Genomic DNA, 144,179 nt, shown 5'->3' with positions numbered 1-144,179 from the left:
AAAATGCTCTCTCATAGAGAATGTGGCTCCTATGAAGCTGCAGATCGTTTAACCGGTACTGCTTTGTATGGAATATCTGAACATATAGTATGGCTAAGTCTTGGTCATGCTAGATCTAGAAAAAGAGTTCTCAAATCATGTGAGGACATAGAAACAATAGCCAAAAATTATCCCAACAGCCAAGACATTTTGAAAAAGAAAATTTACTAGACACATACTACCCGAACAGGAGTACCACTTTGGAAACCATGTGTCTATACCACATAGCCCAAAACCTCACATACAAAAATAATATAAAACCTGATAAAAAAAAAGGTAGATATAGAGTGACATATTGTGAAGGCAGCTTAGTGAAACTTACCAAACAAAGCTTAATTAATCATATCAAATTGTCATTAAAAACTCCTCAACAGAAAGAACTATATTACATGTCCCTGCTACAACTTTTTAAACCATGGAGAAAAGAAGAAGAGATACTAGAAAACTATGACCCATATGAAGACGCTTTCAAAGCAAATGAAAGCACTATCACCGATATAAACTTTACGCAGTACAAAACAATGTTGCACAATGAACAGCAACACGAAGAAGAACTCCAGGCCCAACTAGATAAGGACACTCCCGACAACAGTCAACCTTCTGATACAGGAAGTCAAGAACCACTGGGACAGCCACTGATAGCAAATGAGGCAGAATTAGCTATGACAGAAGTAGAGAACACCATGTGTCACTATGAAGAAGATACAGAACACTTAACTGTACTACAATCAAAACTGAACAAAGAGCAGCGCACCATTTTTCAAGAAGTAACAAAAGAAATTGCACATGGTATACAACATGAAAATAAAGAATGTACCTGCCAAAATTACAAACCTATACTACTATACGTCAGTGGTGAAGCTGGTTCAGGCAAAACATTCTTAATCAAAATCATCATCAACTTCCTTCAACAACTGACAAACAACAAACTGTCAGCTGTTGTAACTGCCCCTACAGGTTTAGCTGCCTACAACATAGGCGGTGTCACTTTACACCGAATACTACTACTTCCAGTAGAACACCAAAACAAATTAGAATATTACAAACTTTCTACAGAAGCTGCAATGGAACTACGCAGAGTGTTAAAACAAATGAAAATGCTACTAATAGATGAAGTGAGCATGGTCTCCAACCTAATGTTGGCTTTGATTCACCTCAGATTGCAAGAAGTACTTAAAACAAACTACGAAGAGCTCTTTGGAAGAAAACACATTATTGTTTTCGGAGATCTTCTTCAATTGACACCAGTGAAAGGTGAACCTATTTTTAAAACCTTAGGACACAAACTTTGCCGTAAAACTGTTGGCAGCATAGGAAATGTCAACCTTTGGCAACATTCCCAATACAGAGAATTAACAGAAAACATGCGCCAATCTGCAGACCTCACTTACGTCAACATTGTAAAAAGTATTACAGTTGGTGTACTATCTCAAGAAGCACAATCAATATTAAAAACCCGGCACATCCATGCACTTTATGGCCGTAACTCATATGCTACTGATGATATGGAACAATTAGCACACAAAAATGTCAATTATCGGGCTGATTCATGGAATAAATGTGCGCCAAAAAGGGGAGCGCAAGCGGGAAAATCGCTGCGCAAATATGAAAATTGCAGCGCACACGATTCATGGAATTCAGTGCACATGTAAATCCTGGGATGTGCGCTAAAATCGTGGTTGGCGCAAGCGGGTGCACACGTCATTAAATGGCGTGCGCTACACGCACAGGGAAAGCACACATAGCGCATCACACACAACAAAAGTGGGCGTAACACGGGGCGTAACACGCGGAATGGGAAACAACACTCGAAAATGTGGGCATTACAGGGAAGTATAGGAGGTAAATGCTCGCAACGCCCACACGCGTGCCAACAACATGTATTCATGGAATCGACCGGGGGAAAGGCGTGCGCCAAAAAAGACGCGCTAATCTGGAAACATGTACGCCAGCAGGAAGCACGCGTAAGCGGTCCCGCGCAGCATAAAATTGCACGCAAACAACAAACAAGCTCAGGCGCTACAATGAATATACCGTTCCTCGCAGCAGTGGTCTTGGGACCCCACAAGATGAGGATAGCCAGGCCCCTCATTTTTTCACCCAAGAACAGCCTTTTTGGGATGCCTGATGACCAGGTGTATGGGAGGTACAGGTTTCCACCACACATAATCCTAGAACTGGTCAGGGAGTGGGAGGATGACCTCACATCACCCACCCTGTGCTCCCTAGCACTGAGCCCCTTGGAAAAGGTGATCAATGTACTGCACTTCTTGACTACTGGGTCATTTCAGCAGACAAGTGCCATAGTGGGGGATGTGTCACAGGCCACACAGTCACGCTGCCTACACCAAGTGTTGGCCATCATGACTACATGCCCCTCAGTGCGCAGACACATATGCATGCCCAGAACACCTGCAGAAAGGCAGGCCATGGTCCAGGACTTTTACGGGGTGGCACACTTCCCCAAAGTGCTAGGTGCCATTGATTGCACCCATGTGGCTCTACGTCTTCCCAGGACCACTGAGCACATATATCAAAACTGCAAGCACTGGCATTCAATCAACCTGCAGGTTGTATGTGATGCCAAGGGAATAATCAATTCAGTATATGCCAACTATCCAGGGTCAAGCCATGATAGTTTCATTTTCAGAATGTCACCCCTAAAACCGGGACCTGGAAGCTGGGCGGCATGGAGACACATGGCTAATTGGTGAGTATAAATGCCTCTGCACATGCATGCATATCAGAAACTGAGAAATGGGAAAACCCCACTAATGAGAAAAATTATCATCTCCCCAGGGGACAGTGCCTACTCTCTGAGCACCTACATGATGACGCCAATTCGGAACCCCACTACACCACCCAAGGTAAGGTACAACACAGCCCATATTGCAACCCGGGGCATAGTGGAGCGCACATTCGGAGTGCTCAAGTCACGCTTTCGCTCCCTTGACCGCTCTGGTGGGAAGCTGCTATACGCGCCCCCAGTAGTGTGTAGGATCATAGTGGCAGCATGTGCCCTGCACAACGTTGCAACACGCCGGCGCATGCCGGTGGACATGGTGGTGCCACCACATCCCCAACCACATGCACGCCCGCTGCGCATGGGAGGTGAAAGGGCACGTGGTGAGGCAGCCCGTACTCAGCTTGTGGCAAATTACTTCACCTAAAATCACACCCCTGCGGAGTGCACACAGCCCTGGCGCATACCAGCTGACAATCAATGATGATGGCAAAAGGGACAGTCAACTGTCACAACCATACCAGCCTGAGATTGTTCACCTGGAAGTGTTACATTGTGTGCATCCCTACCTACTCCAAGACACCAAATGCTGTGTCACAAAAAGACACACATTCATGCAGCAGGAAAGATTACCCCGTTGCAAAATACCACATCAAAATAGTGCCAAGTCACCCAACCCCTCCCCATCTCAGCTACCCAACACACCATGGCATGGCATGCAATGTGAAAGCAACCAAATGAATGCACAACACATGACACAAGTGTCACAAAGTGCAATGTTCCTAATGTAAACAGTCCACAGACAATATGCTCTCAGCAATCAATAAGAAACACCACACATGAACAAATACTTAGCAGCAACACAAAACATCAGAACAGGAAGAAAGCGTGGCAATATAAGCCAGGAAAAAATGAAAGTAGTGCAAGTCTCAACACCTGACCAAGGCAGCACATGGACCCCTTCCAACTGCAGAGTGTCGCTGTCAGGCAAATGTGTCAGTGTACTGCATACAACATGAACTGCATCTGCAAAGGAGACGGCCTTCTGAAGACATGAAGAACCTACATGTATATAAGTAGAAAGACATGGATGCACAAGCACATAGCAATACACCATGCATTGTAGAATCCAACAACAATCCCCACTAGGGATGTACACACAGTTTTGACTACAGACTGCCCACACAACTCATGGGAGCCCAATGTCACTGTGTACGTTACTGTCACTTGGTCACACCCTTTGCAAGTCCATGGAAAGGGGAAGCAGGAGGGGTGTGTGTGTCAGGAAACCAAGCATCTAACCCAAAGACAGGACAAGCCTGCATGTGCCCAGCTGGAATACACAGGGGATGCCCACGGGAGCCACCCAAAGGAACACACTGTAAAAAAAAAAAAAAGAAAAATCAAAAATGGCCATGTGTGGACCGGGGGGGGAGACCACCCAGGAGGCACGAGGTACAGGGTGCATCCCAACACCCACATGCGTGGATGTTGGAAAAGAAAAGACCTCCATGGGCTGGCTCATGGTCTGCACGGCTACGCTACAGTGGAAGAACTGCCGTCGCTCTCTTCACCCTCTGCTGCTACATCAGGAGGTAGCCGTGATATGGGAGGCATCCCACGCAAAGCCGTGGTATGGTCCTCCATGGCAGCAAGCATGCGGGTCTGGAAGGTTTGGTTCTGCAGGATGATGGTACGGAGATCCCCATGCAGCCCCTCACGGGTTGCCTGCATTTCTGCCTGCATGGCCTCGCGTGATGCCCGGATCTCTGCATGGGTTGCCTGGAGCTCAGCTGAGAGTGAACGTGTGAGCTGCTCCAGCCGCTGTTCTGACCTAAATTTCCGGGAAGCCTCAAGTTCACCCAGAGTATCTCTGAGGAACCCGTGTTCTAACATCAGGTCTTCCCTGTGGGCCTGTGACTCTACAGATATGGCTTCGCGCAGAGCCTCCAGTCCAGCCCATCGGTCCCTGTTGGACGCCAACATGTCCTCCCTGTGTGAGTGGCAAATGGAGTCTGTTGCCTGCTGCTGGAGCTCCACTTGCCTTTCAGGGAGGAGAATGGCCACCCTATCCATTGCCTGAGCCATCATTTCACATGATGCTCCCTGTTGTGCTGCAATACTGTAGATAGAGTTCTCCCACACAGTATTGCCTGGTGGCACACGGCCACTGCGTTGACGGGCACCACACCTGTTTGGGGCAAGGCGATCTGCACCTTGCTGTGCTGGCACTGCCTGAGGCTGCAGGACTGTATTCCCACTTTGATCTGCTGGCCCAGGAACACGAGCAAATATTGTGGAGTGTGACCCTGCATCCGTAACCGCCACAGGCAGACTTTCCAACACTGACATTCCCATAGAGGGGTCTACCCCCGGTGCAGGTGGGTTGGAAATAACAGCATCCCTACCAGAAACACTCACCTGCGATGGCACATATGTCTCACTGTCCGATTCAGCACCTGATTCATAGAGGTCTCCGGAGGTGTACCCAGAGACACCCCTGGACAGTACGGTCTGCAGGAGGATTGGGTTTTCACCCACCACCACCCCACGTCCTCCACTGGTGCTCGGTTGTGGCTGAGATCCCTCCTGGGTGTGCACCATCCCCTCCTCCTCAACAGCATCAAGTGCCTCATCACCTGCAAAAACATGAAAGACAACAAATGGAAACAGGCATGAGCACCATAGGACACACATAGGCCTGACGAGACAAAGATCCAGTACATAAATTGCACATGTCCCACATGAATATAACTCTGGCATGCATGCACTGTCAATGAGTTGGAAGGGGAGGCAAAAAACACACACTGAGGACCCCAAGACGGAAAAGCAACTAATGTGCAGCATGCTGGATCGCACTGGCAGCACACATTAGCCTGTGAGTGGCATGTCCAACACACATACATGACACATGCCATCACACAGATGTCACTCAGGATTGCCATGGTACATTTGACAACTACAGCCATATGGTAGTGAATGAGTACTGTCACCCATCCATGTGAGATGAAGATGATGAGATGAAACATGCAAAATAGTGTGACAAAATATGCATGTGCCACACGCTGCAACACATCCAGTGTTCAATTACACAGTGTTGGCAGGCAGATGGATACATCAATGGTTGGTCACTTCAACATGGCAGAAGACAAAAGTCATGTTCTACATTCAAACAGGGCCCAAAAATGATTGTGTGCAGGCCATTACTCAATCAGCCTGAATGGTTAAATCATTCCCATAACAAGGGTGAAGTTAGGCTCTAGGAGTGGAACCTTCCTGTGCTAAGCTCCATTTGATTTAAGATTTGGGAGTATTGCAAGATCACAGGAGTGGTTTTGGGGTTTAGCCTGGACCCCAGTTTGGTAGGTAGGTAAAGAGTTTTTACTCCTGGATATCTTGCTTGGATTTGCTGCAATGATTAGTTCCAACACTCTGGTAGGTACGAAGCAATTCGTTTTTTATTTGGTGGTTTTCTTGGGTGTTTTTTTTTAATGCAATTGTCAGTGTTTAAGAAACACTATTAAGACTTGATGTACCAATTCGGTCAGCCGACACGTGTTTCGACCCTGGGGGTCTTTCTCAAGGCTGATCAATATTCAATAGTTCCCATAACAAGGTAATAAATGTGGGCCATTGTGGGGTGTAATCTATGACAGAAGCATGTCACATATGTGGCAGTAGGGTAGAAAAATGCGTTGTAAAAATGGCAAGGATTGAAACAATCAGGCTGAATGAACAGGAAAACATTTTTAACAATGTTGTTGCAAGATGACAGTTGATGGGCAACTGCAGTAATCTGGTGTAAATTGGATACTGTGGTCAGAAGGGATACTGTCATACCCAAAACCAAGGCCGGGGAATGGTTTGGAGGAACAACATGGGTGACCCATACCAGTCATGACTACACACCCTCACCTGGCACTCAATCAGAACAACACATCACCCAAGCAACATACACATGGATTACACACACATGCATGGGCACTCACAGGACAATGCTTCAAGATCTGGTAGGTCTCCCATGCCTCAGATCTGTTCCTCTGTGACGAAGGTTCCAGCGACAGACTCATGTTCAGTGAGTTGGTCGTTCTCTGGTGGAGACCCACCGCCAGTCACGAGAGTAGAGGCATGATTGGAAGCCAGCTTGTTCTTTGCTCTGTGTTTCAGGTCATTCCACCGCTTGTAGCAATCATCAGCTGTGCCCCTCACAAATCCAAGGGCACTAATGTGGTCCGCGATGGTCTGCCAGTGGGCCCTACGTTGAGCAGGCGTAGTCTTGCACCCTGCAGTCACCACCATTTCGCGGCTATGTGCCAACACATAGGCCACAAGTGCATCTAGTTCGGCGTCATTGAAGCTAGGCTTCCTTGACGCGCCGGAGTGTGTAGCCGTGTCTGGGGTCCCAGCCTGTACTGCAAGAGCACCCTTCTTCTTCTTGGAGGGTGATGTGGATCCTGGGTGGCTTACGCCGCTCTGGTTGGTAGGGGCAGAAGCGCAGGTGGAATGGGTACTGTAAGTTTGCGAAGGCATAATGACCAAAGGTCTCGGTGCAGGCATTGGCTGCAGGGTGATGTTGGCAGGACCAACGTCGGTGTGATGGACTTGGACCGACACTGTCCCGGCTGGGACACTCGGAGCTGGGGTGGATTGAGCTACAGCTGCCCCTGCAGCCTCCTCACCCTGGTTACTTGGGGCAGCAGATGACATTGCTGCCTCAGATCCACGTGGCCTGGTGACAGCAACTTTCACCGCCACACGTGGCTTAGACTTGGTGACCTGGAAGTCAGCCTGGGAGTCATCCTGTGCCGGTTCAGTTGACAATATGGGCGGGTTTAAGAAGGGCTGAGCTGGGATGGTGTCAGCTAAATTTCCCACAACCATTGGGGGGGCATAGGTGGCCCGATTGGTTCTCCACACACTGGCCTCTTTGGGCACCCTGCACATCCTGGCCACATCCCCTACCGCGCCCACCTTTTGGAAGTCGGCCACCTTTCCCTCCCTTACTGCTTGGTCGCCTCCCAACCATGGCACTGATGTTGTTGTGCGTATGGGAGTTGAAGTAAAAAATTGTCCTGGGCAATTGGGGTAAAAGGGGTAGGGTACTAGATGGAATTCGTACCCTAGTGCTCTAGCAAGGGTGTCTGTGACCCCTGGGGGTAGATGACGGGTCACGCAATGCACAGTCACCCCAACAACAAAAGTAAATGTGCATGCAACCCCTGGTAGACCACGTGTGTGGAAAAATGAACGGTTGGAGTGGAGAGTCTGTCTACCCTGTCTACTATCTGCTGTGGGTGTGCCTAACCTACAAAGACTCATTCCCTCTGCGGTGTGGGCGCAGAGTCAGGGAAGAGTCTCAGGAGTCCGAGGAGGTCTGTGGATCCAGTGGCCTAGTTGGGCTAACTGCTGTGTGCCCACGGAATCTTGCTGGACAGTTTTCGCAATGTGTGAAACTCGCGCCCATTGCAAGATGGAAGCAGTACCAACTATGGAGCCATCACCGTGTGTAAAGGATCGGGCTTCTGCTGCATGCACAGCGGCGCTGCACACCAAGTCGTCCCCCGCTTCATCGACCTCTTCCACACTACCAACTAAATCACCCGCGCATCAAGTAAGTGCTAATGCGCACAATGACTGTTTACATGACTGTTTAAATCCTAGTAACCGTTTTGAACTGTATACAAACAATGGTACCTGTTCTGTGGCGTCCGCCCTCGCCCTCGCTGAACTTTCGAGCGCCGTGCCTGCATAGTCAGCTGGGGCCTGTGGGTCCTCGGAAAACGTGGCTGAAGCTGATGGAGGGGCAGATGGAGGGGGCTTGGGCAGAGGAGCTGATCCTGCTGTGTCCGTTGAGCTCGCCGCCGCTGAGACGCCATTTAGCCACCCCGTGTTGCCTGTTGCAGGGGCGGTCTTCTCTCCTGCGAGTCTGGGCGAGGGGCGGAGTTTTGACGTCCCAGCCCATGCCGCCAGGCGGCCACTGTGTGATTGCAGCAAACCCGCACTAGGTGCAGTTGGGGCCTTGATTGCCCCAAGCGGTACGCTCTTACGCCCAGATTTGTCTCCAAAACAAAATAAAAACACAAACATAAACCTGGAGTCTCCATGGACCAGGTTCTTTAGCGCACTTGATGCCATTGGCACCTCTGACGACATTTCAGCTATCCCCTGCAAAGATGTATTCATTTTTGAGGATGAAGCAGCCCCTGCTTGTGGAACTGAAGTCGCTGAGACTTGCGCTCCACAACAATGTGAGGGGAAGGGGGCGGCCTTAGATCAGGGCAGCGATCAGCCCTACTCCGTATGGAACTCCTCCACCCATGAATCGACATCTGTTATTGAAAGAAGAAACTCGTTGGACATGATCAATAAACTGCTAATTGACCTTACTCATCTTAACAAAGAAAGAGCCTCTAAAAGTACACCGAACAGAGGAACTGTTATGAAGGACCACGTGAAAGCTATTCTCGGTTCTGATTTTGTGCCCTCTACATCGCAGTAGCTGGCGCAAACTCCGAGGGCAAGTGCTCTACTCAAACGCAGGAGGCTTGATGCTAGTACATCTCCTAGCGTAAGCTGTTCACAGAATAAAACACTTAAAATGTCCAACATTTCACCTAAAAACTCCTTTGCCTTTGCAGCTGTGCATTCACCATCAAGGCAAGCCACTGAAGTCCTCTCTTTTACAAGTGACACCTCAGCAGATCAAGCATCTACTGATTCATCTATAATGGAACGCCCCTATCCAAAGATCAGACGACCAGTACATCGTGGTAGGAGAGGCCCATGGTCTGAAGACAAACACTCGGAAGGGCTAGGAATAGTCCAGCATGCCAAAGATTTACAAGCAACTATAATCTCGTCCATGGCCATATCAACTGCGCCATTCATTAAACTGTATGAGAACCTTAATGAGAACATAAAAGAGCTCTCATCGGTGGTCATTGCTATGAACAAAAAATTGTTGAGCATGGAAAATAAAAACTTTCATTGTTGAGGTAGCCAAAGATGCATTAGGGATCTTTCAACAGCAAAGAAAAGAGCATCTTTGCCCAGTGGAGGACATCACTTGTGTATCGCTCCAAGCGACGGCTCCTCTAGCCATGCCAGCACCATCTAAGAGTTCCAGGGTGCTGGCTACGTTGAACATATGTGAGTGTCAGCCTCGCCAAACTAGCAACACAGCTGTTTACACTAAAACAAGTGGATTCCCCCACGTGCAAACCGCACTCACGTTTCAGAGTGCAGAAACTTCGGAGACTGATGCCCCTCATTTGCCTCCACCTAAATCTTCAGACCTTGTCCTGCTGCCTGTGTCCACTGAGAAGGACAGGAGTACACTCGCCAATCAGCATGCTAACGCCCAAACTCTGGATGCAAGTCAGCCTAGCAGCCTGTTTGTTGCTATTCTTAAGGAGAGTCAGGCTGCATCGAACTTGGCACTTCGAAACCCACAACTGCCTTCAACATCAATGACACCTACCAACCAAGAATCGTCTTGCCACAAAACGCCGTCAGCGACACCCAAGGTGCCGGCCAACCGACCACCTGATGTATATGAGATCTTCAAGGATCCTGCAGATGCCCAGAAGGCTACCTCAGTTAAGTTTCATTCAACCAGTGGATTAGCTAAAAAAAACAAAAATCAACCATTAAGGGAAGTGAAATGCGGAAATGACTCCAGAAAATTTCTGCGCAACATCAAAACAGTCAACGTAACTGTTAATGGCTCCATTATTAAAGAGAAAACCACTGAAAAAAAGCAGGCTGCGAATATGGCGAAACTTGTCTCAACAGAACTCGAGGAGCCTTACACCTGTATCAGTGATGGCTCGGATGACCTATTGAATGTTTCAGTATATGAGGACAAAGAACTTACTGCTACGGACTTGCCAAAGGCACCCATTAGGAGTACACCCGAGTCGTCTCCTGCTTTGCCCTCACAGAAAGCTCTAGAAGCGACCAACATACCAGTACAGTTTGCTGATATGACTTTACCTGCTTCAGCTCCGCAGGCCCGTGAACAGGAGCTCAATAATGTGATCCCTTCCAAGAAACCATCCAGAACCTGTCAATTGATTCAACATGCTGCCAAACAGAGAAAGGACAGCAGGAGCCTCTCTTCCTGACTCTGGATGCTAAACGACTGATGCTCGCTGCCAAGTTACACACTAGGGGTCCTCTGCCAAGTGTGCAAGTTGCCACTGAGCTCCTGCTTGATAACAACACGCTGCAGGCCGATAAGCGAGAGGCACATTCAGTACCTACTGAGGCATTAACATAACGAAAAATAGAGAACAAGCTGTCTTCTACTACAGTGAATTATCCAAAGAACCAAACAGAGCGGCAGATCAGCACAAACACATATTCCCAAAACACAAGCAAGAAAGGGAGAAAATCACAACCACTCACCCTACAGGCTCCCCATTGTCTGTTACTAGAACAAATAGAATCTTCCGACGATCTAATCTTAAATCGACACAATGTGCTTGGCTGTGTCATTTGATCCCTAGCTTAAGAGCGATTGAATCGGAAGACCTGAAAATTGTGGAATTTTTCAATGAAAAGAAAAATGACGCTGTGATTTTACATCTACAGTCCAAGCTCATAGCAGATGTGTTTATTGGTTCTGGACCTGTGCTGATGTCTCTGGGGTTCGATATAGCTAAAGCTGAAGGAGGTGTTTGACTTGAATCTCCTAAAGAGAGGGCCTGTAGCAAAATAGTCCTTGCCGGGAGTCGAAAACAAACAGAGGAAACAGAGACCAGTCCAGTCTCAGACAAAAATGAGACTCTTGTGTTTGGATTCCATCGAGACTCTGACCTTGCAGAGACACCTCATATGGGCGACTTGATAAGAATAACAGTTAACGGAATGGTGAGCACATCCATCTCACGAGACGATGCAAAGACTCCTGAAACTACAACCTACAAAGCCAACGACTGGTCCTAGCTGGCTGCGACCCTAAACACAGAACCGAAGAGGTAATGCCAGGAACCGGGGAGAAACAGCGTCTGCATTGTGGGATCTTGGAACACCCGAGGCTTTACGCACCTTTTTGAAACAACTTCTGCCGCAGGCCTAGATATCCTGTGCCTACAAGAAACTTGGCTCACACAAAGTCCGCTCTTGGAAGGTTTTGAAGTAGCATTTAATCCAGCGATAAAACAGATAAAGGGTAGACCTATGGCTGGTCTTTTTGTGGCCGTAAGGAAAGAGTCTGGACGTCGAATCCTGAATTCCTGTAATCTATCTCCATTCGTTCAGGTCTCTACCATCAGTGTCCCACAGAATGACACCAACAAGGAAACCTGCTTGTAAATCATCAACTTATATTGGAATCATTTGGCTAATGACGATCTGTTCTTTATCGATCAAGTAACAGCGTTGATCGACAAACTACTCATAAAGGAGCTACCGTTGGACCTAATTTTATGTGGAGACCTAAACATTGTCCGTATTACAAATACCAAAAGAAATGTTGATAACAACAGGAGCATGAGCAAACGGGAACAAGTGGCGTCCCAATGGTGCCTGGAAATGGACTTCACAGGATTGACAATGCTCAACGGCCACACTGCAGGCACCATTCCGGCATGCCCTACGTGGATACGATCCGATTCAAAAATCGGTTCTCGATTAGATATTTGTATCTGAAAATATCCACAAGCGGACTAGAAAATTAGAAGTCGGCAAAATGAAGCACAGTGACCACGACATGGTACAACTTTCAATTGACTATCTTACCTTGCGTGCTCAGGCATGTTGGCCATTTGCGGTGAGCACGGGGTCCGGTAGGATCGGAATAAACCTCTCAGACATGGAAGTAGCTGCTATCACAAGTAACTTCCAACAAACTTCGGAGTCCCTGGAATATTAACATCTCCTGTCCAACTTTGAAGAACGTAAACACAACTTGAAACACATTGAGTTCCGGCCAAAACACAAATTCGACGTGTGCGTCCTTCAACGGAAAAGATCTGTGCAACAAGAACTAAGGAAACTAAAAGGATCAAGTCCCGCCTAAATGCGAGAGTGCAAAAGGGTGATCAAGCAAAAATACCGGAACTGGCTCAAATCACAGGCAGCCACTATGCTGCAAAATGACTCAGAAGACATGCTGCAAAAAATGGCTGCCAAAAATTCTGCCGACTATTGGAGATTGATAAACAACATCCTGGCTCCGCAACATGCGTTACAGGCTAACGCAGTTACAGAAGCAAAATGGGCCAAGTTCTACACAACCCTATTTCGTAGAGACGCATCGTCTACAGTTTGGGAGTCGACTGTGTTAAACGAATGGGACTTGGTGTTTGAGCGAGTCGACATACTACACGCAATTAAAAATGTGCGTGATTCCAGGGCTCCTGGGCCTGATGGATTAACAAACTATACGCTCACGAAAAACCCAGAACTTTGGACAGACTTCTGCGTAACCCTGTTTGATAGAGTCATTAAGAGTCGTTCAACCCCAAAGTCTTGGAAAAGCGCCGTGGTGGTCCCAATTTTCAAAAAAGGGGACCAAACCAATCCAAAAAACTTTAGACCCATAGCGCTCCTTGACGTTTTGGGGAAGATCTATGCTACTCTCTTGCAACGAAAGATTTCTAAATGGGCTACAGAATCCAACCACGTAGACCTTAGACAAGCTGGGTTTGTTAAAGGGGTCGGATGTGGTCTAAATTTGCTACTGTTGAATCTTCTAAAGATGGAAGCAATTAGATCTAACTCTAAGATCTACCTGGCCCTGATAGACCTGTCACAAGCGTTTGACAACATAAACAGGGAGATGCTGTGGGAAAAACTTACCAGATGGAACTGTCCCCCCAGTACATACTGTCCCCCTATCAGTACATACAAGGGTGTGAAACAAGGCTGTCCGTTGGCAGCCATTATATTCAATCTCTTCATATCCGACGTAAATAAGGCAATCAATGGTGTAGCCACGTTTCCTCCAAAACTTCATGGTTCGCCTATTGACTATCTGGTCTACGTGGATGATCTTATTTTGACTCGACCCCTATAGGTCTCCAGCGCAAACTGAGTTGTCGTGATACCTATACAATATCTAATAGACTCCACATTAACAAGCAAAAAATGTGAAATTCTAATTTTCGAGAAACTTCAAGGAACTAGCGGACAAAAACAGAAGTTTTGTTGGCGCCTTGCTAATGATCAACCACAGACCATAAAGAATTCTATATACCTAGGCATTAAGATCAGCGCCAGCAGAAATGATGCGCCATGGGTTGAAGTTGTGAAAAGCAAGTGCCGGCAGATAGCATGCCAAGCATCGTTGATCAATAAAAAATGTGGGAAATTCTCTTTGAAACCAACTATCACATTTTTCTAGCAAAAAGCTGTTCCAGCCCTAATCTACGGAGGGGAATTGCGTTTGGCTGTTCAAGTGCTCTGTGGAACTCACTTGAAAACATATTCTGGACTCGAGTTCTACAGCTTCCAAAAGCCACCTCAACTGTTTGCCTGCGGTATGAATTAGGCCTTATTTCTATCCCTGCAAGAGTTACCTGGAACCTACTGAGCTTGTTTAGAAAAACGATGGTGAAAGCTCCTGTGGCCCAATTCCAAATGTTGCATAAACCAGACAACGCTAAAGCACATATCATATTGTCTGAATGGAATCTCCTCTGCCAAGCGCTTCTGAAGGAGTATGACATCACCCTTCTAACGCTAACAGAAAATCCAGATCTGGCAAAGATGAAAATTTGGAGAGCAGACTAGATAAACACCTGCGATTTAAGAGCAAAATCAAAACTGATACATGAGGTTCCACGAAAAGCCAAAGCATATGGACAGCGACATACTTATCTTACTCGCTTGCCGGACCAACATGCAAGATCCCTGTACATGCGCTTTAGATTAAACGAACTAGCAACAAAAGAGCGATTAGGAACCTGGGTGTAGCACGCCGATATTGACCTCACATGCAGATTTTGCAATAAGAATAAGGAGACCCTCAAACATCTGATAATGTTTTGTCAAGCATTTGAACAACAAAGAGAAATCCACTTTGGCCAAATGATCAACGAGCACCAGTTTATGTGTGCTGAAGATCGGTGGAAAGCACTCTTTGAGGGGTCTAACAGAGCAGTACTATTTGCTCTGATACACTTTCTTCAAGTGCTAAAAAGCCGTTTGGACGATCAAAAAGCAAATCTGGGCCCAAGTAAAGTTGAGAAACTTGATGCAGCAGGCATGTGACCCATTATCTGATCACGTTACATGACTATGTTCCAGGACTGCTAATGAGATGAGGAGGGAGGGAGCGAGGGATGATTGTTATTTTGTTGTTTTTTAAAGGTTTGAACAAACCAATAAAAAAAAATAAAAAAATAAAGAAAATGAACCCGCACTACGCTGTGGCACCCAGAAACACAAAAATAAGCGTATGTGTGTTACACGCAGCCTACAATGACCTCTGAAGGGGTACGCGACACACGGGGGCAATCACAGTTGGTAAATAGGGGCTCGACTCACCATCTGCCTGGAAAAAGAACGTGAAAAAGACGCACAAGTGCGCGTTGGCAACACCCCTGCCAAAAGAAGAAATTAATGCAGTCTGAGGAAACAGGGAGTATGAACTGGAACCGTTGTGAATCAATCGCGTGTGAACCGACAAGAAGTACAAGAATCACCCGCTCACTCTCCACAAAAAGCATGTACAAGAAAATGGCGTCCTACACGTACCTTTTAAGCCAGCCCACACATGCAACGTCACTTAGGCGCCTACGCGCTAAGGGCCTTTCCTCCAATCACATGCAGTGACACCCGGACGTGCAGTTTTTTCACTTGTACAATAAACATGCACCCGTGTTGTGGGAAACGCCCGTCTGTGTAACGTCACAGGAGCGCTTACGCGCTAAGGGCCTTTCCTCGAATTACATGCTAAAGTGCTGTTTTTTCATGTGCCAAATCACTCTGCATCAAGCTGGCCACGCAACAACACACGGAAGACCACGCTCCTGCCCAGAAGGCCGAAATACTGCCCCCCAGAGCCCCGAGAACGCTCCGACCTGCCATCTGCTGCTGCCTACCTGCCTGCTGGCCACGTACCCTGCTATTTGGTGCCTGCACGTCAGCCATCTGCAGGGGCCAGTTGCTGTGACCACCCCTGCTGGAACAGAAGACTCCCGACTGGAGTACCATCTTGCTCCACAGCCCAGCCCCAGGACCCAGTTGCCCTCCCACACCTGCCTCGGGGGTTGCCATGTCGGACACAACACCATCTGGCACCACTGGCAACCCCCAGCTAGAGAGGCAGAGGGCTACCAGCTTCAGTGCTGCAGAAGTTGGTATCCTGGTGGAGCAAGTCCTGGGGCATAATGATGCCCTCTTTGGAAGTTCACGCGCCGACAATGAAGGACAGAAGAGGATCTGGACAGATATCGTGGCTGCCATCAACATGGAGGAGGTGGCAGCCCACGACTTGCAACACGTCTGGAAGCGCTGGGAGGACTTCAGGTCCAGGACCCCCAGCAAAGCCCGTCGTCTCCTGAAGGCAAAGCATGCAAAGGGGCGCCGGGTCCGCCTTACCAACATGCAGATGAGGGTCCTGGAATGCATACACCCAGCTCTCCACCTCCTGGACCCTAGGAGGCAGACCCACCCGGAGTCGAGCAGTAAGTGTGCATGCATACTAATTGGATGCTGTGCATGTTGAGGTGTGGCAGGTGTGTGCAGGTTGCACATATGTCTTGGAAGGCCCATGTATGGATGTGTATGTACAGGGACATGAGCCTGCCGCATGAGAGTCCAGTCATGTGTGAGGCACATCAACGGTGTATGTGTACAAAAGCATTATGGCCAAATGCATGTTGGGGGGCACACATGTTTACATATCTGTGTATGTACCATGGCATTCCACCTTCATGTATGTGCATGGTGTACATGTGTGTGTGAGGGTATTTGACATGTGTGCCACTGTGATACACCATGGATGCATGTGACACTGACATGTAGGAGGCTGATTGACAGATGTGACATGGATGCCGAGGATTTCACTGCAACAGGTGGTGTAGATGTACAGATGCATGTACGTCTGGTGGCCTGTGTGCATGTGTTTGCCAATCCCTGTGTTGCATATGACGTCAGGCTAACCTTCGGATGGTCGTGGTGTTGTATGTGTATGGATGGTGCTGGCTGCTGCAACAGTCCTGTTAATTTTCGCGTGTGTGTCGCTAGAAATTATATGTGTGTTGGGGAGTGTGATGCCATGTGTGAAGTTTGAGACTGCCACTCATCTGCAACTGTCATGTGTGTATCAGACCATTGTGCAGTGCCCTGATGCCTGTGTTCTGTCTCTCCCTGTCTGCAGCGTCAACTGATGAAGAGGGCTGAGACGGTGCTGTGGAGCACATAGGCAGGGATCCCACCGCCAGCCGGAGAGCCAAGGCCCAGTTCCCCTCCCAAGTTGCCATCTCGTCGGGGAGTGAGGATTCTGGTGCCACCTCCGCGGCCGCAGCTTCCGGGGGTAAGTCCAAGAGGCGGAGGTCGGAGGTGGACTCCTCGGCAGCAGAAGGGGCAGCTGAGACCGCACAAGGGCCTACGGAGGAAGATGGCACAGAGTCATCCAGGTTGGTGGGGGGTTTGGTTGAGGAGGAGGCCGTGGAAGTCACAAACACAGGGCTTGGAGGGGGGATTTCACTGGTGCCAGTGGTGCAGTCCAGGGTCAGGGACAGGAGGAAGCACAGGCCACCGCGGAGGTGCCTGTGTGTAATCCTGTTCCCGATCCTGTGACTGCATCATCCGGCACCAGCAGGGATGCCGTCGTCCAGACCCGTTTTTAGGGAGGGGATAACCGCACAACAACTGGCCTTCCTCTCCCTGCAGACGTGGCAATCCGGGACCGGCTTGAGCCTGTCCTGGGTGGGGTGGCGTTGCGTGTTCGTGACATTCGGAATGATGTGTGGGCTCTTCCTGAGGACAGAGCACGTGATTCCGAATGTCTCGAAGACCGCATCAACCTACTGGGTGGGGTCACCAGTGCTGGGTTCCTCTGTGTGCTGGAGCTTCTGCCGACCCCCACCTTAACTGAACTCTCTATGCGTCGGTTGTCCTCCGTGCCATCTTCCTGCCCAAGTGTCACCCGGGCACCCTGTGGAGCTGTCCCTGACCCAGTGGCCAGGCTGGTGGAGGACACATCCCTGCCACAGTCGGGAATCGGAGGTCCAGCAGGGGTGGCCACCCCTACAACTGGACCCCAGCAGGTGGATGACATGCAGGCAACAATACGCAGGGCACGTGCACGGCAGCAGCAGGATCAAGGTGGGAGCAATGATGTCTCGGGGCCAACAACATCAGAGGGGCAGGCATTGGTCGGAGGGCAGGAGGACCCTGTATTGCAAGTGTCTTCCGTGTAGCAGCGGTTGGGCAAGGCCATAGATGCGGAGAGGGGGCGGGCGGAAGAGGCACGGCTTACAATGGTCAGGGCGGAGAACTCCATGGGCAGGGCGTTGAGGCGGGCCGAGTATCTCGAGGCAATTCTCAGGGAGTTGGAGTTGAACATGGCATCGTCCCTGCGAAACCTCGAGGACATGGAAGAGGCCCGCCTCCAGGACATAGACCAAGAGTTTGATGATGCCCTGGCCCGGGAAATCAGAAAGTGAGCCGTCGGACTAGCCTGCCCCCGTTGTATATAGTTTGTAGTGTTAGTTTTCATTTTCATTTTCCTTTATTTTGGGGTGATTGGACTATGCTCCACACTTTTGTATATAGTTCTTTTCTTAGATAAGTTTCATTTCTTTCGTTGGGCTCATGGACCCTGGATGAAATCGGTCTACATAGTTGAACAGTGGATTTATGAGAGAATTTGTTTTTTTACTCACCATGGATCAATGGATTTTACAATTTACGTTTCCTTTGGATTTGATTTGGTGGACCGAGAGTTTGGACACATTTTCATTTGGATCACTTTGGATTGGTTCTTCATATGTTTTTTTATTCTGTTTTGGACATACATTTAATTTCATGTTTGAAATATTTTTCATGCTTTCATTTCATTTCATTGATTTTGTTCATAATACATTTTGATTTCTTACTTCCATATGTGGTATTCGCTCATTGGGTTACTGCATGTGAAAAAGTGGATGTACACAATCACTGGCACCCAGTGTGTGTTTGTGAGGGACATGTATTGATGTGCATAGTTGACTTTCGGTTTGTGTCATGAAATAGGCATTTCAGTGTGGGGTGGATTGAGGACTTGATTGCCTCTCAAGACTGGGGTGGCGTGCTGTGGGATTTTGGTGGACATGAGGCCCATGATTGTGCATCTTTATGACGTGTTGGGGGGGACATGAGTCGGAGCCTGCTGGCAGGTGCCTGTCAATGCTGGGTGGGTGGGGTTGCAGGGGGACATGAGTCAGGGCCTGCTGACAGGTGCCCATCAATGCTGGGTGTGTGGGGGTGCAGGGGGACATGAGTGTGGGCCTGCTGGCAGGTGCCCGTCAATGCTGGGTGGGTGGGGGTACAGGGGGACATGAGTGTGGGCCTGCTGGCAGGTGCCCGTAAATGCTGGGTGGGTTGGGGTGCAGGGGGACATGAGTGTGGGCCTGCTGGCAAGTGCCCGTCAATGCTGGGTGGGTGGGGGTGCAGGGGGACATGAGTCGGGCCATAACCGTCAATGCTGGGTGGGTGGGGGTCCAGAGGGACATGAGTGGGGGCCTACTGGCAGGTGCCCATCATTGCTGGGTGGGTGGGGGTGCAGGGGGACATGGGTTGGTGATCACTAGTGCAAGGTGACATGCGGGCTGGCTGGGGGGCATGCCCATGGTGGATGGACTGCCTGCGGGACATGACCAGGGGTGCAGGGTAGTCCCCTGTGGTGTGGGCTGCCTGCAGGGGGTGGGGAGGGGGTAGAGGGCACACCTGGGAGGACCCACACTGCCAATTCATGTGTGAAACACCCCGCGCACCCCACTGAATTCATGTACCCAGCTCGGCAAGCGAAATCGCGTGTGAAAGTACCCACGCACCCCTCAGAATACACGTACCCCGCTCTGCAAGTGGATTCGCGTGTGAAACTCCCTGCGCACCCCAGAAATACACGTACCCCGCTCGCCCAAGGCCTATCGCGTGTGAGACTCCCCGTGCACCCCACTGGATACACGTACTCCGCTCTGCAAGCAGAATCGTGTGTGATACGCCCCACGCACCCCAGATATAAATGTACCCCGCTCGCCCAAGGCCTATCGCGTGTGAGACTCTCCATGCACCCCACTGGATACATGTACCCAGCACTGCAAGCAGAATTGCATGTGAAAGTAGCCGCGCACCCCTCAGAATACACATACCCCGCTCAGACAGAGAAATTGTGTGTGTAAGTACCCGGTCACCCCACAGAATACACGTACACCGCTCAGACAGAGAAATCGCGTGTGAAACTTCCCGCGCACCCCAGACATACACGTACACCGCTCGCACAAGTCCTATCGTGTGTGAGACTTCCCGCGCCCCCAGGAATACTTGTTCCCCGCTCACGCGATTGCAGTGTAGCAGCCCTGTTAGCTGGTCCAGGGTTAGCACAGCCCTTTGCGCTGCATTGGGGATTTCAATGGTTTTTCTTTGTGCAAGGGGCGTTGTTGGGGGTATAACTGGCACTGCGGGATGTTCTCTGCGCCAGTGCTGAAAATGGCTTGGCAATTCCATGAATACGCGGTGCGCCAGAATGCTGTTTAGCGCACACAGCTGGCGCACGCTGGCGCACGCTCCCTCTCTCAGCTGCTCGCGTGTGCTGCCTCTGCGCTGAAATCTATGAATTAACCGTGTATGTCCTTAATGCCAACTCTTGCAAGCTGTTCCAAATTCAATGAAACAATGTTGGAAAAAGAAATGCAACTAATAATTGAAATTTACTCCACAGACAAACTGGACGTACATGGTATGACACTACCCATGTATCAACAAGCCACAACAAGACTAAATACCTATCTCCAACACAGCTGGTTCGGAGAAAATATTAAAATTATCCTTAAACTGTAGAGTAATGCTTAAACGTAACCTTGACGTGGAGCAAGGACTAGTTAATGGAGCACTGGGTACAGTTGTTGGCTTTCAAACTTACCCACGTGACATATTCTCTTTCACAAACTTTCAGAAGTAAAATGGATAGGGCAGCTATCAACAGCTCGATTCCTTCTCTTCAAAGACATGTATGTACGCAGAGAACAATTTTCTCTAACTCTAGCATACGCAGTCACCATTGATAAATCACAAGGTCTTACCCTTGACAAAGCATTGATAGATATTGGTAACACAGTCTTTAAAGAAGACATGAGCTACGTAGCACTATCACACTTACGTACACTTGACAGTCTATTTCTAATCAACTTTGATTCAAGTAAAGTAAACACTGATATTCCTTGCATTTTAGAATACAATATACTACGTTCACTATACACCCCCATCTAAAAACATATCCTGTTCCACAACTAGGAAAACGTTGTAAAAGAAAACGACTTTAAACAGAAATGCAACAGAATCTGACTGTAAATCCTCCAAAGAGAGTAAAAGAAGCTAATACTTCATCAATTACCACAACCAAAGAAGAACCTATTACTCAAAGTAACTCAGGTACTTCTTGAAAGAAGCAACACACACTCCGAAAAAATGACTTGAACACATAACTATCTGGTCCATTCAAATTTTCAAATATAACTGGTGTAAGTTGCTACGCAAATGTAGCAATGAATATTCTATTTCAATTGCCACCAATTGTTGACAACATTTACTTACACAGTACAGACCAATTGTGTTTGCAAATGTTAGTACTTCATAGAAAAGCATCAAACAATCCTGACAACACGTGTAGTGTCCATGGTATAAGACAAGAATTGGACTACTGTGCTGGAATGGTGAAATTCACTATAAACTCACAAGAAGATCCACAAGAATTTCTAATGAACTTACTACAAGTACTGGAAAACAAAAACATATCTATAAATGAAATCTTCCAGATTTCATACATGTGGAAACATACATGCACTCTCTGCAACAATGTGACACAGGAACAAATTCCTAATGAGCGCTTTGTGTTTGTATCCATACCTAATTGTGAATCCGTTCCATTTCAGCAACTTGTACAAAATGCAAACCATGGTAGATTATGTACTACCTGCAATTCAGATAATCGCTCCACCTTACTAATACAAACACATAGTAAATACGTAATACTAATACTTCTACGTTACAATGCAGATGGTACCAAAAACAACTGCAAGTTGACTGGATTCACACATGGTCAAGTATCACTTGGTAAGAAAACCTTCACAACAATAGGTATAATCTACCACCCAGGAGCCACAACCAATGCAGGTCACTACACTGCATATATAAAAAAGAAATGTGGATGGTTCGAATGTAATGATAGTACCATTACTCTAAAGCAGAGATTACCAGCAAATCTTACAAACGCTTATTTAATCTTCTTAAAACCAAAATATAATAATTAATCTGTACTAAAACATTAACAAAACTTCAATTAAAAAACTATAAACTGTTAGAATACGCCAACAGGTATCTAACTGGCTCAAGATTTTATAACAACCAAACAGATAAATCAATACCACTAAATTATAACAAGAAATAAACAGTTAGAATATGCCAACAGGTATCTAACTGCTCCAAAAATCTGCAACAAGCCAACAGATAGAACTTTAGCTAGAAACAACAAGTGAACACTGAAAACAAACAGACTGTAGCATAACAAAAAAGTTTTTTTTTTGATCCAACATGGATTTTTTTCCCATAGACTCAATGATTTGAAAAACAAACACAGAAACTGAGCAAATTGCACAGTACACTGGTTTGTAAACTACTAAATATGGATGTCGAAAAAAAAACTGAAATGTCTATTATGCAATGTTATAGGTCTTTATAAAATACATACACTAACATGCTCTTTTCTTTTATCACAGAAATTGAAAAGGAATATGTGCTCCAGTTACCCAACTCATGAAAAAAATATATCCAATCTCAAAAAATCAAACAGTAAGTATATTCTACCGTGCCTGTGTAATATATATATATATATATATATCCTGTAATAAGTTACTCAATAAGCATACTGTCTTTTGTAACCACTCAAGCAAAATCCATGCATTACAGCATTCAGCATCGGCTCACATCAAGCAGAAAATACTTATAATGCTGTGCATGTAATAATGATTCTTTTTAGCACCAATTTAATCAAAGTTTAAAAATGAATATGTCCATTTATAGCAGCACTGTGTGTAACTATTTTCTAACAGAAAGAAAATGCAGATGCAAAACATTTGTAAAACATTTGTAGGTGGCACTAGGTGTGTGCAAGTTTAATATGTTGGCAGTACATGCACACCTAGCAAGGAAAGGTTGTAGGGGTGCACTCGTATCCCACAAGTTCAAAATAATTATATCACACAATTGAATTAATAATTAACAAGTTCTCGGTGCCTACCTATTAGACCTGTGCTACCAGGTCTATAACGATTGAAAAACAAAAATGGTTTCTCAGAAACACGCCGAGACACGAATAGGTGCACTACTATCGCAATAAATATTGCAAAAAAATTCCTAATCTTAGTAACTCTTAATCAATTTCAAAAACGTAACTCATAAAAATAAATCAAGACTTTATGAATTCCAAATCAATAAAGGTTCTTCACAGAAAATATAAACTCAATTATTCATTGCAAGTTCATACAATAACACAATTGATTCACATAATTTCATAACAAACACATTCACATAATATAGACTATTTACAATCACAGATTGACCCCAAACACTTAAAACTCAAAAAAGCGAATTAATTTCTGTTCATTAATAAAACTTAATGTTCATGATACGATATCTCGACCGGGAGTCTGTTGTTGATGTTATTTCTGACCAACTCCTCTCAGTCTATTACGCGTTTCGGGCCAATTGCCCTTCTTCAGGTATGATTTCATTTTCAATTTCCTATGAATAAATAAAATAAATCAATATATCAGAGTTGATTTTCTTGATAATAAGTATGAATTACTTTTATGAAATTATAAAATAATCTTATTCAAGTTCTATGCACTAACATGTGTCTCCTACATCCATCAATTGGAAAAGTACGTTGATATTTGTTAAGTTCCTGACTTACTTCACTGAAATCAAATCAAAGTAATAGGATTATTACCCCATAATTAGTTCCTAACACCAGTAAATTAACCGTATTAAACTGCAGTTCTGAGGCGGGACATTTCGCTAAAAAGGCACGGTGTCCCACACAGTAAACAGAACTACTGTGATACGTTAACTCTCTGTGATTATTTACAAATCATCATAAATCAATCAGGGGCTCACCTCTACGGCTCAGCTAGTTCACCAAAGCATGTAGGACTGATCGCAGTCATCTGCAGGTATGCTGTTTAATTATTAGGTTAGAGCTACTTTGCAATTCAATGGCACAGACAAGTGATATATATAAATATATATATCTCGTTCACAGCTGGAACCTTTTTAAACTGATAGAAAAACCTTGTTAACAACATATTAGAACAGCCAATAGAACATATCCCTATGAGGGTTCAACATCGACTCAGAGGTGACACTTCTTTTAATCCAATATGGATTTTTTTTCCCAGTAATCCAGTGATTAGTCAAGTCAATACAACAACAGTGTAGCACACACTAATGTTGTACCAAACATAGTACATAGAATGCTCTGTTTATCAAGGTCAAAAAAACTTAAATGTATATGTTAATATGTATGCAATTAAAGTTTTTCAACTATCCTGCTTAACAAATTACACTGTTTTTTCACAGAAAACGAACCTGAGATTCCAGCTTTACTACTGTATGCAACTAAGTAACCATATCAAGGGTAAACTAATACATATTCCATATGCATTATACTCAGTTGCACCACAATCTTAAATACCACACACTTTATACTCTCCCTACAGTCCCTTTAATTACTATACACATATTAGTATAATGGTTGTGGCCAGAGCCCAGATGTTTGGGGTCATGGCCTACAAACAAGCCCCCAAGAATCTGGCCACTGGCCACAACCACCACAATATAATGAAACCATATAAAAAGCACATACAATATACCTTCAAATAACAAAACTCGCCCTGAACTCAATGCCATTGAATTGGTGCTGCGTACACTGAAATTTACTGCAGACCCAGCGGCATCTACAAATCCTTTTCTCACCAATGAAAAGTGCTCTGTACCATCTTTTTTCCACTCCCTCATCCTTTCCAAGCCCTCTTCCGGCCACCAATAACCCAAAATGTGTTTCCAGACTTTTTTCCCACTGCGCTATCCGTGGACACCGGGCAGTGTCCATGGGTCCAACATGGCAACCATTAAAAAAAATATGACACAACTTACACTTTTCACAATCCAATCAGTGGGCACATCCGATGTCCGCGGACATCACGCCAGCCACTGATTGGTCCAGGTGGGTGTCCACGGACCAAATAGGGAAGTGAGCCCTCAGACTGGGCCCAGATACCACTAATTATTTGTACCTACGTATTGGCCATTTAAAAAAAAAAGCAACTGGACAGATTTACAACAAATTTACAAATGCATCCTTTCCGGACCAAGCCACTGCCCTTGGGGCACATTGGGTGAAAATCTGCCCAGCGGTTTCGGCTTTAGGTGTGAGCACATTTTTTTTCTCAATTTTTTCTATGAGGAAAACCACACATTTTGGGACCGCCCCTATAATTTTACCCTCCTTGATGAGACCACACCATACTTTGCAGAATCATTCCGAGGGGGCCATAAGTGATAGGCTGCCCAAGAACTGCTCTTCCTATGGGTTGAGAAACTTAACCATAACTACAGGGCCGCTACAGCAGGCCCTCTATGGTTAATTACTTTTGAGCTGTAGGACAGATCATCATAGTGTTTGAGATTCCTATAAAAGGGCCCAGGCAGCCCCAGGACCGGAACGACCATGTTATGTTTCAAAAGATATAAAGGGTAAAAAAAAGGATGTGTTTTTCACTTTTTCATTCAGTTTCCCATAGGGAAAAAATCCAATTGTTGCTCATGCACACAGCCCAAACCACTGGACGGATTTGTACCAAATAAGTCAGACACAAAGCGCTTGAAGAAAATCATTTTTTGTTTTGCCAGAAATCTGCCCAGTAGTTTACTTTTAATTTGGTGCAGTGCCGGTTGCCCCTGTAAGCAAATTGTTATATCTCCCACGATGCATTGCTGGTGGAAAGGTATTTTAGTTCTGAATGGCCTCCATTACGCGTTTTGAGAATCAAGTGCCAGATCAGCATTGGAAAGTGCCCTTAAATGATATAAGGGGTGTAAATTGGGTAGTTTCAAGGCCATGGAGCATGCTTGAAGGGTAAGGAAGGATGAGTGGTGAAGGTTTGGGGCTTGAGAATAGCATAGTATTGTTTTTTTTAAACTGAGCCCTTTGGCAAGCTTGTGCAACCGTGCAAACAGCAAAAAAAAAGACTACATATTCAAAAACTATGATACATTGAGACTTGACACTGTGGTTGCTAGTTAGGGCAAGATAAGTATTTTAATTTAATTTAGTAAGCTATTTTAAAAAATATATACCTTCCGAAGTCTGTTACTCTGTTGATGATGTCACGCCCATCAACAGAGAAAATAGATTTCAGGAAATAGGGGGCTGCACAGAGGTGTGCGCTAAGTATCTTTTAAAAATGTAACACCTAGGCACCCGAGTAGGAAACTACATGGGTGCTAATGGCGATATAACCCGCAGCAGCGGGCTGAGATTGCTGATAATGGTCCTCTGCCTGCATTAGCAGACCCTTGCCTTATTTAGGCCTTTAGCTCATGCAGCAGTTTGGTTACCGGTAAGGTAAGCCTATTTCAGTGGTGCTTAATGTTAAACCCACAGCCACCCAGTTTAGATATTTGTTTAAACTGTATTGGTGGATCTGAAAAGAACCATTTTGGGGTTAAGGAGGGGATTTTAGAGGGAGGTAGTGGATGTAGGAAAGATAAGTGGAAAGTAGACTTTTCATGGGTTTTATTTCTTTTTTTAATGAATACAGTCAGGTAAAAACAAACCTGAAAAAGGGAATCAAATAACTCTCAAAAAACAAAAAAGAACTACTGCCAATTTTGCCTATTCTCCACGCAGGCATCCTCAATTGCCTCAAAACTGGTTGCATTCAGTGTTATCAGAAGATAGCACTTGGTGCAGGTGAAAACGGCACCTTCTGGAGACCTGTGTTGGCCTGGAGGGTCCAACCCTGGAACTGCAGAGGGGACACTCCCATCATTGGCAGCAGATGAAGTTGACAGTTGAGAGGTGAGAGATGAGAGGTCGAGAGGATAAAGCAGTTGGTGGTGATGGTTCTGTTTTCTCTTGACCTGTGGTGTTGCCGGTCTGGAGGTGGGTTGCAAAGCATTGCAACCAATCCAGATTGCCTGCTATTGGAACCTTCTCCTGAAATGTTCATTCATTTGCCACCAGTGGTAACGTATCAGGTGGTTGATGAACGCTGTGGTGCCCAAACTCTGTTCAGGAAACATCGAGAATGTTCTCCAGTGCACCTCACCACAAAACGTGCTCTGTTCTTTTTCAACATCTGAAAGTGGAATGTCTTTGGTTACCCTGAAGTCCTGCCAGCACATGGAAGGTGTACAACGCCTGTGACACTACTTATTGGGTGGAGCTGGCAGCTCTACCCATTCAGCGTTGTCTTCTTGCACATCTTCTGGGTCCTCAGGGACATTGATGAAGTTGATCTCTTCAGCAATGGAGGAGTACCTCGGGATGTTGTGTCTCCATCTCCATAAAAAATCCTAAAGAAAAAAAAAATAAAACATTTATAAAAGGAACCAAAAGTCCTTAATACGGGAATGAAAAAATAAACACTAATATAAAGCAAAAAAACAGAAAACAAAGTACATCAAAGGGAACACACAAATGGCAAAAGGTTTGTGTAGGAAATAGTGCTCTTTGGAACAATAGGATAGTCAAAGTTGGTACTGTGACTACCTGAATTTCTCTCCAAAGCAATGAGAAAATGTAAGCTGATTCAAGATCTGTATGTCTATTAATCAAACAGCTCTAAAATGTCATAGTGTGCACATGTCCTTAGGCCAGTCTGTTTACAGATTTTTTGTATGGATGATTTGTGATTTCGAAGAGAAATTTATCCAGTTGTATTCTTTTTATATTATGGATCTATGAATATGTGAAATAACAATTTTGTTGTTGATTCGGTTGGTTGTGGCAAATACATATTTTGATTAATTTTAGTTGTATTTTTTTCTCTTATATGATTATTCTGAAGGATGTAGATTTAAAAATGGAATTGCGGTTTGATTCGTGCAGTTAAGCAAAATAGGACCTCATTATGTGGTTTGCAGTGTGGCCAGAAATGGTGGTAATGCAGTAGTAACAGAGTTACCACTGCATTACCACACCGCAGAACTTCTGGTTTGGAGGAAAGGCAGAGAAAAAACCTCTAGAAAACTGCTGGAGGCAATTCCACCACCTTACTGCCCAAAATGGCAATTTCGGCAGAATTACGGCCGGCGGAATCACCACCAGCGGTAATTCTGCCCAAATCTCTATGGAGTTATAATGAGGACTAACACTGCCATACCGCCACTTGTAATCCAGCAGTAATTCCACTGGACCAAGTGCCAGTAACAGTAAATGCGTTTTGGTGTTATCTCAGCATATTTACTGCCGAGATACCAGCAAACTTGTGTTGTTTTTTTATCTTCACATTTATGGAAGTTTTGACAAAAGTTAGTGCAATTATCTATGGTTTGTCTAGTGTTCAGATTCTCCCTTCACACAAAATAGTGTTATTGGAAGGTTAAGATGCAGTTTAAAAAAAAAAATTTTATGTTTATGTGTTCCTCGATCCACAAGAATGGTAGCACTTTTTGAATTAAGAATTATTTAGCATTCATGTTCAAGTCACTCTTTGTCATCTCAATACAGAGTGAATAATTTGTAACATTACACATTCTCGATTTGCTTCGAGTGGGGAATACAAATATGGTACAGATGTATGTATTGTTTTTAACAACTTCTCTCAAATTGAGAACTATTGTGTATCCATCTCTCTTACATTGTTTAAAATATTTATAGGTAGTCCTTAAAAAGGCTTTTTGGTTTATAATGTGTAAGGTATATAACATCACAAGTGAGGTAGGCATTATTTAATATACTGGGGTCATTAAGAGTTTGGAGGTAGCCATGCCGCTATTTGCGGCATGGCTGCCTCCAAACTCGGGTCCGGGTTCCTTGAATGAGGAATTACTGTGCCATTCCAACCTTGGAGGACCCGGTAATTCCTCATTCAAGTTACCTATCCCCATTCCCATTCGGGGAATGGGAATGGGAATAGGTAGAACAAATAGGACTCAATGGGAATGGGGAGGGAGCTAACAACAGGCCTGTTAATAACGGGGCGGTTGCTAGCTCCCTGGTCCTTTAGCGGCTCCCGCTAAGGAACCTTGTAATGCGGCGGTAAGGGGTTACCGGCACCAGCATCCTTACCGGCGCCGTTAACCCCTTACCGCCGACCTTGTAATGAGGTCCACTGTGTGCCACAGAACCTCTATCACAACATCACTCTTCCTCATTTCAGTACCACACTACCACCAAATAACTCTTCTTCGTCACAGTCCCCCAATAAAACCACCTCGCTCTTCCTCATCACAGTACCCCACTACTACCATGTCACTATACCTTGTATCAGTCCCCCACTAATCCCAACTCACTATTCTTCATCACAGTACACCATCAGACAATAATGGAGACCCTCCATAGTTAGGTAACATGCAACTATTTCAAAATGTCCTTGATACCTGGTCGGTGATAACAGTGTCTCCCATGGCGTACCGTGAGGTGGAGCTCTTCAGGCTCGTTAACATCTCATTTGTTAGAGTGAAAGGATGAGCTTCACTCATAGCTCTTATAAAACATCAGACAAAGACATGCAGGCAATGAGACACAAAGGGGCCGATTCATGGAACAAATGTGCGCCGGAATTTGTGGCGCAAGCGTGAAAAAGCAAGCACACACACACGTGTGTGATTCATGTAAGGCCCTGCGCGTGTTTTCCCCTGGATGTGTGCCAAATCCGGGCATGGCGCACACGGGTGCACACGTCACTGCAACATCCCGAATGCCGTGCGCGACACGCACAGCAAAAGCGCACAACTTTAGCGCACACACCAAAAAGGGGGCGGAACATGGGGTGGAACATGCGGAATGGGGAACAACGTGTGAAAATGAGGGCGTAACTGTGGAAGTGCTGCTGGGAAGTACACGGAACGCCCACACGCATGCCAACTACACATATTCATGAAACCCACGCACGGCAAAAGACACGCACAGGCCTAAACACGTCCGCCACACGAAGGCAGACGGTAGCATCCCTGCGCATTATAAAAGTGCGGACAAACAACAAACACGTATATACAGCTACGATGAATGTCCCATTTCCCGCAGCACCGATCATGGGACACCGCAGGAGGAGGAGAATAGCCAGGCCCCGCATTGTTTTGCCCAGGATCAGCCTTATTGGGATGCCTGATGGCCAGGTCTATGGCAGGTATAGGTTTCCACCTCATACCATACTAGACCTGGTCCAGGAGTGGGAGGATGCCCTCACATCACCCACCTTGTGCTCCCAAGCACTGAGCCCCTTGGAAAAGGTGCTCAATGTACTGCATTTCTTGGCAACTGGGCCATTTCAGCAGACCACTGCCATAGTGGGGACGGGGGGTCTCACAGCCCACACAGTCACACTGCCTACACAAGGTTTTGGCAATCATGACTGGGCGACCCTCAGTCCGCAACAGGCACATATACATGCCCAGAACACCCGCAGAAAGGCAGGCCATGGTCCAGGACTATTACAGGGTGCCACACTTCCCCAAAGTGCTCGGTGCCCTATATTGCACCCATGTGGCCCTACGTCCACCTAGGACCACAGAGAATATCCACCGCAACTGCAGCACTGGCATTCCATCAACATGCAGGTTGTATGCGATGCACAGGGGATCAGCACCTCTGTCTATGGAAACTATCCTCGGTCCATCCATGACAGTTCCATATACAGAATGTCCACCCTGAGCCAGGACCTGGGAGCTGTGAAGCATGGCGACACATGGCTCATTGGTGAGTACAAATGCCTGTGCACATGCATGCATGTCACCCACAGACAAACACACAAACCAAACTAATGACAACCATTATCACCTCCCCAAGGGACAGTGCCTACCCTCTGAGCACCCACATGATGACACCAATACGGAACACCACCACCCCACCCCTGATAAGATACAACGCATCCCATATTGCAACCTGGCCCATAGTGGAGGGCACATTTGGAGAGCTCAAGTCACGCTACTGGTCCCTTGACCGCTCTGGAGGGCAGCTACTGTATGCACCCCCAGTAGTGTACAGGATCATTGTAGCAGCATGTGCCCAACAGCAAGATGGCGGGGCGTACCAGTGGACATGGTGGTGCCCCCACATCCCCAACCACACGCCCCTCACCTTTTGTGGCCTCCCAACCATGGCACAGATGTACTAGTACCAATGGGAGGTGCACACAATTGTCCTGGGCAACTTGGGTGAGGGGGCAAGGTATGTGATGCAAAAAGCCCCCCTGTGCTCCTGCAAGGCTGCCTGTGGCCCCTTAGGAAAAATGACAGGTCACACAATGCTCAGGCATCCCAAAAAAGCAAGAAAAAGCGATACGGGACCCCTGTTGGCCAGGTGCGTGTACAAAAAGACACGCAGTACGCTGTGGCAGCCAGGAACACAAAAAATGCGTATGTGACCAACATGCAGGCTAGTATGCCCGAAAGAAAAGGGGTACGCGACTAACAGGGACACCCGCAGTGGGAAAAATATCATGTGCGACTCACCATCTGCCTTGCGTGTAGAAGAAGAATGTGTAGCCAACACCCACGCCAAAAGAAGAAGTACGCACTGTAGCCGCTGTGAAGTAATCGCGTGTGAACCCCAATGTCTGGAAAACACACGCACCGCTCTCCACACGTACAGAGCGATGGAAACCCACGTGGGACCTTCAACCCGTGCCGAGGGAAACGCCCACATGCATGTTACGTCACCTACGCGCTTACGCGCTAAGGGCCTTTGCTCAAAATAGACGGTGAGATGCTGTTTTTTCACATGCAAAATCACTCCGTATCAAGCTGGCCACGCAACAACACATGGAAGACCACGCTCCTACCCAGAAGGCCCTTTTCCTGCCCCCTAGAGCCCCAGCCGACTCCCACCAGCCATCTGCTGCTGCCTGCCTGCCTGCTGGCCACATGCCCTGCTATTTGGTGCCTGCACGTCAGCCATCTGCAGGGGTCCAGTTGCTTTAACCACCCCTGCTGGAACAGAAGACTCCTGACTGCAGTTCCATCACTCCACAGCCCAGCACCAGGACCCAGTTGCCCACCCACAACTGCCTCCGGGTTGCCATGTCAGGGGAAACACCATCGGAGACCACTGGCAACACCCAGCCAGAAAGGAAAAGGGCTGCCAGCTTCACTGCAGGAGAAGTTGGCATCCTGGTGGAGCAAGTCCTGGTGCATTATGATGCCCTCTACGGAACAAGACGCACCGACAAGGATGGATGGGAGAGTATCTGGAAGGACATTGTGGTTGCCATCAACGTGGAGGAGGTGTCAACCCGCGACCTACCACACATCCGTAAGTGCTGGGAGGACTTCAGGGCCAGGACTCTCAGGAAGGCCCGGCGCCTCTTGGAAGCAGCGGGTGCAGTGAGGCGCCGGGTCCACCTTACCACCGACGACATGAGGGTCCTGGAACAAATTAACCCAGCGCTTCACTGCCAGGTCCTCGAGAGGCAGACTGGTCCGGAGTCGAGCGGTAAGTGTCCATGCGTACTTATTGAATGCAGTGCATGTTGAGGTGTGCCAGGAGTGTGCAGCTTGGGCATATGTCTGAAATGGGCCATGTATGGATGTGCATGTGCAGGGACATGACCGTGGTGCATGTGAGTCCAGTCATGTGTGATGCACATCAATGGTGTATGTGCTCTAAAGCATGATGCACAACTGCAGTTGGAGACGAACACATGTTAGCATTTCTGTGTATGTACTATGGCAGGGTTGGGGTGTGAGACATGGATGCTGGCTCCACCTTCATGTACGTGCACGGCATACAGGTGCGTGTGTGTGTTTGACATGTGTGCGACTGTGATACGCCATGGATGCATGTGACACAGACATGGAGGAACCTGATTGGCAGATGTGACATAGTTGCTGATGATTGCACTGTGACAGGTGGTGGAGATGTACAGATGCATGTCTGTCTGTTGGCGTGTGTGCATGTGTTCGGCACTCCCCACGTTGCTTGTGATGTCATGCCAACCTTCGGATGTTCATGCTGGTGTGTGTGTATGGATGCTGCTGCTTGCTGCACGATTCCTGTTAATTTGTGCATGTGTGTGGGTTCAAATGGTATGAGTGTTGGGGAGTGTGATGCCATGTGTGAAGTTTGAGACTGCCACTCATCTGCAACTGTCATGTGTGTATCAGACCATTGTGCAGTGCCCTGATGCCTGTGTTCTGTCTCTCCCTGTCTGCAGCGTCAACTGATGAAGAGGGCGGAGACGGTGCTGTGGAGCACATAGGCAGGGATCCCACCGCCAGCCGGAGAGCCAAGGCCCAGCTCCCCTCCCAAGTTGCCATCTCGTCGGGGAGTGAGGAGTCTGGTGCCACCTCCGCGGCCGCAGCTTCTGTGGGTAAGTCCAAGAGGCGGAGGTCGGAGGTGGACTCCTCGGCAGCAGAAGGGGCAGCTGAGACCGCACAAGGGCCTACGGAGGAAGATGGCACAGAGACATCCAGGTTGGTGGGGGGTTTGGTTGAGGTGGAGGTCGTGGAAGTCACCAACACAGGGCTTGGAGGGGGGATTCCACTGGTGCCAGTGGTGCAGTCCAGGGTCAGGGACAGGAGGAAGCACAGGCCACCGCGGAGATGCCTGTGTGTAATCCTGTTCCCGATCCTGTGACTGCATCATCCGGCACCAGCAGGGATGCCGTCGTCCAGACCCGTTTTTAGGGAGGGGATAACCGCACAACAACTGGCCTTCCTCTCCCTGCAGACGTGGCAATCCGGGACCGGCTTGAGCCTGTCCTGGGTGGGGTGGCGCTGCGTGTTCGTGACATTCGGAATGATGTGTGGGCTCTTGAGGACAGAGCAGGTGATTCCGAATGTCTCGAAGACCGCATCAACCTACTGGGCGGGGTCACCAGTGCTGGGTTCCTCTGTGTGCTGGAGCTTCTGCCGACCCCCACCTCAACTGAACTCCCTATGCGTCGGTTGTCCTCCGTGCCATCTTCCTGCCCAAGTGTCACCCGGGCACCCTGTGGAGCTGTCCCTGACCCAGTGGCCAGGCTGGTGGAGGACACATCCCTGCCACAGTCGGGAATCGGAGGTCCAGCAGGGGTGGCCACCCCTACAACTGGACCCCAGCAGGTGGATGACATGCAGGCAACAATACGCAGGGCACGTGCACGGCAGCAGCAGGCTCAAGGTGGGAGCAATGATGTCTCGGGGCCAACAACATCAGAGGGGCAGGCATTGGTCGGAGGGCAGGAGGACCCTGGATTGCAAGTGTCTTCCGTGTAGCAGCGGTTGGGCCAGGCCATAGATGCGGAGAGGGGGCGGGCGGAAGAGGCACGGCTTACAATGGTCAGGGCGGAGAACTCCATGGGCAGGGCGTTGAGGCGGGCCGAGTACCTCGAGGCAATTCTCAGGGAGTTGGAGTTGAACATGGCATCGTCCCTGCGAAACCTCGAGGACATGGAAGAGGCCCGCCTCCAGGACATAGACCAGGAGTTTGATGATGCCCTGGCCCCGGAAATCAGAAAGTGAGCCGTCGGACTAGCCTGCCCCCGTTGTATATAGTTTGTAGTGTTAGTTTTCATTTTCATTTTCCTTTATTTTGGGGTGATTGGACTATGCTCCACACTTTTGTATATAGTTCTTTTCTTAGATAAGTTTCATTTCTTTCGTTGGGCTCATGGACCCTGGATGAAATCGGTCTACATAGTTGAACAGTGGATTTATGAGAGAATTTGATTTTTTTACTCACCATGGATCAATGGATTTTACAATTTACGTTTCCTTTGGATTTGATTTGGTGGACCGAGAGTTTGGACACATTTTCATTTGGATCACTTTGGATTGGTTCTTCATATGTGTTTTTATTCTGTTTTGGACATACATTTCATTTCATGTTTGAAATATTTTTCATGCTTTCATTTCATTTCATTGATTTTGTTCATAATACATTTTGATTTCTTACTTCCATGTGTGGTATTCGCTCATTGGGTTACTGCATGTGAAAAAGTGGATGTACACAATCACTGGCACCCAGTGTGTGTTTGTGAGGGACATGTATTGATGTGCATAGTTGACTTTCGGTTTGTGTCATGAAATAGGCATTTCAGTGTGGGGTGGATTGAGGACTTGATTGCCTCTCAAGACTGGGGTGGCGTGCTGTGGGATTTTGGTGGACATGAGGCCCATGATTGTGCATCTTTATGACGTGTTGGGGGGGACATGAGTCGGAGCCTGCTGGCAGGTGCCTGTCAATGCTGGGTGGGTGGGGTTGCAGGGGGACATGAGTCGGGGCCTGCTGACAGGTGCCCATCAATGCTGGGTGGGTGGGGGTACAGGGGGACATGAGTGTGGGCCTGCTGGCAGGTGCCCGTCAATGCTGGGTGGGTTGGGGTGCAGGGGGACATGAGTGTGGGCCTGCTGGCAAGTGCCCGTCAATGCTGGGTGGGTGGGGGTGCAGGGGGACATGAGTTGGGTCATAACCGTCAATGCTGGGTGGGTGGGGGTCCAGAGGGACATGAGTGGGGGCCTACTGGCAGGTGCCCATCATTGCTGGGTGGGTGGGGGTGCAGGGGGACATGGGTTGGTGATCACTAGTGCAAGGTGACATGCGGGCTGGCTGGGGGGCATGCCCATGGTGGATGGACTGCCTGCGGGACATGACCAGGGGTGCAGGGTAGTCCCCTGTGGTGTGGGCTGCCTGCAGGGGGTGGGGAGGGGGTAGAGGGCACACCTGGGAGGACCCACACTGCCAATTCATGTGTGAAACACCCCACGCACCCCACTGAATTCATGTACCCAGCTCGGCAAGCGAAATCGCGTGTGAAAGTACCCACGCACCCCTCAGAATACACGTACCCCGCTCTGCAAGTGGATTCGCGTGTGAAACTCCCTGCGCACCCCAGAAAAACACGTACCCCGCTCGCCCAAGGCCTATAGCGTGTGAGACTCCCCGCGCACCCCACTGGATACACGTACTCCGCTCTGCAAGCAAAATCGTGTGTGATACGCCCCACGCACCCCAGATATAAACGTACCCCGCTCGCCCAAGGCCTATCGCGTGTGAGACTCTCCACGCACCCCACTGGATACATGTACCCAGCACTGCAAGCAGAATTGCATGTGAAAGTACCCGCGCACCCCTCAGAATACACGTACCCCGCTCAGACAGAGAAATTGTGTGTGTAAGTACCCGGTCACCCCACAGAATACACGTACACCGCTCAGACAGAGAAATCGCGTGTGAAACTTCCTGCGCACCCCAGACATACACGTACACCGCTCGCACAAGTCCTATCGTGTGTGAGACTTCCCGGGCCCCCAGGAATACTCGTTCCCCGCTCACGCGATTGCAGTGTAGCAGCCCTGTTAGCTGGTCCAGGGTTAGCACAGCCCTTTGCGCTGCATTGGGGATTTCAATGGTTTTTCTTTGTGCAAGGGGCGTTGTTGGGGGTGTAACTGGCACTGCGGGATGTTCTCTGCACCAGCGCTCAAAATGGCTTGGCAATTCCATGAATACGCGGTGCGCCAGAATGCTGTTTAGCGCACACAGCTGGCGCACGCTGGCGCACGCTCCCTCTCTCAGCTGCTCGCGTGTGCTGCCTCTGCGCTGAAATCTATGAATTAACCGTGTATGTCCTTAATGCCAACTCTTGCAAGCTGTTCCAAATTCAATGAAACAATGTTGGAAAAAGAAATGCAACTAATAATTGAAATTTACTCCACAGACAAACTGGACGTACATGGTATGACACTACCCATGTATCAACAAGCCACAACAAGACTAAATACCTATCTCCAACACAGCTGGTTCGGAGAAAATATTAAAATTATCCTTAAACTGTAGAGTAATGCTTAAACGTAACCTTGACGTGGAGCAAGGACTAGTTAATGGAGCACTGGGTACAGTTGTTGGCTTTCAAACTTACCCACGTGACATATTCTCTTTCACAAACTTTCAGAAGTAAAATGGATAGGGCAGCTATCAACAGCTCGATTCCTTCTCTTCAAAGACATGTATGTACGCAGAGAACAATTTTCTCTAACTCTAGCATACGCAGTCACCATTGATAAATCACAAGGTCTTACCCTTGACAAAGCATTGATAGATATTGGTAACACAGTCTTTAAAGAAGACATGAGCTACGTAGCACTATCACACTTACGTACACTTGACAGTCTATTTCTAATCAACTTTGATTCAAGTAAAGTAAACACTGATATTCCTTGCATTTTAGAATACAATATACTACGTTCACTATACACCCCCATCTAAAAACATATCCTGTTCCACAACTAGGAAAACGTTGTAAAAGAAAACGACTTCAAACAGAAATGCAACAGAATCTGACTGCAAATCCTCCAAAGAGAGTAAAAGAAGCTAATACTTCATCAATTACCACAACCAAAGAAGAACCTATTACTCAAAGTAACTCAGGTACTTCTTGAAAGAAGCAACACACACTCCGAAAAAATGACTTGAACACATAACTATCTGGTCCATTCAAATTTTCAAATATAACTGGTGTAAGTTGCTACGCAAATGTAGCAATGAATATTCTATTTCAATTGCCACCAATTGTTGACAACATTTACTTACACAGTACAGACCAATTGTGTTTGCAAATGTTAGTACTTCATAGAATAGCATCAAACAATCCTGACAACACGTGTAGTGTCCATGGTATAAGACAAGAATTGGACTACTGTGCTGGAATGGTGAAATTCACTATAAACTCACAAGAAGATCCACAAGAATTTCTAATGAACTTACTACAAGTACTGGAAAACAAAAACATATCTATAAATGAAATCTTCCAGATTTCATACATGTGGAAACATACATGCACTCTCTGCAACAATGTGACACAGGAACAAATTCCTAATGAGCGCTTTGTGTTTGTATCCATACCTAATTGTGAATCCGTTCCATTTCAGCAACTTGTACAAAATGCAAACCATGGTAGATTATGTACTACCTGCAATTCAGATAATCGCTCCACCTTACTAATACAAACACATAGTAAATACGTAATACTAATACTTCTACGTTACAATGCAGATGGTACAAAAAACAACTGCAAGTTGACTGGATTCACACATGGTCAAGTATCACTTGGTAAGAAAACCTTCACAACAATAGGTATAATCTACCACCCAGGAGCCACAACCAATGCAGGTCACTACACTGCATATATAAAAAAGAAATGTGGATGGTTTGAATGTAATGATAGTACCATTACTCTAAAGCAGAGATTACCAGCAAATCTTACAAACGCTTATTTAATCTTCTTAAAACCAAAATATAATAATTAATCTGTACTAAAACATTAACAAAACTTCAATTAAAAAACTATAAACTGTTAGAATACGCCAACAGGTATCTAACTGCCTCAAGATTTTATAACAACCAAACAGATAAATCAATACCACTAAATTATAACAAGAAATAAACAGTTAGAATATGCCAACAGGTATCTAACTGCTCCAAAAATCTGCAACAAGCCAACAGATAGAACTTTAGCTAGAAACAACAAGTGAACACTGAAAACAAACAGACTGTAGCATAACAAAAAAGTTTTTTTTTTGATCCAACATGGATTTTTTTCCCATAGACTCAATGATTTGAAAAACAAACACAGAAACTGAGCAAAATGCACAGTACACTGGTTTGTAAACTACCAAATATGGATGTCGAAAAAAAAACTGAAATGTCTATTATGCAATGTTATAAGTCGTTATAAAATACATACACTAACATGCTCTTTTCTTTTATCACAGAAATTGAAAAGGAATATGTGCTCCAGTTACCCAACTCATGAAAAAAATATATCCAATCTCAAAAAATCAAACAGTAAGTATATTCTACCGTGCCTGTGTAATATATATATATATATATATATATATATATATATATATATATATATATATATCCTGTAATAAGTTACTCAATAAGCATACTGTCTTTTGTAACCACTCAAGCAAAATCCATGCATTACAGCATTCAGCATCGGCTCACATCAAGCAGAAAATACTTATAATGCTGTGTATGTAATAATGTTTCTTTTTAGCACCAATTTAATCAAAGTTTAAAAGTGAATATGTCCATTTATAGCAGCACTGTGTGTAACTATTTTCTAACAGAAAGAAAATGCAGATGCAAAACATTTGTAAAACATTTGTAGGTGGCACTAGGTGTGTGCAAGTTTAATATGTTGGCAGTACATGCACACCTAGCAAGGAAAGGTTGTAGGGGTGCACTCGTATCCCACAAGTTCAAAATAATTATATCACACAATTGAATTAATAATTAACAAGTTCTCGGTGCCTACCTATTAGACCTGTGCTACCAGGTCTATAACGATTGAAAAACAAAAATGGTTTCTCAGAAACACGCTGAGACACGAATAGGTGCACTACTATCGCAATAAATATTGCAAAAAAATTCCTAATCTTAGTAACTCTTAATCAATTTCAAAAACGTAACTCATAAAAATAAATAAAGACTTTATGAATTCCAAATCAATAAAGGTTCTTCACAGAAAATATAAACTCAATTATTCATTGCAAGTTCATACAATAACACAATTGATTCACATAATTTCATAACAAACACATTCACATAATATAGACTATTTACAATCACAGATTGACCCCAAACACTTAAAACTCAAAAAAGCGAATTAATTTCTGTTCATTAATAAAACTTAATGTTCATGATACGATATCTCGACCGGGAGTCTGTTGTTGATGTTAGTTCTGACCAACTCCACTCAGTCTATTACGTGTTTCGGGCCAATTGCCCTTCTTCAGGTATGATTTCATTTTCAATTTCCTATGAATAAATAAAATAAATCAATATATCAGAGTTGATTTTCTTGATAATAAGTATGAATTACTTTTATGAAATTATAAAATAATCTTATTCAAGTTCTATGCACTAACCTGTGTCTCCTACATCCATCAATTGGAAAAGTACGTTGATATTTGTTAAGTTCCTGACTTACTTCACTGAAATCAAATCAAAGTAATAGGATTATTACCCCATAATTAGTTCCTAACACCAGTAAATTAACCGTATTAAACTGCAGTTCTGAGGCGGGACATTTCGCTAAAAAGGCACGGTGTCCCACACAGTAAACAGAACTACTGTGATTCGTTAACTCTCTGTGATTATTTACAAATCATCATAAATCAATCAGGGGCTCACCTCTACGGCTCAGCTAGTTCACCAAAGCATGAAGGACTGATCGCAGTCATCTGCAGGTATGCTGTTTAATTATTAGGTTAGAGCTACTTTGCAATTCTATGGCACAGACAAGTGATATATATAAATATATATATCTCGTTCACAGCTGGAACCTTTTTAAACTGATAGAAAAACCTTGTTAACAACATAATAGAACAGCCAATAGAACATATCCCTATGAGGGTTCAACATCGACTCAGAGGTGACACTTCTTTTAATCCAATATGGATTTTTTTCCCAGTAATCCAGTGATTAGTCAAGTCAATACAACAACAGTGTAGCACACACTAATGTTGTACCAAACATAGTACATAGAATGCTCTGTTTATCAAGGTCAAAAAAACTTAAATGTATATGTTAAATTGTATGCAATTAAAGTTTTTCACCTATCCTGCTTAACAAATTACACTGTTTTTTCACAGAAAACGAACCTGAGATTCCAGCTTTACTACTGTATGCAACTAAGTAACCATATCAAGGGTAAACTAATACATATTCCATATGCATTATACTCAGTTGCACCACAATCTTAAATACCACACACTTTATACTCTCCCTACAGTCCCTTTAATTACTATACACATATTAGTATAATGGTTGTGGCCAGAGCCCAGATGTTTGGGGTCATGGCCTACAAACAAGCCCCCAAGAATCTGGCCACTGGCCACAACCACCACAATATAATGAAACCATATAAAAAGCACATACAATATACCTTCAAATAACAAAACTCGCCCTGAACTCAATGCCATTGAATTGGTGCTGCGTACACTGAAATTTACTGCAGACCCAGCGGCATTTACAAATCCTTTTCTCACCAATGAAAAGTGCTCTGTACCATCTTTTTTCCACTCCCTCATCCTTTCCAAGCCTTCTTCCGGCCACCAAATAACCCAAAATGTGTTTCCAGACTTTTTTCCCACTGCGCTATCCGTGGACACCGGGCAGTGTCCATGGATCCAACATGGCAACCATTAAAAAAAATATGACACAATTTACACTTTTCACAATCCAATCAGTGGGCACATCCGATGTCCGCGGACATCACGCCAGCCACTAATTGGTCCAGGTGGGTGTCCACGGACCAAATAGGGAAGTGAGCCCTCAGACTGGGCCCAGATACCACTAATTATTTGTACCTACGTATTGGCCATTTAAAAAAAAAAGCAACTGGACAGATTTACAACAAATTTACAAATGCATCCTTTCCGGACCAAGCCACTGCCCTTGGGGCACATTGGGTGAAAATCTGCCCAGCGGTTTCGGCTTTAGGTGTGAGCACATTTTTTTTCTCAATTTTTTCTATGAGGAAAACCACACATTTTGGGACCGCCCCTATAATTTTACCCTCCTTGATGAGACCACACCATACTTTGCAGAATCATTCCGAGGGGGCCATAAGTGATAGGCTGCCCAAGAACTGCTCTTCCTATGGGTTGAGAAACTTAACCATAACTACAGGGCCGCTACAGCAGGCCCTCTATGGTTAATTACTTTTGAGCTGTAGGACAGATCATCATAGTGTTTGAGATTCCTATAAAAGGGCCCAGGCAGCCCCAGGACCGGAACGACCATGTTATGTTTCAAAAGATATAAAGGGTAAAAAAAAGGATGTGTTTTTCACTTTTTCATTCAGTTTCCCATAGGGAAAAAATCCAATTGTTGCTCATGCACACAGCCCAAACCACTGGACGGATTTGTACCAAATAAGTCAGACACAAAGCGCTTGAAGAAAATCATTTTTTGTTTTGCCAGAAATCTGCCCAGTAGTTTACTTTTAATTTGGTGCAGTGCCGGTTGCCCCTGTAAGCAAATTGTTATATCTCCCACGATGCATTGCTGGTGGAAAGGTATTTTAGTTCTGAATGGCCTCCATTACGCGTTTTGAGAATCAAGTGCCAGATCAGCATTGGAAAGTGCCCTTAAATGATATAAGGGGTGTAAATTGGGTAGTTTCAAGGCCATGGAGCATGCTTGAAGGGTAAGGAAGGATGAGTGGTGAAGGTTTGGGGCTTGAGAATAGCATAGTATTGTTTTTTTTAAACTGAGCCCTTTGGCAAGCTTGTGCAACCGTGCAAACAGCAAAAAAAAAGACTACATATTCAAAAACTATGATACATTGAGATTTGACACTGTGGTTGCTAGTTAGGGCAAGATAAGTATTTTAATTTAATTTAGTAAGCTATTTTAAAAAATATATACCTTCCGAAGTCTGTTACTCTGTTGATGATGTCACGCCCATCAACAGAGAAAATAGATTTCAGGAAATAGGGGGCTGCACAGAGGTGTGCGCAAAGTATCTTTTAAAAATGTAACACCTAGGCACCCGAGTAGGAAACTACATGGGTGCTAATGGCGATATAACCCGCAGCAGCGGGCTGAGATTGCTGATAATGGTCTTCTGCCTGCATTAGCAGACCCTTGCCTTATTTAGGCCTTTAGCTCATGCAGCAGTTTGGTTACCGGTAAGGTAAGCCTATTTCAGTGGTGCTTAATGTTAAACCCACAGCCACCCAGTTTAGATATTTGTTTAAACTGTATTGGTGGATCTGAAAAGAACCATTTTGGGGTTAAGGAGGGGATTTTAGAGGGAGGTAGTGGATGTAGGAAAGATAGTTGGAAAGTAGACTTTTCATGGGTTTTATTTCCTTTTTTAATGAATACAGTCAGGTAAAAACAAACCTGAAAAAGGGAATCAAATAACTCTCAAAAAACAAAAAAGAACTACTGCCAATTTTGCCTATTCTCCACGCAGGCATCCTCAATTGCCTCAAAACTGGTTGCATTCAGTGTTATCAGAAGATAGCACTTGGTGCAGGTGAAAACGGCACCTTCTGGAGACCTGTGTTGGCCTGGAGGGTCCAACCCTGGAACTGCAGAGGGGACACTCCCATCATTGGCAGCAGATGAAGTTGACAGTTGAGAGGTGAGAGATGAGAGGTCGAGAGGATAAAGCAGTTGGTGGTGATGGTTCTGTTTTCTCTTGACCTGTGGTGTTGCCGGTCTGGAGGTGGGTTGCAAAGCATTGCAACCAATCCAGATTGCCTGCTATTGGAACCTTCTCCTGAAATGTTCATTCATTTGCCACCAGTGGTAACGTATCAGGTGGTTGATGAACGCTGTGGTGCCCAAACTCTGTTCAGGAAACATCGAGAATGTTCTCCAGTGCACCTCACCACAAAGCGTGCTCTGTTCTTTTTCAACATCTGAAAGTGGAATGTCTTTGGTTACCCTGAAGTCCTGCCAGCACATGGAAGGTGTACAACGCCTGTGACACTACTTATTGGGTGGAGCTGGCAGCTCTACCCATTCAGCGTTGCCTTCTTGCACATCTTCTGGGTCCTCAGGGACATTGATGAAGTTGATCTCTTCAGCAATGGAGGAGTACCTCGGGATGTTGTGTCTCCATCTCCATAAAAAATCCTAAAGAAAAAACAAATAAAACATTTATAAAAGGAACCAAAAGTCCTTAATACGGGAATGAAAAAATAAACACTAATATAAAGCAAAAAAACAGAAAACAAAGTACATCAAAGGGAACACACAAATGGCAAAAGGTTTGTGTAGGAAATAGTGCTCTTTGGAACAATAGGATAGTCAAAGTTGGTACTGTGACTACCTGAATTTCTCTCCAAAGCAATGAGAAAATGTAAGCTGATTCAAGATCTGTATGTCTATTAACCAAACAGCTCTAAAATGTCATAGTGTGCACATGTCCTTAGGCCAGTCTGTTTACAGATTTTTTGTATGGATGATTTGTGATTTCGAAGAGAAATTTATCCAGTTGTATTCTTTTTATATTATGGATCTATGAATATGTGAAATAACAATTTTGTTGTTGATTCGGTTGGTTGTGGCAAATACATATTTTGATTAATTTTAGTTGTATTTTTTTCTCTTATATGATTATTCTGAAGGATGTAGATTTAAAAATGGAATTGCGGTTTGATTCGTGCAGTTAAGCAAAATAGGACCTCATTATGTGGTTTGCAGTGTGGCCAGAAATGGTGGTAATGCAGTAGTAACAGAGTTACCACTGCATTACCACACCGCAGAACTTCTGGTTTGGAGGAAAGGCAGAGAAAAAACCTCTAGAAAACTGCTGGAGGCAATTCCACCACCTTACTGCCCAAAATGGCAATTTCGGCAGAATTACGGCCGGCGGAATCACCACCAGCGGTAATTCTGCCCAAATCTCTATGGAGTTATAATGAGGACCAACACTGCCATACCGCCACTTGTAATCCAGCAGTAATTCCACTGGACCAAGTGCCAGTAACAGTAAATGCATGTTGGTGTTATCTCAGCATATTTACTGCCGAGATACCAGCAAACTTGTGTTGTTTTTTTATCTTCACATTTATGGAAGTTTTGACAAAAGTTAGTGCAATTATCTATGGTTTGTCTAGTGTTCAGATTCTCCCTTCACACAAAATAGTGTTATTGGAAGGTTAAGATGCAGTTTAAAAAAAAAAATGGTATGTTTATGTGTTCCTCGATCCACAAGAATGGTAGTACTTTTTGAATTAAGAATTATTTAGCATTCATGTTCAAGTCACTCTTTGTCGTCTCAATACAGAGTGAATAATTTGTAACATTACACATTCTCGATTTGCTTCGAGTGGGGAATACAAATATGGTACAGATGTATGTATTGTTTTTAACAACTTCTCTCAAATTGAGAACTATTGTGTATCCATCTCTCTTACATTGTTTAAAATATTTATAGGTAGTCCTTAAAAAGGCTTTTTGGTTTATAATGTGTAAGGTATATAACATCACAAGTGAGGTAGGCATTATTTAATATACTGGGGTCATTAAGAGTTTGGAGGTAGCCATGCCGCTATTTGCGGCATGGCTGCCTCCAAACTCGGGTCCGGGTTCCTTGAATGAGGAATTACTGTGCCATTCCAACCTTGGAGGACCCGGTAATTCCTCATTCAAGTTACCTATCCCCATTCCCATTCGGGGAATGGGAATGGGAATAGGTAGAACAAATAGGACTCAATGGGAATGGGGAGGGAGCTAACAACAGGCCTGTTAATAACGGGGCGGTTGCTAGCTCCCTGGTCCTTTAGCGGCTCCCGCTAAGGAACCTTGTAATGCGGCGGTAAGGGGTTACCGGCACCAGCATCCTTACCGGCGCCGTTAACCCCTTACCGCCGACCTTGTAATGAGGTCCACTGTGTGCCACAGAACCTCTATCACAACATCACTCTTCCTCATTTCAGTACCACGCTACCACCAAATAACTCTTCTTCGTCACAGTCCCCCAATAAAACCACCTCGCTCTTCCTTATCACAGTACCCCACTACTACCATGTCACTATACCTTGTATCAGTCCCCCACTAATCCCAACTCACTATTCTTCATCACAGTACACCATCAGACAATAATGGAGACCCTCCATAGTTAGGTAACATGCAACTATTTCAAAATGTCCTTGAAACCTGGTCGGTGATAACAGTGTCTCCCATGGCGTACCGTGAGGTGGAGCTCTTCAGGCTCGTTAACATCTCATTTGTTAGAGTGAAAGGATGAGCTTCACTCATACCTCGTATAAAACATCAGACAAAGACATGCAGGCAATGAGACACAAAGGGGCCGATTCATGGAACAAATGTGCGCCGGAATTTGTGGCGCAAGCGTGAAAAAGCAAGCACACACACACGTGTGTGATTCATGGAAGGCCCTGCGCGTGTTTTCCCCTGGATGTGTGCCAAATCCGGGCATGGCGCACACGGGTGCACACGTCACTGCAACATCCTGAATGCCGTGCATGACGCGCACAGCGAAAGCGCACAACTTTAGCGCACACACCAAAAAGGGGGCGGAACATGGGGTGGAACATGCGGAATGGGGAACAACGTGTGAAAATGAGGGCGTAACTGTGGAAGTGCTGCTGGGAAGTACACGGAACGCCCACACGCATGCCAACTACACATATTCATGAAACCCATGCACGGCAAAAGACACGCACAGGCCTAAACACGTCCGCCACACGAAGGCAGGCGGTAGCATCCCTGCGCATTATAAAAGTGCGGACAAACAACAAACACGTATATACAGCTATGATGAATGTCCCATTTCCCGCAGCACTGATCATGGGACACCGCAGGAGGAGGAGAATAGCCAGGCCCCGCATTGTTTTGCCCAGGATCAGCCTTATTGGGATGCCTGATGGCCAGGTCTATGGCAGGTATAGGTTTCCACCTCATACCATCCTAGACCTGGTCCAGGAGTGGGAGGATGCCCTCACATCACCCACCTTGTGCTCCCAAGCACTGAGCCCCTTGGAAAAGGTGCTCAATGTACTGCATTTCTTGGCAACTGGGCCATTTCAGCAGACCACTGCCATAGTGGGGACGGGGGGTCTCACAGCCCACACAGTCACACTGCCTACACAAGGTGTTGGCAATCATGACTGGGCGACCCTCAGTCCGCAACAGGCACATATACATGCCCAGAACACCCGCAGAAAGGCAGGCCATGGTCCAGGACTATTACAGGGTGCCACACTTCCCCAAAGTGCTCGGTGCCCTATATTGCACCCATGTGGCCCTACGTCCACCTAGGACCACAGAGAATATCCACCGCAACTGCAGCACTGGCATTCCATCAACATGCAGGTTGTATGCGATGCACAGGGGATCAGCACCTCTGTCTATGCAAACTATCCTCGGTCCATCCATGACAGTTTCATTTACAGAATGTCCACCCTGAGCCAGGACCTGGGAGCTGTGAAGCATGGCGACACATGGCTCATTGGTGAGTACAAATGCCTGTGCACATGCATGCATGTCACACACAGAAAAACACACAAACCAAACTAATGACAACCATTATCACCTCCCCAAGGGACAGTGCCTACCCTCTGAGCACCCACATGATGACACCAATACGGAACACCACCACCCCACCCCTGATAAGATACAACGCATCCCATATTGCAACCTGGCCCATAGTGGAGGGCACATTTGGAGAGCTCAAGTCACGCTACTGGTCCCTTGACCGCTCTGGAGGGCAGCTACTGTATGCACCCCCAGTAGTGTACAGGATCATTGTAGCAGCATGTGCCCAACAGCAAGATGGCGGGGCGTACCAGTGGACATGGTGGTGCCCCCACATCCCCAACCACACGCCCCTCACCTTTTGTGGCCTCCCAACCATGGCACAGATGTACTAGTACCAATGGGAGGTGCACACAATTGTCCTGGGCAACTTGGGTGAGGGGGCAAGGTATGTGATGCAAATAGCCCCCCTGTGCTCCTGCAAGGCTGCCTGTGGCCCCTTAGGAAAAATCACAGGTCACACAATGCTCAGGCATCCCAAAAAAGCAAGAAAAAGAGATACTGGACCCCTGTTGGCCAGGTGCGTGTACAAAAAGACACGCAGTACGCTGTGGCAGCCAGGAACACAAAAAATGCGTATGTGACCAACATGCAGGCTAGTATGCCCGAAAGAAAAGGGGTACGCGACTAACAGGGACACCCGCAGTGGGAAAAATAGCATGTGCGACTCACCATCTGCCTTGCGTGTAGAAGAAGAATGTGTAGCCAACACCCACGCCAAAAGAAGAAGTACGCACTGTAGCCGCTGTGAAGTAATCGCGTGTGAACCCCAATGTCTGGAAAACACACGCACCGCTCTCCACACGTACAGAGCGATGGAAACCCACGTGGGACCTTCAACCCGTGCCGAGGGAAACGCCCACATGCATGTTACGTCGCTTACGCGCTAAGGGCCTTTGCTCAAAATACACGGTGAGATGCTGTTTTTTCACATGCAAAACCACTCCGTATCAAGCTGGCCACGCAACAACACATGGAAGACCACGCTCCTACCCAGAAGGCCCTTTTCCTGCCCCCTAGAGCCCAAGCCGACTCCCACCAGCCATCTGCTGCTGCCTGCCTGCCTGCTGGCCACATGCCCTGCTATTTGGTGCCTGCACGTCAGCCATCTGCAGGGGTCCAGTTGCTGTAACCACCCCTGCTGGAACAGAAGACTCCTGACTGCAGTTCCATCACTCCACAGCCCAGCACCAGGACCCAGTTGCCCACCCACAACTGCCTCCGGGTTGCCATGTCAGGGGAAACACCATCGGAGACCACTGGCAACACCCAGCCAGAAAGGAAAAGGGCTGCCAGCTTCACTGCAGGAGAAGTTGGCATCCTGGTGGAGCAAGTCCTGGTGCATTATGATGCCCTCTACGGAACAAGACGCACCAACAAGGATGGATGGGAGAGTATCTGGAAGGACATTGTGGTTGCCATCAACGTGGAGGAGGTGTCAACCCGCGACCTACCACACGTCCGTAAGTGCTGGGAGGACTTCAGGGCCAGGACTCTCAGGAAGGCCCGGTGCCTCTTGGAAGCAGCGGGTGAAGTGAGGCGCCGGGTCCACCTTACCACCGACGACATGAGGGTCCTGGAACAAATTAATCCAGCGCTTCACTGCCAGGTCCTCGAGAGGCAGACTGGTCCGGAGTCGAGCGGTAAGTGTCCATGCGTACTTATTGAATGCAGTGCATGTTGAGGTGTGCCAGGAGTGTGCAGCTTGGGCATATGTCTGAAATGGGCCATGTATGGATGTGCATGTGCAGGGACATGACCGTGCTGCATGTGAGTCCAGTCATGTGTGATGCACATCAATGGTGTATGTGCTCTAAAGCATGATGCACAACTGCAGTTGGAGACGAACACATGTTAGCATTTCTGTGTATGTACTATGGCATGGTTGGGGTGTGAGACATGGATGCTGGCTCCACCTTCATGTACGTGCACGGCATACAGGTGCGTGTGTGTGTTTGACATGTGTGCGACTGTGATACGCCATGGATGCATGTGACAGAGACATGGAGGAACCTGATTGGCAGATGTGACATAGTTGCTGATGATTGCACTGTGACAGGTGGTGGAGATGTACAGATGCATGTCTGTCTGTTGGCGTGTGTGCATGTGTTCGGCACTCCCCACGTTGCTTGTGATGTCATGCCAACCTTCGGATGTTCATGCTGGTGTGTGTGTATGGATGCTGCTGCTTGCTGCACGATTCCTGTTAATTTGTGCATGTGTGTGGGTTCAAATGGTATGAGTGTTGGGGAGTGTGATGCCATCTGTGAAGTTTGACACTGCAACTCATGTGCAACTGTCATGTGTGTATCCGATCATTGTACAGTGCCCTCATGCCTGTGTTCCGTCTCTCCCTGTCTGAAGTGTCGACTGATGAAGAGGGCGGAGACGGTGCTGTGGAGCACAGCGACAGGGAACCCACCGCCAGCCGGAGATGCAAGGCCCAGCTCTCTCCCAAATATTCATCTCTTCCGGGAGTTAGGAGTCTGGTGCCACGTCTGTGGTCGCAGCTGCCGAGGGATGGTCCAGGAGGCGGAGGTTGGAGGTGGACTCCTCGGCAGCAGTAGGGGCAGCTGAGCCCACACAGGGTCCTGTGGAGGAAGATGGCACGGAGTCATCCAGATTGGTGGGGGATTTGGTTGAGGAGGAGGCCGTGGAAGGCCAACGCACAAGGCCTGGAGAAGGGATTCCACTGGTGCTAGCGGTGCAGTCCAGGGGCAGGGACAGGAGGCAGCACAGGCTGCCGCGGAGGTGCCTGTGTGTAATCCTGTCCCCGATCCTGTGACTGCATCATCCCACATCAGCAGGGATGCCTTCGTCCAGACCCGTTTTAAGGGAGGGGTTGTGCATACAACAACTGGCCTTCCTCTCCCTACGTATGTTGCAATCCCGGACCGTGTTGAGCCTGTCCTACTTGGGATAGCGTTGCGTCAACGTGATATACTGGCTGACTTGCAGGGTTCTCGTGAGGACAATGCACGTCATTTCGAATACCTCATTGAACGCGTCAGCCTTCTAGGACAGGTCACCAGCGCTGGGTTCCTCCGTTTGCTGGATCTTCTAGCGACGCCCTCCTCAACTGAACCCCTATGCGCCAGTCGTCCTCTGTACCATCTTCCTGCCCAAGTATCACCTGGGCACCCTGTGTAGCTGCCCCTGAGCCAGCGGCGAGGCTGGTGGAGGACACATCCCTGCCACAGTTGGGAGTCGGAGGTCCAGCACGGGTGGCCACCCCACCAACTGGACCCCAGCAAGAGGAGGACGTGCAGGCATCGACAGGCAGGGCACATGCATGGCAGCAGCAGGCTCAGGGTGGGAGCGATGATGGCTCGGGCCATCAACATCACAGGGGCAGGCATCGGTCAGAGGGCAGGAGGACCCTGAATTGGGAGTGTCTTCCATGTGGCAGCAGTTGGGTCAGCAGATAGATGCAGGGCGGCGGCAGGTGGAGGAGGCACAGCTCACTATGGTCAGGGCGGAGAACTCCATGCACAGGGCAATGAGGTGGGCTGAGTGCCTCGAGGCAACTTGCAGGGAGTCGGAGGAGGCCATGGCTGCATCCCTGCGAGACCTCAAGGCCAGGGAAGAGGCCCGTCTCTGTAACATTGACGTGGAGTTCGATGATGCCCTGGCTCGGAACATCAAAAAGTGAGCCGTTGGACTTGCCCGCCGCCTTTGTACATAGTTCTTTAGGGTTAGGTTTCCTTTGTTTTATCTTTTTTTTGGAGTTCCTGGACTTTGCTCCGCTTTATGTATATAGTTTTTTATTCATAGGACTTTTTTGTAGGTTTCCTTTTGTTTGGGGATCATGGACCCTTTGAACTTCCATTGTATATAGTTCCGGACTTACTTTAATTCTTTGGACATCCCATAAATCAATGGTTTTTTAAATTTATTTATGTACTTTATTTGGACATTGGCAATGGACCACTTCTCTTTTTTCCTGTTGTGTTTTTTTGTTTTACATTGGATTTTACTATTTTTATTTTTTTTGCTTTCATTATTTCTTAATTTGCAAGTTTGAATTTTCATCATGTTTTATCATTACGTTTTTTAATACATTTCATATATCTTCATTATTGGTGGTGTGTACTCTCATTGGTTTTGTGCATGTCTCTATGAGCATTGCCTCAGTCATGTGTTGCCACTTTGCGGCTCTGTTGTACATTTATGCATGGCCATGGTTGTTCTTTTAAGACTCTCATGGCATGGGTAATTTGGGAGTGGGTGCACTGGATGGTTGCATGCTTGTACTGGGGTCAAGGGGGATTTGGGTTGGCATTAGGGCAATGGGTCTGTCTTGTTAGGACATGTTGTTTGGTGTCAGGGCCTGCTGGCAGGTGCCCGTCAACGGTGGGTGGTTGGTTGGGGTGGGGAACATGAGTCGGGCCTGCTGGCAGGTGCCCGTCAATGGTGGGTGGGTGGGGACATGAGTCAGGGCCTGCTGGCCGTCAATTGACATGAGTCAGGGCCTGCTGGCAGGTGCTCGTTGATGGTGGGTGGGCGGTTGGAGTGGGGGACATGAGTCGGGGCCTGCTGGCAGGTGCCCATCAATGGTGGGTGTGTGACGGACATGAGTCGGCCCTGCTGCCAGGTGCCCGTCAATGGTGGGTGTGTGCTTGGGGTGGGGGACATGAGTCGGGGCCTGCTGGCAGGTTCCCGTCAATGGTGGGTGGTTGACTAGGGGTGAGGGACATGATTCGGGCCCGCTGGCAGGTGCCTGTCAATTGTGGGTGAGCTTCTGGGTGGAGGATATGAGTCGGAGCCTGCTGGCAGGTGCCCGTCAATGGTGGGTGGGTTGATAGGGGGGGGGACATGAGTCGGGGCTCCCAAGTGCATGGTGCCATGTGGCCTGCCTGCGGGGCATGGTATGGGGTGATGGGCTGCCTGCGGGGCATGGACTGGGGTGATGGGCTGCCTGCGGGGCATGCCCAGGGGTGATGGGCTGCCAGATCCCACAAGTGAAGTCTGCATTGTGTTTCAAGGATGCCAGTGAGCCTCGCGGGTGAACGGCAGAGTTGGGGAGGTGAGGCCAAGCCTGTGATACTAACCTTGACACGATATTGCAAAACCACGAAAGAGACACACACATCCAGTGAGTTGGCAAGCAACCTGAGAAACCAGTGTGTGTTAAAGTTTGAAGTAGCAGCAATATATTGAAAGTGGAGGCTGCATGCATGTGAATGAGACTCTGTGAATGAACTTTGAAGTAAAAGACATCTGTGAAATCAGCGATGCTATGTAATGGAGTAGTCCAGCGAAAGGAAGTAGCCCACTCGAAGGTTTCTGTGAACGGAACATTGTTTGAGGCGATAAAGCGAAAGAACAGTAAAAGTGTAATAAAGAGGTTTAACTCCTAGAGAACGGGAGAATGAAAATTAAACTCTAAACTTTGAGTTTAAGTGGTCCTACGGTGGTACATAAAGATGGGCATGCACATTCAAAAGTCTTTGACATTTGAAAGTGGTCCAAGCCCAACAGAGGGATACCCAAAGTGTAATAAGCTTGGGGAAGGAAGCTCCCTTGGAAGTTTTTGTTGAACTTTGTCCTGAGAAGTCTGAGACTGACAGAGGGGGACTTACGTGAACTGTGTGGTGAAAGGTCTGAGCCCGACAGAGGGGGACCTTTGTGAACTTTTTGGTTGAAACATTATTTTGGAAGTCGGGAAAAGAGACTTTCACATGAAAGGCCAGGTGGGCTTTGATCCGCGTTTTTTTGAATGGTTTATTGTGTTGGAAACTGAGCCAGACTGTGTCATCCTGCCTACAGGGACCGCCGTACTCTGTGAGGTCTAACATGGGCAGGAGAGCTGGTTCAACCACATTTATTCATTTGAATACTGATTTTTCCTTTTTTATACATTTCTCCTTTCTACACTTTTTGTACAGGAGAAAGGGTAAGCATTAGGTTTTGTTAACATATGCCATTTTGATTTGACATGCTGCACTAGGACTGTGTTATTGATTATTTGATAGTGAAGACTACTCCCATCTTAGTTATAGGGCAAAGTAGGAGTTTCTCCAAACCCAACAATTTCAATAAAGGTTTTACGAATTGTACACATGTGCCAGTGTCATACTTGTGATACTATGCCTCCCCTACAGTACTCATACCCTTTTTATTGCACATTCCTCTTCTTCCAATTCAATTTGTTTCACAAAACGTGTTCAATACATTACAAATATAGCAAAAAAATGCTCATTTCCAACATATGTAACATTCACTCCATCTTTTCTAAAAATGTTCACACCATCCTGTCATATATTTTCATTTTCAGAAGATGACATTCCAAAATATCGCAGAAATACACATAAGGCTTTATTCACATTCTGCCTTGCTTTTGCTGTTTGTGGACAAAACAGCTTGGATCTTTTCCACACTTGTCTCTGTAATTTGTGTAAAAATAAACATTGATTGTGGAAAAAGTTGCATCAGACTTTTGAAAGTATTTTTTATGGCAAACTGCAGAGATACACCAGTTACATACCCTAAACTATTACCTCCACAATGTACTAGAATCATTTTTGCATGTTTCAAATGCACCACATCTTGACACCTTGCTAATGGTTGACTCCATTTAATGCCACAAACTCCATACCATAACACTTCCAATGTTCCTAAGAAGAAATAGCATTCTCTGCAGTTCAACTCCGCCTCCACAAAGAGAAGGCCTGATTGGTTGAACATCCTAATGTCCACGGACATCCATTTTGTCTGCGGTTTCCACAGACCTCTTTCCCTGCAGGGCATGCTAAAAGAGCCCAGAAGGCACGTGAAGTCTATCTACGAACAGTCCTGCATGTCCCCGGATGTCGCAGTACAGGGCAACACTTCTACCCTTTTTACCCATATCTCTGTAACACTCCCTGATTGGCTATATGCAAACACTCACAGGCCCATCCACCAACCTACCGTACAAACTTTTACATATGTCTATTTTCAGGATTTACATGACCTACATTCCAAATTATATTTCTAAGAAAACATACTACAAGTATGTTTTTATTTTCAAAAGCAATGCACTATACCACCTTTTTTATAATATGACTTCAAGAATAACTGATTTTCTGTGCTGTGCTGCAAAATATGCTTCACTGCAGCACCTATCCCAATAGTTAATTAGTGCATTTAAAGTTGCGTCTGCTTGCATAGTGGCTGCTGCATGTGCTACTACGTCTCCCAGTGCTCAATTTCATAGTTACAAATGTCTCAATTATCAAGCTAGGGTAAGCATTACGAGTACGGCAGTAAGGGGTTAATGCCACCGGTAAGGATGCCGGGGCCCATTAACCCCTTACCGCCGCATTACAAGGTTCCCTCGCGGGACCCGCTCAGAACGTCTGGTCAGACCAGACGTCGTTTGCGGATCCCGCAAGGGGACCAGGGAGCTAATAACGGGCCCGTAATTAACGGGCCCGTTATCAGCTCCCTACCCATTCCCATTGAGCCCTATGGGGGCTCGAATGGGAATGGAGATGGGTATTTTGAATGGGGACTTACCGGGTCCTCCAAGGTTGGAATGACCCGGTAAGTCCCCATTCAAAGAAGCCAGACACGAGTTTGGAGGCAGCCATGGCTCTAATACCACTATGGCTACCTCCAAACTTTGAATGACCCCCAAAGAATGAAAAGTGTTTTTAAAAACAAATAACCACAGTCTGTCAAAACTATAGAATACCTTCTTATAGCAACGTATTATAATACCTTCCCTTTAACTTCATATTTCTGCTGCAAAACATGCTTCACTGCAGCAGCCATCACAATAGTTTAATAGTGCTTTTTAGATTACCAAAAAAAACTACCCAAGAAAGAAAACTCTTCCATTTCTACAAAGTAAGTATTTTAATGTGGCATGTATGTTGTAGCAATTCTAATAAAATAACTATACTGTGTATCATCCTAAACTATCCACTCATACTACACTCCATGATAATTCCCACTTGTTCCCTCATCCCATTGTTCCAATCACACTCTTTTTCATACCAGCACACCAGTTCTACTTATCATATAACACCACTGCTCTACAACCCATAATACTAAACACATTTTATCACACAACCTCCATCAACTATAAGTACTCCTTCCACAAACCACTTTCCAATTACAATCAATGGGCCTCATTACGACCCTGGCGGAAATCGCGGTGCAGAATGCACCATGGAGCACGGCGGAAAGCTGCCGATAGCGCCATGGGGGTTGGCGGATTTACCGCCCCATTCCGAGGTTGGCGGGGCGGTAAATCCCCATTCCCCATTTTACCCTTCCCCATTCCCATTTTTGCCCCATAGGGTATAATGGGAGTGGGGAAGGCGTTAATTACGCCACCGTAAAATACGGTGGCGTAATTAACAACAAGGTCCCGTAGCGCCATGGATTTCTCCGCCCGGAAAAACCAGGCGGAAAACGCTCCATGGCGCTACGGGAACTCGTAGTAGGGCGGACGGGTCCGCCGCGAATAACGCTGGCGTAAACCCACTCCGCCAGGGTCGTAATGAGGCCCAATATCATTTATGAACCACCCCACAGTTCTAACACCTCTCACTTTACTTATTTTTTCTACCACACCTCCTTCTATCTATACATCTTTGCCTCGTGTTATCATTTCCGCAAGAGCCTTCTTCCTCATCCACTACCCAACATGAATCTAAATATGTATGCTTACACCACTCTCCCTCATGTGACTTCACTAACAACAATGCGTTCATTGCTGTATTTCCTCCTTCCTCACATAATACTGAAATCACAGTATTTTGCATTATCCCTGAATCCCTCTTCCTTATACAACTACACCAGAGGTCTACAACCTCTTCCTCTACAAATATTTTAGTCCACAGCTCCCAGTAGCTATACATTCCTCTTCCACATTCTACCTTGCAATTATAATCTGTATCATTACTCCAACATCCACTTCCTCATCCCAGTACACAATATTAATCTATATTGTTATGCTTACAATGCTCTCGCTAATGTGACTTCACTAACAACAATGTATTCATTGCTGTGTTTCCCCTTCCTCATCCATTCCTAAATCACACTTCTTTCCATTACAGCACACCATTCCTCCTCATCCTATAACACCACCACTCTGCAACCCATAACACTACAAACATTGTATCACACAACCCCATCACCTATACATACTACATCCACAAACCACTTTCCTGTTACAATCCATATTATTTATCAAACACCCCACAGTTCTTCAACATGTTACTGTGCACATCTTTTCAGCCACAACTCCTATCACCTATTCATCACTCTTCCTCATACCACTTTGCAATTATGATCTATATTCTACCTGTAACACCTCTCTTACTCATTCCAGTACCCAATATGAACCCATATCATTATCCATGCACCACTTTCCTCATCCAAGTACAATAACACCCACAGAACCCTTCTATAACATTAAAGTACATGTATTCTTTTCTCCAAGTGCTACAAAAGAATGGCTACTAAAACGCAGCTCCATAAAAAAAACATAAAGTTCGAACAGATGAAAAGAAGGGAAAGTCATATACTCACTCTTCAATTAAACAATTATAGAAAACGTACAAGCAACAGAACAAGTGACTACACTCTTGCAAAGTACAACAGTCACACAAGTATTGCTCCTGCATCAAAAAAGAAATATAACCAGATATGTATTAAAAAGCTTTAAAACATACAACTGATAATGAACCTCAAACATTTATCTAGCCAGATAAAATGTTCTGACACAGATTTCTTAGCAATCAAATTACCAAAGAAAACTAACGCTTGAATAACTGATTGACAGTGCATTCAAACTGAAAAGAAAACTATGTTACTTTAAAACAAATTAAAACTACTTACTAAATTAATTGAAAAACTACAAAAATGTCTAAACTTGTGCAATGTGAACATAGATAGCTTTTGTAACTGCAGGTGAATGGTTTCACACCAGTAGCGCAAAACTATACTTCATTGAAGAGGCATACAACCAACAACAAACAAATCCAGTTGCCAGAAATACTAACGGAAGAGGCTATGAAATGGTAGGAGAAACCATTATGGCAAGATACAGCTTCATTGAAAAATCTTCTCCAAGAAACTTTCAACCAAATGTTCCTCATGTCCACACAGGTCATCCAGTGTACAAATAGATATGCAGCTCAATATGCAATGTGCGCCAACAGTCGTTCAAATGTTTATGACAATTCCTTAATCAATATATTAAAATAAAAGACAAAAGTAGAATCAAAATTTTTCAAAACATGGTCCTGTCCACTGCACATCCACACTGGAATAAGAGGCCATTCATTAGCCTGGAACAGCTTGTAAAAGCGCCTTGCATAACATACAACTTTTAGAAATACACCTTCCACACTTTAAAACCTTGTGAATAGATTGTACAATGCTAAAAGTCCCGCTATAGAACTACAGCAACTCAATGACAATGGGCCTCATTACGACCCTGGCGGTAAGGGGTTAACGCCAGCGTTAGCTGCGCCGACCCCTTACCGCCAACTACGAGGTCCCTTAGCGCCATGGCGCTTTTAACACCTGCTTTTAGCAGGTGTTAAAATCCATGGCGCTAAGGGACCATGGAGTTAATTACGCCACCGTAATTTACGGTGGCGTAATTAACGCCTTCCCCACTCCCATTATGCCCTATGGGGCAAAAATGGGAATGGGGAAGGGTAAATGGGGATTGGGGACTTACCGCCCCGCCGACCTCGGAATGGGGCGGTAAGTCCGCCAACCACCATGGCGTAAACGTAGTTTACGCCATGGTGGTAAAGTCACGGCCCAGGCGGTAACTTACCGCCTGGGTCGTAATGAGGCCCAATGTCCTAAATGAAACAGCCCAAGAAGTGCTGAGATAAATAGAACACATACAAAGTAAATAGTTTGGAACTGAATAAGAATTATAACTCCCCGTTAACTTATAAAATATTAACCAACAATTTTGAAACACTAACCTTCTTACATCTAAAAAAAAGAAATAGCAAAGTTTGAAATCATATCTGCTGAAATTCCAGACTGTTTCTGTTGTCGCAAGACTTTCTATAAAAATAAGATACAAAAAATGTAGATATTTCCTAAAGAATAGAAGACAATAAGGAATCCCAATGGTTCAAATTGGCTTTGCACCTAAAAGCAGAACATAAATACAACATAACTGATCCCTTATTAGTATGCACATGCTGCAATAATATGCTTGATGATAACCAAATTCCACCTTTAGCTATCAATAATAACTTAGAAATATTTTGACTTCCAACTGCTCTCCAACAACTTAGTCTACATGAGAGTGTCATAATTCAAACAGTACACTCACTCCAAACTGTAATACGTCTGCAGCCCAAAACTGCAAAATTGCATCCATCCAATTTACTCAAAGATATTCATGGCAACGTAGTATATTACCATTAGACGTTAATGAAAATGTCAAAACACTACGAGTATGCCGATCAGTACACAACCTTTGATTGTACTAGTTAATGGTATTCCAACCAAAGACAAAACAATGGCAACAACTAGTTGACATTTACAAAGTTAAAGAAGCCCTAGATTAGTACAACAATGTAATGATAGAAGAAAGCTTAAAAGAAACAACACAAATAAATGAAGATACACCACAAACTGGTCCATTTGAATGTTTTGATCCAATCCATATGAGCAGCATTCTTGACCAGTATGTAAATCGCCCACTACTTTCGAGAGATACCATGGAAGATGCATTAGAAAATATCAAATACGTCAAGCCAAAGGGTCTCCAATGAGTATATGGGAAAACAATTTAGAAGCACATATTTTCTAATATGCTTCTCTACAGGTAAAAGAGGCAGACACAGTGAAAGACCCATAAAAATCAGTGTGACCAAATATCTTGGTCTGCAAATGTATTCTGAAAATCCAATATACCGGGAAAATGTTGAATATTTTTTCCATCTCTTGTTTGAAAGCGAACTAGAAACTCTACGTTACAGAGTTGCACACACACTAAAACAGGCACACACATTCTAAACTTATCAGATACTGAACTCCTTCAAAAGATAAAAGTATTGGAGTCAAGTATTACAAATCTCTGGGAAAATATGTGTGATAGAAAAGAATACTGATTCTGACGTCATGCTGATATATTTTTTATTTTTTTATTTAACACATCTATATGGTTTATAACCTTTACAAAAGAATAAAACATCAAACAATTGCATTAAAATCAAAATTGATATCGATTGACATTAGGCATTAGAAAAAAAAGTCCTTGTTCGCGTACACATGTTCACAAACTACTCTTGCTATTACTCTTGTTACATTAGTGTTTCCTTACGGTCATACTGAACCAGTAAGCTGATACCAAGGCTGGATGAAACCACAACAGGTATGACGCAACAGACCCTCCCAAGGATTCAAAATACAGAGAACAACCCCTCTACCAACCATTGAGTCTACTTTCTCAGACTTTACATACTTTCAAAGGAGGACTTACATAATTCCATCCAGCTTACACACATTTTGAAGGAATGACAGCACTCTCAATTTCAAGGACATGGAGTCGCTGTGTACATAAATAACCAGATCATATCCCTTAGAGCCTGGTGCGGATTGCTTAAAAGCGTACCAAAATATTGCAATCTCACAGTTAGTAGAACAGGGCACACCAGTAATAGATGAAATAAGGAATCCACAAGCTCACTGGTCTGAAAAAAAACTACAGAGGTCGTTCCCGTCCTCCAATTGATTCCTACTGGCTAGTATTTCCTTAGCTCTTACAACGTTAAAGTGGAAAAGCTTTTTATCATCCCCCCCCCCGACTAGGGTATTATTTAAAATATTGTTCCATATCTGGAAACCATTTTGTAGCGAGCCCACTTGAGAATACAATTTAAAGTCTGCGGTTTCGATAATATTTGCCTACCAGTCATTACCTATGAGTTGTTTTTTTTATCTTCCTCAGATTGGGCCTCATTACAACCCTGGCGTTGGACCATGGTGCTATTAGCACCATGGTCCATGCCGGATTCCGCCATGGTGGATGGCGGATTTACCGCCCCATTCCAAGGTTGGCGGGGCGGTAAATCCCCATTCACCATGGCCCCTTCCCCATTCCCATTTTTGGCCCATAGGGCTCAATGGGAATGCGGAAGGCGCTAATTACGGCACCGTAAATTACGGTGCCGTAATTAGCACCAAGGTCCCTTAGCGGGATGGACTTTAACGCCTGCAAAAAGCAGGCTTTAAAGTGTGAATCTGGCGTTAAGGGCTTAACGGCGCTGCAGCCTTTTACGGCACTGTTAACCCCTTAACGCCAGGGTTGTAATGAGGCCCATTGTCTTTAGGTATTTGCATAGATGACCCCAAATTATATAGGATTAATGCTCCATCTGAACGTAGATCTTTTATGAAACCCTCAGTTGTATCCTCCTCCAAGAGCAGTTGTAGACTCCCCTCGAGGCTGATTTCACATTATCTTAATAGCGACAGTCTTTTCCATTGCATAATACTGGCCATAGATTGCAGGCCCAATTCATACCTGACTATTTGCATAGGAACGCACTGAGGCACATGGAAAAGACCTGCTCTCCAAACAAGGCCCTCAACTAAAAACAACTCGAGGAGAACCCAATTTGGAAGGAATTCTAGACCATAACATATTTTAGGCAGAGCCTACATTCTGCAAAATTCTGTACTAGGAACCATCGAGAATTGATTAAATTTCCAATCTATATATGATAGAAGATATTTCATTTGTATCACGCTCATACAGAGAGCAAAGAGGCAAGGGAGGGTAACAAGGGAGGACAAAACAGAGATCTTACTAGGGAGAGTGACATTGAGAATGCACAAGTGCTGGGGAAAAGGCAGGGGGAAAGTGCAAGAGAGAGGGGAGAGGTGGAAAGTGCTGAGTAAGGGATAAACACAACAACTGGTAGTGCAGCCAGCAGGGTGGCAAGTGTGAGGTTTATAGTGCATACACAGGGTGTCTGACAAGTGCAGGTAAGACGACTGTACTTTTTTATTTTTTTTGCTTTCATTATTTCTTAATTTGCAAGTTTGAATTTTCATTATGTTTTATCATTACGTGTTTTAATACATTTCATATATCTTCATTATTGGTGGTGTGTACTCTCATTGGTTTTGTGCATGTCTCTATGAGCATTGCCTCAGTCATGTGTTGCCACTGTGCGGCTCTGTTGTACATTTATGCATGGCCATGGTTGTTCTTTTAAGACTCTCATGGCATGGGTAATTTGGGAGTGGGTGCACTGGATGGTTGCATGCTTGTACTGGGGGTCAAGGGGGATTTGGGTTGGCATTAGGGCAATGTGTCTGTCGCAACCACAGGCAGTTCCCCAGCCCCTGATCAAGGAGATTCCAGCCTTACCAACGTCGGACCAATGTTCTGTTTTGGAAGGGCCAGAAGACGCAAGGGCTCCAGGGCCAATACTCTCCAAAAAAAATGACATCTTCTTTGAAATTATCAGAGAGTGATAGGACGAACATCAAGTTGCTGCAATCTAAGAGACTGGCCTTAAAGCGGAAGCTAGCAGAAGAAAATAATGTGGTAAAGCCGCAAGCCCCTAGGCTAGTGCAAAGAGATCTGTCCCCACATGCTGCAGAGGGAGGCCTGGGCAAGCCATCAGGAACTTATTACCAATCTCGACAGCCGAGTTAAAAGGCTCAGGGGCACAACTGGATGCAGTGCATTGGAGCCTGCTGTGTCCCCTCGCGGGCCAGGTGGAAAAACAATGTAGCAAGGCAGTTGGACAGCTCCCTGGATGAACTGTCTATAGACTTAATAAATCTCTTTATTTACTCCATGGAGGAAAATGAAGTTATGAGATTGATCTCTCTCAAGGTGATAGTCAGCAAAGGCAAGAAACCATAAATGTTGTTTCCAGCCTGATAGAGGCCCTAAGCGATGCTCCAGGTTTCCAGGCCGAAGATCTAGATGGGCCTGCCTACCCTCCTCAAAGATGATGGACTTCAAGGGTCATTTTCTCCTCTGAGGGTCTCGGTGACTACAGCTGCCTTGATATCCCAGTTGAAAAGATGCAAGGTGAGGTGGGCTTGAATAATGTACAAACCCCAAATGGTAGCCTCTTTGTTGGCTCAAGCTTTAAAACAATAGAAGAGAAAATACTGCTATAAATGCTATTAAAAGCTTGAGTCATCCTCACATGGCTTCTGTCAAAAAACACAGATATTTCGTCAGGTCACAATAGAACCAAGGTGGGCAAAGGTTGATCGAGACCCAAAGTCACCCTCTAAAGGATATGCCAAGGGTGGAAAAAGAGAGCTCAGATTCTTGCTGGAGAGAATACTCATCATCAAGGATAACCTAATTTTAAATAGAGCAAACGTCATGTGTCTGCTGAATACCATTCCAGCTTTCAAACAAATTAAATCCAAAGGTCCTACTATTAGTGGAGTTCCCGAACAAGCACTGACTTGATAAAATATTAATACATCTCAATCATCAATAATCATCAACAACCAAGAAAGACACTTTATTAAATGATAGGACAAAGGTATTACCAATGGGCTTTAGGCTATTGGATTACAAGGGTGAGAGCCCAATTTCTGTCATCGCCATCAAGAGAAACTGAAAGAAGAACCGCAATGGGGGAGGGTGGCCTATCATTCCAATGCTATCGCTTGTCCTTCAAGAAAGGAGTCAACTGAGGAAAGCCTTCCCTGTAGGCACTCTTCTCAAGTGCTTACTCTTCAACCATATAGAGCCTCACAGGATTGTAACCACAATTCCAGCAAGGATCAGCAAGATAGGCTGGGGACTTGCCACAATTTGGCAAGTGAAGACTGGAATTGGTTGGCGGGTGCTTTGGCTGAAGGAAATGCCTGCTTATAGTGCAGGAAAGATAAGGGTGAACGACAGCCTCATGTCATGAATAACCAAGTGAGAATATGCAGCTGAAACACTCGTGGTTTCGTGCATCTATTTGGCGAGGGTATCTCACACCTCCACGAGCTTGATATAGTATGCCTACAGGAGACATGGCTGAGATCCCCACCCCTTCTAGAGGGATTTACTATAATATATAATGTGGCAGAAGAAGGATGCAATGGTATACCAATCGCCTGCCTTTTAATAGCCCTCAGAGCTGAAAGGGACAATTTTCTCTGTCTCTTGCATATGCTGTTTCCATTCACAAGTCACAAGGTAAACCCTTCATCATGCACTTGTAGATATTGGCAGTACAGTCTTCAAAAAAGATATGAGTTATATAGCACTTACACAACTTCATACACTCTGTGGTGTATTCTTAGTGAACTTTGATGCAACGCTGACATTCCTTGCATCTTACAATACAACAGGCTGCATTTAATGTGCACTGCGCATCTTGATATGTACCCTGTACCTCAAAAAAGGAAAGTTTTAACAACATAATAAATAGAACAGAAACTGTAGCATATCTCCCCATAATCCCTGTAAAAAAAGAAAGATGTAATGCAGGACCTTCAAACCAAACAGAGACCAAATTATCTGGTCCTTTTACATTCAACAACAGAACTGGAGTAAATTGATATGCAAATATTGTGATTCATCTTATATTCCAATGTCCATTTGGACAATATTTATTAACATGGCTCAGAACAGCTATGTATACAAACTATCACCCAGCACAAAAATGCCACTAACAATCCTGACACTATTTTCAGTGTCTCAGGGATAAAACAGGAAATGGACCACTGTGCAAAAATGGTTAAATTCACCAGAAACACACATGAGGATCCACAATAATTACTAATGTACTTTTTAGAAGTACTAGAAACAGAACACATCCATATTACCTAAATCCTACAATTTACATACACTTGGAAACACACATGCAGTCTCTGCAAACATGTTTCTCAAGAGCATGTTCCTAATGAACAATTACGTATGTATCAATAACAAATTGTAATACAATTTAATTTCAATAACTTCTCCAAAATGCAAATCATGGCATATTTTGCTCATTTTGCAATTCAGACAAACTTACAAACATAAAAATAAAGTGACATGCCCAGTATGTAATATTAATGCTTTTAAGATACAATGCAGATGGCACTAAAAATAACTGTAAACTCAACAACTTCACACAAGTATCTCTTGGCAAAAAAACATTTACGACAGTAGGCATAATATACCACATTGGTGGCACAACAACTTAAGGCCACTATACTGTGAGGTTGGTTTGAATGTAACAACACTTCTGTTACTCAAAACAAAGGTTGCAAGCAAAACTAACAAATGCCTAATTAATATTCCTAAAACCCAAATGTAGTCATTAAATGACACTTTAAATTCACGTTTACAATAATATCCAGTTACAACACACCAATGGGTATCTAACATAAACAAACAAAACAAATATGCCATAATTACATTACACTTAAAATGTGTCAGCACCTATCTAATTACTTAATACATCCATACGAACACCATACTTCTCTCTCTCTCTCTCTCTCTCTCTCTCTCTCTCTCTCTCTCTCTCTCTCTCTCTCTCTCTCTCTCTCTCTCTCTCTCTCTCTCTCTCTCTCTCTCTCTCTCTCTCTCTCTCTCTCGGTGATGTCATTGGCTCGAATGTGCAATCAACTATCACTGCAATCTTGAAACTGTGGTACCTTCAGCCACAGGCTAGGTACTGATCTCGCTGGAAAGCTCTGCTCAGGTTAAGAGAAATAGAATGATCCCTAGCACAGGACTCTAAGTTGGACGGTTCTGTTGAAAGGAAGGAAACGTATGTCTTGCCCTACAATCGGTGCAGGGTGCATTGTCCCTTGGCCTTAGCTTCCCCATTTCATTATCAAATAAGTATGGAGTATTTATCAAGATTTAGGGAAATGTTCTTCATAGGTAATGATGGGGAAAAGTGTGCAGGTTGCAAAGAACTAAGACTACACAGAAGTGGGGAAGGGCTGTCTAGGTTAATCTGAAAAAGGTATAAACTGTCCTCAGAGCTGCTATCCCGGGGTCAGACGGGAACAGCCTTTCAGTTATTGTCCAATAACATTGGAGTTGTTGTCTCCTGACTAAATTCAGATCTAACTAACCCAATGTTTATACTTTTGCATCATTTGGTATGGTTTTGAGGATGAGTATCAAAATTTGCTTTTACAAATTCTATCCTGAAGTCAGACCTGGACTCTTAGGGCCTCATTACACGGTAGGCGGTAGCCATGGCGCTGTTAGCGCCATGGCTACCTCCTATCGCCGTCGGAATTTGGGTTCCCGGAATAGGGACTTATCGGTCTATTCCGACCTTTGCGGGACCGGTAAGTCCCCATTCCGGGAACCATTCCCCATTCCCATTTGAGCCCCCATAAGGCTCCATGGGAATGGGGAAGGAGCTAATAACGGTACCGCAATTTGCGGTACCGTTATTAGCACTGAGGTCCCTCAGCGGAAACCGTCCATAACGCCTGAGCAGACCACACGTTAAGGACGAGACCCGCTGAGGGACCTCATGGTAGGGTGGTAGGGGATTACCGGTGCCCTTACCAGTGCGGTAATCCCCTACCGCCTACCGTGTAATGAGGCCTTAGTATTTGTCAATGTATCTCCTGTTTAAGAACGCAGTAGAAAGGAGACGGTCATCCGGAGACTTGGAAGAATGCGGTTATAGTGCCAATTCACAAGAGGGGTTATTTAAAAAAAAAAATAGTACATAATGGGCCTCATTACGACCCAGGCGGTAAGGGGTTAACGGCGCCGTAAAAGGTGGCAGCGCCGTTCACCCCTTACCGCCTAATTATGAGGTCCCTTTGAGGGTCCCTACCTTAACGGCTGGTTTTACCAGCCGTTAAGGATTGGACCCGCAAAGGGACCTCGGAGGTAATTACGGTACCGCAATTTGCGGTACCGTAACTACCGCCTTCCCCATTTCCATTGAGCCCTATGGAGTAAAAATGGGAATGGGGAAGGGCTAATGTTAAATGGGGAATTACCACCCCGCCAACCTTGGAATGGGGCGGTAATTCCGCCATTCACCATGGCGGAATCAGTAAATTACCGGCATCAACCATAGCGCTAATAGCGCCATGATTAACGCCTGGGTCGTAATGAGGCCCAATGTATTTATTTATGTATTTATTTATTTATTTATATAGCGCACCAAACCCTTAGGTATCTGGGCGCATTTCTTGATCGACGGATCCGAACAACTACTGCCCGATCGGCCTTCTTGATGTTGATAGCAGCATTCATGCAGGTGGTGTGCTGCTGGAATTGGAGAATTGGACAGAGAGTGGGGGTATTCTAGATAGAGCGCAAATAGGCTTTAGACGAGGCATGTCAACAACCCGTAATGGGCTAGTAGTGAACTGAGGGATTGGGCATGGTAGGAGGGCAATCTTCCAGTATATATGACTTTAATAAATCTCAGTAAGGCCTTCGACAGAGTTAATAAAACCAGCTGTGGGAAAAATTAAAGAACTTGGGAATCCTTTTGGGATTACTGTCAATACTCATTTATCTACATCAAAACACCATGATACAGGTAAGACTGGACTCCCAGGGGCATCTAAGTAGATCAATACCCACAGAGAGGGTAGTGAGGCAGGATTGCATTTTTGCTTCCTGCCTCTTTAATCTGTACCTGGAAGACCTGAAGAACGTTTTGGATAAACAAGCCTTTGCAAGTCCAAAAATTGATGGGAGGAAGATCAGCTGGATAGCGTACACAGATGACATTTTGCTAATCGATTTAGCTCCAAGAGCAATACAGCAATTGATCGGGGCTATGAGTGAATTTGCTTCGGCGAACGATCTAGTGATCAACCATTAAAAGACTTACATAATGAGACTCTTCAACGGGAAAAGGAAACAAATAACCTATAGGTGGTCCATGGAGTCTAAGCCCATCAAGCCAGTGGTAGAAACATCATACCTGGGCTTTAGACTCGCTGCACATCCTAATGTGAACCTGGTGGAGGACAGGCTTAGAGGCAAAATAGACCAACGAGTAGCTCAAATGAAGAACCTCATGGCTAATTACTAACTATTTTCACTAGTTTCTTTGATAAGGTTTTACCAGGCAAGGCCATTCCTACCCTGTTAGATGGTATGAATGTGGAATCCCAGGTGTGGAACCTGGATTGGGACAGTTTGTAGGAAAAGGGTATGTAAGAACACCCTGTGTATGCCATTGCCCCTTCCCATGGCTTTGCTCCGCTATGAGTTGGCCTATTGTCTCTGTGGGCTGGTGTGGAGTGGAGGCTCTTGCAATTATAGAGGCTCATTAAACTACCAATATGGAACTCACTGTTTATAGACATACACCTGGAAGATCAACAGCAATCAAATGTTTTTGTGAAAGCTTTAACTAGAAGTGTGAATACTATTCTGATAAATATTTCAAGATCAGTGGAGGATTTAGTTCTGAATCCGACTAAAGCAAAGAAAGCTCTACATGAGCAAGACTGGATCAGAACAATTGATACAATGTGACAACTGAAGCTCCATGAGACCTTCTCTTTTGTAGACAAACTGATGGGGGTCTTACCCAGTTATCTGATCAGGTTTCTGGATTGGCAGAGGCCGAGATCTTATGTTAAGATTCCGGTTAAATCTGCCGCCATCCGGGGAGGTTGTGTCAAGTAGGTTAAAGAATAGACCACGTAAAAATGTTCGCTCATTATGTAAACTTGAGGCACGACAGTCCTTGCTTAATATTCTGATTGAGTGCCTTGGGAAAATACAACTGGCAGTGCAATCTTTGGTTTGTAAGTGAGATGACTACAGATCGAGGCGTTGCTACGGGGTGCCTAAGGGGGCTATAGCCCCGGGTCTTTTTTTAAATTTTTTTTATTTACTTGTATTTAATCATAAAAAAGATTTTTACAAGAGCGCTTTCTAAACTGAGAGAAGTCCTTTCTGATTTTGTGTGATGAGTGATTCGTTCCTTGCATTTTACTTCGTTGTTTGTGCATTTAGATCCTAACTTCCGGAGTATCTTTTATTCTTTCCAAAGCCAGGTTTAAAAGTTTAGCAGTCGCCGTGTTCCATCGAGTCTTTTCACCTGTAAACAGGCACTTCCACCAAATACCTTCATTCCCTGCAAATGATGTGGCCGTCAGGGTGGAAAAGTAGGTGATCCTGGGCTGGTGAAGAGCAGGGCATCGCATCAATAGATGTTTTATCGATTCAATGTCATCAGGATTTGCAGAGACTCTGCAGGGTAGTTTCTCCAAGCCCGCCCTGATCGCTAAGATTTCTCCAGTCGGTAAGACGTTTAGGCGAGCTTTTAAAACGGTTCTCATCAGTAGTTTGACAGGGTATTTTTTACAGTACGCCATCGGTTCTTTTAATTTGTTGGTGTTCATGGGAAGGTGTACTAGAAGTTTACACGATGAAGCTAAATCAATCGTATTGATCCAGTCCCAACTTTCTAGTTTTGTTTTTATCCTAATTGGGTTTTCTTTCAGTTCTGCTTCAGTACACACTATTTGCTGTAGTTTTTGTTTTTGGTCCCCGGCCCACTGATTCATAGTCCCCGGGTCTTTTGGTTGTAGCCGTGGATAAAAGCTCAGGGGCTACAACCAAAAGGCTAGCTAGCCCCGAGTTCCGACATTAGCTTAGCCCCGGATCTTTTCCAGACCTGGCAACACCCCTGACTACAGACTATTGACTTTTGGCATCGAGTGTACTCAGGGAATTAAACGTTCCTGATAATTGAACTCATAAAAACATTAAAGGAGTTTAGTCTTAGTAAGGTCTATCCTTGAGGACTGGTGGGAAGCAGTGTTTTTTCTGATTTCTTTTGTTAGATAGGGACATTTTAATGGGTGATTTTTTGAGTTGTGATATTTTACAGCTGTTTAAACCATGCACTGTGAATTTGTTTTGATTTGTATTATGTGAAACGTCTAATAATTAACTATGACACATTAACAATAAAAAAGCTAAAAAAAAACGAATTGCGTTTGCATGGTCTTGCAAGTCTGTGACACAGTGCAGGATTGTATAAGCTTAGCCCCATTCTTGTCACGTCTACTTAAAATGAAACACATACTTAAATATTGTGATGTCAATCAAACGAAACACCATTTGTCCTGCTGAGCCTACTCAGCACTAGGGAATCTAATAGTGCAACATCAATGTGTCAAAATGTTGTGATATTGTCAATGGTCTGATCTATGATTACAATCATTTTTTTTTTTTAAGTCCATTTAGTACTATTTGGCACCTCACCTTTCCGAACGCAATGTATGTTTTCAACTACAAGAGACAATCACTCTACTTTGCCAATGAGTCCAGTGTATTCAAGTGTACTCAGTGTACGCATGCGCTGTGCTGTTAAACACCATCTCGAATTCTGGACCATACATGCCTCAAGCTGATTTGGAAAACATGTACAGATAAACATTCACACACAACCTGCTGGTTAGTAAGGGGACTAAGTGGAGCACTTGATATGACTGGGTTCTGTTCAGTAGTTACAACTGCAATTGAACATGATGCATGTGTGGCTCTTTTGACACTTATTTTAAGTAAATCAACATTATAGCTATCCTGTCCTCTAGATTTGTATAGTTTTTGTTTTAATATCGTAGGTAGGAATTCATGTCTGTTCAACAGAAGGGAAAAGGCACTTGGCATTGATAATACTCATTTCAAGTGATAAGAATTTGAAATTAAATTGTGTTTTAATTTGCCCTTTCTAATGCTAAAATTGACAATAAGCATATTCACATACAAAGCACAGCAGGCCTTGTGGAGAACATACGAAAAATTGAATAAAACAGTGCTACAAATGTCTATGTGCCAAAATCACAACTTTCACTGCAGGTCACAAGTTGGGAAATGTGTCAAGCACAGTCATCAGAATAAGTGAGAAGATAATTAGATAAAATTAAATTAAATGAAAGAGGAGACTTGAACGGCGACCTAAATGGCCAGAGCTTCAAGGTGCTTTGTTCGTGGGGGGAAGTAATCAGACCGAAGGGAAAGCAAGGTGCCAGCTGCGTCCGACACGCTCTAATGACGCGCTGACGCTCCCTGTTTTCCAAAACAATTATATATGCCTGTTCCCCACCGTCATCTATCCACTGTCTGGTGTGCGAAAACTACCGCTGCTGGAAAACACCTCATGTCCCTGCATCGATCAGTTTCGACACTCGGTTGTAACTAATTGAGATGCTAATCACTCATTTCTCTGATAATTAACAGTAAGATTTGCCAAGCTGTATGTATGTACGTCACGTCATAAAGAGGTAGTCACCACATAGAAGCAGGACACGAATACTCGCTCTCCTTTGAAAAACGCTTGGGAACTGATTTACAAAGCGTTTTTCAATGGGATTGTGCCATTGTAAAACACTTTTTAAATCAGGCCCTTTAACTCTCCCAAATGCAGCAGGCTAAAACTCGACAAAGGAAGGCTAGCGCCAGTCTCTACTGCTGTTGCTGGCTGTTTCAGATCTTAGCTGTTTTAAAAACACAATCATCCCACTGTTGTGCAGACAAAAAGCCCTCCCATTGCTCCTGCGTCAAAGTAATGGTTCTGAGGCACAGACATCACAAGACTCCATTGAGTACAAACTATCCAACATCCCAAAGTGTGTCACAAAAAAAATGTAATTTAACAGTTGTGCATGTCATTTTAGCAGGATCGCCATACTGTTGAATTTGATTGACATGCTGTACAAATGGAGAACAGACAAAGGGTAGAAGAGTAGGGAAAGTTGCAGGCATCAAGGGGGCATGCACTATCACTGGAGAGCAAGAGCAATCACATTGTGTGTGACGTTTAGCAAGATGAATCTCCACTATAATGTATACAGCCTCCCCAAAGTATGTACAGGAATGCTGGGTTCAAAGGGGAACGTCAGAAAGTCAGTGGCATGGGCCCACCTGTCTTTTAATATGAGCAGCAACCCTTATCTGAGGCACCTTAAGGGGAACACCTAGGACAACTAGAGCAAGGCTTTATTTCCAATACGGAAAATGCATTTGGTATGGCATGGTAATGTTTATTTATAAAGCGCCTATAAACAAGGCAATTGTTTCAAAGCGCTTTAGGAGGGGGGACAAAGGGAAAACACCACAGTCATTCTGAGCCCTTGAATTTCTGAATGACACAAGTCTGCACATGCAGAGTAAGTGCATATAGTACAGCTGACCGTGTAGATAACCGCAACTAGATCTGACGACGATAGCTCAGCGGCAGCGTGCACGTCTTGGAAGCAAGACGACACGAAGCAACAACAGGTTCGATCCCCGGTCCGCGCTTAAACCTCTTGGTGTTTAAGCGCGTTATAAATACGCAACTAAGAAAAACAAACTATTGCTGTAACAGCCTGTAACAGCGCCTCAATGCCTGCGGGCTGTGTGAGCGCTTTATAAATGTAAAAAATAAAAAAATAAAATAGATCTGACGACGATTCAGCAGTTTTTGAAGTGCATTAGGTGCCACCATGCAAGGAGGGGAGACAGGAGATAGATAGACAGATAGATGGAGAGAGATAGAGATAGATTTATAGATAGAGAGAGAAAGAGACAGATAGACAGATAGATAGATAGATGATCAACAGATCGTGCGAGTGCACAATTTCAGGTTAACATTCACAAAAATATTAAATAATGGAACCCGGGCAGGTCGCACGGATGATTGCTACATATTCTTACCAACAATTTCCTTACATGTGGCCTCGACGTGTTCCCAATGACCTGGTCGTTTCACATTCAAACATCCAACAAAGGCGATAGTTAAAGGACGTTTTCGCAAACCCAGATTGGCATAATCCTGTCAATTAATTCACAACAGCATCTATCATAATCCAAAACCCTAATCTCCCGCCCATGTATGTTTCACAGCTGGCATTTTCCAGGCATCTTTCTTTTTCAGGACCCTGTGAAATTAACCAATTGCATGATGCACCCCATGCATATGAGATCGCACTTCTCATACATGTCTTAATCTTTACATTAAAATCCGTTTTAAGATCTTCTTTCAAGGCTGTGGACATCTCTACATAGAAGCACATATCATAACTTTTTGAGATGCTGAGAATGTACCTGCCATTCAAAGAATTGAACAAAAACGTTTTAAAAAGAATGGCGGGAACATTTCAAGGGGCATTTCAATGGTTGCAAAGTTATAGGCAGGGTCCCATAACTTGACTTGAATCACCAGCAATTTTCCCTCTAATAATTTTTCTCTATGTGCAGAACCGGTTGGCTGTTGTGCGCACATTATTATCCATGTGCGCAAAGGACTAATGAGGTATGCCACATTGTGAGCTACCTTTGCAGAAGAGAGTTTGGAAAGGCATGTCCTCATCCCAGCCACTGCAATTCTTAAAAAATCTTACCACACTTTTTCCAAACACATAGGCTAAAATAAAATATGTCATATATGATTATACAGAAAACTCATCAACCAGTCCAAGACTTCAATATCTGCCACAGTACCTTGCAAACGTACTTCTGCGCACAGGAAAATGGCAGTCTTATTATGAGTTTTCCAGTAAGTGGTAAAGCTGGCGGTAACTCCATTACCACCAACTTTACCATTAGGTCAAATTACGATTTCGGGCCTGGAGTGGAGAATTTGTCTCCTGGAAAATCCTGGAGGTAAATCCTCCAACTCAACAACGAAATTGTCAGAAATTCTGCTGCGGTAATTCTGCCAAAAAAGCCACATTGAACCAATGGACTCAATATGAACTATTACACCACCACCACCAGTTGTAATCTGGCGGAAATTCCTCCGGACCAAGTCAAGGCCAGACTACTGCAATGCCCTTCTCGTTGGGACCTCCAACAAAAACATTGCAAAATTGCAGCTAGTCCAGGATTTTCCAGGAGGCAAATTCTCCACTCCAGGCCCGAAATCGTAATTTGACCTAATGGTAAAGTTGGTGGTAATGGAGTTACCACCAACTTTACCACGTACTGCCAAACTCGTAATGAGACTAGCATTTTCCTCTGCGCAGAAGTACGTTTGCAAGGTACTGTGGCAGATATTGAAGTCTTGGGGCCTCATTACGGCCTGTACAGAATGGGTTAACTGGTCCCGCTAATGGGTGCGGAGCCATTAACAACATTCCGCACGGGTACAAGGTCCCCTCGCGGGACCCGGTAAGGAACGCCTGGTCAAATCAGGCGTTGTTACCGGGTCCCACAAGGGGAAGAGGGAGCTAACAACGGGCCGGTCGTAATCGGCCCGTTGTTAGCTCCCTCTCCCATTCCCATTGAGCCCTATGGGGGCTCAGATGGGAATGGGGAAGGTCCGGGCCCGGGTTCCCAGATGGAGGAATTACCGGGCCCTCCGAACCCCGGAATGGCCCGGTAATTCCTCATTCTGGGAACCCGGTAAAGGAGCCCGGTTTGGCGGCAGCCATGGAGCTAATAGCTCCATGGCTACCTCCAAACTCGTAATGAGGCCCATGGACTGGTTGATGAGTTTTCTGTATAATCATATATGACATATTTTATTTTAGCTTGTGGGCCTCATCACGACCCTGGCGCTGACGGAATGAAGGGGGCCGGTACGGGACCGGCCCCCTTCATTCCGCCAGGGCTGATTACGAGGTTCCCTTTGCGGGACCCGGTTCAGACGTCTGGTAAAACCAGACGCCTTTTCCGGGTCCCACGATGGGAAAAGGGAGGTAACAACGGGACACTTGTAATGTGCCCGTTGTTAACTCCCTCCCCATTCCCATTGAGCCCTATGGGGGCTCGAATGGGAATGGGGAATGGTTCCTGCAAGGAGGACTTACCCGGTAAGGCCCCACTGCAGGAACCCGATAATGTAGCCCGGTTTGGAAGAAGCCATGGTGCTAATAGCACCATGGCTACCTCCAAACTCGTGATGAGGCCCCATGTGTTTGGAAAAAGTGTGGTAAGAATTTTAAAGAATTGCAGTGGCTGGGAAGAGGAAATTCCTTTCCAAACTCTCTTCTGCAAAGGTAGCTCACAATGTGGCTTACCTCATTAGTCCGTTGCGCACATGGAAAATAATGTGCGCACAACAGCCAACCGGTTCCACACATAGAGAAAAATAATTAGAGGGAACATTGTTGCAGACCCACAATACTTTGCAAGCAAGGCATGTTTAAATGCCTCAACATATGGTGTACATTTTAAGAATGTCATGACTCTGTATGTACACAATTCTTTTGCAGTGCATACAAGATTGTTTGCAACATATCCCACCCTTATAACATTGTGAAGGATTACACAAGTGCTCAGTGAAACTGTTTTAGTACGGAAGCGAGTTACGATATAATGTGTGAAGGTCTATGCCCAAAGGAACTCTGAACACTTGGAAACGATGCAGATTGAGTGAAAAGCATTTTCCTGTCTGAATATCCAGTGCCCTGATACTATGGACGAGTAATCCCAGGCATAGGCCATACTCATTATCCCTTGTAGGCTAAGTAAATGATATTGCAATGTTGCTCTCTACTTATAGGGTAATGTTAGTAATGCTAAAGTAGGAAACGCTGAGCATCACATTTGTCTTTTCTAAATCCTTAGAGGGCAAATTAATATTTGCGTTTTATAACACGTTAATTTACAAGGGGGCCGCTTCAAAGCACTTGCGTGATATATGTACAAAGAAGAGGAAGTATGGAATTTGGTTATGCATCCAAGTAGCCTGCTTACTAGTATCCGATATTTGAGCTGGTAGTTCGATTATATAGCGTGGGTGACACTTTTGGTAAGGGACAATGAGTAACAGAAATTCTGTCGCGTGAATGTTATTCATGTTACAACAAACATAAAACAAGTGGATGTAGGTACACGTCTGCTAACCTTTCACAGAGCCAAGAGAGGAAGAGTCAAGGTTGTCCGATAGTATCTTAATGTACTCTGTGGCAGAAGTTAGAGTCATAAGGTGAAAGTGTGGTAGAGTCAGGTTTAGGAGTTATGGGTGGGGAGGGAACATTTTTGGTTAATGTGTGCAGGCATATCTTGGTTAGATTCTTCTGTTCATGGAGCCAATTTTACATATTAGTTTTTAACTTCTTATGTTGTATTTTGCTGTTAAGGATTTTAGTGCAAGGTAGTGTAATGCAAATTAGCAGAATATCAAGACTAGGTGCTCATTTTAAGAGAAAGAACATTTCAGGTAATTGCTGTGGCTTGTGCCTCATTAAATCTTTTTAAATAGGTGAGAATTGTCTGTGTGTGCTGCTAAAAATCCTCTGAGCGGCACCCAAAAGGAAGCTGGGCAAGCGCACAGCTTAGAGGGAACATTGATCACCAGCCTGAATCACTGGCCGATTAAAACAAATCTTTGGTGGGACTTTGGACTGACTTTGAATCCTTTCAAGGTTTGGTGAATACAGTATGCCTTTAGTTCAAATCTGGACAAAAGGAACTCCAATACTGATAGTGCTATCTGTGTTCTGACAGACTATCTTTTGACCTGCCCCCACCACCCTCCACTATTTTCTGTGAGTTGTTTGGTCTATATGTGTCCACAGACCTCTGCCGCATTCACAGATACAGTAAAAGGCAATGAGATTGGCTATTTTTAGACTAGCAAAACTAGTTTGACGAGAGATGTCAAAACCTTTTCCATTGTGACCTGAGGATACACTGTGCGATCCGTGGAAAGCTATGGTGCAAAATCTTTTACAATGATCACATGGTATTCTACTGGGCCGCCCTCTGAACTTAGGAAAGGCTCGCTGGTATACTCCATTCCACCACAAATTGCAAAATAGGAAGATTTTCCCATGTCTTCAGGACAGCTCATGGTCAAATGAATACACAATTCTCTGTGTGTATTCGGCACATAAATAAACATTAACTCTACCCCTGTTGGTCTATTTGAGTCTAATAAACTGGTTGTGAGTACGTAGACATTCCAGCGAGGACTCCCTCTGTATCATAACAACCTATTGTGTTTCAATACAAATCATATGTAACAATTAATTAGACTCACCTACATATTACATATTACAAAAGGCCAACTGGCATACACAGCAATAAACTTTAACTGGCATACAATATCAACAGTTTACAGCATTTAGCAGCCTAAAGTCCACGTTGCAACCTGTTTGGGTCTTAACATTTGAGGTATACTTGTTTTGACAATCAGGCAAGCAGGCCATGGTCTGTAGCCAACAAGCGGGGGGCAAATTGTAACCCACTTAGTTTGTGGGGTATCCAGAAGAGTGAAACATGTACCAATATTTATTTTTCTTAAATCGTCTGTTTTGGCCAGTGGGATGTGATGCATCAACTGTGTTTGCAGGAATGAGCCTTGTTCTAGACCTGGCTGGTGTCCACAGGTCCCCAGCTGTCATACTACAGAGGTTCTAGGAGTCTGGATCCCAAAATGAAGGAAGGGGAACACTGACCCCGGCCACAGTATAGGCCCAGAAGCCACCACATGTATCTGGTAGGACAATGGCTGAAGTCTATGCCCTAAGCACCATATACATTGGCCTGTGGCATTGGCCATTGGCCACTTTGGCAGAAATCTGCCACTGGCCAGAGGTGTTGATAGGGGTTGGGGCGGAGGGGGCTATATCTGTGTCTTTTGGTTGTAGCCCTGTATAGAAGCTCAGGGGCTACAACCAAAAGGCTAGCTAGCCCTGTGTCCCGACAATCCTGACATTAGTGTAGTCCCGGATCTTTTCCAGATCTAGCAACATCCCTGCCACTGGCCTGGTCAAGCCTCTCTGTGAGTGGCGCGATTTCTACTGCTAAACACAAGTGTGTTCTGAGACAATGGTATGGCTGAAAGCCATGCCCTAGATAAAGTTACAAAGGCCATGGCCACAGGATAGGGCAAGTTCCCACTTTGGCTGGCTTAGGGATGCCAGATCATGGCAATGAAAGAGAGCCTTTCTGCATCCATGTCCAGTTCCCACTGCACTTGGACTGTGCCATGACCATAGGTATGCCCTGTGGAAAGTGACCAATAGCTATGTATCGGTTAAAGTGAGGCATCAGGTCATGGCCAAAGCCCACAGTGGATGAGTATAGGGAGCAAGGGCATGGTCAAAGTACAAGCCCAAGAAATAATGACCACTGACCATTGGCAGAGACCTTCACCAGTGCCCACTATCAGTGACTTGGGGACCCGTGGGCATTCTTCTGTCTGGTAAAATATTGGCTTTTCCTTAAGTCATTCTGTTCTTTGCAAATAGTTTTGCTCCAGACTTTAGCACTGACAAACATTGTGCTTTATAAATGAGAAAGAATGGAAATGGAAATGCAGGCCATGATCATTGCCGCAAAGGGTTGTTTGGAGGCCATGTCCATGGCATGGGGGCCACTGCGATGAATGCAGACCATCAACATTGGCTACTTCAGAGGAAAGGGAGCCATTGGTCAGTATTGAGAAGTTCATGCTTGCCCAAGGCATGTTCATGAAGGCCATGGCCCCAGAAAAGGGACCCTTGGCCATTTAACATAGGTTATGATGGGTACCCACTATGGGCTGCTTTGGAGAGCCTGGTGCATGACAAAAGCAGCTATCCAATAACAAAATAATTAAATCCCCTGAATGGTAATGCCTCTAACACATTATTTAACAGTGAGAGACATGGGGCCTCATTACGAATCCAGTGCCAACGGGACATTACAAGTCGGGAAGCCCGGGAAGTCAGGCGCTGGCAAAATGTTGTTACCCATTCCCGTGGAGTCCCATAGGACTCCCTGGGAATGGGTTCACGGAAGCACTGTGACTGTTGTTAACACGCAAACAGTCTGCCTACCATGCCCGCTGCACCCGGCAGGGTCAGACCTGTCGGCAGTAGCGGGACCGGCAGGCAAACTCATAGTTTCTGGACCGACAAACTCGTAATGAGGCCCATGAATTTAATTCCACAAGATGCTAGTAGAACTATTATATTATCAACAAAATATGTTACTTTATTATGTAAAAAATGTAATGTATTCAACACCTGATTCAATTTCAAAAGCATCTATTCCCCAGATGAGGTGACCCCTTGCCATGGATGCAGGTCATGGCCAGTGCCTAGTGAATGTGGGATGGTGGGGCCCAGGCCATAGCTGAAGGACATGAATTTGGCAAAGTGATACGATATGTATTGGCACTTATAGCGTGCCTATACACAAGTGTTTCAGGGTGCAACAAGGCAAGAGAGGGGGAAAAGTGGGAGGAAAAAGACATCGATCTTACTAGGCCAGGTGAATTTGAGATCGTGCAAGTGCAGGGGAGGGGTGAAGAGGGCAGTGCAATACATAGGATCAACAGTAAAAAATATATACAATGAAAACAGTAGGTAAAAGTGCGGGCAGCTTGTGGCAAGTGCCAGGGTAAGTGCAGACATCAAGTGTCAAGGGCTGGGGAGGCTGTAGGGATACAGAAAAATCCCTCAAGTGCAGCGGTTGCCCAGGAGGCAGTGCAAGTGTGCAGCTGGTTGAGGAGGGGACCTGGGCCCAAGATCAGAGGGTAGCCAGGTGACCAGTGCAGTTTCAGTCAGTAGTTCAGCAGGGGAGAGGAGGAAAGAAAGCAGAAGCAAAGAGGAAGGTCTTGAGGTGCTTCCGGAATGGGAGATGGTTCTCCTCAAGTTTCAGGGAGGCGGGGAGGCTGTTCCAGAGAGAGGCCCCAGCAGAAGAAAGAGATATACCACCAACTTGTTGCTTGGAGAAGCGACTGACCCTGAGAGAGTTGGAGGCGGATGAACGAAGAGCATGAGATATCAGAAAGAGAGAGTTGGAGGTATTGGGGTCCCAGGCCTCATAAGGCCTTGTGGACACTGCAGAGGGTTTTGAATGTAATCGTTACAGCCACTGGGAGCCTGTGCAGAGATTTCAGTGGTGGAGGAACACAATGCCTGGGCTTGAGGCCAAGGATAAGTCTTGCAGTCCTGTTCTGAATGAGTTGCAGAGGGCAGAGAATAGAAGCAGGCAGATTTAGAAAGAGGCTTTTGCAGTAGTCCAGCCTAGAGAGAACCAGAGCTCTGGAGACAGTGAGCTTCTGGGGGAAGGAGAGGCAAGGAAGAATACCTCTAAGGAGGTGCAGCTGGTAGCGTGACTTCTTCGAGACGTCAGAGATGTGAGGAGAGAAGGAGAGAGTGGTGTCGGCGATGACCCCAAGGTTTTTAACCTCACAGGTGGGAGAAGGAAGAGGGCCAAGAGAGGTCAGCCAGAGAGCGACATGAAAGGAGGGAGCAGGTGTGCCGATGAGGAGAATCTCAGTCTTACTGGCATTAAGGCAGAGATAATTGGCGGCACACCATTCCTGGATAGCTGACAGACAGTCAGAGATGAGAAAAGAAGAAGAGGTGGCGAAAGGGAGCCTGAAAATTAGCTGACTGTCGTCTGCATAGCACTGAAAGTTGGGGCCGAGAGCGGCAATGCGGTGGGCAGGAAGGGCCAGTTATTGGTTGAACAGCCAGAAAGAGAGGTTAGACCCCTGGGGAACAGGTAGAGATAGAGAAGAGGAAGGACCCAAGTTGGACCTGAGAGGGTCAATTGGAGAGGAAAGAGGTCGGCCAAGCCAGGGACTGATCTGTGATACCCAGGTTATCAAGGAGATGGTTGGGCAGGATGGCATGGTTGACCGTGTCAAAGGCAGAAGAGAGATATTGATATTGATATTTTATTTCTATTGCGCTCGTACACGAGTGTTTCAGAGCGTGACAAGGCATGGGAGGGGAACATGGGAGAACAAAACACTGATCTTACTAGACCCAGTGACATTGAGAACGTGCAAGTGCATGGGAGAGGGGGAGGGGAAAAGTGCATGGAAGGGGGAGAAGTGGAAAGTGCGGAGTAAAGGAGAAAAAGATAAATAGATAAACAGATAAATAATCATAAATAAATAAATAATAAAAACAACAAACAGTGGTAGTGCAGCCAACAGTTTGCAAATGCTGGCTTAAGGCAGCAGACAGGGTAGGTCTGATAAGTGCAGGAAGAAAAAGGAGGGGGGGCTATATGGGTACAGATACAAACCCCAGTGCAAGGGGTGGCCCGGAAGCAGTGCGGGAGGGTGGGCGGGTGAGCAGGTAGCTGGGCCCGGAGGACAAAGGGTTGCCAGGTGCATAGTGCCAAGAGAGAACAGATCAGCAGGGCACAAGGGGGAGCGAAGGCAGAAGCAAAGAGGAAGATTTTGAGGTGCTTCCGGAACCGGAGATGGTTCTCCTCAAGTTTTAGAGTGGCAGGGAGGCTGTTCCAGAGGGAGGCCCCAACTGAAGACAGAGATCTACCACCAGCTTGTTTATTTGAAAAACGACTGACCCTGAGGGAGTTAGAGGTAGAGGAGTGAAGAACTCGAGAGGGGAGGTATTTGCAGAGGGATAGCTGAAGGTATTTTCGACCCGTACCACAGAAAGCCTTGTGGGCAAAGCAGAGGGTTTTGAATTTAATCCTTGCATCCACTGGGAGCTAGGGGAGAGATTTCAGAGCTGGAGATACGATCCCAGGACTTCGGCCAAGGACAAGTCTCGCAGTCCTGTTCTGGATTAGTTGCAGAGAGCAAAGAATAGAGGCAGGTAGATTTAGAAAGAGGCTGTTATAATAGTCCAACCTAGAGAGAACCAGAGCTTGGGAGACCATGAGCTTCTGGAGAAAGGAGAAGAAAGGCAGAGTACCTCTGAGGAGGTGCAGTAAGAAGTTTGACTTTTTAGAGACATCAGAGATGTGGGCGGAGAAGGAAAGTGTGTAGTCAAAGATTACCCCAAGGTTCTTAGCCTTGCAGGTGGGGGTATGAGCAGGGCCAAGGGAGGCTGGCCAGAGAGTGAGTGGAAAGGATGGTGAAGGTGTGCCCATGAGGAGGATCTCCATCTTTCTGGCATTCAGACAAAGATCATTGGCGGCACAGCAATCTTGAATGGCAGTTAGGCAATCAGAGATGCGAGAGGAGGTGGCCGAGGGCAGCCTGAAAATGAGTTGTGTGTCGTCAGCGTAGCTCCGGAAATTTGAGCTAAAAATGGCAATGCAGTGGGCGAGAGTTGCCACATATTGGTTGAAAAGCCAGGGCAAGAGGTTAGACCACTGGGGAACACCACAGGTAGAGAGGAAGATAGATGATAGGAAGGACCCAAGTTGGACCTGGGAAGGTCAATCAGAGCTGAAAGAGATCAGTCAGGCCAGAGCCTGATCAGTGAACCTAGGTTATCACAAAGATGGTTGAGCAGGATGGTATGGTTGACCGTGTCGAAGACAGAAGAGAGATCGAGGAGGATGAGGACAGGGGTAATGTTAGAGTCAAGGTTGGAGAGCAGATCTTGATGGATGTTCAGGAGAGCAGTTTCTGTGCTTCTCGCAGCTCTGAAGCCAGATTGGTGGTCATGGAGACAGCCAACAGAATTGGAATGAAGGTTATGCTGAGAGAGGGCCAACTTTTCTAGGAGTTTGCCCAGAAAGGGAGTAATGGAAATTAAATTGGGAGATAGTTAGCCGGACAAGAAGGATCAGCTGTCGGTTTCTTGAGAAGAGGGTGCACAAGGGAGTGCTTCAGAGGGGAGGGGAAGGATCCTGAAGCAAAGGAGGATCAAGTAAGATGAGGACACAGGGGGTATTGGAGTCAAGGTGACCATTGGCAGTGGCAAAAGGCTCTGACCAGTGCTCGCTATGTGGTTGTGTTCAGGGCATGGACCATCAGAACATAGAATAGCCATGCCCAAGACCATGGCCAGTGCTTAATACAGGTGTTTGGACCCTTGTTTATAGAAGTATCTCACGCGTTTTTGCTGTGGTTTTTAACATGAGAGTTCTTTATTTACATTGAAAATAAAGCTTAGACACATTTGTCTGTTGTGAATGTCAGCCGACACGTGTTTCAACCCCTGAGGGTCTTTCTCAAGGCAAGTTAGGTAAGGTTCTTTAGGGCAAAATCCCTGTGGTTCAGAGAGCCATTGGCTGGTAGAAATTCGACGAACAGAGTGAGCAGCACACAGGCATCAGCCTAACAACATTCAATACATATTGAACTTCTACCAGCCAATGGCTCTATGAACCACAGGGCTGACATTCACTTAACAGACAAATGTATCTAAGCTTTATTTTCAATGTAAATAAAGAACTCTTGTGTTAAAAACCACAGCAAAAACGTGTGAGATCCTTCTATAAACAAGGGTCCAAATACTTACTTTGCAAGGTAACCAGGACATTCTTTCTAAAATGTCCCCTCCAAGAGGCATTGGGTTTGCCTCTTCCAACCTGTGACCTTGCAGAAATTAACATATTTGAAGAGACCTACACAAAGAGCATAGCACAGGAGTGTTCATTATCCAGAACCCAGTTTTCTTACTTTATACCTTAATACAGGTGGGTTGGTGGGTTGGTGGGTTGGGGTACAACCAACACCTGGAGTAAAGTGACCAAATGTCTGGAAAATGTCCTAGGGAAAATCAGCACTGTGCCACAGACCTGCAATAGAGGCACAATGGCCACTGGGTATGACCTAAGCTCCAGCTCAGTAGCCAGCTTCAGTGGCTCTGCAGGGTATGGGACAGCACTGAAGACCATGTTCCAGGCAAATTGGCCACAGATCTTGACTTTAGACTGTGGTCAGTGGCCTACAAACCCATATATGGGCTTCATGGCCAGTGGGCCTGGTTTCAGTTAAGGCCAATGGCCACCTCAGATCACTTGGATGGGCAGGGGCATTGCAGAAGGCTTTTGTTTGTAGTAGTAATACAATGGCCAAGTGATTTTCAACGATGGTGAAACAAAAGATATTTATCAGCTTGCCTGCAAGAAAAACAGACAGCATTCCTCCTGTTAACGCATTCCCTCCTGACTAACCTGTCACACCTTCCAAACTCATAGTTTATAGCGGGTGACCAGCCACCTGACCATCGAAAGTCACTGACTGTCAGCACCATAAACAAAGGAAACTCTCATCAGACTAATAGCCCTTCGTCCCTATCAATGACCGAAAATTACATGGGGATAATAGTTCTTCCAGTTCATCATGGCGATTACGAAGCACTTGCGGTCTCTCCCCCTCAGATGAGAGGCATATGGCACTGCCCCTAACAGTGTCTGGAATCTCTGAATGCCTCATTATATGATCCAGTTTAATCAGGTATAAACAACTGGTCTTTTCTCTAGCACGTTAAAGCGTCTTTTGTGCTAGATGGAATTACAAATAATGATCTCATACCAAATAATCAGACAGACTGAAGGAATATGCCACGTACTACTTTATTCTCATTTAACAAAGCAGGGAAAACTGACAGGCATCAGACGGATGCATGCACACTCACAACTTAACTTGATTATGCAAAGGTCTGATACTCCAAGGTGCGTCCTCTATGACATCATTCTACGTGGTAAAATACAAAACCTATTGAGGGAAGGGATTGGTTAAGAGAACATATCTACTTATAGAACATCATTAGCTACTCCTTATCTGTAGGGTATGCATTGAACTACCTCTACATATATATAGTAATGAATATAATGGAAAATCTGGCAGTGGATCGGTCTATGCAACATTGTATGTTAGGTTATCCCTCAAACCCACTGATTGGTTGGTAGTATGTACGTGAAACAAAAGTTAGGTATATGAATCCCATCAGACTACTCCCTGATTTCTCAATTAGTCCATCATCTCTCATCGGTAGGCCATTAGCCAAAGACTTCCTTTTGTAGTTGACGTTGATGACTGCTCACTGTCCTGGAACATTCAAGGGAGTGGGAGCACGCCACTTTCTTCATTTGAGGCTCTAATGAATAGCCCCGAAGTGCCTGCAAGTGCTGGCTGTTGGGCTGAGGTGAACTTCTGTTACTTTGCCTGGATTCACTTTGCTGAGGATTACTTCTGTGTTCCATATTGCCAACAGACCAGCCTCGCCGTCGGCAAGAGGAAGCATTTTCCCCAGCCTGCCGTAACACGGAGGACAGTGTCTACGCTAAACAATGTACTTCCTACGTGCTTGGCGGCGCCCCCATCCTGCCCACCTCTCAACCACACTAAAAAAAATGAAAAATCAATCTTGTGAGGATATGTTAAAAGATCTTCAGTTAGACGAAAAATCTAAATCACTTTTAGGCATAAGACTAACAGAGGATACAAGGGAGATATTGAAGCCGACAAACGGCCTCCAAGTAAATCCTAAAAATAAAAATAATAAAAAATAATAATAAGGAGCCTTTTGATATTGTTAAAACTGATAATACCATCAAACCTGAGCAAAAAGTAACAGAAGGGGAAAAGATTGCCTGCTCGGCTGGTGGCTTGAAACAGTAGGGTAAGGGTCAGGTGTACCCAAAGAAAGTAGAGGATAACTTAGTTGCAAATACCCTGTCAGATGAAATGAGACATAAGGGTACAAAGGGAAATAGAGGGATAAAAAGTAAAGAAACGTATCAGTTATTTCTTAAAATCCCTCCCAAACAAGTATTAATTCCTAAAGTGTTATCTATTCCTTCCCCAAAAACTTTGGACCCTGCTCAGAGACTGACAGAAAAGACAATGGATCTCAAATTGCCTCAGTCATTTCAAAGAACTTATCAAAAGGAGCAGGCTTATTCATAAAAAACACTCCCGAAAGACAAGTAAAAACTAATATAATGAAGGAGGATATAGAAGGAGCTAAACCTACATTAAGAACCGAGAATGAGCAGCAAATTGGTCCAAGTACATTCTTAGAGGTATTTAATGAACAAATGAGTAAAAAAAAATGTCTGCACCTATGAGTGATGGAAAGATCAAAGAATTAGAAACAGGATCTGCATTAATTGATATTAAGACAATAAAGGGAGATAAAGCTGAAGAAAATGCTGTTATTGATCATTCCATTCTGGTTTATTTGATCAAGAGTACAATTAAGCAAACTTTATTACAATATCCAACATCTATGCAGGTGAAAAATGTTATGTTAACGATACTGGTACAGTACCCAAACATCTTCAGATCCCGTGACAACGGAGTCACAGAAACAGGGGAACTCCCTGGAAGTAGGGACAAATAGTGAAAAATAGTGAAAAACCTATTTATAACGACCAATTGGCTCAGATTGTCGTTGATATGTCACTCAAACCAACAAGTACTCTTATCATGGATGACTAAAGCAAAATTTTGTGGCATAAACCTATATTTGCAGACAGCCCAAGTGTCTTTTTATTCTTCTTATTTGATTATGGAGGCCCATGATCTTTGCATAGAAGATGTATACTCTGATTATTCAATGAAATCCCAAATCTGAGACTCCTGTCTTCAGTGGATCTGAAGATAGTGGATTTTATACATCCCGAACCTTATGATTTTGTACATATTGTTTTCCATTCTCGTACTATCCATGACTTTGTGATCAAAGAAACCATGGAACTCAATAGACTGGGATACAATGTTAAAGACTTTAATCTCATTCTGAAAAGACATTATCAGGGATTTCCATTGTATGGAAATAGAATGGAAGACCGGGATAAAAATGAGTCAGTGTATAATCAGAATTTTGGGAAACAAATGAATGATCAATGTGAGAAAGGGAGAGAGTATGCAAACGAATGTACCCCCCATGCATACTAATTGGAATCCTCCAAAATTCGATGGCGTCCAATCTTAGATGTGGTTGGCACAATCATTAAGGGATTCAATTACTCAACTCAAGAATCTAAGGCCTGATCTTTAGAACTAATGATGATATCTATTTGGTTTCCTGGAATTCTAGGGGTTTTTCCCATTTAATATCCTCAAAAGAACTATGTTGGGAATTGATAAAAAATAATATAATATGTATTCAAGAGTCAAGGATGACCCACAAATTCCACATTGACGGCTTCGACTCAAGGTTTCAACTGGCAAAATAATCCATAAGAGTCACCCCTCTGGTGGATTTATTACAGCAGTAAGGTCTGGCGATGGTTTAAACATTCTTGAATCCAACTCATTGATAATAGGGGTCCTGGCAGTGATCATAGAAATTACATCCAACCAAGTCAAAATATAGATTTTGGTCGTCAATATTTACTGGAATCCTTTGAACAATCTGTCAGCTACAATTAAGATGATTAATTTTTTCTTTTCGGGTTATGACTATTTAATAAAAAGGTCTCCATATTGTGGTGTCGGGTGGTTTCAATGCCCAAATTCCTTTAGTGAATAATACAAATACAAACCTGGAATCAAATCTAGGTGTTCTGTCTATTGTAATGGGAAAGGAAGGATATTCAATCGAAGGGGGCCCGATGGGCTGTGCAAGGAAAGTTCTTCAGGGTCACATATGGCACAATCTTTTTCTGAACTGGGATCTTTTCCATGTAAATTCTATGTTTGAGAGTAATAAGGATCCATACACGTGGTCGAATGGGATACAAAAATCAATAATAGATCACATCCTTCTGTCAGGGAAACTATTTGAAGTATGTAAATCCTATACTCTGACTGATACAAATTGCACTGACACAGTGCAGTAACACAGGGGTGTCATAGTGACACCCCACCATAGACTCCATACCCTGGGACTGACTACTGTCTCCCAGGGCATGTAAAGTCACCATTGGCTTTACTAGTCCCAAATTAATAACAGAAACCAGTACAAACCATCATATTGTGGACGTACTGGTCGGGGCAATTCGATTGCCCCGGGGTCTGTTAGTCGAGGGGGCACGTCTCCGTCCCCCCTGATCGAGTTTTGGCTGGTGGCAGTGGAAACTACTTTTTATATTCGACCGCAAATGTTTCCGTATGGGATTTTCCCATTGTTCGATGCTACCAACTTTAATTATTTAATTCTCATAGCCTCGAACATACCGGCGGTTTATTTAATTAATATTAATTCGCCGGTTGGTATTTTTTGCCAGGACTCAATTCTAAAATGGCGTTTGTGTTCTCTTCTGTGACTCCAACCCAAGTCCAGCCCTTTGTTCCACTTTTTGGCGGGCTTCTCCACAGAAGCCTCCAAAAGTGGTGCCACTCTGTGTGGGTACCACAGGGGGTGAGGGAGGGGGTTTAGGCACCCTGGACTGAGTTACCTTGGTAACTCAAGTCGGACTCTGGTGTGGTTGGCCCAAGTGGTGAGCCGGCCGGCTCACCACTTAGCATGTTTGATTGACAGCTAGTCTGAGTGAATGGGGGTATGCTGCATAAAAGCAGGGCTTTGGGGACTGGAACTTCAGAAGTCGCCACAGGACCTGAGAATCCGACGAGGGAGAAGCTGAGCCGACCGACCATGACGACACCACCGGTGGAGCCCTGCGGAACCAACTCACCACTTCCCGACGACAGAGAAGATCTCCCGGCCAGAGAGGCTTCTTCCCCTAACTGGTGGGCACAACCAGTTTACCTTCTTTTCTTCGCACCCCAGACCGGTTTGTGGTCGAACTGCCCGTGCCAAGCACCCCGGCGGCCGGATAGCCACTTACCACTGAACCGTGAATCAACGGACCGCTCCTTGTACCTGAGAAACTCTGCGGCTGGTTTCTTCCCTGGCAGTGCAACGGACTCCTGTCTTCCTCCCCGACGAGAACTGATCTGACATATTGATCTGAATCAAAGTCTTGATAATGAGTCAGAAGAGGAAAGTGAACCTAATGAAGTTAGCCACTCTGAGCCTCTGTCTGCCTTACCTACTGTACCTACTGGGCCTATACCCAGAGTATAATCATGGGCTCCAGGACATCACAGGGAATGAGTTACTTCCCTGGGTGTTCTCTAGGCTTCCCCCTGTTGCAACTGATGTGGTGATGGAGTTGGGGGAGGTGGATAAGAAGGATTATGAATGTGTGAAACTAGCTTTGATAGCTAGATTTGGGAAGACCCGTTCCCAGTACCTTAAGAGGTTTAGGACCCTCAAAAAGCATGATGGTACCCCTTGTGCTACCAGGGTGAGTGAAAGTTTGAAAAACTTAGAGGGATGGATTAAGGGTTACAGAGTTAACACTTATGAAGGAGTGAAGAATCTTGTAATGTTGGAGTCAATTTATGATGCCTGCTCTCCTGAGCTCAGACAGCACTTGGCTGATTCAAAGGAATTAGATTCCAGGAAGTTAGCTAAGGCTGCTGACTTGTGGGTTGCCAACAGGGCCACTCACAAGGATACTGGGGCTACTCAGAAAAAGGATGAGGGAAAACAGCCAAAGAAGGACTCCAAAGAGAACTCTAATAATTCCAATTCCAAAGAGGGCCCCAAACAGAACCAAAAGGGTAAGCCACCAGGGAAACCAAATCAGGCTAGTGTACCTCCTGGTGCCAAACCAGAAGGAGGTCAGAACAAGCCACCATTCCAGAAAGCATTTGGTAAATGCTTTGTTTGTGGCTCTACTGACCATGTGAAAGGAGATCCCAGATGTAAGGGTAAACCTTCAGGGGTCCAGCTTGTCTCCTTAGCCCTCACTCCAGAGGAGGAAGTACAAATGGCAAGTGGAAACTTTCTATTACTGGCTGATGAACCCATTGGAGTCTCAGCCAGTGTTTCTTTAGTGGCTCTGGGTTTGTGGGAACAACAGAACTTAGATGTCTATAATTCTATCCCAGATAATACTAAAGAGTATTATAAGGACAGTGTCCAGGTGAATGGCCAGGAGACTCCTGCCATTAGGGACACTGGGGCCAGCATAACTGTGGTGGACAAATCGTTTTTTGAGGCTGAGGATGTTGCTAAGGCACCCAAACGCCTCACCAAGTTAGCTGGAGGGCCTGTGCAGATGCTTCCCCAATTACCAGTTATCATCCAGTGTAATGACATGACTGTGAAGATACCTGTCAGCATACAAAGTGAGGTGCCAGGAAGGGTTCTGCTGGGTAATGACTTGAAAACTCTTGGAGTAGTGTCACATACCCCCAGACCTCCTAGTAAAAGGTTACAGGAGCTCACTAGACCTGCGAGGGAGAGAACCATGAGAGGTACTCCCAAGGAGATGATGAAGAAAGAGATCACTCCTGCTCCACTGGAGATGTCAGCTGCTGTCTCTAAGCAACAAGAAGCAAAGGGGAAACCTAAGACTTCTAACAAGAAACCAGCAGTCAGCACTCCCGTGCAGCCAACAAGGACTTCCCCTAGGTTATCCAAAGTTACACCAGTAACTCCCCCTCCCACTGAGGCTGAGAGGGAGGTACAACCCTGTGTGGTTGAACTAGACTCTGAAGAAGAGCTAGTGGAAGGCCAGGAACTCATTGGAGATATGGATCCTGTTGACCATCCTGAGCTGCAGTCTTTACTGGCAGAAGGTGGACCCAACAGGGAAGACTTCAGTAAGGGACAGAGAGAATGTCCAACTCTGGAAGGTCTTCGCCACCAGGCAGATGCTCAGGCTGAAGGGCAAGAGCCTGGGAAGTATAGGTTACACTGGGAAGATGGCCTCTTCTACAGTGAACCAACCGAGTCTGCACCTGGGGACAACAAACGACTTGTAGTACCCCAAGAGAACAGACCACAGTTCTTGCAGTTAGCCCATGAGATTCCTTTGGCTGGTCACTTGAGTTTCAAGAAGACTAAGGAAAGGCTCTCACTCTACTTTTATTGGCCAAAGATGGGGGCTGAAGTAGATAAATACTGCAGGAGCTGCCACACCTGCCAGACTTCTGGTAAGGTTGGCTTCAAGAATGTGGCACCTTTAGTGCCTCCCCCAGTTGTGGGAGTCCCATTTGAGAGAGTAGGGATTGACATTGTTAGTCCCCTTGATCCTCCAACCTCCTCAGGCAACAGGTTTATACTTGTTGTAGTAGACCATGCTACTAGGTACCCTGAGGCAATTCCTATGAGGACTGTTACAGTTCCGGCTGTGGCTAAGGCCCTCCTTGGTATTTTTACCAGGGTTGGGTTTCCTAAGGAAGTAATCTCTGACAGGGGGTCAAATTTTATGTCCCACTACATGAAAGCCATTTGAAAAACCTGCAGAGTTACTTACAAGTTCTCAACCACATACCACCCTCAGACAAATGGACTGGTTGAAAGGTTCAACAGAACCATGAAGAGCATGATAGGTGCTTTAGAGGACCCCCTTAAAAGAAAGTGGGACCTTCTACTGCCATGCCTTCTCTTTGCTTATAGAGAAGTCCCTCAGGAGGCAGTAGGTTATTCTCCCTTTGAACTTCTTTATGGTCATCCGGTCAGAGGTCCATTGGCCCTGATCAAGGAGGGGTTGGAGAGTGCTCCTTCCCCCAAGCCAGTCAGAGTGACTGACTGCGTGATAGGTCTCCGAAGGAGAATGTCACAAATGATGGCAGAAGCAAGAGATAACCTGAAAGCTGGACAAGCATTGGTCAAGCCCTGGCATGACCAAAAGGCTACAATGGTTGAGTTTACTCAGGACCAGCTAGTTCTCGTTATGCTTCCAACAAGGCAGAGGGCCTTGCAAGACAAATGGATGGGACCCTTCAAAGTTGTGGGTAAACTTGGAGAGGTCAACTATCTGGTGGACTTGGGCAACCCCAAGGAGGCTCCAACAGTCTTCCACACCAACAGACTAAAAGCGTATGTCTCCAGACCTGATGTAGGAGCTTTGCTTCTAGCATCATCAGAGGAAGAAGAAGAGAGTGAAGCTCTTCCTGATCTCCTCAGAGGCTTACCTTTAGACGAAAAGATTGAAGGAGTAAATCTCTCTTCAAACCTGACACCTGAGCAACAGGAAGAGTGCAAATCCATGTTAAATCAGTTTGCCTCCCTGTTCTCACTTTCACCAGGCTTGACCCCTTGGGGACAGCATGACATACTCACTGGTGACTGTCTGCCAGTCAAAAGCAGAGGATATTGAATGTCAGAAAATGTAAGAACCCACATCAAAGGTGAGGTCAACAAGATGCTTGATCTCGGGGTAACAGAGCCCTCTACTAGTCCATGGTCTAGCCCAGTTGTGTTAGTACCAAAGGCAGGATCTAAATAACTTAGATTCTGTGTGGATTACAGAGCTCTTAATGCAGTCACTAAGACTGATGCCCACCCTTTGCCAAGGACAAATGAGTTGGTGGATAGACTTGGTGCAGCCAAGTTCCTCAGCACATTTGACTTGACGTCAGGCTATTGGCAAATAGCCCTGACAGACCATGCCAAGGAGAAAACTGCATTTTCTACCCCAGTTAGCGTATACCAGTTTATGGTTATGCCTTTTGGATTGAAAAATGCACCTGCTACTTTTCAAAGGATGGTAAACCAGGCTCTGATGGAGGACTTCTGCATGGCATACTTGGATGACATTGCAGTGTTTAGCAATTTCTGGGAAGAACATGTGGACCACCTGAGAGATGTTTTCCAGGCTCTTGGAAAGGCCAATCTGACCATAAAGGCAAGTAAATGCCAGATTGGACAGAGTAATGTGGTCTACCTTGGACATGAGGTAGAAGGTGGAGAAATAAGGCCTTTGCCCAGTAAGATTGACACTGTGCAAAATTGGACAACACCTACTACTCAGACCCAGGTGAGAGCCTTCTTAGGTCTCACTGGGTATTACAGGAATTTCATTGAGAACTATGGGTCCGTAGCTTCTCCACTGAATGTCATCTCCTCTCCTAAATTCCCAAAGAAAGTTAGGTGGAATGAGGAATGCAATCAGGCCTTTGAAAACCCTGAAAAAGGCTTTTTGCCAATCCCCAGTACTCAGAGCTCCTGACTACCACCAAACTTTAATTGTGCAAACAGATGCTTCAAATGTAGGAATAGGTGCAGTCCTCAGTCAACTGGATGGGAAAGGTAGGGAGCACCCCATTTGCTTCATCAGTAGAAAACTGAAGGATCCTGAAACAAGGTGGGCAACCATTGAATGAGAGTGTTTTGCTATTGTGTGGGCTCTGAAGAAGTTTAGGCCATACTTGTATGGTTCTACTTTTGTCATTCAGACTGACCACCAACCCTTGAGATGGTTAATGCAAATGAAAGGAGAAAACCCAAAACTATTGAGATGGTCAATCTGCCTGCAAGGGTTTGACTTCACCATTGAGCACAGGTTAGGGTGTCACCACCAAAATGCTGATGGTCTCTCTAGGATGTATGTCATCGACTAGAGGTATGAGATTCATCCAGGAGTGGATTAAATCCTCCTGTCCCTTAGTCTGGGGGGGGCGAGTGTTAGGGAGAATTCTCTCTTTAGGCTGAATTTCCTAACCTAGTGAGTCCCCCAGCAGCTTTGCTGGATTTCTGGAGTTTATTTTTATCTCCTGCCAAGAGTGAGACTCTTTTTCTCCCACTCTTGGACATGATTTATGGTGTTCCTTTGACTGTTAATGTGTTTTATGGGCTATGGGGTCCTTTACTCCATAGGGTCTCATGTGTTTTTACTATATGTGTTACACAGCACCCTCCGTGCAGTAACACAAGGGTGTCATAGTGACACCCCACCATAGACTCCATACCCTGGGACTGACTACTGTCTCCCAGGGCATGTAAAGTCACCATTGGCTTTACTAGTCCCAAATTATTAACAGAAACCAGTACAAACCATCATATTGTGGTTGTACTGGTCGGGGCAATTCGATTGCCCCGGGGTCTGTTAGTCGAGGGGGCACGTCTCCGTCCCCCCTGATTGAGTTTTGGCTGGTGGCAGTGGAAACTACTTTTTATATTCGACGGCGAATATTTCCCTATGGGATTTTTCCATTGTTCGAGGCTACCAACTTTAATTATTTAATTCTCATAGCCTCGAGCATACCGCCGGTTTATTTAATTAATATCAATTCGCCGGTTGGTATTTTTTGCCAGGACTCGATTCTAAAATGCCGTTTGTGTTCTCTTATGTGACTCCAACCCAAGTCGAGCCCTTTGTTCCACTTTTTTGGCGGGCTTCTCCACAGAAGCCTCCAAAAGTGTTACCACTCTATCTGGGTACCACAGGGGGTGTGAGAGGGGGTTTAGGCACCCTGGACTGAGTTACCTTGGTGACTCAAGTCGCACTCTGGTGTGATTGGCCCAAGCAGTGAGCCAGCCGCCTCACCACTTAGCATGTTTGATTGACAGCTAGGCTGAGTGAATGGGGGTATGCTGCATAAAAGCAGGGCTTTGGGGACTGGAACTTCAAAAGTCGCCACAGGACCTGAGAATCCGACGAGGGAGAAGCTGAGCCGACCGACCACGATGACACCACCGGTGGAGCCCTGTGGAACCGACTCACCACTTCCCGATGACAGAGAAGATCTCCCGGCTGGAGAGGCTTCTTCCCCTGACTGGTGGGCACAACCAGTTTACCTTCTTTTCTTCGCACCCCAGACCGGTTTGTGGTCAAACTGCCCGTGCCAAGCACCCCGGCGGCCAGATAGCCACTTACCACTGAACTGCGAATCAACGGACCGCTCCTTGTACCTGAGAAACTCTGCGGCTGGTTTCTTCCCTGGCAGTGCAACAGACTGCTGTCTTTCTCCCTGAAAAGATCCTCTCTTCCCCCGGACGAAGCACTGACTTGCATCCACTGCCAGGAACAACTGCCCCCGCTAGAGTGTTCTCACCACTTTAAGGTACCGTGTCTGCCAGGCCTCCCTTTCTAAAGATTGCTACAAGGTAATAATAACCCCTTAACCTTCTGGACTGGGCTGGCTGGCTTGACCCTCTAACTGGTCCCTTTCTTTGGTCCAACTCCTTTTTGAACCGTTACAAGACTTTTGTGCACTGCAACCGTGTGACCTTGGACACATTTCGTTTTGATCCTCTTAAGCGGATCTGGCCTACTGACTCTGAATTCATGGTGTTACTTTGCCTTCCTCTCTTGTTGTGTTCGTGAAAAAGTGTTGGGATCTGTTTCAGTTTATTCTCCGCTTTTCTCTCCCTTTTTAAAACAAATTATTAGAGTGCCATCTACGTTAAGCGCTCACCGCTGTCTGAAAATAAGTGGGGCTTTACTTAAGACTCTGTCTAATATTCTTTTAAGGGAGTGTATATCTTTTAGTGACCGTGTTTCTGAATTGCTTACTATTAGTGTCTGTGTGTTTTTCTAGATGTGGTTTTAAATAAATAATGATATCTCTTTTACACCAAGCCCTGGTAAGTGTTTACTTGTTCTATTGTGTTCTCTTTACCTATTGTGAATACTCTGTATACTGCCTAACTCTTCTTGAGGGAAGTCTGACTGCTCAGCCACAGCTACCAAGTGAATCTGTGCGGTACAGACTGCTACCAAGTGGGTTTACTGCCAAACACCTGTAGTCTTAAATCTTTTGCAGTGGTCCCACAGGGAATTGCACAGGTTTCTGCCTAACACTAATTTTACACAAAAATGTGTGTAATAAAGAGATTTGCAGAATCAAAAACCTCCTTATTATTTGGGATGAGAAGTACATTAGAATCAGAAGGGAAAAACAAAAACTGAAAAATTGGTTCAAATCATATCGCCTTAAAATGTTACAAGCGGACAATGAGGCTATGTTAAGTGCACTAAAAAATAGGTCAGCAAGAAGCTTCTGGAAATTAATAAATGCTTTAGAATCACCTCAAATGGCATCCCAAGCTAATAGTGTATCTGAAGATGTATGGTGGGTCATTTTGGAGATAGTTATGCAGCAAAATATGCTCCAATGCCAAAAATGTCAGAAAGAAAAGAATATGATTGGAGATGTTATTTTACTGAGGTGGAGATAATGACCCAAATTATGAAATCTAATCCATGTAGAACCTCTGGGCCTAATGGCCTTCCAAATGTCATTTTTAGAGGAAACGCTGGGATGTGGACGAATGCACTCTATATGCTGTTCTCTGAAATCATTTCTATTAAAGAAATACCAAACTCCTGGAGAATGTCATATGTAATTCCTGTATACAAGAAGGGACACAGAAGTGATCCTAAAAATTACCGGCCCATAGCATCAATGGACGCTGACTTGCCGGATTGGTATTAAAATTAGTGGAAGAATGGTCGGAAGAAAATTCAATATTCCAATACAAGCAATTTAGATTTAGGAAGAGAATGGGCACTGAACTGGGAGGATTGATGTTTTCATTAATTCAAGAAAACACCTAAAAAAAATGCTGCACCCATATATGTGGCTACTATTGATCTGTCACAAGCTTTTGACCGGGTTGACAGAGTATTATTATGGTCTAAACTGTCGGTTCTTGGAATGCACATATTATCCATCTTAATTCATTTACATGAGGGATCCCAGATTCAGGTTCGTTTGAATAGGGAAGGCACATTATCGGTCCCTATAAGAACGATGAATGGCCTACGGCAGGGATGTATTTTTGGCCCTACTTTATTTAATCTTTTCGTATCCGATGCAGGGATCCCTCTAGACCAAGCATCCTTTATTTCTCCACAAATAGAGGGGGCGAAGTTAAACTGGTGCGCTTATGCGGACAATTTTCTTCTAATGGATAAAACCCAGATAGCTCTGCAGCGGATGATTAACAGTTTCAAAGACTATATTGACAGGAATGGCCTGAGCATAAATGAGAAGAAATCTATGATTCCAATTTTGGTAACAAATAAAAAAGCGACTAGACTTAGTTGGTATTTCAAGGATCATAAACTAGCAATTAGAAGTTCATTTTGGTACTTGGGCTATCCTGTGTTTACAAACTTTAAAAAATGTGCCTACTGGAATGTACTGCAAGAACGAATGGTGTCAATGATGGCTCAAATTAATAGAGTGAACAAAATGTATTGTAGCTACTCCTTGTTGCATTTGCTACGCTTCTATAACTTAAAAGCCATTCGTAAAATGAGCTATGGTCTTGAATTCTATCCAAAATGCACTCAATACGGTTTCAGAAGGATGGGAGGAAAGATCTGGAGAAGTTAATTGTATAATCTTCCTAAGTGTATCCCAAGATCGGCCAGTAGGTATGAATACAATCCCTCAATAGTATTGTTGAATGGAAAAAAATGGCACTTTTAAGGAAGTTGATTATAGCATCAGGTAATAATCTAGGGGCCTCATTACACGGATGGCGGTAAGGATTTACCGGTACTGGTAAAATACCGGTACCAGTAAATCCTTACCGCCTTACTACGAGGTCCCTTTGCGGGTTGGGAGATTTAACGCCTGCTTTTTGCAGGCGTTAAAAACCAACCCGCAAAGGGACCCAGGGAGCTAATTACGGTACCGCAATTTGAGCCCTATGGGGCAAAAATGGGAATGGGGAAGGGCAATGGTGGAAGGGGGAATTACCGCTCCGCCAACCTTGGAATGGGGCGGTAATTCCACTTTCCGCCAAGGCGGTGCCGGTATTTTACTGGCATGAACCATGGCGCTAATAGCGCCATGGTTCTCCGCCATCCATGTAATGAGGCCCTATGTGTGATTCTGGGTTTACAACTAAAATTGGGGCAAACAAAATCTCTGCTATTAATTTCTATATACGAATGTTCTAGAATATTACTTGACAAAATGGGAGTCGATACTGAACTTTTTCAAGATACTCAGATTGGGCGGAAACAAATGAGAAAGTAAGGTCATCTCCACTATGTGGTAATTTGGTATCAAATTGGAAGGTTATGGGCTTATTAGAACCATACTTAAGTAGATTTCCTGATGATAAATGGAGGAATAATGTTATATGTTTTCGTTTTAACGTACTGAATACTGGGGAAAATCTTAAAATCATGAGAGAGTATGGGAGGGGGCCATGTTCCTTGCCGCTTTTTGTAATAGCGCAATTATAAAGGAAACATTAAGACACCTACTACTTGATTGTGAAACTCTCCGTGTAAAACGCTTGGAATATTTTTGAAGATTTGTGTCCCACACAGAGAGAGTGCTTCCGGAAGTAATGTGGTGGAATATGTTGCATGGAAAATCTGTCTCCTTGAAATTGGCGATAGTGCGATATTTGTCAAATGTTTGTGGATTAATGGTTATTCTACGATTTTATCATTATCAAATGACTAATTTTAAAATGTACCCTCATTATCAACTTGAGCTTTTGAGTTCAACTGTAATCATGAGATGTGTAAATAAAAAAATATTAACAATAACAAAATGTAATTAACACATGTTGAAGTCATATATATATATGATTTTATTTTGTAAAAAAAAAATATCTTTTTTGTATAATTTTGTAAAGGTTTTTTTGAAAAGCCAAAAAACAATTTAAAAAATAGAATAGCCCTTGTTTTTACTTCTGAGTCACGTGTGAAGAGACCACACATTTATCCATGTCAGTCTTCTATTTACTGCTATTTGATTCAATTATGCAGGCTGCTGTTGCTCCTCTTGGCCGCTAGAGACTTTCTCAATTGATCTCATATGAACTTTGTACAACTGACCAACAGTTGGCTCCTGCAGATGTTTTCTTCTTATTCAATATATGACAATTGTCCCACACTCAGTGCTTAGCCATTCTCTGTGCTTTGTGTGTATTCCTTAAAATAGCATCCTTAATTCTGGGCCAACCTTGATTCTTTGTCGGCTCTGCACACGGAAGTTGTTCAGCCACGTCTCCTGATTCTACAGCCTTGGTCTGTCGCTGAGATAGCTTTGTTGAATTCAACATGAGCCAGCATCCATTTTTCTATTATGGCCGTCCTAGCCACGTTATATATTCCTCTATAGCAAGCTTCTATATGCTTCCTTTCTTCCTTGCGTTACTGCGTATTTACAGTTATTAGCCAGTAAGTTCCATCATCTTCTTTGTTTCCACGATTACTTTAGCTTTAGGTACATGTTTCTCTTGGTGCTTCAGTTAAATTGTCATTATTAAGTATTTTCATATCGTTTCAGCATAGGTTCATATATCTTCTTTATGACATCACTCTGCCCTCGTCAGATTTCACTTAACGTTCCATGACGTCTAAAGGTGCATGCTTGTTAAGAAGGATTTCTGAACTTTGACCTGGAGGGGCAGAGGTTCAGAAGGCCAACCTAGTTTCTTGGAACAGGGTAAACTCTGGACAAGCCAGACCAATCAGGGTAGCGATTGCGGCGGTCAAGACTAAGTCTCAAGAGGGGTGAGGGTGACTGAAAGACCTCAATGAGCACACAAAGCAAGGAAACTTACAAATTACTCCAGACAGGTGTTATATAAAAATATAGACACATTTATTACAAGGCCTTTGTAACATCAACCATAGCAAAGAATCACAATCATACTAAAGTAAACCAACACATCACAATCAATACCATATATATACAAGACCGAGGGTTCTAAAGAGTTAGGAGCACGAAATATATAGACCACCTAGATGGGGAGGAAAAAAGGCAGTGGAAGTAATTATTAGACCCAGTTCGACATCAGAAATACACCTAACTAGGAGGCAGTCTAAGCCCTACGAAGAGAGGAGCCTTATGGTCAATAGTACATGGACAGGCTTGTGCCAATGGATAAAATAGGGTCTCTTCAAGGGTCTCTGACAGTTCCGGAAGGTGGAAGTCAATGCCTAGTCTGGGATACTGAATGGAAACCTTTATTGATATATCTTTATGTCCAGTTCATGCGTTCTGGACGACTACCCCTATATAACACCCCTCTCTTAGAATCCCCCTGACCCCACTGAGCCAAGAAGTAGTTCTGTTTTGCAAGTTTAAAAGGTTTATTTGAGAAATATAACGGTATATCTATCACACTCTTATAATAAATTAATATTTAATATCACACTTAAGAATATGAGCAGTAATCAACAATGAATAATGTTCTACTAGTAAACTGATTTGGTTACTCAGGAGTAGTATAGAGGATGAGGTAGCACACTTGTGAATAGGAACAGAAGAATAAAGGGGTAGAGAATGCTTTATACGGTTCAAGGAAATGCAAGGTGGAATAAATGCAGTACAGAAATAACTTGATATGACTTCAACAAAACAAGCAATCACTTTTCTTTGACAATTCACCCCCCCTTTATGCAATGTAAGGAGATGAAGAGGAGAGCACCCAGTTCTTAGAAATGCAATCAAATATGATTCAGTTCAATTCCCCCCCCCCCCAGCAACTTAGAGAAATCAGATATGAGTTTTAAAACACCGGCCCAAGTGCTTTGAATGTGGTGGCAGAGATATGAACGATTTTGTAAGGGTCGTTTTTCAGATTTAAAGTAACTCAAATTGACAAGTGACAGCTATGCAGCTGCAGAATTGACAAGTGACAGTGGTGCAGCTTTACAAAATGACAAGTGACAACTTCTAGGAGGCAGTTCTGGTTAGATTAAAATAGTTTGGATTAGATTATTTTAAACTAAGAGCTTATTTCTGTCACAATCTGACCTAAGTACTCACAATATATTTTGGAAGGACTGGACCTCGTCACGGATCTGATCAATCAGGCTAGCGGCACTTCACAGCGATCTGGTCTCTGGGTCTGCGGTTCTGCACGGTCTGGTCTGGTCTGGCACTGGTCTGGTCTGTCCGGATACAGCGGTCTCTGCACGGCTCCTGGATCTCTGCACTGGTCCTGGCAAAAGTTCTTGGCAAGGGATTCAAGCAGCTCGCCTGGCTGTGAGTAGCTTGCAATGATTTGAGGCCTGCTGCAGAGAACTCAGCTTGTGGTTTTAGGCCTCTGATTTAGGTTCTAAAGTATAAGTTCTATGTTCTGGAGTATGTAGCTGGAGTCAGTCTGGAACTGGTATCTTCTGGATGTTGTGTGGTCCGGCAAAACGCTCCGCAGCAACTGGATTTGAATGTCCTCTCTAGCTTCCAGTGGCTCTTTTTATGTCTTTTGAAAGTGGGTGTGTGCGCATCATCACTAAGCCAGCCCCTCTCACAACTGATCATTGGTCAAGCTTTTCTCTCTTCCTTGATAAAGGAAAGGAAATGTGAGTCATGGTGATGCTGTTTTATGGCCTGCAGAAAGGACACTCCCCTGTCAAATTGCACCCAAATCTATATTTGACCCAAATACATATTCCACAGATACACAGTTGTTTGTCATTGCATACACACATCATGCATTAATGCTGGGAGGCACTGTTCCGACCCTGGCGTTTCTAGTAGCTTGGGTAAAGAAATGGCAACTTTTTGAGCTTTTTAGTAGCTTTCCCCATATCGGATTTTTCTCCAAATTTATACAATTGTGTGCAAGGCATGTGGGCATATAGATAAGGACGTGTCAGATTTTTAACATGCATACATTTAGAGTAACAGCCTCTTTTCCGCTCGTAAACCCCCAGATCATACCACCGGGTCCTAAAACCTCTTAAAATGTGGGCAGAAAAATCACAAGACTTATGGTATCATTTAGATAATTTTGACAAGTCCGCACCATGAGTTATACATCTTTCTTAAAATCATATTCTGGCCAACAGGCGTGTGTCTTCCCAGGTCACATGGTGGAGAAACCAGTCTATCCACTTTCTTTAAGCTCAGCCTGTCCTCAGAGGGGGCTGCCCCTCCCCGTTTCTGCCAAGAGGAAGCCACTTTATGACCCCCCCCAATAAACCATCTGCCTGAGTCAAGGAAGGGCTTTGTTCAAAAGGAAGCCATTTACGACCCCCCCAATAAACCATCTGCCTGGGCCCTTTGTTTAGTTTCCTGCAGTCCCCAGGTAATTCATTCAGAGAGTGTGTGACCTCCTTTTGGCAGGGGCAACAGAATGCAGCCAGGCCTGGGAACCTGTCAGGCAGAATTGGAATCTCTTTAAGCCAGTTTTTAGCTACATGTCATTTTGGGTTCCCAGTTTAAATCAAACTTACAATTTTTACACATGCAGCTAGAATACTGATTCTAAGTTCAAAACTATGACATTTCAACAGTGACAAACTATGTGACACTCAAAAGTAGGTCACTCATTTATTCTAAACATTTCGATTTTAGTGTCTTTCAGTTCAGTTTAGCACTCAGCCAGTCTTGTTATCAACATTATTTTGGGCTCTTCATCTTCCCAGATTTCGTAGGCACACAAAACTTCATTCTGCCAGATGTCTGCTGGTGTTCAGTGAGATTTTTGGATGTGTTGCAATCTTTGAAAACAGGCATTTTGAGCTGGCATTCAGAGAAACCAAAGGTAATTTTAAAGCGTTTTTTTTTTTTAACAGGCGCTGCTGTTTTACCTTTGGCACCCATTCCACTCATGGCACCCTGGCCCATCATGCTCGCACTGGTGGGTGGCAAGTTAGGCAACCATTTTGGTGTGCGCCCAAACTGCGTGGTTCTCAAGGATTCTGGCGCACATGTGGGCTTTTTGGCCATCTTGGATTTTCTAAGCGCACAGCACCAAATGTTGCAGCATGATAGCTCAAACGTGGGTCAGGACACCCAACAACTTGCGGGCAGAGGCAGGGTGAGAGTGCGGGTTGTATCCGCTATTTCGCAACAGCGGTAGAAAAGAAAGGGGTTCCTGCGCTAGGGGCCACCGGTTGGGGTATGGACTACTCACCGGTCCCTGACGCAGGCAGACCCAGACTTCGCCAGTTCAGTTCACGTTGTTGGCAGGTTCGGGTGCGACCATCAGAATGTCTCGACACCCTAGATTCCACGGTAGCAGGATTCAGGGTCGAGGGGGTCACAAATGCAGCGAACATGCACAGGTCGTTACCACAGCAGGGCAACATGGCAACCGCGTTTACTCTGGTCCGTGCGCACTCGTCTCTTTTCAGACCTGGGAATGCCAAGTGCACAAAATTCGGTGTGAGGGTGCCGTGGACACAGAGCTAGCAGTAGGCCAAGTTTCGAGGGCTTCCCCAAAACGGCGGCGGTGACAGAGCAAGCGTCCCGTGAAAGCTGGTCAGCCCACTGGTTGACCCAGGGACACTTCCGAAGAGGCTTACTTGCAGGGTTTGATGAAGGTGCCGAGAATAGTTGGTCCCACTATTCCAATGGGTCGAAGCGCCTTCGCAGACCTTCTAGGAGGATCAGATGCAGAGCGGTCTCGCAGTACGACAGCGGGCTCAGGGTGCGAAACCTTCCAGCGGGTCACCAGCGGTTCCTCCACTCGGCTTCTTGTTGCAGGATACTTGGCTCCTTATCCCTTGTTCGGAGTGAACTCAGGAGATCGACCTGGTAGTGGTGTTTTCAGCCCCCTCTTATCCAAAGTTCCCTTTGCGCCAAAACAGAGATGACCCAATGGGAGATCTGCTCACAGATACTCACTCCATACATGGACCAATCATGGACCACAGTGGTCCCAGGCATTCAAGAGACTCCAGACTCTCTGGCACCCAGGATGTGTATTGGGAACAGACATCCCAGCCCACATCCTGGAGGCACACACACAAGGCATGCAGAAGCACGCGAAAGCGTTGGGTTTCGCGGGAAAGTGCAGGAACAAATAAGGACAGACCTGGGTCGACTTGACCTGGGGAAGGTGAAGGGGTGAGATGGCCAAAGGACAGGCCACAGAACCTCGTGGCATGGCCATTTTGGGAGCCAGGCCACCTATTCGTGCCAAACGCAGTAAGCGCGGATAACATGGCAAAAAAGGGTTCCAAGCATAAGATAAACAATAGTTGCCACCAGTCCTGTCCCTGACACATCTGCACAGTTCATAACAAGTCCAGCGAGAGTTTCTAGGGTCTTTGGAAAGACGAGAGACCCAAGGGTGCGGTACAGTAAGTTACATTGCACTCTTGTTACATGTTGCACAAAAGCTGCAACATGAGGAAAGGACTAAGGGAAACGAAGTCTCCCAGTACTGACTGTTTTAAGGGCATGTCAGTTTCCCCATAAAAAGTGAGCGAAAGCCCAGAGGAGTGCAGCTGAGGGCTGTGCTTCGCTGGCAAAGTTTAGTTACAGGCGTTTAAACAGCAGCAAAAAGTTTGGGGGTTGACACATGGAGGGAAAATTACATTCAAATATGATATATTTCCTAACAATGCTGACATCCTTCCATGTAGCTTGCTTCTGCACTTTCAGTGCAAGGGTAAATTCGATATGCCTGTCTGAGTGCATACCGTCTCTCATACAATTGATGTGGTATGGGAACAATACAGGGGTCCCATTTACTGCTCTTCTGCTATGTGTTTATTTATTGTATTTATTGCATTTGTAGAGCGCACAAAAACCCAAAATCGTCAAGGTGCTGTGAGCATAGTGGCATGGTTGCAGATACGCAGTCAGGCATGCACAAGGGCTTCCAAGTCAGATCAGTTCAGTTAAACAGAAATGTTTATAGTCAGAGAGTTCTCCATTCTGAGGTGGGGTAGCAGTGTATTCTAGAGTGCAGTGGCTTGGGTGGGGACGCTGGATCCTCCTGATGTGGTTCTTCTGAATTTAGGTGTTTGCAGGAGGTTGGCATAGGCAGTTCTGGTGGGTCTGGAAGAAGTTGGTTTGGTGATACGCTCTAAAAGGTATTGGGGAGCAGTGTCAATGATGCAGTGGTGGGTCAATGTGAGCATTTTGAAGGAGATACAGTTCTCCACTGGCAGCCAATGGGCTTGAGAAATGTGGTTTGATTATTATAGGCCCAGGTTGTTGTTTGAACAGTTTGTAGTTTATGCAGGTCACTTTTGGAGGTGCCGGTGAGGAGAGAGTTGCAATTCTCCAACTTGGAGCAGATGGTGGCTCTGGCGATGTTGATGCAATTGTAGGTGGAGAAGTACGGGCGACAACCGTTGATGAGTTTGGCGGTATATGCTGATGAGGAGGTGATGGAGTTCACATGCTTGGTGAGTGAGAGTACGGTCCAAGTGGACGCACAAGGTTTTGACTACTGGGGAGACCACAACAGTGTTGTTGTCAATTGTGAAGTGGGAATATTCGGGTTCAAGGCTGGCTCGGTTGGCTGGGCTGACAAGAAGGAGCTCCGTTTTATTGTCATTCAGACAAAGCCAATGGGTTGCCATCCAAGATTGGAAAGATTCATAGATGCAGTTAATTTCGGTGGCGTCTTGGTGATGGATGGTGAAGAGGGGGATGAGGATCTGGGTGTCATTGGCATAGTTGGTATATTTTATTTGGCAGAATTGGAGGAGGTCAAAGAGGGGCTTGGTAAAGATGTTGTAGAGGCTGGAGGAGATGCATGCGCCTTGGGGGACCCCACAGGTGATGGTGGTGCGGTCGGAGGAGAGGTTGCCGGTGAAGACACGTGAGGTGCGGTCAGATAAGAAAATAAGATCCATTGGCAGGCTTTGGGGGAGAATAGGGCAGCTGTGGAGAGGTAGTTGCAGAGTATGGGATGGTCGAACAAGTCAAAGGCTGCAGATAGGTCTAGTAGCATGCAGAGAGAGATGTTTCCAGAGTCGCGGGCATCATCTAGTTCATTTTTTGCGGTCCAGGAGGGTGGACTCAGTGTCCTGACCAGAGTGGAAGCCGGATTGGCTGGGACTGAGGAGATGGTGTTTCCCTATGTGATCTTGGACCTGGATATAGGCCGCGCGGTCATTCATTTTCAAAAGGAATGGGACGGAATTGATAGGGTTGTAGTTGGTGGGGATGGCAGGGTCCAGGGAAGGTTTTTTCTGAATGGGGGTGATCCTGCTTCTTTGATGGAGAATGGGATGGAGCAGGAGTCGAATGATGCATTGATGATGGCAGTGTTGAGAGGGTAGGGGCTCGGAGCATTCTTTGATGAGGGGAGCTGGGCAGATGTCTGCTTTGCATATGTAGGGCTTGAGGCTGTTGAGGAGTGATGTAACCTCTGGGGTGGTGACGTGGCTGATTTTAAAGACGGGGCGCTGCGCAGGTGTATAGGTGGTGGTGAGAAGGTGCTGAGGTGAGGCATTGAGGGAGGCGTGTTTGTGCTGGATTTTGTTTTGAAGGAGGGAGATTTTGTCCACGAGGTCTTGCTGCACGCTATTGCACCATGCATGATCTTTGGAGACAGTGGAGGGGGAGGGCCAGGGGACTCTAGCTATCTTCGGATATTGAAGAGTTCACGAAGTCCGATTTCACGTAAGCAGATGCTTTGGCGAGGTGTATGGCATTCTCATACGCTTTAGCATTGAAGGCAAATCTGGTCTTGTTCTCAATGGAGGGGCATGTGAGCCAGGCATGTTTGCTGGCCCGTTTTATGGAAAGGAGGGTGTGGAGCTCAGGGGTGTACCAGGTGTTGGTAGGAGAGTAGGGTGGCCTGGGGAGCATTTCCTTAAGGGTGCAAGAGTGGTGTGGGTGTTGTTGTATAGGAAGACAAGTTTGTTGATGTCATTACCAGCAGTGGTGGTGGGTTGGGAGTAGAGGAGGGGTAGGATGTGGTCGCTGGTGAGGTTGCGGGTGCAGCAGGAGTAAGTAGGAGGGGTCGGGAGGAGGGCATGCAAGGGGGCAGGTTGGCTGGTGGGGATGGAGAAGAGGGTGAGGTGGTAGTCTGACCAGGCACATGGGGTGTTGGAGATGTTGAGGGGATGGCAATTATGGTCGAGCAACCAGTCTGGGGTGCGGCTGAGGTGGTGTGTGGGGTTGAGGAACGTTTGAGAGAAGTTGAGGGAGTCTATACTGGAGGAGAGGGATGTGGCCTCTTTGTCAGATGGGTTCCCATAGCCCAGGTTGAAGTGTGGCGTTTAAGGTTGTGCAGGAGGAGATGGGAGAGGTCATCCTAGAAGGAGGAGTTAGGGCCTGGTGGGCGGTAGATCAGGTGGATGTTGATGGTGCTGGTGGTAGACAAGGAGACCTTGATGGATAGGGATTGGCAGTTTGTGATGGGTGGTGTGGCGGCTTTGAAGATAAGTGTGACTTTTTGGGAGACACGTTCTTGGCCAAGGATGGCAAAGCTGGGGGCGGTGTCATGGAAACAGATTTCGGTGATGGCCAGCAGATCAGTGTTATGTGAGATAATGAGGTTGTGGATGTCAATGGCGTGTGCAATGAGAGCACAGGAGATGGCGTGGTCGTTGGAGGGAAGAGTGGAGGGTTGGGTGGGTGATGAGGGTAAGTGTTTGGGGCCAATGGGGGATCGTGCACATAGGCGGGCAATGCGCTATCCTGGCTTAAGTGGCTGGGCGCCAATGGGTCTTGTGTGCATAGGTGGGCTTTGCACGATGCTGGCCTAGATGGCTGGGGTTCAGTTGGGACTTCTGCACATAGACGGGTGTTGCGCAATGCTGTCTTAGGTGGTGGTCAGTGGGGAGTTGTATGTGTAGGCAGACATTGTGCAGTGCTGGCATAGGTGGCTGGGGGCCAGTGGGGACTTGTGTGCATAGGCGGGCATTGCGCGATGCTGGCCTAGGTGGCTGGGGGTCAGTGGGGACTTGTGCACATACAAGGGTGTTGCATACTGCTGGCGTAGGTGGCTGGTGGTCAGTGGGGAGTTGTACACGTAGACACGCATTGTGCAATGCTGGTGCAGGTGGCTGGGGCCAGTGGGGAGTCATGCATATAGGTGGACATTGCGGGGGGCTAGCATAAGTGGGTGCAGAGAGCAGTTTGTTGTCGGGTGGGTGCAAGAGGGGTGGATGGGTGGAGGGATGCTATTGTAATTGTGAGCATGAAGCAGTGCGCAGTGCACCTTTAGCACCAAAAACGTGCCCTTGGCCAGCGCGGGCTTTGTTGCCGAGGGTTCCGTAGGCCAGTTTTAAAGGCAGGAAGTCGTCAAGCATCGAGGCGCAGGGTGCATGGTGTAGTCATAGCGAGCATCGAACAGGCAGCATAACCTTGGCCTGCGTGGGCTTTGCCGCAGAGAGTTCGGTCGGCAGGTTTTAAAGGCAGGAAGGCATCAAGTGTCAAGGCATTGGCGTTGGCGTTGTCATAGTGAGCATCGATCGGGCAGTATAACCTGCGTTCCTGCCAGGCACAACACTGCGCTCTTGGCCTGCACAGGTTTTTCCACAGAGGGTTTGTTAGGCCAGTTTCAAAGGCAGGAAGGCATCAAACATCGAGGCGTAGGGTGCATGGTGTAGTCGTATCGAACGTCGATCAGACAGTGTAACCTGCGGACTTGCAGCGCACAACACTGCACCCTTTGCCTGCATGGTGGTTCCAGTATGTTGGTGTTGAGGGGGTGAGAACTATTGAGAAAGTGTCTACCTCCTCCTCTACTTTCAACCAAATGGTCTTTATCTCCTCTTCATCATTTATCTTCTTTGCATCTAAATTTGTAAAGCAAGGTATGCTAATCTATGAAAACAAAACATGTTTGTTCACCGAAATCCAGTCAGGTTGACTGGGTTGTACTTACCTGTATTGTACAACAAAAATGCTAATCAAGCATGTCTCTGGCTTTGTTCTCTCCACTTGTGACAAATGTATGTAAATAATAAATTACATTTTTTTTTTAGGTCAAACATTTTTTGATTGACTTTTTATGCAACCTGAAAAAACCTTGTTAATTCTATGTAGGAGTATTACATGAAATGTGTGTGTGATTTCTCACCCTAATTTTTTTATTTTTTTGATACAGGGGGCATCAGGGCATTTGCATGGGCCTGCCTCGATCCATCTCGGGAGGATAGCTCAGGGGCAAGGTGCTCGCCTTGGAAGTAGGACGACACAGGGCAAAACAGTTTTGATCCCTGGATCCGCGCTTAGAAACCTCTGGGTATTTAGTGCGTTATAAATAACCAATCATATTATTTCATATCACATCTAGAAAAAGGACATACTACGACCAGCATATATCTGGAGCCATTGCATGTCCCCATAATCTATATGTAGATACTGAAATGGGCCATTGGGTCTTGGGATTCCTCCTCTCACTGTTCACAAAGTGTGTCCTGCTGTACATTTCTGGCACATGATGCAATTTACAATTAACTGTGCTACGCTTCTGATAGATTGGGCGAGAACCACTCTTCTGCAATTGTAGCAGTAAGGCTCTCGAGTCGTGTGTGCTGGGTAGGGAAGCTGCTCCAGTGCTACTCTCAATAATGCTAGAGACATAACTGGCTTTCCAGTGCTATCCTGTCTCCAAATTGCCTCAGTAGGGGATAAAGAACACCCCTGTTTCTCCATGAATCCTGTTCTTCCTGTGGGGCTCGACCTTTATATCTCAAATTACTGGGCAATAGACCTCTTTTGCTAACATTCATCATCCTGTCATTTGTTTAACATCTTCTATTTCAAAACTAGATATGGGTGGATAATAGGCTGCTTTTTTAGCCTCTAAATCTGCAGCTTTGTTTCCACTGGAAATGAAATCTGTTATTTTGGAATGTGCTACGCATTTTATGACTAATAGGGTCAATGGGAGTTTTAATGCTTCTATAAGCCTATCTAAAAGAGCTGCATGTTGCACTAAAGTGCTGTCTGCATGGAGGAAGCCCCTCCTTTTCCAGTGTGACAGACATGCATTTACAGTTGACGTCCCATAGGCAGAGGCAGCGTACACTGTCACTTCCTCATTCTCAAATCTCTGGATAGCTTCAATGAGCATCACTAACTCTGCCCCCTATGCTGAATAATTCAAAGACAGTCTCATGCTCGTCACTACCTCAAATTCACCTTCTCGATTTAGCTTTATCACCACTGATCCAGTATGCCTCTAACCAGTTGTCTGGTCAATTTTTGAAGAACTATAATTAAAAACTCCCCCCTCCCAAGGTCATTTTCTCTAGCTTGGCGAATATCATTATAATTCTCAGTGTACTTTTTGCAAGCATTTATTTATTTATTTATTTATTTATTTTGCATTTATTTCATCACACAAAGCCCCAAGGCATCTAGGTGCTAGTTACAGAAAGTGCATGGTACATCAGTCAAGTGCAAGAATAAATATATGGTTAGAGACATTAAAAGGTATGTGTATACAGACTGGCAGAGCCTGACCTCATTTTACAGGGGCTATATCAGGCAGCATATGTGTCAGATAGATACGATTGCACAGACTCACACAGACTGGCAAATGCTCACCTCTTGTTACAGGGGGCTACATCAGGCAGCATATGAGTCAGATAGGTACAATTACACAGACTGGCAAAGCCTGGCCTCATGTTACAGGTGGCTACATGAAACAGCATGTGAGTCAGATAGATATGATTACACAGACTGGCAAAGCCTTGCCTCATTTGGCAGGGGGCTACATCAGGCAGCATATGTGTCAGATTGGTATGATTATACAGACTGGCAAAACTTTGTGTCATGTTAAGGGGGCTATATAAGGCAGCATATGAGTCAGATAGATAAGATTATGCAGACTAGAAAAGCCACACTTCATGTTACAGAGGGCTACATCAGGCAGCATATGAGTCAAAAGGGTATGATTAAACAGACTGGTAAAGCCACACCTCATTGAGTGAGGGGCAATATCAAACAGACAGCTACACAGTAAGGATTCTGTATCTAAATGAGAATAAGCAGTGAGCATAGAGGTAGGGTGTCACCCACCTGAAGGGCACTCTAAAAGCCCTCCAGAGCACAGAAAGCAAAAATGGCTGCATGGAGGTAAAGTCACCTAAATTCGATTTTACAAAAGGCACACTAAAGCAGATGAAATGAAAATGGCTGCACAGAAGTAAGGATCACCAAAATTCGATTTTTGCAGAAGGCACACTAAAACACATGAAATGAAAATAGCTGCACATAAGTAAAGGCGCCTAAATTCGATTTTTTGCAGAAGACACACTAAAACACATGAAATGAAAATGGCTGCACTGAAATAAGGGTCACCTGAATTAGATTTTTGCAGAAGGCACACTAAAGCACATGAAATGAAAATGGCTGCACAGAAGTAAGAGTCACCTAGATTCGATGTTTGCTGAAGGCACTAAAGCGCATGAAACACATGCACTTTATCACACTAAAGTACATGAAGCAAAAGTGACTGCACAGATTTAAAGTCACCTAAGATCGATTTGGGTAATCAGCCATGACTCACAAGTGTTCAACCGGGAGTCAAAAGTTCCAAAGGCCCCGGATTGTGAGGTCAGAGTCTGTCTTCCTGAGACAGGAGATTGTTCCATGTTGTGCAGCAGGGGTAAAAGGAGGAAGGAAGAAGGGGCCCTCCGGGCCCACCAGGCCCGGACAGGTCCCGACAGGAGACTTACTGAGGGGCCTTGGTGTGGGGGCCAGCTTTCGAATGCTGGCTATCAAGATAGACATCTTGTAAGTGAGACTACCCAATCCCAGAGGTGGCTAGTCAGGCAGAGCAGGACTCCCATGCATGAGGAAGGTGGTGGCCATCTTGGATTGACTTTGGTCCCATGTCAAACAAATAGCCAAATGGCTACTACAGAGTTGTTGCTTCTCAATGAATAGTGCCCCACACTTGTGCCGCACCAGAGGAGATGTAAAAGCACAGTTAGAAAATGTAGAATGTGCAGAGCGCTCGTCACAGGGGATGGCCACGCTGCTCCAACAGCTCGTGGTGATGTTAGAGGGCTGGATCTGCCTTGCAAGACTTCACTTCTGCCTGCTTTCTATTCTCTGCTTTCTTTTATTCTTCTCTTGCATTAATCAGCAGTGATGCAGCATTGTCTATTGTATTCCTGGCCATGGCTTTGCTTCCATTCTCACCTGTTTTTTCAGTTGCCACTGCACTGGCTTGGGCAGTCCCTATCACAACATATGGTAAAATAATGCCACTGTTTTATCCCATGGCTCATGAGTCTCTGGACACCACCTATCTTGAATATCTTGAATATAAGTAACAGGGTCTTCATCCTCCCCGATTTTCCTAGTCATAATCGCACCCATGTCTGATGTATCGGGGTATTGCACTGTGAGCACCAGCCATACCTCTGCTTTGCAATTATTAAATGGTGCTCCATCATGTGTCATGTTTAGCGCAGTCACATCTGCATATCCTGCTAATTTCCAAATGTTGTCAGCTCTCACCCCTAGGAGATCTGCTAGTAAGCCTTTATCGTCACCTATAGCTAGCGTCATTCCTGATGTCATTCTCTCTAATGCACAAATCCATTTTCCCCCAACAGAAGTCAAACTCGGCAATTTACATCTTAAATTGTCTTTATCCATCTGTGGGAACTGTATATATTGTGATCGTCCTCCCCCTTCTCCAATAATGGGAATTGTGAAACTCCCAGTCCATAATCATACTTGCATACACTCCTCGTCTCGCAGGCGGCGCCAGTCTCGCCCGTGTGTCTCCTTCCTGGTAGTAATCTTAACCTGCTTACATATGGCGGGGATGTATCCCCTGTACTGCACAATCGTGCTCGTGGTTGCTGAGTATATGGTGTGGGCTCTGGTGTTTATTTAGGGTCCTCTAAATCTGGCCATTTTACCCCTTTTTTTACACTTGATTCCCATATGCGCCCTCTCTTCATGCCCACTCATTCTCCTGCCTTTCTTCATTTGACATCATTATACTCCAACTTGTATGACTGTTTTCCTTCTCTGCATCATCAAGACCTAATATGTTTAAATACAACGTCATGTACTCATCTGTTATGGCGTCATCTAATCTACCTTCAATTCCCCTTAATAGATATCCCTCTGCGTTCTCGTGGGTTTTATGCCCATCTTATCCCTCATTTGCCTGTATAAATTCCCAAGTCTTTGTACTATGTCTTCTGTGTCCTGAACAGCACATGCTGTTCTCTGCATTCCTTGCAGTTCCCAACAGGGCTGTTGTGACCCTCTCTCTTCCTCCAATCATTCGAGTGCATCAATCAGCACTATGCTCCTATGGCATACCAATTCTATTTCATCATCCCACTCTTCTGTCTTCTCTCTTTCGCGAACCCCATGAATGACCTTATTAATTAAAGAAATATTTGTACTCCCAGCCATTTATTCTGTGATATTGTTATTCCCTTAGCTTTATCCTTTATTTTCTTCTGTTTCCCTGTTTCTTCCTCTATCTCCATGTGTCTTTCTTGTCTTCCTTTCTCTCATCACACTGTTTAGTTTCATTGCAGGTTGATATATCTTTGCATGCTCTGCTTTTGCTCTCTTCCACATTATACTCTCTGCGATAAGCGGGGGGCGCATACGTTGGAATAACATACTGCACTGCTGATTTTAATTTCTTTAAAGGGTAAAATCCCTTCTCCTCTGTATCTGCACTCTTATCTTCAGGAGGGGAAAGGGGAGTCGAAGGCATTCTATTTTCCCTTTTATGCTGATTGAGCATCCACTCCCTCTCAGCTGGATCTTGTTTCTCCCTCTAGTACATCTTCCATAATTCTAAAATGGGCAGTCTTTTCTGTAACTTTTTTTCCTTATATGTGGCATGCAAATATGTCATCATATGCCGCAATACAGCAAACCCTCCTGAGGCGAAGGCATGAGTGTCTTATTGATCATGCCTCGGACCCATTCTGAATGATATTTCCTTATCTTTACTGTGTATCTCAGAAATGTCCTACACAGATGTAAAAGAGGTTTGTCCCCCATGATGACGAATCAGTTTCGATCTTCAATACTTACCCATTCTTTTTTTTTATTCCCTATTTTATCAAATATATCACACCAATCAATTGGCAGAGGCACCATCAATCACTGCTTATTATCCCCAAAAAAGGAAATATTTTAACTGCTTACTTTTTTATTTAAAAATCTATGCAATGATATTCTGTTTGCTCCTTCGTTTACACGTTCTATCAAGTTTTATTATCTCATTCTTTTATTATTGTTTTTCTAAGAGTCTCTTCTTTATTTATATATTAATTTCCTTTGATTTTTTTTTCCTTCCTGATTGACATCAATCTCTTGGTCCAAATATTCATAAATCTCCTTAATTTTTTATTGTCGCTTTATATTTATTTGTCTTTATATTGAAATTTTTATAACCCCACACATGTGCACTTTTTTCAATGTTACTGCATACACCTTCCTTTACTATTTTAGTAAATGTATCCCTTCTCGGTTTCAATCCATTTCAGAGTTTGATACACACTCTTCTGTGGGCCTTGCCTCAGCAATCCTTAACACCCCTATTTAGAGTATTTACTTTAGTGTGTACCCTTCTGCCCCCCCTTGGAACCAGGAATCAATTTATCAATTTCTTCTCTTTATAATCTCCCCAATAAATCCTGTTAATCTTTATACATATTATTTACAACACAATCCCTCACCCTACTTTTGCCACCTTCGTTATATTGTATTGTTTATTTATATAGCGCCTACACATAGGCAAGTGTTTCAAAGCGCTCAAGGAGGGTGGGAACATGGGGAAAAAACAAACAGTCGCTCAGAGCCCTTGAAATTCTAATACGATAATAGTCTGCACAGGCAGAGTAAGTGTGTAAAAAGTAAATATAACAGTGTGGATGACAGTAAATATGCCTTATGAAGAGTTTCTGCAGTTTTAGGGGTGGAGAAAAGGGGGAACAGGCAACACTCTTTGGCGTGGTGCATAAGGATCGAGCAAGTGCAAGGAGGGTCACAGGGAGGGGAGGGTCAAGTGCACCTGGTCGGTTGAGGCTGGGGTAAGTGCAGAGAGAGACACTCTCATGGGTTAATATCTCAAGTGCATTGAGTGAGGTAGGGTGTAGAGCCTGAGGCAAGTGTGAGGGAGGACTGGCGGGGTTACCGGGGACCAGTGGGACTCTAAGGTACACCTGTCAGCCAGTCAATGCTGTACGGAGGAGGAGGGAGAGAGGGAAAAAAGCAGAAAGCTATGTTAGCAGGGTAGGGGGAGAGAGAAGGAAGAGGAGAAGTGGAAAGTCTTGGGGGTTTTCTGGAATTTAAGGAGATCTGGTTCAAGACGGAGGGTGGCATGGAGGCTATGCCAGAGGGAGGCACCAACTTAGGATAAGGATCTCCCTCCAAATCTCTGCTTGGAGAGCCGGCTCACTCACAGAAGGTTGGGGGTAGATGAACAGAGGTCTCGTGAGAGACAGTATTTAGGTAGACAGCTTTGCAGGTAGGTAGGTCCGAGGCCTCAGAAGAACTTGTGAACAATGCAAAGGGTCTTGAATTTTTCCTTGCTGCCACGGGGAGCCAGTGAAAGGATTTTGGTGCTGGAGAGATGCCGTCCGTGGGCTTGAGACCAAGGATAAGTCTTGCGGTTCTGTTCTGGATGAGTTGCAGAGGGTGCAGGGCAGAAGAAGGGAGGTTCAGGAAGAGGCTGTTGCAATAGTTCATCGTGGAGCGAACCAGGGCTCTGGTGACAGTGAGCCTCTGGGGAAAAGTGAGAAAAGGTAGAGTACCTCTGATGAGGTGAAGCTGATAGTTAGACTTTCTAGAGATGTCCGAGATGTGGGAGGAAAATGAGAGAGTGGAGTCAAAGATGACCCTAAGGTTTCTTGTTTCGCAGGTGGATGCGGGCGCAGGGCCAATGGAGGCTGGCCAGAGCGAAAGAGGGACAGCGTGAGCAGGTGTCCCAATGCGAATGATCTCAGTCTTAGTGGCGTTGAGGCAGAGGTTGTTTGCAGCACACCAAGACTGAATTGCCGACAGGCATTCATCTATGAGCGAGGAGGAGGAGGTGGCTCAGGGTAGCCTGAAGGATAGTTGAGTGTAATCTGCATAGCACTGGAAGTTAGAGGTGAAAGTGGCAATTAGACATGCCAGGGCAGCCATATAGATGTTGAAGAACCAGGGGATAGGTTAGATCCAGGTTGGGAGAGTGATAGTCGAGTGAAAGGCTCTGAGTTCCACCTGGGATGGATGGTTGGAGAGGAAGGAGGTTAACTATGCCAGAGCCTGACCTGTTATTCCCAGGGTGTCACAGAGACGTGCGATCAGGATATCATGGTTAACCGTGTTGAAGGCAGAGGAGAGGTCAAGGAGAATGAGGATGGAGGGGGTGTTAGTGTCAAGATTTGAGAGCAGGTCTTCACGGGTGTTCAGAAGAGCAGTTTCCATGCCTCTGGATGCTCTAAAGCCAGATTGATGGTCATGGAAGGAACAGATAGGTTCAGTGTGGAGGGTCGGTTGAGAGATAGCCAGTTTCTCTAGGAGTTTGCCCAGGAAAGCAGGGATGGAGATAGGGCAGTAGTTTGCCAGAATGGAGGGGTCTGCGGAGGGTTTCTAGAGAAGAGGGTGCACAAGGGAGTGCCTCAGGGAAGTTGGGAAAGTTCCAGAGGAAAAGAGAGATTGTCGAGATCAGCCAAGGCTGAGGCGAGGGACCTAAAATTGTCTTTTAGATCGGACTTGCCTGGTGACCTCATCCGGAGTGATGGGTGAAAGAGAAGAGAGGGTAAGAGGAGGGGGGCCAGTGGGGGCACCGGTGTTTATGTATGCTGTGGTGTGGAAGAGAGAGAGGAGAGGATGTCTTGGGTTTTTGGGGTGAAGTGTGCAGCCAGGGATGAGCAAAGGTCCTGGGTGGGTGTGACAGAAGAAGAGGCTGCTGCAGGATTGGCCAGTTCTTTGCAGACTTTGAAATGTTCAGCTGTGTTTTTAGAGGCCGTGGAGATGCTGGCTTGAATATAGACCCTTTTCTTGGTGCGGATGCAAAGTCGATAGTGCCTTTGAAGGAGACAGCAGGCCAGGTTGTCAGATGGTTCGCATGACGCATTCCATTTCTACTCAGCTGCCCTACACTTTCGTTTGCAGGAAGCCAGGTCGGAGTCCTACGAAGAGTTGTACTTTTTGGAAGGCTTCAGTCGGACCCTCATGACAGGGGCAATAATTTCAAGAGTGTTGGAGATAGAAAGATTGAGGTTTGTGGTGGCTGTATCAGGTTGGGAGTCAGCTGGAGGGATGGCAGAAGGGGAGTAGGAGGAGGCAAAAGCAGTCACTGTCACTTTTTTCATGGACCTGTTGACTTTGAAGCCAAGAGGCTGTGACGACGTATGTTTTGCTGAAAGAGGAGAGGAGAGCTTCGGGTGTGTTGAGATAAGAGAGTGGTCAGGCCAGGAAAGGGAGGTAGTGAGAGGGATAGAGGGATGGATGTCAGTAGAGAGGAGAACATCCAAGGTGTGGCCGGCGGTGTGTGTGGGGGCAGAGGGAAGGATATAGAGGGCGACAGAGTCACAAAGGTTGCAGAAAGGGCCTGAGGAGTCAGGGGAGTCCAGGTGGATGTTAAGATCACCCAACAGTAGGAGTTGAGAGGAGAAGGAAAGTAGAGAGGAGGCCAAGCCAGTCCATTCAGAGAGGAAGAGTTTGGACTGACCTGGTGGCCGATAGAATTTGGCCATAGTGAGAGAGGATTTTGGGGATTGTTAAAGTCTGTAGAGTAGGCACTGGAAGGAGGAGTAGGCCTAAGTAGGGATGATGGACACAGGTATCAATTCTGGGAAGATAATTGTCACTCCCCAACCTGTCTTTTTCGGCCTGGGCGCAGAGAGGATTGTGTACCCTTCTGGGAGGAGTGTGTCAAAACTTGTGACAGAGCTATTCTAGAACCAGATCTCTGGGATGGCGAGCACATCAAGGTCCATGAGTTCGAGGAGGTTGCAGAAGTCAGACAAGTGTTGGATGGCAGAGCAGGTGTTGAGGGTGGCATTGTGGAGCAGCTTTCCATCTTTGAGGGTGGCAATGTGGAGCAGCTTGCCATCTTTACTTACATCCATCACTCAGCTCGAGTCCCTCGGCATCGACTATCCCTCAACCGACCAGTTCGCCTTCCGTCCATGGGGCACCTGCGGGGACCGGACAGGAATTTCATCAAAGGGGGACCTGCCAACCAAATCTTCTTGCACATGAGTCTGCGTGACGATCTCCACAGGAAGCTCTGCAGTCTTCTGGCTAATGGTAGGAGCAGCCAAGCGTCCGGGGGTCTGGATCTGGCCTAGGTCAATTAGACCGTTACCATCCACACTGCTACCAAAATGTGCTGTAGCACCCTGAAGCGTCTTCTGTGCTACATGGAATTACAAAAAACGATCTCAGACCAAATAATCGAACTGGCTCAAGGAATATGGCAAAGTACCACTTTATTCTCATTAATAAAGCAGGGAGAACTGGCAGGCATCAGATTGATGCATGCAGACTCACAATTAACCTTGATAATGCAAAGGTCTTATACCCCAATGTGCGTCATCTATGATGTCATTCTAAGTGGCAAAATACTAAACCTATCAAGGGAAGGGATTGGTTAAGGGAACATATCTACTTATAGAACATATAAGGATTAATGCATCATTGGCTACCCCTTATCTTTAGGGCACACATTGAACTACCTCTACATACATATAGTACTGATTATAATGGACAAACTGTCAGTGAATTGGTCTGTGCAACATTGTATGTTACGTACTCCCCGTTTTCCCAATTATTCCATCATCTCACCTCGGTAGGCAGTAAGCCAAAGTCTTCCTTTTGTAGCTGACCTTTTTGACTGCTTACTGTCCTGGAACATTCAAAGGAGTGTCAGCACACCACTATCTTCGTCTGATGCTCTAATGAATATCCCTTGTTTTCGACTTCTAAGTCACATGTGAATAGACCTCAAATGTGTCAATTTCATTCTTCTATGTACTGCTATTTGATTCAATAATGCAGGGTGCTGTTAATCCTCTCGGCCTCTAGAGACTTGCTCACTCTATCTCATTTGAACTTTGTACATTTTTAATTGACCAATAGTTGGCTCATGCAGATGTTTTCTTCATATTCAATCTATGAGGAATGTTTCACATTCAGAGCTTATCCATGTAACTCCCTTTGGTCTCTGTGCTTATTCCTTAAAATAGCATCCTTAATTTGGGGCCAACCTTGACTCATCTTCGGCTCTGCACATGGAGCTGTTCTCCAGTGTCTCTTGATTCTACAGCCTTGGTCTGTCTCTGAGATAGCTTGGTTGAATTCACCATGAGCCATAGTCCATTTCCCTATTATTACCATCCTAGCTGTGTTATGTATTCCTCTATAGCAAGCCTCTACATGTTTCCTTTCTACTATGCATTACTGCGTATTTACAATTATTAGCCAGTAGGTTACTTCATCTTCTTTGTTTTCACGATTACTTTAGCTTTAGGTACATGTTTCTCTTGGTGCTTCAGTTATATTGACATTCTTAAGTATTTTCATATCGTTTCAGCGTAGGTTCATATATCTTCTTCATGACATCACTCTGCCCTCGTCAGATTTCACTTAATGTTCCATGGCATCAACATGTGCGTGCTGACATCCTTCCATCTACCATCCTTCCACACTTTCAGTGCCAGGGTACTTTCGATATGGCTGCCTGATGCATAACGTCTCTCAAACACTCGATGCGGTATGGGAACAACACATGGGGTCCAATTTACTGCTGTTCCAGTAAAATGGCGATAAGGGGGTGGTAACTAGTGAGAAAGTGTCTACCTGCTCTTCTACAGGTCTTAGTCCAACAACTTTGCCCCAGTAACCTTGGATGGTCAGAAAGGTTCATAGTCAGAGGTTCTGTTGCACATGTACACTCCAGTTCATAGGTTCCATGTCTTAAAATTGCGGCACAAATGGCTGTGTATACCAAATATCGTGGCAGAAATCCTGTGGTTTTGCCTCCACAATAATGTAAAGGATGCAGGGGACACCCTCGCAACCCCCGGAACCATTATACCATTTAAGGGAAGCGGTCAGCACCCCTACAACCCCTGCTCACCTTAAATGGTATAATGGGGTACACCTTTACCGGGTCAAACCACAGCATTTGTGCTACGATTTGTTTTACCAGCAACATTTTTGCCGCGTTTTTATTACCTGATACCAGTTCATATAGAGCAGCACGTGTCCACCACCAAAAGAGAAAAGGGACGTTTGCCTAACCAATGTCTGCTAAAAGGGAAGCAAAATAAAAAATGCTAGAGACTGGCAGAGGCTGATGTCAAAGGGAAAAAAAGAGCAGCATAGTCCATAGGAAATATTTCTGAAACAGAAAGTACCCCACCCCTCCCCAGTTGCTCCGTTGTTCACTTTTGTTGGTGTTATTCATTTATTTATTAGTGTATTTTACAGCCTGCACACTCCTACACATACCAGACAAAGTGACCACTGCCCATGCCCAGTGGCACACAAACCCACAATGTGGCTAAAGTGCCCACTGGGACATGTCAAATTCAAGAGTTAACGGCTATTTCAGGTTTCCTGGCAGGGTTGGCTATGCTCCGGGAAATGGGGCCACTTGCTATGGCACAATCACCCATAATGGGGGTAAAGAGGTCACTTTTGTCAGGCCAAGTGGTTCTTTGGAGGGCGGAGGAAGCGGGGGTGGGGGACTTGGTAATGTTAGGCACCGGCTGATGAACATACACCAGCCAAAATACCCTGTGGCCCGCAGATCTGCATTAGGGTGATTATACAGTTAACATGAATAAAATCAACATTTCAGGAAGCATAACTAACCCATTTGTTTTGAATTTCTGTTCATGTGAGAATAGTGTTGTGTGTTAAATGTGTAGGCTGAGGTATGTGTGCTTGTGTGCACCTCACGTGAAAATGTGTATTATTTGTTGATGTGAAATTTAATAAAAACTATTTTAGGAAGGATATATGTTGTAGGGAGATTTTTATTTTAGTAAGTGCGGGTGTATGTTTTCCGGTTATTTATTAAAGGATTATAGTATTTCTATTTCACTGAAAATGTGTGTGTTTCTAATGTATGTTTGCTATGCTATGTATGCTAGTTTGTTTTTGGTTTATGCAGTAAAGACCTGTACACGTATTGATGTCATTTTTTTTACTTGTCCTTTAATACAATGGGTTTAATGTCCAAACAATGTTTATTTTCTCATTGTTACTGTTTAATTATTGGATAAACATCAGCCTTTAAATTCCCAAAATGTGTAGACTTAGCATTTTATAGGTGGCTTTTAAATACATTTTTCATTTTTTTTTTTGCTGTTTTATTTTTAGAAAGCACTGTATGATTTGTAATTGAGTTATGCTTCAAGATGTGTTTGGTGTTCCATTTTCTAATGATTCTTTGTAAGGAGTTTCTGCAAATTATTTGGCTGTTGCAGATGTATTATTTTGTAATTGACCTATATGTATGTGGTTTGTAAAACATGCAGTGAAGGGGTCATGGTGAATTCTTAATTTAGTATTGGTTAACACTGTAATGAATGAAGATTTTTCTATCTATTCTGATAATGTGTGGATGAGTCAGTGAATCATTATGGAAGTATAGAGAGGTAAAAGTGAAAGTAATTCAATGTGAACTATCAGGGTTTATCAATAATATGTATTTTCAAGCTTATTTTTGATTGGTAGGTTATTAATTGAAATGCTTTTAGTGAGGTCCAACAGTCAATGAGTGTGCAGATTTCAGAGCATATGGCTGATGTTTTTTTTGTTTTGTTTTTAAGATGAATCCTTATTAACTTATGTTTGTTAAATTTGTAATGTTGAAAATGACAGTTGTGGGGGCGCTGTTGCGCTCGATGGAACTCGCAGCCTAAGTGCCGAGCTCCGGACTGGGGCGATCCTTTTCAAAATATAACCGGCTTTACACCAATAATCCTTTTTCAACTCCCTGCATCCTGCGGACAGACCGCCATAGTCTATCCCTGCTGATCCACGGAGCCCGGGATCCTACAACTGCAGGGATACGGAAGCTTCTAATACCAGCGGGGGAGCTTGCTGGCTCTCCCCGCACTATGGCTATTTCTAATTCTAATGCATACAACAATGTCTGTATATTACAACTGTATCATGATTACGGCTCCCATGTAACCTTGGAACCACATCCAATCCTGTAACCGAATCAACATGTCAAGTAAACTTTCCTGTAACAGCGCCACAATGCCCTAGGGCAGCTGCTGCGCTTTAAAAATGCAAAATAAATTTAAAAAAAAAAATGGCTCCAGGGGGCGCGGCCTGCCTGGCTGCTGTGTGCCATGGCGAAGCGGCCTGTGAAGGGGAGGGGCTACTCAGCCCTCGCTACGCACCTGCCTTCTAGCAGTCAACCAGGAACAATTGGAGACACCCGATCAAGGCTTTGAGTGGACCTCACACGGCCACGGCGGAGACGGTCGGACGCCCGCTGGGCCCCGAATACCTAAAGCTCGGTCCTGTCCATTGCGGGCGGCCCGGCGGACGGGCACAGTGCTGGGCTGGTGCACCGCTGGGGGATCACGGCATTGCAGTGGTGCCCGCACTGGCCTCCCGCCCCTCGCCGCACCCCCTGCTAGAAGATGAACCCCGCAGACTGGAAGACACGGTAGGGAGCTGGGGGGATTGCTGGGCTTAGCGGTGCCCAACGGGGAAAGCCCTCATAGTGGTGGCGCTCACATCTGCTGCCTCTTATGCCGGACTGAGAGGCTATTGACATGTCATGAAAAAATATTTGCAGCCATTACTCGCCCCCGCGCACACCGCTGGGAGTGGCCCCACTTCTAATTTATCGGCCCTACCACTGGGTCTGGAAAGTCCCCCACCCCCAACAATCAACATCCGCTGGCACCGGGAGCAAATTGCCCTTAGAACTGGAACTCGAGCACTCCCTTCAGATAAATCAAGCCCCTGACCCGACACCCTACAGGAGACCGCCAGGGGTTGATACCTACTCACTGGCCCTGCCCTATATTGGATCAGTCGCCTACCCTGCACACAGATAAGCGAGACTTTTCGACCCCAGCACCTGCCATGAACCCTTCAACAGGTAGGGCAGGGACACAATCACTGCTGTAACATACTCACAACCTCCTGGAGGGGCTGGGGACATAACTTACCTTAGAGGACCCAATGCAGCTCTCTTAGCGATCCGACCAGGGCGGTCTTGGATACCCTGCTACACGCGGAGTGGCAATAGAACTTTGACATCTCTAGCCACCCACACCTGCCCATATTCCCAGAACCTCCCTCCGCTGACACCATGACCAAAGGAGCGGGTATGGGGAAAAAACAGAGCTCCTTGAACATGTTCACAAAGACCCCAGCTAAATCAACATTTGAGACACTGGATGAGGACCCTGCAACATCGGCCACACTGGCCCCTGATGACTCGCAGATGATGCTAGAATATATCCACAAGGGGTTCACCACTCTACACACCAAACTTGATGATATGAATGGCACCATCTCATCCGTAAAGGCACATATCGAGAAGACTGATGGCCGGGTGGCAGAGATTGAAACAAGGGTGGGTGCCACCGAAGATGAACTGGGTTCTCTACGGGCCATGGTCTCCTCACTCTCCACTCGGGTGCTGGCAGTAGAAAAAAAGAACGATGACCTAGAATCTTGTTCGAGTCGCAATAACCTTCGCTTAGTCGGATTGCCTGAGGACAATATCAACAAGCCCATGGAAGACTTTGTGGAGAACATGTTGCTGACAGTTTTAGACTTGCCGAAACTCTTCCCACAGTTTGCAGTGGAAAGAGCCCATCGTTCCTTAACTGCAAAGCCTAAGCCTGGTGCACCTCCATGCCCCATCATAGCCAGAATCTTAAATTTCCGGGACTGCAATGCTCTCCTGAGAGCGGCTAGAGTCAAGGGGGAGCTGCGCCTGGGGGTGGCGAGGATCCATCTTTACCCTGATTTCTCTGTAGCGGTGCAGCATGAACGCAAAAACTTTGTGGCAGTTAAAAAAAAGGCTCAGAGATCTAGGGGTTAAATACTCCATGTTATTTCCCGCCAAACTAAGAATTGAACACTCTAATCAGACATTCCTCTTTACGATCCCGGAGGAGGCCTCAAAATTCATTGATGAACATTTTCCTGGCTGATTCTCCACCGTCGCGATGGCACCGATGTGGCCCGGTCATTGCACACTAAGTCCTTGCCTGGAAACAGGGCCATCGACGGCCGCATACACAGTTGAGGCTATGTTCCATGGGAATGCATTAACAGTTTGATCTTGTTCTTCTACTGAACTGATCCTCCACTCACGCGGTCTATACTAATTACACTGGTTAATTGTGCGGTATTGAAAATCTCCTCACACTCTCTCCAGTCCGGAGCGTCACCACCAGGCCAGCTAACAGGCCCCCAGGTATTGATGCCGATGAGTTGGCTGTTGTTATGGTTGTGTTGGGTTATCATTCCTCTGTTTGGGGGAGGGATGTGGGCGGCGCGGGGGAGATTGGGAGTTATGTTAAAAAAGACTTGACAACCACAAGAGATGGCACACTGCCGCAGTATTAGGCCACAAGCATACGGATAGGGCGACGTGTCCGCCCCAGTTGGGCTGGCATTGGCCACTGCTACTCCGTATACCAGAACTCAACCAACACCCCCACACCAAAGGCGGATAGTAGCTTAGCGGTCATGAGCTGGAATGTAAGGGGTCTGGGTAACCACAAAAAGATGCGGCAGATACAACTTCATGCTGAACGCCACGGCGTTAAAATAATATGCTTACAAGAGACCCATGCCCGCTCTGAACAATGCAAAATGTTTGTTAACAGTGGGGGCCCCAGAGGTACTACACCAATTATTCCACCCAAAGTTGAGGTGTCCTTACTCTGATATACAGAAGCCTTAAGTTCTCATGCTGTCACTCACGGATAGACCCGCAAGGGAGGTATGAACTAACCCTCAGCAGTCTGCAAAAACAAGAGGTATCCATTTTAAATATCTACTGCCTGAACATTGACGACCCAGATTTTTACCTGCACCTGGCCTCTGTGTTGGAGAGTTACCCCCTGGTTCCGATCATATGGGGTAGCGATTTTAATACAATGCTGGACATCAACCTAGACAGATCAGGCTCCAGACCTCGCCAGCTCTCCAGGGCAGCCCATACTATTCTGACAACGCTCCCTCGTTTGGCGGTTGTGGACGCTTGGCGGCTCGTGTACCCCGACTCCCGCACATACTCCTATTATTCCTCAGTACATGACTCACATTCTAGGATAGATAGGTCGCTCATATCAGACATATTGGTCAGGTGCCAATCCCATCTGGCGATCCTCCCTAGAACTCTATCCGACCACTCGCCAGTGATTATCTCCTTGAACTGGGGTCAAGACTACAATAGAGCGAGACAGTGGAAAATGAGGCCTCATGCCCTACTTGATCAGGTCTTCGCCTCTGAACTCGAATCTTCCATCAAGGAATTCTTGGAGGTTAATACTAATTCTGTGTCATCACAAGCCACCCTCTGGGAATCCTTTAAGGCATACATTAGGGGTATTGCCATCTCCAAAGGGAGTGATATCCTTAAAGGAATCAGTTCGGATATTGCTAGTAGCGAATCGACCCTAGCTCCCCTTGAGACCCAATATGCCCTGGATCAATCCCCTGAAACATTAGCGCTACTAGGATCAGAACTAGACACATTCCGCAGTCTAGCCGAACGAGAAGTTAAATTCCTGGACAGCCCCCATTCGGTAAGGAAATATGGCGAGGGAGAACGGCCAGGCCGATTGCTAGCCAGGTTGATACAGCGAGAATTCGGAGCCCCCAACATACCGGTGATAGAGAGACCCAATGGAACACTGGCCACATCACCACAAGACATTAACTCAGAATTTCTATCATTCTATACTTCCCTATATTCGAAAGTTGATGGCGCCCAGATATCAGAAATTGACTCCTATTTAGAAAACCTCCCTCTCTCTGTCCTCTCCACTGACACCAGCATTTCCCTGGAGAGACTGTTCACTCCTGAAGAACTCACGGAAGTCATTGAATCGTTGTCATCAGGTAAAGCCCCTGGACCGGACGGCCTCCCCATCGACTTTTATAAACGATTCAAATCTCTCCTGGTTCCACATCTACTGGCCCTATGGGAAGAGGCATGTGAGAAAGGCATACCTCCCCCCTCACTCCGAGAGGCAATGATAACTGTTCTTCTTAAACCTTGCAAACCCCCCACCCAATGCAGCTCATACCGCCCCCTTTCGCTAATTAACTGCTACGTCAAAATATATGCCAAACTATTAGCCATCCGACTAGCCTCATTCATGCCCCACATCATTCACCCTGATCAAGCGGGATTTGTCCCAGGCAGATCCACTTCCCTGAACCTGAGAAGACTCTTCAATGTGATCAGTAGGATCGGTCCGGAGGTGCAGGCAGTGGCGGCCACCTTAGATATGCAGAAGGCCTTTGACTCAGTGTCGTGGGAATATCTGTGGCGAGTCCTAGAGAAATGCAAATTTGGCTCCAACTTTCGAACCTGGGTTAAGCTGCTCTACACCTGTCCATCGGCTAGGGTCCGCACTGAGGATAGGTGCTCCATCCCTTTCCAGATAGCCAGAGGAACACGACAGAGCTGCCCTTTTTCCCCGCTAATATTCGCTATGGCCATGGAACCATTTGATGACATGATGTGCCAGTCACATTCTCATAGAGGCTTGCGTACTGCAGGCCAGTCCGATATTGTCTCCCTGTTCACCGACGATGCCCTCCTTCATATCTGCTCCCCAGAAACCAATCTTGCCCCGATCCTAGAGGATGTGGTCCGTTTTGGACACATATCTGGGCTGAGGGTAAACTGCTCTAAATCTGTCCTATTTCCGCTTACAGACTGCACGCAACCCCCCTCTGACCTAGAGGGATTCACATGGTCCCAATCCAACTTCGCTTACCTGGGGGTGGTGGTTTCCCATCTCACGGTGAAGCTGCATGAGGACAACTAACGGAATTACCTCACAAACCTGTCCACTAAAACCGCTAGCTGGGCTAGACTTCCTATTTCCTTAGCGGGTCGGATAGGAATACTTAAAATGGTTGTACTGCCCCAACTCCTTTACCGATTCACTAATCTCCCCCTGTGGCCAGGCGATGACTTCTTCTGGACGCTACGCCACATAACCAACACCTTCCTATGGCATTCCGGCGCAGTCCGACTCAAATTAACGACATTGACCACTTCTATGGAATTCGGCGGGTTTAGCGCCCCCGACTTCACCAGGTATTGGTTGGTAGCCCAGTCCCAATTTGCTTCCCACTGGTTTAACACTGCAGATCCCCCCCCTCATGTTCGGTTAGAGAAACTAATGGTCAGCAATCGAGAAATTGGTTCCCTTACTCTCAAACCCGCCCCGGCTGACCCTGACTCAGCGGACCCGGTTGCTAGTACATCCTTGGCTCTCACTAAGATCTGGAAACTGGTGGAGACGCCTCACCCCTTCCACAGGGACGTCCCGCTCTTCGGAACTTCTTCCCTGATGTCCCACACATCCCACAATCCATTGTATCTCGATGGGCTGACGCAGGCTTCTTGGCACTCCATGATGTCTATGAACAGGGCAATTTTCTCGAATGGGCAGACCTCCCACTCCCCTCAAGCGGAAGCCTTCAGCATGGCTGCAATACTCCTCTCTCCGGAAAAATCTCAAAGCCAGATACCCCAACTTCCCTACAATGCCACCTGACGAGCCCATAATTGCGGAGCTGTGCTCCTTCGATTCCTTTAGGGGGAAAGTATCAAGGCTTTACACTCTACTGCAGACTAGAGCTGCCCCCTCCTTCACTAAACTGAGACACAGGTGGGAAGAGGATCTCGGAGTTGAGATTACTGATGAACGCTGGTCCCGAATGTGTGCTCGCACCCACAATGTATCCTATAACTCTCGGTTTAAATTAATACAATTTAAGGTGTTGCACAGATATCATCACACTGCAGGCAGACTACACCATATGTTCAGTGAACTCCCCTCCAGCTGCCCTAGATGTGGTGCTGACCAAGCTTCCTACATCCATATGATCTGGTTCTGCCCACGACTGATGCAATTTTGGACCGAAATATGTTTCCACATTGTCTGCCATACTGGACCATACTATAGACCCATCCCCAGTGCGATGCCTTTTCCACGACTTCCCCCAGTTTCAAGGAAGCATGGTACTAGCTGTACGCTGCATCTTGATGAACTGGCTTCGGCCTAGAGCACAGTGGCTCAGGACAGTCACATGGGCGCACAATACGGAGGAGGCCTGGGGTGTGTTGCAGCATCCGCACTCGAGACTGAGGGACATTTGGCGGACATTTCGTAGTTATATGTCCACCATGACCTCGAACTCAGACACTGAATCCTCTAACCCCGCCCTTCCCCCCCTAGTGCCATCCCATGAATTGTGACTCTTGAATCATGTATCCGTGACATCACCTAGACCCCGACCCTCTTAAGGTACACGAAATGCCAGCACTGTACTGTAAAGTATGCATTGTGTAAAGGTATGTCTTGTTGTTACGCTGTGAGCGTCTCTGTTTGCCCCTGCGTTGTCAAGTCGAATAAATAAAGGTTTAACAACAAAAAAAAAGAAAATGACAGTGTTTTGTCACATTTGGAATACATTTTGAAAGCAGAGACTCACGGTGGGTCAAAAGTAGTGAAATAGTAAACATGGATTTCGTGGAATTTGTGACGGTGAGTGTGGTATAACAGCATTTCCTAAGGGTTATATTTTAATAGATAATTATCTCTAGACTTCATTGTTAAGGTTTGACTGTGTTGTAGGGTACAAATATGTTTGATGCATTGCATTATTTTGTTCTACTGTTGGCAAATTGGGTTGTTATTCTTCACAGCAGGTGTCCTGTAATTTGGAGTTTATTTTTTGATTGTGTCTATTTTCGTCTCGGGCCTTGCATTGTGGCTATGTCCTTTTACAGCTTTATAGAAAAAAAACTACAGAAATATAAAAGATGTAAATTCATTGACAGAACTTTGATGACAAAGAAAAGGTTATTATGTTTTCTATTTCAGTTGACAAATGCAACATGAAAAAGGTCACTTTAAAAGTTGCATTTTGTTAATGAGACCAAGCTAGTTCAGGACTGCCAAATGTAGCTGTACTTTTGCAGTATTTTATAACATACTTTTCATTATTCTGAGATTTTTTTATGCATAATCTTTAGAACTTTTGCTGATATGTAATGTATTTTCCACAGCAGGTGTCTTATCATTTTGAATTAATTTTTTTATTTCATCTTTTTTTTGTTTTTGGATTTTTATGAGAATGCGTTTGTTGGGAAATCTATATCAAAGAAAAGTATGCAAAGAAAGAAAATGGCTAGTTTCAAAACAAACACGTGAGCTGCAGTCTGAAGGGCAACATCTGAAAAATGGCAGGTGCAAGCTAAATGTGCAATGTTAGCAGCCCATCTACAACAAGAGTATGCGTCCATCACTGTGTGATGAGGCACAAAAACAAATCTTCCCAGTTAACCAAAAGTACCCAGCAATCTTTTGTTAAATGGAAAAACAGTCCATGCGGGGATGAAAATCACAATACTTTATAGAAAAATGAAAAACAAATTGGGCCTTGCATTGTGACTATTTACTTAATAGCACTGAAAAATAGCTTTATAGAAAAAAAAACCTACAGAAACATCAAAGATGTAAAATCATTGACAGAACTTTGATGACACAGAAAAGGTTATAATGTTTTCTGTTTCAGGTGACAATTGCAACATAGAAAAAGGTCACTTTAAAGTTGCATTTTGTTAATGAGACCAAGCTAGCCCAGGACATCCAACTGTGATGCCCCACCTGTCAATATGGACAGGCCCACAATGGCATCCTCCTCCTCCACCACACCTAACCCTGACACCTCAGATTGGACCTCCATGCTGATTGGTTCCTCAGTGGGGAAGGTAGAATGACTATGTCCCTCTGCTGTTGAGGTCTCACTGACTCATACTAAAACTTGCATCATGAATGTAGCCATAGCCACACTAACGCTTCTAAACCTCCTTGTACCTATATTCTAGCAATGCAACATGATACCCTACTATACCTGCTCTACTGTTCACAGTTGATATACAGTTGTTCAGTAAGCTTGTTTTGGCCACAGCTTACCACCAAGCTAGATTTCACTCTGATTCAAGAGATTACACCACAATTCCAAGGCAAATGGGTAATTTCCACATGTACTCAAACATGATGAGTCAACATAATTTGTATTTTACATAAAAAATCATACTCTTAAAGTATTGTGTTTTTATTTATTTGCATTTTTAAACCACTCACACAGCCCACGGTCATTGAGGCGCTATTACAAGAACATGTTTCTCTTAGTTGCGTATTTATAACATACTTAATACGCGGAGGATTATAAGCGCGGATCCGGTATTCAAAGCTCTGTTGCTTTGTGTCGTCTTGTTTTCAAGGCGAGCACGTTGCCGCTGAGCTATCCTCCAGCGACGATTGGTATGAGGACCAGGAACGCTTTCATACTGCCTGTTTTGGAAGGGAGAGAGTTAGAATTGTTCCTGTTGGAACTCATTGAGGCTCATGTTGAATTGGGCATAGTGTAAAAGGCATGCATAAAATGCATGCGTAAAATCTTACGCATGCAGTTTACGCCATCCCCAACTATATCTTTTCTGCCTCCCCCATCCTCTCTGCCATACAAATGTGACATCATTAATTACATCATGACCGTTTCATACTGGTGGAAATGTTGTGGAGTCCTATGGAATCCACCTGCTTTTTACACCAACAAAAAGCAAGCAGATGCCATAGCATTCCATCGTAAATACTGCCTGTCATGAGTAAATGGCAGGCATTTGTTACTCAGTTTGCACTGAGGAGTGCAAAAAAGAGATGAGATTATGCCTGCTTTTTACACCCCCTTTTGCCATTAGGAGTGCAAATAAAATGAGTTGCATGGACGGGCACTGTTTGCATGTAAGTGCAACTATAGGCAGTCCCCTCAGTGCAAATGGACATTGATCATGTGCTCCATGGACATTTCAGCAGACTTGCAACTGTTCCTGAAGACAGTCGCCAGCAGGTCAGCATAGCCCCATTCCGTGGGACAATGTGGGTTTGTCTGCTGGCTTAGTTTACTGTTCATCTGGTAGCTTGGACCACAGTGACTTGCATTACATTATTTGGAAAATGTTGTCCAAAGGACTTATTCATGCAGTTTGTGGTGGAAAGTCATGAATTTTAAATTGCAATTGTGGACCACTTTTCTTTTGGTGCTTATTGTAGAGCCAGTCCTCCCCAGTATTTAAAAACAAGCAGGGGCAATGCTAACAGCTTCGGGTTTTGTGTAGATATGGGAAAGGTATTTGTGAAGCATTGTCGTAATGGTACTAACTGGACATTATGGTAGCAGCTTGAAAATGGTGCACTTGCCTGGGCATATTATAGCAGTGCCAGACAAATGCCTATCTAATACCTATACACAAGCCAAAACTGTTGGCTTTGCCAATGCTTGTTTATAACAGGACTTCAGTGAATGACATACTTACTGCTTATAAATCAAGTGGCTAGAGGCGAACCTGGTCAAGGCATTTGTATCACACCAGTAGCTCATTTACAGGGCCAATTAAACAATTTACTCTCAGAAAAGATCTTTGAGAAGGTTCCCTGCATACAAACAAAAAACGTTTTTTTCAGCTGATTTTGTGCAGCCTTTATTAGTCGAAATACATCAATCCCCCCTTTGAAGTCGGGGGTTTAACCTCCGAACTCCGCTTCAACATCTACCCCACTGCATGCACAAATACACTCAGACACGCACCCTTTCCAAGTCCCCGCCTCACATACAAATACACAAAAAAACATACACACACAGACACATCCTTCCCCCCAGCTCCGCTCCCCACTTACCTTAAATCTGTCTTCTCCTGCCCGTCTCGATTAGCCTGTCAGCCCCTGTGTGCACTCGTGTGAGACAGGGGCATGACAGTTACGATTTAGAAGGAACGCTCTGACTATTCTCAGAGCAGTCTTTCTAAATCATTCTTTTCATTTTCGTAAACATGAAAAAGACATGTTCACTCAATACCTTTCAGAAACACCTGGTAGGTACTTTGAGTGCAAAGTTTGACTGTATTGCTTGATAAAAGTAGCTCAAATAGATCCCAGAACGGTGTGCTTTGGAAGTAGAGGGGCAGGAAGTGCGTGTGAATGGCCCTAGGGATTAGCATGGCCACTGACAGTCAATGGGCCTCATTACACGGATGGCGGTAAGGATTTACCGGTACCGGTATTTTACCGGTACCGGTAAATCCTTACTGCCTTACTACGAGGTCCCTTTGCGGGTTGGGGAATTTAACACCTGCTTTTTGGAGGCGGTAAAAACCAACTCGCAAAGGGACCAGGGAGCTAATTACGGTACCGCAATTTGCGGTACCGTAATTAGCGCCTTCCCCATTCCCATAGAGCCCTATGGGGCAAAAATGGGAATGGGGAGGGGCAATGGTGGAAGGGGGAATTACTGCCCCGCCAACCTTGGAATAGGGCGGTAATTCCCCTTTCCACCAAGGCGGTGCCGGTATTTTACCGGCATGAACCATGGCGCTAATAGTGCCATGGTTCTCCGCCATCCGTGTAATGAGGCCCAATATGTGGATAAATAACACAAAAAAACCATCTAGAAGCTTTGTGTTCCCCCTCACATGCCATCTTTCCCTAGCTTCCAATGTATTCATTTTGGCCTATAGTTGGCGCAGCAGAACCTTGGAGACAAAACTAAAAATCCAGGACATGCAGAATTGAACAGCTGCAGTAAATGGTGACATACAATTACCCTTTCAACCCCAAGGACTCCAGTCTCAACAATGAGCAGACAACAATGAAGTAGTGTGGCAGTGCTTAATTTGCAAACAAGTCCCAGGGCCCAAATAGTTTCTAGCCCTCCTGTGACAATTCAGGGTGGCAGTCCCCCACCACTGCGCCACCACCCATAGCTGCTCCTTTGACATATTTGGAGTTACAGTACAGCACGTGCCTGCTCATTGTGGTTGATGGATGCACTGACTATCACCACTTCATGATTAAAATGAGTCTGAGTCAATAAGTGTTGGGGCTCAAAAAATAAGTGCCAGAAATGAAAGACTGGGTGTGAGGTCTTCATCGGTTTCTCAAGTTGGGTGGGCGGAGCCAGAGATTGAATCTGTGGTGCTCTGTCGTCTTGCTTCCAAGGCGAGCACGTTGCCCCTGAGCTATCCTCCCAAGACAAACGTCTATCACAAAGAATCACAGGTCACAAAACTCCTAAAATCCACTTTTCAGACGTTGATACACACTAATGACTGAAATGCTGACAAGGAGCAACCCAATCAAACCCCTCCATTTCCGGCGCTAATCGCGGCAGGGCTCGCTTTCCCGCTCATTCACAAATGAAGCCCTTCTCTTCACTAGGCCGATTTTTATCTCGATCATTCATTTGTACATACTCAGACAGATAACCATAACAAGTAAATCGATGCGACATTTTAGAAAGGCAGTCAATAAGCCTACTAATTAAGCTAACTGTAGGCATGACGGAATTTGTTTTGCAGATAATGTCAAAATTATCTTAGCAAAGTGATTACACATGGCTTTCAATTATTCTACATAAAACCTTTTCACTCAGTAATTAGGCATTCATTTATGCAATGAAACGGAAGGCAGAACTGACAGACACTTCTCACTGCCTGATAGGATGAGGATAATGGGACAAAACTCAGCTGCCTGCCAGCTGCCCACGGTGGCTGCTCTCTGAGGCCGGGGGAAGGGTGGCAGAAAGCAGCAAGGGGAAGGGGGGAGCACACTTTAAGCCGCAGCACTCCTCCCGCGTGTGTGTGTGTGTGTGTTTTTTGTCCTCCATCATATCATTTGTTAACGAAGGAGGCATTTAATTCTGAAAGCCGAGCTTGCAGTCACTGAATGTGTGGACACACGCAATTTTCCCCTTTCCTCGCTGTCTACAGCTATTACTTGGTGGTTAATCAGCTAAAGGCAGATCTTTTTGGAAAGAAATTACCTCAAGCCTCTACACGCGGTTCCCTTCTCAAGCCACGGGCAGCCCTGCTGTGAATTTCCCACTGCTCTTGTGGGAGTGCTTTACAACTTTAAAAGACCTTTCTGCAGAATATCCCCTGAGGCAAGGATGACAGCTCGGGAAATATGTTTAAGAAAGGCTAGAAAATGTGTTCGGTGATTGCGTGTCATAAACACAATGAGGTACCAGGATGAAAACGCTTGACATGGACGGATTGTGATTTGCCCAGCACTGTGCCCAAAAGAGAACCAAGCAATTAACGATCTTCGGGTGTCAAATCAAGACATTTTACAAACCTGTTCTTTTTATACAACAATGAGGGCCATAGCAAGCACTACTAGCCAATCAGCACCGGGCTTATCTATCACATTGCGGACCGCCCCTGTTAATATGTCCAGTGGGATTGCATTTCTCTATTAGTGATTATGTAGAATTGTGGTCTGTGAACCACAAAAGTCAACAGAACGCCGGCATGGAGCTCACAACAGAGGTTTATTGAAAATAAACCGATTCCTATCCACCCTATCATTTTTCATGCATATTTTCAATATCCTCTATTAAGTAGCACTTCATGCCTGCTTTTGTCCTGCTCAGAGAAGCGATATTAGCCTCGGAAGATTGATCTGCTGGGTGGCACTACCAGGCCTCAAGCTTGCAAAGTGCAGGCTTGTCTCATGTCTTCAGTGAGCATTTAACACAGCCTGTCTTTTTTTAATCTAAACATGCGTCTTACGTGGTAGGATGGTCAGGGGAGGCTGAACAGCGGCAGGCCAGCGATGGCAAAGGTGGCATCAACAAGAAAGAGGGCGAATGGCTTCAGACGGGGGGCAGATCAAGCAGTTGCATGACAATATTACCCCAAATTAAGAATCGCATTGAGGTCAAGAGCGCAACCTGCACCGCTTGCTGCTAAACTAAAACCTAGAACGTTTCAGACGCTACAAACATGCAGAACGCCAGAAAAAGTGGAAAGGGCACGCCATGTTCTGGTTGTTTCACAATTGCCATCCATTTCATAGCATTCATAGCACACGTGTCAGAACTGTGATACACAGGTAGCGGTCATCCTACTTGAAATGAGTGAGGTACATAAAGGGTCCAATTCATAGAATTAAGTGCAGGGTAGGCACAAGCGGCGTGCGCCGAGAAGCAGCAAATAAACAATTGCGCGGCACGCATATTCATGGATTAACAGAGGTATCACTAGCCGTGGAGCAAACAACATCACGCTGTGCCAGTAACACCCCCAACACGCCCCCATGCATAGCAAAAAGCCAGTGAAATGCCCAACACAGCGCAAGCCCCCGTTCAGCATGCAGCCCCCCAGGCAAATTGCGTGAAAATCCATTGCAGATGGGGCACATGCCTAGTTTCCACGTGACTTGGCTGGGGTGTGTCCGGGGTACGCAAATTTGTTTCCACGTGACTTGGCTGCGGTGCGTCCGGGGTACACAATGAGTTTCCACGTGACTTGGCTGGGCTGTGTCCGGGGTACGCAATGAGTTTCCACGTGACTTGGCTGGGCTGTGTCCGGGGTACGCAATGAGTTTCCACGTGACTTGGCTGGGGTGCATCCGGGGTACGCAATAATTCTTCACGCGACTTGGCTAGGGTGCATCCAGGGAACGCAATGAGTTTCCACGCAACTTGGCTGGGGTGCGTCCAGGGTACGTGATGTGTTTCCATGTGACTTGGTTGGGGTGCGTCTGGGGTACGCAATGAGTTTCCACACGATTTGGCTGGGATGTGTCCAGGGTAAGCAATGAGTTTTCACGAGACTTGGCTGGGGTGCATCCGGGGTACGCAACGTGTTTCCACGCAACTTGGCTGGGGTGCGTCTGGGGTACGCAATGAGTTCCCACACAATTTGACTGGGGTGCATCTGGGATACGCAATGAGTTTCCATGCGACTTGGCTGTGGTGTGTCTGGGGTATGCAATGAGTTTCCACGCGACTTGGCTGGGGTGCGTCTGTGGTAAGCAATGAGTTTGCACGCAACTTGGTTGGGGTGCATCCGGGGTACGCAATGAGTTTGCACGCAACTTGGCTGGGGTGCGTCCGGTGTATGCAATGAGTTTGCATGTGAATTGGCTGGGGTGCATCTGGGGTACACAGTGTGTTTCCACGCAACTTGGCTGGGGTGTGTCGAGGGTACGCAATGAGTTTCCACGCAACTTGGCTGGGGTGAGTCCGGGGTATGCAATGATTTTCCATGTGATTTGGCTGGGGTGCATCCGAGGTACGCACTGAGTACACACGCGATCACTCCACCGGCACCACAGCCAAATCGCATGGAAACTCCGCATGTACCCCGCGAAACACACACAGACCCCCTGGAAGATGTACCCTCCTCACAGGACAGTCATATCCCAGCCCCCATCACCCGTGACCATCCCCTGCAGGCAGCCCACACCACATGGGACCCCCATCACCCGTGACCACACCCCACAGGCATCCCACAACACATGAAACGCCCAATCACCCGTGACCACCCCCAAAGGCAGCCCACACCACAGGGTATCCCCACATCACCCGTGACCACACCCCACAGGCAGCCCACAACACATGGGACCCCCCATCACCCGTGACCAACCACACAGGCAGCCCACACCACATGGGCCCTCCCATCACCCATGATGGCAACCTGCAGGCAGGCCCCGCCCCATATGCCCTCACCACCACCAGTTACAGCAACCTGCAAGCAGGCCCCGCCTCAGGTCCCCCCACCACCACCAGTGACGGCAATCTGTAGGCAATCCCGCCTCATGTCCCCCACCCCAACACCAGTGACAGCAACCTGCAGGCAGGCCCCGCCTCAGGTCCCCCCACCACCACCAGTGATGGTATCCTGCAGGCAGGCCCCGCTTCATGTCCCCCACCCCAACACCAGTGATGGCAACCTGCAGGCAGGACCGTCTCATGTCCCCCCACCACCACCAGTGATGGCAACCTGCAGGCAGGCGCCACCTCATGTCCCCCCACCACCACCACTGATGGCAACTTGCAGACAGGCCCCTTCTCATGTTCCCCACCCCAACACCAGTGATGGCAACCTGCAGGCAGGCCCTGCCTCATGTCCCCCACCATCACCAGTGACGGCAACCTGCAGGCACGCCCCTCCTCATGTCCCCCCACCACCACCAGTGACAGCAACCTGCAGGCAGGCCCCGTCTCATGGGACACCCCCAACCCAGAACACTTCAGACCAATATACATTCATGCAGCACATGTCAAATCAAATGCCACCACACGCTGCACATCCCCGGTGCACCTCAACAGCCATCCATTGGTCACGCCCCCAGTACATGCCCCATGGCATCAGAATTCCAAAATCACACATGCAATAATGTGTGCACACACATGAACAACATTAGGCAACAGCAGGGACACACAATTGAATCAAGGAATAGTGAAACATGTACTAAACCAACAAGACCAGACACCACTTCAATTTCAACGGTTAAAAGTAAAAACAACATATACAAAACCAGCACAAATTAAATAAAAAAACAAAAGAATGTGAAAACGGAAATAAATTTGATGTTAGAAATAAAAAACTCAAACATGTGGTCCATCTCCATTAATGTAAGTCCAAATAAAAAAACAAATGAAAAGAAAACCATTCCTACATGGTGAACTAAAAATTATCCTGGAAAAATCCAACTATTTACAAACAACCAGGGTCCATTGTCCCAAAACATGTCTTAAAATCCTAAAAAATACCATTAAAAAAGAACTATGTACAAAATGTGGAGCAAAGTCCAGGAACTTTGCTGAAACCTACACCTAAAGAACTATATACAAATGCAGCGGGCTAGTCCTTCGACTCACCATGTCCCCTCAAAGTCTCGGCCAGGGCATCATTGAACACTGAATCAACCTCCCCTCGGCAGGCCTCAGCTCCCCCCTCGAGGGCTTTCAGGGACTCAAACATGCTCCTCTCAAACTCCCTGCAAGTCTCCTCAAGGACTTCTGCCCACCTCTCTGCCCAACACAGTGTATTCTCCACCTTGGCCATGGTGAGTTTAGCCTCCCATGCCCGCTGCCGCTCTGCTCCGATTTTCTGGTCGGAAGATATCCTTGTTGTAGGGTCCACGCTTGCCTCCTGCCTGATGGCCGTACCTGCCCCACTGCTGTTGAAAGCCCCGAGTCCTGTTGCCTCCTACTCTGAGCCTGCCGCTGCCAAAATTACTGGTGCCTGCGCCCCACTGACAGATTCCGGGATGATGAAAACCAACGGGGCTGTCGTGCACGTGCCCTATTCCTTGGTGCCTGGTCTTTCTCCATTACAATAGCTCCTGTTGCTGTGGTGACCACATCTGCTGATTCCACCTCGACTCTAGACTCTGGCAGGGATGTGATCGCCACCAGACTGGCTGCCGGGGTTGGGACAGATACACAGGGGGCCCTGGTGGTATCTGGGCTGGAAGACGGCAGGGAGGACGACTGGTGCACAGAGGAGGAAGACAAGGAGTGGGTCACGTGGCCAGCCCACTGACCCATTGCGAGACCAGGAACTGTGGTAGCCATTGCAAGGGATGACAGACCTCATTGTGATGAAGTGCAAGCCCCCGATTGGAAGCCTGAACCTCATCATGGATGTTGCCTGTACGCCTCGTGATACCGGCTAGCAACGGTTCCACCCGGTCCCGAATGGCTTCATCCGCAGGTATTGGTGTATCCTTTGTGTGGATACACCCACAACCTGCGGATGGGTCGGACTGAGGCATGCCCGCGGGTGCATACTGATGCAGTCGCAGGCCCAGGGGCAGGAAAAAGCACAGCCACCTCCACGGCGACCTGCGCTGCCTCCGGCCCCTGAGTCTGGACTGCATCAGTCACACCTACGCCATTGTGATGCTGGAAATGCCTCAGAGGGACAGGGCCTCTGAATCCTTGCCCTTTATTGCTTTTTATCATGTGTTCTGTTGTGTTTTCCACACAGCAGTTCATGTGGTGCTCCTGGCAGAGCAGCTCTCTCTTTTGGTTTGTTGAACAGACCATAGGGATACCCCTATGGCGTCCATGGGTGGGAGTACGACCCTGTACTCCTACTGTATGTTTTTGGGCACCTGTGGGTAGCCCACAGAGCAGGGTATGGGTTGGTGGCAGCTCTGTGCTAAATTGACATGTGCCCTGTGCATCCTCAATTTTGGGATGCCCAGGCCCTGTCATTGGAATCAGTAGATTCCTGGTGGAGACAAGATGGCCCCTGTGGCCTCTTGCCATCCATCGCCTGTTACCTTGGTTTTCCCGAAGTCCTGGGAAGCCCTGACTCTGTCCCTTCCCCCTAACTGGCTGTTGGATGTAAGTTCCATGTATGGTAGTGTGGGTAAGTGCTGACCAGACTGGCTGGAGCCTTCCCAATGACCGTATGTTGTGGGTACGCCTATGGGGTGGGACCTGGGTGAATGGAGTGTGTGACGAATACGCAGTTTGTGTTATGGGTGTCTAGTGTCTGGTGTTTGAAACAATGACTGGGACAGCCCTGCCCGAAACTGGTATGAATGCAGTATGTAGTGCTGAATGTCAGAGTACTTGTCCGAATCCACATTCTGTGTTGTGAGTGTCTGGATGGAGAAGAATGGCCTGAATGCACTGTGCGCCTGTTGGCTGATTGAATGCCTGAATGCCCTTCTGAGTGATTGGTTGCCTGAGTGTGACCCAGCAGAATGAATGGGAGATCACCTAGTATATCTGGATGCCTCTCACTGCTAGAAATCATTCAGAAGTCATTTTTTCCGGAGGCCTTCATCAGGACAGATGATGATCTTTTCTTCTGATCATTGATAGTTTCTCTAACCATTTCTTTCTTCCTTTCTCTTAGTAGACTTGGAACAGGGACCTGGTCCCCTGGTTTTGAGTAAATACAGAGAGCGGAACAAGTACAACTTTTGGATTCAAGTAGAAGCTGTAGGAACTACATGGGAGTCTACACCACGAGATACAAACAAAAACCGGTGTGCACTGGCCAGATACAAATTGCAAGGCTCCAGAAAAAGGAACCTATTAAAAGAGGTCCATGTTCCAAGTCTACTAAGAGAAAGGAAGAAAAAAAGGGTTAGAGAAACTATCAATGATCGGAAGAAAAGATCCTTCCATGTCACTCTGTCCAGGCACTCTTGGCCCTCTTCCTGCTCCAATCTTGCACTCAACACTCACCTTCTCTCCGCACATCTCTGAAGTCTCTGAGAGGTCACCCTGCCAGCTGCACCTCTGCAGGGGGATTCCTCCTTTCCTCTCATTCCCCCAGTAGCTCACTGTCTCCAGAGAACTGGTCATACATATGGTGGGGTACTGCAACAGCCTATACCCAGATTTCTGTGCCTCTGCTCTCTTCCCTCCGCAACTCATCCTGACCTGGACAGAGGGGAGTGTCCTTTGGGCTTTGTGCCAGGTATTGTGTCTCCCTAGGACTGTGATGATGGCATTGGCTCCCAGTGGCTATGACTGTTCATTTCCAATCGCTCTGCATTGTCCACAGGGCCTTATGGGACCTGGTCCCGCAGTTCCTTCAACTCCATCTTCCCAATTTGCTCCCTTCTCATGGTATTTCATGGTATTTGATCATCCCTGTCCTACTCCCTCAGGGTCAGTTACTTCTCAGAGCAATTAGTTGGTGGTTAATGTCTATCTTCGGCTGGGGCCTCCCTCTGCTACAGCCTTCCTGCCTCAATGGCACTGGAGGTGAACCTTCTCTGAGTCTGGGGGCACTTATGATCCTTCCTCATGTGTTCTGCTTTCTCTACCTCCTCTCCACTGCTGGGGACCTGGATGACTGAGAGAATGCACTGGTCACCTGCCCACACTCTGATATCCGACACAGGCCTCTGAGCCACCAGTTGTACCCATGCTTTGCCTCCCTGTCATACTCCACACTCTCTGGCTGTTTACTGTATCCCTACAACCCTCTAGCAGCTATTGACACCTGATGTTTGCACACACACTTCCACCAGCCTGCCGCATTTTCATTGATGATAATGTAGTTGTATTTAATTGGTATGCCATTCCCATGTACTGCACTGCCCACTCCCACTTCCAACCCCAGGTCTCGCCTTCACCAGGCCTATTCACTTACGTGATGTCAATGTGACCTGGCCTCATGGAATGGGTGTGTCTGGCTTCACTCTATTCCACCACCCTTGTATCGTATCACTGTGTGACACTTGTGTGTATTGAGTTTGTGATTTACATGTCATGTCATGTCACATCCATTGTACATGGCTCTGGGACAGTAGTCAGCAAGACCCATCTCATGCAGTATTACAGATCAGGCATGGCTATGGTATGTAGCATATGTGTTTTTGCATCTGTGATGTTGGTGGATGAACTATGCCAGTCAGGTGCTTGTGTGTGTAGCAGGTGCTATGCACCATGCACTACATGTTGTATTTAGCCCTTCCACACAGGTCCATGGCTGCTTTCATGCTATCCTTCACTTGCATTGACACTGCGTAGGTGTGGGCGTTTGTGACATGGCAGGTTGATGTGTTGCATGACGACATTGTGATGCCTATGTGTGTGGGCTATGCTATTTACATGGCTCTTCATTTATTTGTCTGTCCCTGTGCAGGTGATGAGGCATTGGATGCAGAGGAGGAGGTGGAGGGGGAACAGGTTAGTGAGCCACGATCAACTACCAGTGGAGGATGTGGTGTGGTAGCCCATGAAGATCCACTGGTGCTACAGGCATCTTGGCCCTGACTCAGTCTGAGTCTACCTCAGAGGAAGCCTTAGGCTCTGGTGGTGAATCAGATATGAACACCTCTGTGCTGTTGCAGGTGAGTGCATCGACTGTGGGTGCTGTTGCATCCCAAACATCTGGAGGCTGGAAGACCCCTGACAGGGCCAGTCAGTGTCGGTTTGTCCATCTGTGGTGGTTACAGTTGCAGGGTCACGCTCTACAGTATTGACTCCTGGTCCTGGGGCAGCAGATCAAGGGAGGGATGCAGTCCTGCTGCCACACACAGCGTCATCACATCAAGGACCAGGTACCCTTGGCCTAGGCAGGCATGGGGTCTGCCAACGCAGTGGCCGTGTGTTAGCTGGCGATACTGTGAGGTAGCAGTCCATGCATACTGTTGCACAACAACAGGCTGCTTCACGTGAGATGTTGGCTCAGTGCATGGATAGGGTGGCCAATTCCATGATAACCCCAGCAAGACAGGTGGAGCACCAGCAGCAGGCATTGCGGTCCACATGCCGCTCACACATGCTGAACATGGTGGCCAGCAACAGAAGCCGACGAGCAGAACTGAGAGCTCTGCATGCATCCTTGGCTGCAGAGGGTCGGGCCAACAGGGAAGCCCCGATGTCAGAGTATAGGTCCCTCAGAATTACACTGACTGCACTAGAGGCATCCAGCAGTAGACGGTCTGAACAGCAGATTCAAATGATTACTCAAACCATCACAGAGGAACTGCGTGCATAAAGTGAGGTGATGCATGGAGATCACCGGGCCATCATGTTGCAGATGCAAGTATCTCAGTCCTGCATATCCACTGCCATGGAGAACCAGACCAAGGTGTGAGAATTCTCTGTTTAGGCTGAATTTCCTAACCTAGTGAGTCCCCCAGCAGCTTTGCTGGATTTCTGGAGTTTGTTTTTTCTATCCTGCCAAGAGCGAGACTCTTTTCTCCCACTCTTGGACATGAATGTGGTTAATTCCTGTGAATTTCAATGTGTTCAAAGGGCTATGGGGTCTTTTACTCCATAGGGTCTCATATGTTTTGCTATGTGAATTACAACGCACCCTCCGTGCCATAACACTGGGGCGTCCTAGAGGACCCCCACCATAGACTCCATACCCTGGGACTGACTACTGTCTCCCAGGGCATGTAAAGTCACCATTGGCTTTACTAGACCTAAATTTACTAACAGAACTAGTACAAACCATCCTATTGTGGACGTACTGGTTGGGGTAATTCGATTACCCCTGGGTCTGTTATTCGAGGGGGCACTGTCCCATCCCCCCTCGTCGAGTTTTGGCTGGTGGCAGTGGAAACTACTTGTTATCTTCGACCCCGAATATAACTCTATGGGATTCTTCCCATTGTTGGAGGTTAATACTTTTTCTCGTTAGTCTCTAACATACCACCGGTTTATTTGTCTTAAATAAATCTATCGGTTGGTATTTTCTGCCAGAACTCGGTTTTTAAAATGGCGTCTGTGTTCGTCTCTGTGACTCCTAAACCAAAGGTTGAGCCCTTTGTTCCACTTTCGGCAGGCTTCTGCACAGAGGCCCTCCAAAGTGGTGCCATTCTGTCTGGGTACCACAGATGGTGTGGGAGGGGGTTTAGGCACCCTGGACTGAGTTGCCTTGCCAACTCAAGTTGCACTCTAGTGTGATTGGCCCAAGTGGTGAGCCACCCCGCTCACCACTTCACTTAGCGTGTTTTGATTGACAGCTAGGCTGAATGAATGGGGGTTTTCTGCATAAAAGCAGGGCTTTTGGGACTGGATCTTCAGAAGTCGCCACAGGACCTAAGAATCCGACGAGGGTAAAGCTGAGCTGACCTGCAACGACGACACCTCTGGTGGAGCCCTGCTGAACCGTCTCACCAATTCCCAACGACAGAGGAGATCTCCCGGCTGGAGAGTCTTCTTCCCCTGACTGGTGGGAACAACCAGTCCCTTTGCTTTTTCTTGGCTTCCAGGACGTAGTGGTTGAATTGCCCATGCTGAGCACCCCAGCAACCGGATAGCCACTAACCACTGTACCGCGACCAAAAGGTGGTGCCTTGTTACGGAGCACTCCGTGGCTGGTCTCTTCCCTGGTGGTGCAACGATCTTCAACTTTCCTTCGACAACAAGATCATCTCTTCTCTTGGTAAAGCCCTGACTTGCATCCACCACCAGGAACAACTGCCCCCACCAGAGCTGTCTCTCCACATACAAGGTACCATGTCCGCCTGGCTTCCTTTGTGACGGTTAGCGTGAGGTGTCTTAATCCTTGCCTCTCCATTGGGTCGCCTCCAATTTCTGTTCTGAACTGGTCCAATCTTTCTATAACAATTTGCGACAAAGACTCGAAGTTCATTTCCACTGTGATACTTTTTGGGACATATCGCCTTGCCTCTCTGCGAGTGGGCCTGGTCTCTGAACTTTGCGATCTACAGTAGACCCTGCCTTACTTGCCTTGCATTTGTTTGTAAAAGTGTTGGTACCGAGTTGATTTCATACCCTGCCTTTTCTCTCCTGTTCTAACGAATATTAGAGTGCCATCTAGGTTAAAGCATTCACCTCTGTCTGCAAATAAGTGGTGCCGTCGAACCTAGACTTGTCGAACTATTGTTAGAGGAGCGAGATAGGTAAAGTAATTGTAATTGAAATTGTTTGCCGTATTAGTGCCAGAGTGTTTTCCATAGACGTGTTGTTATAAATAAATACCTATATATCTTTACACCCAAGCTCTGTTCCGTGTCTGCTTGTTCTACTGTGTAAATTGCCCTATTTTGTATACTCCACATACTACCTAACTTTTCTTGAGGGAAGTCTGACTGCTCAGCCACAGCTACCAAGTGAATCTGTGTGGTACAGACTGCTACCAAGTGGGTTTACTGCCAAACACCTGTAGGCCTAAATCTTTTGCAGTGGTCCCAGAGGGAACTGCACAGGTTTTCCGCTTAACACAGGGCTATATGTGGTTATCCTCCCTTTCCACTACCACATTCTGCAGCACCAGTGGGTGGCGACAGCATCGACAGGTCTCCCACTCCATCATAGCTGTGTGGCTCATTAATCCATGGAGGGTTATTTTTTAACATCCACACATGTGGGTGTTGACATGCACCCTGCACCTCCTCCCTCCTGTGTGTCCCTGCCCCCGGTCCCCTATTGGCATTTTTTATTTTTTTATTAGTTGTTTGTCTATTTTGCATTGATGTGTCAGTGTGTTGCTTTGTGTGGCAGCTGAGGGCATCTACTGTAGGTTCCAGCTGGACCCATAGAGGCTTGTCTATTGTTGGTGTTTGTGCCTTGGGTCCAGACACATATGCCACTCCTGCTTCCACTTTCCATGGGCTTGCTAGCAGTGCAGCGTGTGAAAGTAAATTACACAGTGGCATTGGGCTTCCATTCTATCTGTGGGCAGTCTCAAGGCCGACCTGTGTGTACAGCCCTAGTGGGATTCATGATTGTTTGTCCAGTGCATGGTTGGCATCCCTTTTTGTTTGTACATTGAGATGCATTCTTTGTTCATGTTCCATCTTCATGTATTTCCTTGACTATCTCCATTGTTGTTAGCCTTCATGCTGTATGCGCTTTCCTGTCCCTCTATGGTTAGCAGTGCCACACAAATTTAGAAGGGTGGAATTTAGAAGGGTGGCATGTGCAAGTCACGACACATTGAAGCACATGTGCATTTGGGTATGTCACGGTCAGACAGATTAACTCGGGTCCTGTTTTTCTGGTTTGTTGTACTGGCCAATTGATGTTCCTGTGTACATGATTATATTGATGAGTGAGTTATTTCTGGACTTTTTAGGTTGATTGTTCCACGCTTTGTGACAGTAGTCTTATGTGTTGGCCATGTATTTCTCAGTTTGGACATTGCATGGCATGGCATGGCATGTCAAGCAGGTGACATGAAGGTTGGGAGGGTTTAGGTAACATACCAGCATTTAGATGTGTACTTTGTCATGGTGTTTGTGGCATACTCCATCTTCGATGTGTTCCTTTTGTGCACACCAGATTGAGATACTTTTAGTACTAAGGGATGCACACAATATAGTACTTCCGAAGACACATTCTCATAGTGTTACAGTTGGGACAGATGATTGTCCCTTTGTCATCATCGATTGTCACCTGGAATGTGCCAGGGCTGTGTGCACTCCGCAGGAGTTGGATTTTAGTAGAAAAATTGTGCCACAAGTGGGTACGGGCAGCCTCACCATGTGCCCTTTCCCCTCCCATGCGCAGGCACCGTGCATGTGGTTGGGGATGTGGGGGCACCACCATGTCCACCGGTACTCCACGCTGTGTTGCAATGTTGTGCAGGACACATGCTGCCACATTGATCCTGTACACTACTGGTGGCGCATATAGTAGCTCA

This window comes from Ambystoma mexicanum, chromosome 1q (genome assembly GCF_040938575.1).
Source record: "Ambystoma mexicanum isolate Mex_15411 chromosome 1q, UKY_AmexF1_1, whole genome shotgun sequence".
NCBI classification, from domain to species: Eukaryota; Metazoa; Chordata; class Amphibia; order Caudata; family Ambystomatidae; genus Ambystoma; species Ambystoma mexicanum.
The sequence above is the reverse complement of the archived record's forward strand: the minus strand, read 5'-3'. Positions refer to the sequence as shown.